Source organism: Bubalus kerabau, chromosome 3, assembly GCF_029407905.1.
Source record: "Bubalus kerabau isolate K-KA32 ecotype Philippines breed swamp buffalo chromosome 3, PCC_UOA_SB_1v2, whole genome shotgun sequence".
Classification (NCBI taxonomy): Eukaryota; Metazoa; Chordata; class Mammalia; order Artiodactyla; family Bovidae; genus Bubalus; species Bubalus kerabau.
In genome coordinates this window covers 179,561,282-179,683,320 of record NC_073626.1, presented here as the reverse complement: position 1 = coordinate 179,683,320, position 122,039 = coordinate 179,561,282, and the positions used below count along the sequence as shown (strand labels likewise).

Here is a 122,039-nt window from a genome sequence, read left to right as displayed (position 1 = left end):
CCCCTTGCTGGGTTTCTCTAAAGCCTGGACTCAACCCCCCAAACCCTGGGGTCCGTAGGGTTGGAATTTGGGGGCAGAATTCCAGGCGCACGTGTGGTGTGCAGTGACTAGACTCACCTTAAGAGAAAACGGGGTGGGTGTGAACCTGGGTGTGTGGCCTCTTTGGAGCTTGGGAGTTAGGTGTGTATGCGACGTTGTGAGTGTGATAAGACACTGCATGTACACCTGTGAACACAGGCACACAGGCTTGGACTTCCTTGGGTAGGGGAAGGATTGTGGGAATGGGTACATGTGTGTGTGCTATAGGCAGGAAGAGGAATTTTATTTACCCTGAGGTTGTGTGCATGTGTGTGTGTGTGCATTCGAGTATATGGAGGAGGCTGTGTGACCTTGCATTTACATGCTGTTGTGGAGGCTGTATTCTGTGTACACTAAGTAAATTATATGGCTATGCACAGTGTGTGTGTGGCTGGCTTTGTGTGTGTGTATCGTGTTTGCGTATTTATATGTGAAGTGTATAATTGGAAATGAGTGCAGCTGTGTACATGTCCGTGATTGTTTAGAGGTACAAGGTGGAGTGGTGTGTGTGTCTTGACTAAGGGTGGCGTGTGCAGTTGTGTACTTGTGGGACAATGACTGTGAGGGAGCTGTTCACATATGTGGTTGTACATTTTGGGGGATTGGGTTAAATGTGTGGTTCTTGAAACGGTACTTTGTCTATTTTTTATTTATGGTCAAACATTCCCCCACCAGAATGTAAACTCTGTGAGGCTGGAATTTTGGTCTGTTTTCTTCATGGTATCTTTTGTGTTTAGAATAGTGCCTAACACACAGTAGGCATTGAATCCTATTTCTCCACTAAATGATGAGCGAATGGGCGCATGCTGGGCTATGTGTGGGAAGTGTGTTGTATGTTTGAACTGTGTGTGCATGTGTCTGGGTGTGTGAACGGGTACATTTTGGTGTTGTCCAGGTGTGTGCAGTTTTAGGCTAAAGTGGCTTGTGAACCGAGTGTGTGTACAGGTGTGCATGTGTGTGTCTAGATCCACACATAACTTGTGTACCTGAAGCTGTGCCCCTTCGGTGAGCGTTGGGGGGATGTGTCTGTGTGCGTGCACAGTTGTGTGTGCATGTGCACGGGGGCGGGAAGACGCTGGCGGCTTCTCCCAGCCTTCAGCACTCACTCAGCTTCACCCCAGGTCGCCTGCTGCGAAATGTCAGTGGCAGAGAAGCTAAAAATATCCGCTCTCCTCCTCCTGCTCACTGCTTGGGCTGATGGGGCTGTGGGGCCCCAGCAGGCCCCTCGGGCCCTGGGGGGAGGAGGAACCGCTGGGCGAGGGGCGGGTGTGGGGTGAGATAAGGAGGCCCTCCTCAGCACACCCCCTCCTCCTTCCCTCTTGGGCTCCCAAACCAGGCCCCAGGCTCACCTCTGTCAGGAAGGCCTCCAGAACCTCCCGGGAGCTGCCACATGCTGGGCTGTGTGTGTCTGTGTCTGTAGTGTCCAGAGCTGCCTGGAAGGGAGATACGGGCTCCATCTGACCAGGGTTCCTGTGGGCAGGACCATGTCTCCTCTGTCAGTCCAGGCAGGGACTTGGGAGGGCAGAGCTGCCAACCGGGGGTTCTGGGGATGGGCTATATCTTTCCCCCTCAGCCTGGGTGGGGGGCTCCCGGGGAAGAAGCTGGTGGTGTTTCCTCCCTAGCGCTGAGGGTCAAGGGTACAGCCCAGGCTGTGTGGGTTCATCTGGAGCTGGTCCTGGAGCCACTAGGGCCCTCTGACCCCAAGGCACATCTGCTGCTACTCAGGGCTTGTGGGCAGGGAGGAGTCTCAGCTCAGCTCACACCCTAGGCCGGCATGTTTTGTGTGGGTGTGGGCGGGACATGTCAGGGCCCGTGGTTCTTCAGGGGACCTGTGTCCCATCACATGTTAGGCTCCTGGGTGTGTCTTCGCTTATGTCTGTGCTGTCAGCAACTGCCTGCCTTAAACCTTGTGGGCAATCAATGAAAGTTTGGGGAGTTGGGTGTTCCCCCGTGTGAATGTTCCTCTGTATGTGAGGCTGGGTTTCTTTCATAATGCAGACCTGCACACCCTAGGCTGGAATGAACTGTGGTGGTGTGTTAGCTGCCGGTGTTACCACATGGAGAATTCGGCGCGGCGGTGTGTTGGAGTGTGTGTCTCTATCAGATGGTCAGTGCCTGTTTGTCTTCTGTACCAAGAGGTCCACGAGTGTGTCTGTATGTTGGGATGTCCGCCACCTGATGACTCTGTTTCCGTGTGTCTGTGTGTGTCTGCCTGGATGTCATTTTGTCTACGGGCACCTCTGTGCCAGTGTGTGTGCCTGATGTCAGCTTGATTTTGTGGGTCTGTTGTGGCCATGCGTTCCTGCAAATGCTGGAGTTGTCTGTGGGGGTTGAAATCTGTGCACAAACTGAGCACCCCTGTCCCTCAGTCCTTTTTCAGTCTTCCACCATTTCTGTGTTGAAGGCCTCGGGTTTTGTGCCATGTATATGTGTGCGTGTGTGTGTGTGTCTATCAGTTGTCCCCAGCCCCAGTGCCTCCAGCTCTGAGATCTGCCCTCCCATCCTCTCGCCCGTTGGACTTGAGGTGGGAGCTGAAGTAAAGAGGGCAGGCAGAAACCAGGCATGGAGCCCACCACAGCCGGGAGCCGAGGCCAGGCTGCCACCAGGGCACTGCCTCAGCTTTCCTCCGAGCAAGCGGTAAGCCAGAGCCTCGGTTACATGTAAACACCAGCTGTGTCAAGACAGCGCAGCTTCTTCTAGGTCAACAGACAGCTGTGGGGTTGCTAGGCAACCGCCTGGCTCCCCCCCTCTATTAAGCCCCCACCTCCCACTGCCTCTACCTGCAAACCCTCTGCCGGCTCCCCCCACCCCGGGATACTGCCACGCCCCCTCCATGCCAATTAAAACAGCGGGGTTGAGAGGGTAGGGGGTCAAGGCTGAGTGAAAGGGGGGCTCTGGGACTGGGATTAAGGTGTGGGGAGGTGTAACCCTTCTGGTGCCGCTGTCCTCTGGCCCCCAGTCCTCAGCACACTCCTCCACTCTCCCCTCCTCCTCACCAGTCAGACAAGGGCAGGACTGGTAACTGATGCCCCCTGCCAGAACTGGAGAGATGCTGGAAGCAGATGGAAAGTGAGGGGTGCAGACCGTATTAGCGATTGGTCAACTCTCTTCCCCCTCCCCGTCAAGCCTTGGGGAAGACTGGCTGGAGGACCCTCTGGCAACGAAAGGGTTAAATTCCCCCTTTATTTCCACCCTCTCCCAGGATAGCCACCCCCTCCTAGCTACCCCCCCACCCCCGTTTCCAAGACAGCACCTGCGCTCCCAGCTGCCAATGCCCGTTTGGTGCCCGTGCCCAGGCCAGGCAGCCCCCGCAGCGCCGCAGGCCCTCGCCCCGCGCCGCCTTTCACCTGGCCTGGGCCTCATCTGGGGGTCCCGCAGCGCCCCTCCTCCCATCCCCGGGCCTCCAGACCGCCCCAGGCCCCAGGCCGGCGGGGTGTATTGGCTCTCGGAGTAGGGTGCGCGGGCCTAGCCGCGGGGCCAGGGCGACTCTGGCTGAGCGGGAGGAAGGAGTGGGCGGAGGGAGCGGGCCGGGCAGGGGGCAGCGCCCGTGGCCGCCCCATTAGTATGCGGTCGCGCTCTGTGCTCCATGGCAACCGCTCCCCCCGCGCAGCGCCGGCCAGGCCGCCCCGGGCGCAGCGCGCACCTCTCCTCCCACAGGTGGCGGCGCGCGCGGACCGGGCACGCTCGCGCGGGCACGCACAGGCGGGGCGCCTGGGGGCGTCCGGGGGCGAGCCGTGGGCGCCAGGTGCGCTGGGCCGCCGGGTCCCCGCGCCTGCCGTCTGTGGGCGTGTCCCTAGGTGATCCAGAGTGAGCCCCGGGGTTGGGGGTGGGTAGTGTACCTGAGGATGATCTGCTTGTGCCTGGGTGTGTCCCTCAGCGCGCCTGTTGTGCCTCTGTATCTGGTTGTCCTTGAGGGTATTTGCCTGTCTGTGCTCATTTGCCTTCTTACTCCTGATTGTGGCTCTGAGTGTGACTGCCCCAGCGTAACTGTGTGCCTGTGCCTTTGTGTATCTGTGTTTCAGCGTGTGGTCGTGTCTGCCCTCTTTGTGCCTGTGCGCCTGTATGTTCCTTAAGGGGTGTGTGTGTGTGTGTGTGTGTGTGTCTGTGTGTATGCCCATGGCCCTGGGTTTTCCTCTGGAAGAATGCCATATGCCTGTGACTGTATATCCGGGTGTGCCTAGATGAGTATTTGTCATTGTGTACGTGTGATTTCTTTGCACGTGACCCTCGGTGTTTGGCATCCTTGTGTGTGGTGGGGCGCAGCTGTGTGTTGAATTGTGTACCTGTGTGTATGTCCTCCAGAACCTACTTCTCCATGTATGTTGTTGTGTGTTCCTGTAAGCGCCCTGAGTTTGTGTCCTGGAGTGTGGCTGTGTGTCCAGGAGCTCCTGGCTCTGTGCCCTTCTCAACTTCACTCCCTGCTGCCTGAATGAGCCGACACCTGCTCCCTGAGCACTGGGCCCCCTCCTCCCACCTGGCAAGGACAAGGAAGGACACGGAGACAGAGGCAGACATAGAGGCAGAGACAGAGAGACTTGGAAGAGGACACAGAGAGCCAAGCAGGCTGCAGAGGTGGTGACCCAGAGTCATGTGATCAGCCTCAGAGCCCAAAACCCAGAAGAGAGAAACAGAGATCCAAGATTCAGACATTAGAGAGACCCAGAGTCACACAGAGACCCAGAGCACCAAGTCCGGAACTGCTGAAACAGACCAGAGATCAAGGATGTGGCTCCCCAGCCTCCCTCCCTCTCTCCCTCCCTTCCTCCCACTCTCGAGTTTCCAGCCCCAGCTGTGCTTCCTCCACACACCCAAAGCAGAATTCTCCTGGCCCTGGGAGTTTGTGCCCTAGGACTGGAACCCAGCCTCCTCCTCGCAGCAGCTGGCTGTGTGTGTGTGCGTACATGTGTGCGTGTGCACATGCAGGCCAGTGCTCCAGTGTGCATGTGCTAACATCTGTGTGCTATTCTTGGCCGGTGCCTACAATTGCACTCAGCCCTCCCAGGGCCATGGGCATACACACTGACATAAACACACACACACATTAAGGAACATACAGGCGCACAGGCACCAAGAGGGCAGATACAACCACATGCTGAAACACAGATACACAAAGGTACAGGCACACACACACCTCCCCCCTCACACACACACACACACTGTTGTCCACATTTTCACTGGCCCAGATCATGTACACCTTTATACACATGCCACACAGTCAGCCACACTCACTCACACCCGGAAACATGCCCTCAGTCCCCCTCTCTCTACACATCTGTACACAGGGCCAGGAGATCCTCCGTGCATACAGCAAGTGTCACCTTCTCAAGTTCCCCCAGGCTGCCATTCACCCTTCAGCAACCCCTGAGGGGTTCCCAACCCGTCACCCACAGGGAAAGACGTAAGGACAAATCTGTCAATTCCATCAGACCATACACACAAAGACAGGAACCCCATCTGTCTTGTTCACTGTTGTATCCCCGGGTGCCTGGGACGGTGCCTGGAATCTTGTAGATGCTTAAGAAACATTGGTTGAATGAATGTGTTCACATAGTGTCTCTAACAGTCACTGAGAGAACCCATGGTAATTTACAACCAGTCATTCAGTAAAAAACACTGACGGGTACCCTAGTGTACACACAAAGCCTTTTATGCACACCTAGGACAACATGTTAAATATAGGTGTGTGCACACAGGTGGCTCCTTATGTGCAAACATTCAGCACAACAGCTAGATTCAAGGTTCTCAACTTTGGCTGCACATTAGAACCACCTGGGGAGCTTTTAAAAATCCCCATGCCCAGGCCCCACCCAGGCCAACAGATAAAATCTCTCTGGGGTGAGAACCACTGATCTAGATGAATGGACTCGAAAATGTTGACGTAAGGATTATTACCAAGAATGGGGGTAGTGTGGGTTTTCACTTTGAACAGTATAGTGAGGCAGACTCCTGAAGGAGATTGCTTGGGTTTCAACCCTGGTATCCTCATTGAGATGTCTTTGTAAATGACCTCTCTGTACCTGAGTTTCCTGTCTGTAAAATGGGGATGATAATCACTACAATAAAGCCTCATGGGATTGTCATGGGGACAAAATGAGTTTATAGATCTAGTTTAGAACAGTAACTAGTACATAATGTTATGTAATTATTTCTTGATCTTACTTCTATCATTTAAAATTTTAATCATAGAATGGATGAATTTGGGGATTAATTTTATAAGCAAGACTTTTTTTCCCTTTGTTATGAAAAAGCAATGGTTCAGAGCCAGACTCTGGGTCAACCTACTTCTGCCACCTCCTGTGGGATCTTGGGACAGGTTACTTTGTTTCTCTGAACCTGTCTTCCCATCTGTAAATGAGCTGAGTATTTTTTTCTACCTCAAAGACTGTCCTGAGGAGTAAAAAACCTCAGGGAGGGGCTTAATAAACAGTGGCAAAATCCAAATACCTAGGAGCCAAGTTGCCTTAATGTATTGTGGGATCAGGTGTGGGACGGTGGCTGTGAAGGGCCAAACTTCTGAGCAGGGTCTCTGCTCCCCTTCCTTCAGAGGCCGGAGGGCCCAAGGGCCAAGAGAATCTTCCATCCCAAGGGCTGTGCCCTTGGCCCTGGCAGCTCCCCCTGAGTCTGCTGTCCAAATACACCTCCGGCCCCGCCCTCCTCAGCCCGGACTAAGCCACAGACCCTAGACTGGGACCCCTCCCCTTCCTGGGCTCCAGGAGCCTCCTTTTCACCTTTCAAGGAGCCCCTGTACTCCTCACCCAGCCTCCCGCCCATCCCGGAAACCACAAGGCCTTCTCTGGGTTCCATCCCTCTCTGGGCGCCCCTCTCTTTTCAGTGAAACCTCACCCTTTCTACAGAGCCCTCTTCGAGTTACAGAGCCCCCTTGCTGGGCTATAATTACCTCCCTCAACTCCCATTTCCTTCCTGGGTCAGCCCTCCCCACCCCCACCCCAATTCCTAGGCACACCACGGTTCTGTGTCCTTCTTCCTCTCTCCCTGAGCCCTAACAATGCCTTCCACAGAATCATCATGTTACCCCCTTCCCCCAGGGCACCCCCACCAACCCCCAGCCCTCAGCCCCTGTCACCGGGGCCCCACCCTCTACCCAGCCTGCCCCACCTGGACAGCCTCCCTAGGTCTCCTCTGCTTCCTCAGCAGCCAATGAACGTACTCATTTTCTCCCTGCAGGCGACTCTTGGGGCTGAAAACAAACATCTCAAGGCCTCCCCCGCTGGTCCCTTTGAGGCCACCCACCCCTTCCAACCAGCTTGCCCCCGCCCCCCGGCCCCCAGCCCTGGGGTGACTTCGTGAAAGCCTTCTTTCCTCCCCAAACAGACAAGTGTCTACTCCACCTGGATCTAGCCACATGTGGCTTCCATCCCCTGGCTCTCTCTCCTTTGGGAACTCCCTGGGTTCTTCTGCCTCGCACCCTGGTTTCGGCCTCCAGGAAACCCTCGCCAGGTCTCACCACCCCTGCCAGTCCCACCCCACTGCAGCCTGATGCCTGGGCCCTCACTGCAGGAGGGGGAGTCTTGGGACTGCAAAGGAGGGAGGCTTGGTGGGAGAAATGAACCTTTACATCCACCACAGAGACTGAGGTTTTAGGGGCTGTTACTTGCCCCTGTCTGAACCCTCCGGCGTCTTCTTTCAGATAGGGATGCCCAGAAGTTGGGGGGTTTATCTTCTCTCAGATGGAGGGCTCCTCTGACTATCCCAATGCCTGGGCCATGCTGCTTGGGTGGGGAGGAGGGCAGGTAGTACGGAGCTGTCCCTTGGGGGTCACCTTGAGCCTCAGCAGGGAGGGACACAAACATAAACTGGGGCTATGGGAAAAGCTGCCTGCTCAGGACCAGGCAGCCCAATGTGGGCATTATTTGGTCAAGGGCAGCCAAGAGCTCGTCAAGGTCAGGGGGTGGGACACAGCTCGCCTTGCCAGGTCCACCAGAAATAGGCTCAGGATTAGGAGTTTTCTTTTTCCAAAGTTTACAGAAGCTGGGAGGAAATTCAAACCTGGCATTTGGGGTTCAGGGTGGAAAGACAGGGGAAGGCAGAAATATTGGGGTCACTGGCCTAGTCAAACCCTGCAGTTTGCATAGGCAGGTGAAGGTGTGTTGGGGCAAAAAAGTAGGGAAGAGGGGGTGCTGGAGACAAAGAAGACCCAGGCCCTGGGGTAAACAGGAGACACATAAACAGGATATTCCAGTCCTTGTGGGAAAAGGGGGTGAACCACAAGGGTTCTTGCCCTTAGGATGGACTGAGTATCTCAAAGACAAGTATCCTGAACCGGAATATAACTGGGGGGCCCAAAGGCTGGGGGGACACAGGACAAATGAAGGGGCTAGAGTCAGAGACCCAGGGCTGAGAATGGAGTGAGGGGGTCGAGAAGCACGGGGGGACCCAAGACCTGATTTATAACGGGGGTTCCTCAGGGAGAGGAAACCTAGGACTTGGTGGAGAAAAGGGGTCTCAAATCAGGGGAGACCCAGGACCTAAATCAAAATGAAGCTCTAAAAGGCAGACTCCCTGGCCCTGGGACAGAATGCATCAGGACCTAGGAAACTGTGGGGCTAAGACTGAGGAGCCCAGAGGCAGGGGAGACCCAAGGCCTGGTGTGCAAAGAGAGGGGCCCAGATGCAAGTGACACTGATCTCAGGCAGAAGGAAGAACTCTGAGGGAGGGAACGTGGCAGAGATATTTCAAGTTCTCCGGGCACCCGGTGGATGGTGATGACCCCCAGCTGTCACCCCTTCCATTCTATCCACCCTCATTCATCCCCTTTCACAAGACACGAGGTTGTTTTTTTGTGTTTTTTTTTTTGTTTTTTTTTTTTTGCTTTTTTTCATTTCTTTTTAATACAAACTTGGATCTTTGGGTGTGTCCTGCCAACAGAAAACAACAACAACAACAGAAGAGAAAACCCAAAAGAGTGAAAAATAAGAAAGAAAGAAAGAAAAAAAAAAAAAAAGCTCCCGCAAGAGGTTCTTCTCCCTCCCCCCCACCATGCGAATTTGCACACCACGGGACCACAGCAGGTTTACAGAATGCAATATACAATCCACGATTTATAATAAAACAGTATATACAATAAATAGGATATTGTTCATTTTTGTCAAACGACCTGTAGATAAATTTCTCAGTGCATACTTGCAGGGGCTCTGGACACCGTGAGGCCCCGCTCGCAACCTCTTGCACACTCGCGCGCGCTCTCTCTCTTTTTTTTTGTCTTTTTCTAAAACTGTGTTTTGTTTTTTTAAGTTTTGTACATTTTTAAAAAGTATTTACAATTGCTGGTTTTGTGCAGAAAGGGCTCACCTTCGGCTTCTGCGTGGAGGAGGTGGGCAGGGAGGGGCGGGAGCAGGGGGCAGGGCTGCAGGGGGTGTGGGGGGGGCGGCGGGAGGCAGAGGGGCAGGCAGAGGAGGACGATGTGGACACTGGGAGGGGTCTTGGCGTTGGTTTTCTGAAAGCTGCAAAGAAACACAAGAGAAGAGGCAGAAGTCAGTGGCAGGGACAGACCCTGAGCTCTAGGAACAGGGAGTCTAAGAGCAGGACCCCCCACCCAGTTCACCCAGAAGTGAACTGCCTTGTTCCTCCTCCCAGAAAATTACAAACGGCTCCGCTCATGAAACTCTGGCCTGCTTCTGGCCTGCTCTGAGCTCAATTTCCCCACTGGTAAAATAGGTGTGTCCCCAAGGCCCACGCCACTGAGGGATAAAGGATGGGCTGGATAAGAAGGTGGAGTTTCAGGCAGAGCAACCTGTTAAGAACTTGAGCTCCTGAGTCAGACACAGCTGAGCTCAAATGCTAGCACTTCCATTTCACAGCTCTATGACCTTGGGCAAGTCAGTGGATCTCTGCGGGCCTCAGTTTACTCATCTGTAAAAAGGGGATAACAGAACTATCCTGTGTATTTGCTGGGAAGATTCAGTGGTTTGAGGCAGATTACAGCTGGTCCATAAATGCATCATAAGTGATACTAATTAGCACGAGTCATTATCCTCTTGGGGCTTGGGCCAGCTAGGCTCTCCAAGTCTCAATTTCCTAATGTAACAGTAAGTTTAGTAATTCCTCCTACTGAGGCTGTTCTGAGGAATGACATAATGGGAAGACAAGGCCCTAGAACAGCACAGGTGTGAACTGCGGCTTTAATTTTTTCCAAATCCAACCTTCTCCCCATTCCCTACCATTGCCATTCTGTTCCTTACAGAGGTGAGGTGATGAGGAAGTCTGTCGGAATAAAGGAAAAAAGAAGACAACACAATAGCATCTGTGCCGTCCGCAGCCCCTGCCTTCCGGAAGCTCAGAAACTCCCCCGGTCCCTACAATCATCAGACACTAGAGATATGAAGTCACCTACTTCCCTAGATAGTCCTAATTATGTTTGCAGGGCTCTGGGGACCTGATTTCCTATCCAGACCCCCAGCTTTGCTGGGGTGAGCAGAAAGATGTCCAGTGGGAAAGAGGTGATATTCTCAAGACCTCTAGTTACTATCCTGGCTCTTTTGGGGCTCCATCTTCTCAGAGCCCTAAAATTCACATCTCCTATACTTGGTAAGTGACCATGCCACTGAAAATGGGCAGGCATGGGAGGTGCTAGAACCACCTTCTGAGACTCCTCAGGGAGCCATCCACCCTCTTCCCCCCAACCCCCCCAAAGAACCAGCGGCCACTGAAAGCCTTTCCTCTCTTGTCCTCTTTCTTGGCTTCCCTTTCCAATGGGGCCACATTTAAATTCTGCTCAGCCCCGACTGCTGTCTGCTGGGCAGTCAGCCCCGGGGAAGACTTTTGTCCTGAGGCTGGACTTGCCAGGACTCCCCTCAAGGGCCAGGGGAGCCAGGTGGACCCCTGAGAGGCGGAACAGAATCCCATCCTGGTGCAGCAGCCCAGGTGGCTTGCAGAGGCGTGAGTGGGAGGGCAGGAGCTGTATCTTTGTTAGGCTGTCAGGTCTCCTGCTGGTGGGAGGAGGATGGAAAATTAGCCGTAGGGGTAAGAGGTGTGCTTGTTAAGGTGACAGCTGTATCACAACTGGGGTGGTGGGGACCTGGGGTGCAGCTGGGGTGGGTGCCAGTTCTCCAGTTAGGGGAGTGATAAACAGGTGGGGGGGGCACAGGTTCTGTTGGAGGGCTGGGGGCATCTATCTGTAAGACAGCTTTACTGCAGTTGAAGAACAGCTGCCAAGCTAAGGAATGGCTGTTGGGGTGATATATATGGTGTATTGGGGTGACAAGTGAGGGGGAGATTCAGGACGAGCAGCTCCAAACCACTTAACAAGCAAACTGTACCGAACCCCAGCCTCCCCTGCTTCCCCTAAGGGCCCCAGGGCAGGCTGGGAGCCTCTGCACAAATCCCTGTCGCCCCCGCCCCCCTCCAGCCCTTAGCCACTGCCAGTGACCCTCTCCAAGCCAGGTCTCCATGGTGATCTCAGCCCAGCAGGCAGCTCCTGCCAGAACCATTCCCGTGGTGCCGGCGGCCAGGCAGCGGGGAGGCTTTCTCACCCTCTGCTAAGCCACCGCTGTCTCACCTTCCTCCTCCCGCCACCCTCCCCAGCTTTCATGACTTGGCCAGAATCTGGGGGATGGTGGGGGGTGGGGGATGGGGAGAGAATCAAAACCAGAGGCTCCTGAGCCAGGAAGACAGAGTGCTGTGGCCATGTAGAACCCTGACCTTACTAGGTGCAACTCGCCCCAGCCCAGAACCAATGCTGCTGGGCCAAGCGGCCCAGTGCTGGGCACTGGGGACAAAGCAGAGAGGAAGACGGATCTGGTTCCTGCTCAGGAGGGGCTCAGAGAGCAGAGAAGGAAGCAAAGCAGACCCCCAAACCAGGGGATCACAAGGCAGGGAGATGGGGGTATGGCAAGAAAAGCCCTGTGGGGCTCAGGGAACACACTTTACCCAGCTTTGGTGGGAAAGACTGACTCTTCCAACTCACTGCTGAGCAGGGCGCCCAGCACACGCTGGGGTCAGTGGTATACAGGGACTGAATGACATAGCTGTGACCAGTCTACGTCCGATGGGGGAGTCAAGGTCCAGCTCAGGTCTTGCACACCTCCAGACGCCTCCTCAGACCACCCTGTTACCATAGCTACTGGGGCACTTGTCATTCCCTTCCGAGCTCCTCCTGGGCATCCCGGATGCCAGCACGTGGCTAGCGCCCCAGGACACCGGCCGTTGTTCACAAGACTTAACCTTTTAGTACCTCCATAATGAAGGGCTGCAGAGCTTTATTCCACAGAGCCTAGTGCTCCAGCAGCTTTACCTGGTCTGTGGGGCCAGGTCTCTCAGTGGCCTCTGCCTGTCAGTGGGGGCTAGCACTGGGGACACCAAGGGAGAGCTGAGTTGAGCAGGAATTTAAAATGCTGAAGACCACGGATAAACCAGGTTGTCCAAAGAGAGCTGCTCTCCCTGGCAAAAGGAGCACAAGTTTGTGCATTCACTCAAGCAAACCAGCGGAGAGGTAGTCTAAAATATAGCCCCACCTTCAAGTCTCTACCCTCCAGAAAGGGGGGTCTCAACATCCAATAGGACAGTGGAACAGAAGGCAAAGAGTGCGTGAGAATTTGAGAGACCGATTTGCTGTGTGACCTAGGTCAAGTCCTTGCCCTCTCTGGGCTTCAGTTTCTATGCAAAATAAGGGGGTTGAACAGGGAATGGGGGAAGATCTTTAGACACTGAGATAATGTGCCAAAGACAAGGGGTCAGAGACAAACCACAGCTGCCCAAAGGTGATCCATCCCTTGAGGTTTTTCAGGCAGTCAGGCCTGCGAGTCCTTTAAATGTGGCGAGTAGACTGCTAACTTGAGACCCAGAACACACCTGGCAGATGGGGATACTCTCAGGTAGGCGGGACCCAGACAGACATCTATGAGGGATAAAGCTTCCAACTGGGGGTGGGTAGGCTGTGGCGTGGGTGGGTGTGGCTGTCCCTGCCCCAGAGTTTTTCAAAATCCACCCACCAGTGACCAGAGGCATTCCTTAAACTCCAGTTCTGCCAGTCATTCCCTCTTTAGGGACCCTCCCTTGCTTACCCCACTACTGGGCACACGGAGGGATGCCTGTGAGACCAAGCAGGGTTTACACCCATGGCTGCCCACCCAACCTGTGGGACCTTGTGTGTATCTCTCACCTCTCGGAGCCTCACACTCCGTATCTCCTTACTCCTGGGAGGAGGCTACACATGTCCCCCTAACACCCATCTCTCTCTTCCCAATGGGAGATGCCTGTGTCAGGACAGGTGCCACCCACAGGTAATGTGTTGGGCATGCAACTGAATGGAAGCTGAGAAGTGGCAAGAACATGGACCTGGGTGATCCCAATGGTCCTTTCTGGCTCTTCGTTTCTGTGATTTTCTGCCTGGGTGGCTGGCTGAGTCCCTCTTCCTCTCTATAAACTTGGAATGGGCTGCACTGGGAGAACTCCAGGAGCCATGAGAGTTGGAACTGGTTTCATTTCCACACCCCACCCTTGCTCCATCCTTGGGAGCGTATCTGGTAACGGCAGGGTTGAGAGAAACCAGCTCATGTCCGTTCCCCGAGGCCTAACCCGTTCTCTCACAGTTCTCCCTGGTCTACATGCCCTTCTTTGACTCAAGGAGGGGGGAACCCTGACCCCTGAAATGTCCCAGGCACGATGAGACGCTGAGGGGACAGTGCACAGAAATGAGTAACCCGCCTAAAGGAGCTGATGGCGCAGTGAGGAAGTCATTCCCAGGAAGAGCTGTCACAGCTGCATAAAGGGCTGCAGATTAATTGCGCCTGGGAAGGATCCTGGAACGCTTCTTGGAGGCGGCAGTGTCTGAGTGAAAGATAGGACCTGACAGGTGGGAGATGGATGGTGGCTAGGAAAGGGCGGCCCAGGCCAGGGAACAGCCAACGCAAAGGCGCAGGCACGCTGGGGAGGGGCCTGGAAAGCTCTCTCCAGACCCCACAGTCTAGGGCTGGGAAGGGAGGCTGTGCGAGCAGGAAGTCGGGGCTGAAGAAGCGGCCTCGAATGCCTAGAACACCAGGATAGGAGGCTGAAGGGCTGAGGATGCAATCAGAAGGTGTTACGCAATGAAGCCACAAGAGCAGATATGTCTGAATCAATTCATCCAGTAAATATTCGGGAGTGGGGAGCTGTCCAGACACAGCATCCCACAAAGCTGAAGGATATCTGGCAGCCACAACAGGGGTATGGGCCCCGGGGGAGGGGAGTGGGAGGACAGATATTGGGGCAGAGACCTGCCAGGTGCTGGCTGGGCTGACCCAAGGTTATAGCTTCCGACGCCTTGAGTTTGTTCAAGACCCATTTTGCTTCCCCGCCCCCCACCGGAAGCTCTTCCTGCCAGTCCTGCCCCTGGTTCAAGAGGGTGGTCTCTGGTACGTCTAGTGGGAGTGTCTCAGTCCCTCCCTTGGTGAGTGATGCCCACATGGATGCTTGTAATGAACACCCGCTTAAAGGCTGCAAACTCCATGAGGGCAGGACACTGCTCATCTTGTTCAGTGGCTCCTTTAGTACCACATGCAATGGCTGGCTCAGGCTAAGTGGTTCATTTGTGTGGGCTGAACCCAGAATTAACCTACTTTCTCCTGCCCTCCGGCACCAACGGAGGGCACCATGGTAGCCAAAGTTAGATGACAAAGTGACAAGGAAATCTTTTTTTTCAGATGATCTGGACTGAGACAGAGAACTGGTGTGGGTAACTATGTGGAGAGTTTCCAGCCGACCTGGATCACGCAGCAGTCTGGGGCCTGTTGCCCATCAGGCTTTAGGTCCACTGGGGTGGTCCGCTGGGGTGGGACCTGTGACTCACCTTGACTCTGGACACCCCCCAGGGAAGACTCAGCCCCACTGTTAAGGCATGTAACCAGGTGGCATTTCCCAGTTTCCCAAACCCAAAGGCCCCAAACTTACACTAGAATACAAGCTCCTTCCAGGAAGGAAGCGGGGAAAGCAGGTGAAGGAGGGCTGGCTACAAGAGTCCTGAGCTTGGAAAAAAGGGTCAGAGGTGTGTGACTCATGCAGACTGCAAGGAGGTATGTTATTCACTCATCTACCAACCACTGATTACGTGCTTCCTGCGTGCCAGGGACTGGGCTAAGTGCTTCACGGGTAATCTCATTTAATTCTCACAAGAGAAGCAGTGAGGTGACATGATTCACCAGGTCACATGGCTAGGAAGGGATGGAATCGGGCTCTGCACAGAGGCCTGTCTGCACCCACAGGCCAGTTCCCAGCCACCACCCTCCAGCCTCCCTGGGTTCTTCCGGGTCCACAGAGATGCGGGGAGATGGGAAAGGAGGGGCCTGAGAGGGCACGCTCACGGAGAGATTACATTTCCAGGAAATAAGGGCTCAGAACAAGAAGGCCTGGCCTGAAAATGGCTGCAGGAGAGGCGAGAGACAGGCTGGGAGAGAGGAGAGCACCAGACAATAGGGAGAGGAGCCCGGGCAAGCCTGCCTGACCCGAGGTGTGGGCCTCTTGCTCAGGGCCAGAGGCAAGATCAGGTGACCTCTTGAGGTTTCAAGACAGGGAGAGACAAAGCCCAGAGCGGCCAGGGCCTGGCCCAGGTCTGGGCATGCCTGCTGACCCTGGCTGGCTGGTGGCCTTGGAAGCTGCTTCCTGCCCCAGCTGGTATAACCTTGGAGGACCTGTGACATTTCTCTTGGCCTCAGGTCCAGACCCAAGAGGGAATGGGGAGGAGAGGGGGACTCGAGATCCCTGAACACCTTGGAGGGGCCCTTCCCACCCTTGCAGACTGTCCCCAGAGTCTAGAAGGGGCTGATCTTCAGCTGTGAGGGCCCAAGGCGGAGCCAGTCTGTCTGGCTCTGCGTTCCATCTAAGGGACTAGAGAAGATGTTTGCCGGCCCGGGCGCCCCCCGCCCCCCTCCCCCTCTGTCAGCTCAGCTCCCAGACAGTCAGGGCCCACATTCCCTGCTCTGGTTCCTCCCAGCTTTCTTCTAACTCACATCGGGATGTGACCTGCCCCTGCCCGCAGTTTCCTCTGCCTGGAACCACCCTTCCCCCAGTCTCTTGCATGTCCACATCTTGCCTATCCTTCAAGGTTGAGCTCAGATGCAGCTTCTTTCACAGAACCTCAAAATCCATTTAAAATGTCAGACCCAGACAGAGCTGTGGGGACCATCCAACCACTCTGTCATCTTGTGGGTGGGGGAACAAAGGCGCGGGGGACCAGCAAGGCAGAGTATCCAGGATCCATGAGGGTGGGGTGCTGGGTTCAAATTCCGACTCTGATGTTTCCTACCCGTGGATTCCCTGGGCAACCTTTGGAGCTGCACCTGCATTCCTAGAGATTTGAATCGCTGATGGAAGAGGCAAGTACCCCGATCCCTCAGGCTGCTGTGAAGGGCCAGTGAGGCTGTGTTGTACAAATGGCCCAGCATGAATACATATCCCTTTTCTTACCAAAGGGACAGAGAGGTGACTTCGGGGCCGTGGCCCACCTTCCTGGTGCACAAGGTTTGCTTTTCCCTACCATCTCACGCCCAGACGCTTGAGGCTCTTTGTGGGCTTGGGTTAGCTTCCATGGGCCCTCGAGGACAGGGGCCGTGCCTGGCATCGGGACAGGCATCAGAGGGTAGGTGGGGGTGATGCTCAAGATGTGAGGTTGAGCTCAGTGACTGCTCCCGCACCCGGCCCTGGGTCAAAAGGGCTCGCTGCCTTGCTGGTGAATGAGTGTGTCACTGTCCTTGTTTAAGCCCTCTGTTGACAATGACACTCCCTGTTAACGAGCGCCACTCCCTCTGTTAACTCTTCTTCCTCACCGCTCTCCTTCCCTGCATCCCCAACACTTCCTCACTCCCCACAATGCTTTTCATCAGTCCTTGGCACTGGGAGCAGGGGCTGCCTGAGATGAGGGAGTATATGCCATCCTGGATGAAGAAGGGGGGACAGCCTTCCCGCCATCACGGTCCAAGCCAGCACATTGCTCACCTGAGCTACTGCAGCTGGTCTCCCTCCTTCAACACCTGCCTGCTCCGCCACCGCCCACGGTACCCCAGCTCAGAACCCTTCAATGGTTTCCCATTTGTCTTGGAACAAACTTCAAACTCCTTCCAATGGCTGCATGATCTGGCCCTGCCTCCTCACCCCGTCATTAGTGTTACTGTTTTCCCATCAGGTCGTCAAAGCTGAGCTGCTTTTGGCCTCCAGGCCGTTCCCTCTGCCCCGCTCCCTATCTAGCTGACGCCCCCTCATCTTTCAGACATCAGCCTCAGCACCTGGCCAGCTGGCTGCAGACCTTTACAGCCTCCTACCTTTTCTTCTCTTGCATGGTCCTTCCTATGGCCACAATTACCAAATGTTTTGTGTTCTTGTTTCCCGTCTTTCCCTCTAAACTGGAAGCCCCCTGAGGACCAGGGGTTCACCGTGGTGTTCACTGCTGTGTCCCCAGTGCCTGACAGGCAGTGGGTGTTGGACGGATGTCTCTGGAACGACTGAGTGCCTCGGTCTGAGGACTAGCACTGCCAACTCCCAGCCCTGAGTGGGGAGCGGGCCAGAATGTGGGGCTGGATGGCGTCCCAGTTCCTCCTGCGTTCAGGCCTCGCTGGGTGGTTCCATTATGTATCTCACTGAGCCATGACCTGCCCAAACACCCAGCCCCCACACTGGTTTATTTTCCCACCCAGAGCCCGCGAGGAAAGGTTTTCAGATTATTTCACATTTTCTGGATTATCCACGAGACATCTTCCCTCCAGTGAGAAGGATCAAAAGTTTGGCATTTTAAACCCTAAGCAGCTTCTCCCTGGCCTGCTTCAGATCTGTGGCTCTGCCGCTTGCAATGAGGTGCATGGGGAATGGAAGGCCATTTTAATCTTGGTTTGGCTTCATTACGAGGAAAAATATGCTGCCCCCAAGAAAGTCTGGTCCATTCTCTATGCCATGCAGAGTTTCAAGAACCCAAGAGAACACCAAAATCAATTTCCTTGAACAGATGGGGAAACAGAGGTTGGGGGGCATGGGGAGAAGGAGGGGCAAAACCTTGGTCAAGGGCACATAGCAAGTCGGCCAATTGAGGAATGGTCTTTCCCCAGGCCTCCTGGCTCCCACGTGCTGCCCTTTGCCATCTCCATGCACCAAGGGAGCCGAGGTCAGGCGGAGAGGGGGTAATAAGTTTCCACTGACATGACTTCAGGACCCTGAGTCACCTTGGCCTCGAATGGCCTTCCGCGAGCAGGGATGGGGCTTTCCAGAAGCCCTGTCATTCCTTCTCCAGGAAAAGACATTCCCAGGAGGCTGCAGCAGTCACAGAGGTGTGGGGTGGGTGAGAGGCTCAGACAGACCCCCAGCCCACTCCATCGCTATGCATGCACCATGTCCAGGTCAACGAAGGGCCACTAATGGCTACATTTCTGGAGCAGGCTGTTCATCAAGAAAATGATTCCTTCAACTCTGTCCCCTTAGACCATTTTGGGGGCATTTCCCCCTCTTTTATTTTCCTTTTTTTGAACAAAAAATCTTAAAGAATACTGAAGGAGGTGACAGTACCTGATAAAACAATATCGAAATACCTAACAATACTTAACTGAATTCTTAAGGAATGAATCTGGTTTCAGGAAAGGGCCTGGGATTTTTTAGGTAGGCGACATCCTACCTGGGGACAGACCCACTGGCTGGAGGTTCCCAGACAATGAAATCCCAATACCCCTGTGGAATAATAGCCTTTGGGGTACCCTGTGAGGCCAGAAAAGGACATCCTAGCCACACCCTCAGCCTGGCCTTTGTCAGACTGCATCTTGAATTAAATGAAGTTCCCAGGGAGACAAGGAAGCCGGCAGTATCAGTATCCTGGATGGGCCTTTGTGGGTAATTATCCAACCTGCTTCTTCCTTCATCTGTCTCATGCAGAGTGATGCAAACACCCTCCCTTACAAGAGGTCAAGTGATGAGTGCGTGCTGGGACTCAGGTGGTCCCTGCTCAGGACCGAGCATGGCTAAGGGGAACAGACACCTGATGAACCAAACCAGATGGCCCCACCCAGTCTACTGTCCTCCAGCCATTTAAAAAATGGGTCCCCGGAATGTCTAAGCCCCATGCTGGGTTCCCCACCCAAGCACTCACCTCCTCCCCAAGACTGTTGCCAACAACTAACGCCAGACTCCCTGAATCCCAACTCCCTGTTCGGTTGTCGGGTCCCCAGTCTTGCCCTCAAGTCCTTCTGGCTCGCGGCCATCCTTCTGTCCCCTGCCCAAGCTCTCATGTCTTCACGCCTCCCCAGCCCCAGCCCCCAGGCTTCTTCTGCCCACTGCACCCACATCCTCAGACTCACCCAGGAACAAAACCTCGAGGTCCAGTCGGCACTTCAGTTGGCACTACAGGGAGGTGACGGTGAATGTGTCCTCAGGGTGAGGTTCCGCCATAGGCCCCAGGAAGCCGCTCTTGGGGCCCCCACCCAGGCCGGGATGCGCCTGCGGCATAAAGCCTGGATACCTGTAGGCAGTATCCTGCAGGGGCAGCAGCGAGTCCCTCGGCACGGGGGACAGGGTCAAGTCACTAAGAAGTGGGCAGCCATAGCCAGCAGCGGCTGCAGCAGGGCCACGGGGTGGGCCGGGCGGCCGGGCCATCTCCAACGGCTCCTTGTCGGCCTTGGGTGTGGCCGGTGGGCTAGCCAGGTGTGGGGCACTGAGGCACGCGGCCTCCGTCCTGCCCAGGAAGTCAGCCAGCAGCCCCGAACCCACCTTGCCTTCGTAGGGTGGGCTGCGGGCAGCTGAGCCTGGTGGGTACCAATACGCAGTACCCTTGCAGCTGGGGGAGTCGTAGTGAGGCTGGCCCAGGGGCAGGTCCCGGCAGCTCAGGTGGGCCTGAGCTGCAGCCGCGTGGCCCAGGCTGGCCCCCTGGAGCCCATGCTTGAGGGGCTCACAGGCAGCCAGCTTTGTGGGCGGTGGCCGCAGCTCTTCCTTGAAGCCCAGGGTGGGTGAGCAGGTAGGCGAGTACGCCTTCTGCAGGCCTGCGTCAAACACCGTGGGCGGGTGGGCCAGCGGTGGGAAATGCTTGCCATCCAGCTCAGGGGCCCCCAGGCTAGGCGAGTCGCAGTGGAAGCCTTGGCCGAAGGTGCCATCGGACGGCGTGGATGGGTTCATGGAGTAGGGTCCCATGAAGTCACAGGGGTCTCGCTCACCCACGCTGAAGGCCCTCGATTGGGAGGGCAGCGGGGACATGCTGCTGTCCCCGCTGTAGTAGTCCAGGCCAAGGTCTGGGCTGTCCTGGAACAGCGGGTTGACGGGCTGCGGCTTGGGGATGAACTTGGCTTTGGCCGCCGCCCCACCCCGCTCCTTCTTGGCCGAGCAGGCGCCACCGCCCCGGCCACCCCGAGGCTGCCGGGGCCCAGTGCTCCGTTTGGACGGGTAGCCCGAGGCAGTGCCCGAGGCGGACGACGGGAAGCCCAGATGCGAGGCCTCGAAAAGGTCCACCTTCTTCCGCCGTCCACGGCCCGGCTTGGAGCTGCTCTGGAAGAGGACGCTCTGGTTCCAGTTGTAACCGGGGGCGGACGAGGCCTCGTTCCAGTCCATCATCAGTTTCTCCAGGCTGGACAGGCTCGACTGGCCCTCGCTGCTCGAGGCCTCGCTGTTGGCACGCCGGAAACCGCCGCCGACCGGCTGATTGAACTGGGTGCTGTCGGAGGAGGATTCGGAGAAAGTCTCGGACACGGCCGTCTGTTGCTTCACCTTCTGCGGGGTGTAGTTGGAGATGTCCAGGATCACGTTGGGCTCGCTGACGTGGCAGTCGAAGCCGGGATTGTAGAGCTGACTGAAGGCCTCCGAGGCCCAGTCCAGGCCTCCGTAGCCCTGCCGGAAAGGCCACTGAGAAGCCCCCGCAAACTGCCGACAGTTCTCAGGCGAGGGCTGGAAGGACGAGGACGACGAGGAGGCGGCAGAGGTGGCAGAGGCCGTGGTGCCCTTGGGCACCATGTAGCCACCGGGCGAGACTGTGCTGGCCCGGCTGTCACAGCGCAGAGGTGTGGGGGCTGAACCAGAGAAGGGGGCCCCCTCGGAGCTGTTGAAGAAGGAGGCCTTGCTTGGTGGCAGGCAGGGGCCACCGGTGGGCGGTGGGGCATAGCCGGCGCTGTGGGCGCTGCTGGGTGAGGCAGGTAGGCTGTTGCCGCTGCCGTAGGCAAAGCTGCAGTCCTTGCTGTTAGCGCAGTCCTGGCCCGTGAAGGGCTTAGCCGGGGCAAATACGCTTTGTCCGGCCCCATAGCCGCCGTACTGTGGGGGGTAGGTGTTGGTGGGCGGGTGGGTGGTAGGTGAGCGGGCCACAGCGGAAGGCGGGGGCGCCAGCTTGGGGAAGGTCTCTGCAGCCCGGCATTCTGAAGTAGCCGGGGTGAGCCCATAGCTCGCTGCCCGGCTGGGTGGGAAAGTCTGGCGAGCGGGCAGCACCGGCTGGAAGGAGGGCTCAGCCCCAGCCCCGCTGCTGCCCACGGCCACTGGGCTGGCCTTGGCTCCCCGGCTGGGGAAGGTGGCCAGGCCCCGCTGGGCAGGCAGGGCGCTGGTGGGGGGCCCTGCGTAGGTGCCTGATGCCTTCCGGGACTCAGGCCGAGAGGCCGAGAGAGCAAAGTCCAAGAGGTCGGAGGAGTCGTCGGAATCAAGCAGGGAGCGGAAATAGCCGGTGAAGAGGTTTTGGCGCTCCTGGCTGAGCTCGGCCTGGCCCGCGGGCGCGGCCGCGCTGTAGTAGCTGCCACGGCCTGAAGCCCCGCTCTCTAGCCCAGTGGAGGCAAAGGCCCGGGCCTCGGTCCCCTGGAACCCACAGTTTCGGCCAGTCTGCCCGCCTGGGTGCCCGTGGTGAGGGGCCCAGCCGCCACCCTTGTCCCCGGCCCACTCAGTGCCCGCCTCCCCAAAGCCAGGGCCGCTGGGCACCTGCTCCGGGAACAGAGTCCCGTTCTTCCGGGACCGCCTCTTGCGTTTGGGCTTCCCAGTCACGGCGTCCACCTCCCCCCGGCCTCGCTTGCGCGGGTGCCCCAGCTCAGTGAGGCCGGGGCCCCCGACCCCCGCGGCTGCCACAGCCACCACCTTCTTCTTCTTGCCGATGCCCTCAAAGAAGTCACTGAAGGAGCACCGAGCGGCCTTGGCTGCATGGCCCCCTCCCCGGCCACCGAAGCCGCCCGCTTTGCCACCTCGCCGGCGAAAGCCCTGCACGCGATGCAGGAAGTGGGAGATGCTCTGGGTGTCGGGCGCCTGGTGCACGGACTCGGGTTCGCTGGGCGTCCAGCAGCGGGGTGGGGAGCACCGCCCAGCACACTGGCTCTGGCGGTTCAGGAAGGCGAGCTTGGCGAGGACGTCTGAGTACTCGGCCTTGCTGTCGTTGGCGTCCGCTGCGTAGGACGGCTGGGGGGACGCCAGCTTCTGCTTCCGCCGCCGGCGCTTCTTCACCTCTGGCATAGCCATGCTGGCTGTTGCCACGGTGGCCGCCTCGGCCGCCACCACCACCGGCTCCTTGGGCTTGCCGGGGCCCAGCAGTAGGTTCTTGGGAGGGCGGCCGCGCTTCCGCTTGAGAATGATGGGCATCTCGCCCGGTGGGAAGACCACCACCACGTTGCGGCCGTTGTTCTTCATCTTCAGCAGCGGGGTGGGCTCCGCGGACACGCGCAGGCCCAGCTCCTTGCCCTCCACGCTCAGGCTGCTGCTCAGAGACGACACCTTGTATGTGGTCTTGTTCCGCCGTCCCAGGGACACGGGGATCTTGGCCATCTTCACCACCATGCGCCGGACACCCCGGCACTTGCCTTTGCGGAGAGGGACCACCGGGGTCTGGGAGGCTTCGGGCTCCAGCTCCGGGACGGGGACTGGCCCAGGCAGGGCAGGAGGCAGTGGCGGTGGGGGTGGCTCCGCCAGGGCGGCAACCAGCCCGGTGGGCATAGGCAGGGGCAGCAGGCGGCCCTCGGGGCCGGCGTCTGCCTTGCGTCCCCGTCCGGCTTTCCGTCGGCGACACAGGATCTTTGGCCTATCAGTGCGCCGCAAGGCGTATTTGGGGTGACCCTCAGGCCCTGGAGGGCCATGGGGTGAGCATAAGTCCAGGCGCAAGGGCTCGGCCAGTGGGCAGGGTCCCAGGGGCTGCTGGGGCTCCAGGCGGCGGCCGGGGACGTCAAGCAACTTGGGTAGGGGGTCAAGTGCCTGGGGGTCAAGCAGCTGCGACTCCAGGGAGTCGGGCAGGGTGTCCAGAGCCTGTAGCGCTAGGCTTGGCAACCCCAGAGGATCAGCCAGGGGCTGCAGAGGCGGCAGCTCCAAAGCTTCCCCGAGCGGCTCTAGAGCCTGTGGGTCCAAGAAGCGGGGTTGGGGGTCCAAGAGCTGAGGCTCGGGCTCAGGTGACGGTGGCTCGAGGGCCTGGGCCTCCAGCAGCTGGGCCTCGGGGCAAGTGAGGGAGGCCAGCTCACTAAGGATGTCGGCGTCAGCGAGTTCTGAGTAATCGGGCCCGTCGGGCTCAGGCTCCGGTGGCAGACCGGTGGCCGCGGCCGTGGCTCCGGGACTGTGGCCTTGGCCGGGCTGGGGGCTGTCCCGAGGCTCAGGCTCAGGCTCGTACAGAGGGTGGCTGGGCCTCTCGGACTTGGCGTGGGGGGTGGCCCGCTCCTCCGGGCTGCGGATGCTGTTGGCCAGGCTGGGCGAGGAGAAGAAGCTGTACTGCAGGTCCCCGGGGGGCGGGGCGGGGGGGCGGCTGAGCCGGAGTCCACCACAGTCCAGGTGCACGCCGCTGTGCTGCAGGTCCTGGGAGAGCCGGGTCAGGTCCTTCATGATGTCGATCAGCTGGACCACTGGACGCAGGGTCGCCCGCCCGTTGTCCCAGCGCCTTCGGGAGCTGCTGCTGCTGTCTCCCGCAGGTGTGGGGCAGCGGGCCTGGGAGACAGGACGGGCCGCCCTTGGGGGCAGCGGGTCGTCCCCCTTGGCAAGGACTGGTGGGCGCCGGGTGCTGGGGTCCCGGCGTGGGGGTGGGCGCGGGTTCTCGGAGAAGGTGTGGGCGAAGGCCTTGTCGGGTGGGCTGGCAGGGGGCCGGGCGGGAAGCAAGGGCCGGGGGGTGGGGGGGCCGCCGGGGTAGTACTTGGGCTCCCGGAGGTAGTCAGGAGAGCTGCACACGGCACTGGAAGTCACCACCAGGCCCTGGGGCTTCACACGCATCCTGACCTTGTCCTCCGAGGGCCGCCGGGCGGGGCCGGGACTGACATGAGGGTGCGAGAAGCCGGGACCAGGACCTGCTGGGCGGAACAGGCAGCAGGTCCCTCCTTGAACACCCAAGCCCCCATCAGTTTCCCATATCCCCTGTGGCCCCCTGCACCCCTCTCCTGAGTCCCCTCCCAAAGCCCAATACCTCTGGTGGCCCTCAGCATTTCCTAAGTCACCACGAGCACCGTGTACCCCCATGGGCCCCAGTTCCACTTCCTAATAGTGCACCCACTTTTGTCTAGACCCGGGCTAAGGACTGGGGGAGAATAATTCACCTGCTTTTGAGAGGGACGCTCATGAATGGGGTGGAGCAACCACTCCAGATCAAATTTAAGGAGGGGGCCGGGCCCGTCTGAGGGCCTGGAGGTCCTGTCAAGGACATGGCCTCTTCCTTCTTGCCCCACCCCTGAGGCGAACCCTGGTCACTCACCCTCGGCTCTGCCGCCTGGGCTGTCACACTGGAGATGTCTGTGGGTAACAAGACAGACAAGAGGCCATCTCAGTGGTCTGGGAGCCATAGCCCAACCGCTGCCCACCTGCCCACGAGGCCCCGTCTCCACCCCCACCCCAAGCCCAGCTCCCCAGGAACTCTGGCTGACCTGGAAGAGAGAGGGCCCCCGTGCCTGGGGGCTCTGCCAGTCGCTGGCTGTCAGCTGGGGGTGTTGTGAAGCAACTTTGGCCTGAGCCCAGGCCTCGGGGCGTGGACAGCGCCTGGAAAGGACCATCGCAGCTCAGGTTTAGTGAGCACCTACTGGGCGCCAGGCACTGGGCTGGAAGCTGTCCAGGCATCGTTTCATTTAATTCTTCATATCAATCCTGTGAGGTAGGGGCTATTAATAACCCCATTTTGCGGATGAGGAAACGGAGGCTCAGAGATGAAGTAACATATTCATTCATTCATATACTCAGTATTTGTGAAGTGTCTACTGTGCACGAACACTGGGTAGACAAACACTGATGAGACAATCATAAGTGACGTAACTATTAGTGGAGTAAGAGCAGCAGAGAAAAACTGAAGAGCGCCTGAGGTCTGAGGTCCAACAATCATAAGAGGAGTCAACAACAATAAAAGTTCATGCCCTGGGTGCATTACACGGATCATCTTATCTAACCCCCCCTGCAAACCTGAAATCAATACGATCATCACCCCCACTTTTACAGTCGAGGAAGCCATCCATTGGAAGGTGGTAAGCACCATGAAGGCAAGGATTTCCACCCTGCTGTCAAGTGTATCCCCCACCACGGCCCATAAATGTGCTTCAGAAAATATCTACTGAACAAATAAATGAATGAGGCACACAAAACAATCAGCCTTTCTCCATAAGGCTCTCTCTCATTCTTCTCCAGACCCCAAAGTGGGACCCAGGTAGGATGTGGAAGGAGGGAGGGAGATTAAGAATGTGAAAAGGGACATTCTCTGCTCCCCTGCCACCTCTAGCCTCGGCTTGGCCCTGCCACGTACTTTCAAAGCCCCCTTTATTTCACCTTCACAGTAGTTATCAGGACTGCAGTCAATTACTTGTGTGACTGGCTGTTCAGTGTGTCTTCTCCCGGAGTGTGGGCTCTCAGGGGCAAGGACCAAGTCTCTCTTGTCTACTGTTGTATTCCCTGGCCCCAGGGCCTGGGCTATGGATGCTACGTAAACATTTACTGAGCAACTCCCTGAGCTGGACAGGCTGAGTTGGGATTTAGATCCAGGCAGGTCTGACTCCCAAAGGAGCCAGGGGACTCAGGGCCCTGGCTGACCCCCAGGAGCTGGTTTGGGGGAGCAGGAAGCTGAATAGGCCTTGATCACTGGGAGGATCACTTTGTACTCCACAGGAAGACAGCAGAGCTGACTTGGGGACAGGGAGGTGTGGGCGGGGCCACTTGTCCACTCCCCTCTGGTGGGCAACAACAAGCCACCTACAAAGCACCTCCACCTATATGACCCACTGCATCTTCAGTGAACTGGGAGACGTGGATTATTACCTCCATGTTACAGAGGAAGCAGGTTCAGAGCAGTTGTATAACTTGTCTGAAGTCACATAGCTGCTAAGTGGCAAGATTTCTAATTCTGCCAAGTCCAAAGCCTCCTTCCACTCCCAGCTCTTGCAATGCTTCTCCGGACACTCCTGAAAGTGCTTCTTCTAGAGCTGCGGTCTAAATTAAGGCTGGGAGGAACCTTAAAATCACCTAACCCTTGGGCTTCTAAACCCTGGGCCTGGGGAGCTGTGTAACCTTCCAGATATCCAGACCCTAGTCCAGGGAGTCTGACTCATAAACCTGAAGGGACATCTGGGAATCTGGTGGTGTTTTTTTTTTTGGAGGCACTGTGCAGCCTGTGGGATCTTGGCTCCCCAACTAGGGATCGAACCTGTGCCCTGTGTGGTGGAAGCACGGAGTCTTAACCACTGGACCACCCTAGAGAAGGGGGAGGCTGGGTAGTACTCCAGTATTCTGGCCTGGAGAATTCCATGGACTACATCCATAGGGCTGCAAAGAGTCAGACACGACTGAGTAACTTTCACTTCACTTCACTTCACTTCACCAGGGAAGGCCCTGGGAATCTGCATTTTTAATCAGCTCCCCCCAGTGGGTACACTGTTCCAGTGTCACCTCGTGCCCCTCCCATTTTTCAGACAAGGAAACTAAGACCGGAAGAGGGAAACAGACTTTGCCCAAGACCACAAGATAGCATGGGGAGGGGTGGCCCCCAGTGTGTTGCTCATCCAAGCAGAACACCCCCATGTCTCTTAAGGTCCCAGGCCGCAGCTGCTCCTCACTGTCCCATTTACTAGATCGCTTCGGGTTCTGTTCTCTCTCATGCCCGCCTGCAGACTGTGGTCAGGCCCCTTCTAGGCCAGGCCCTCTCTGCTTGAAGAATCTCACAGCCGCTCTTGAGGGAAGAACCGTGAGTAAGACACTCACGAAGGAGGGAAGGGGCTCAGACTCTGGAATCTCCAGGTCCTATTTCCAACAGCATGGCTGACCCGTGGATCCCGCTGCCCTCTTGGAGATGCCAACCACAAGCCACCGCCCCTCTCTCGCTGAGGGTGGGGCTCACCAACCCTCCCTACTCTGGAGACCTCCCACTGGGGGCCTGAGGGTGTGACCTTGGCAGAAGAGACAAACCGCCTCTCCAGCGGCTGCTTCTGTTCCACCCACCCGTGAAGACCTCTGGGCGCGCAGTCCTGCCAGACCTCCTGACTGTCCGCGGCCTCCAGGATCTGAGGGAAGCAACTGGCTCCCCTCCCCACCACACCCAGGCAGACGTTTTCTTGGACCCCCTCCCAAGGGTACCACCTATCCCTAAGTCTGTGAACAAAGTGGCAAAGGGTCCTCTGTCCGTCGTCTGTCTGCTTCTGGGTCAGTGTGTCTCGAGCCTGCCTGTGGGGACACCCGCCGGCTGGGAGGGGGGCTGGGGGCCCCAACCTGCTGCGCACAGTGCCGGGAAGGGCCAGCCCACATCCTTGAGTCCCCAGCCCCACCCTCCCCCGCTGCGGCTCTGACCACCCCACCCCTTCCCCAGCCAGCCTCCCCCTCCCCCACCCGCAGCCTCCCCAGGGGAGCCAGGCTGCCAGCCCCAGCTCTCACTTCCGGCCTCATGACCCTCTCTCCAGCCTCCTCCCCACCCCCACCCCGCACCCCGCACACACCATTTCCCTCCCAGCCCGGACTGAAGGCCCAGAGATGTCCTCAAATGGAAAACTCAGCCTCAAAGGGGGCTATCACTGCAGCGCTGAAACCTCCCCTCAATCACCTCCCTTGGGAGGGACCTTTATTTCCCAGGATCTGCCCCCGCTCAGGAACTATGCATCACCCTCCCCTCTCAATTTCCTTCTCTTCAGCCCCCTCCCACCCACCCCTGAAGATCTCCTTCCAACCTGACTCTGGACCAGAATTGTTACCAAAAAAATAACGATTATGAAAATAAGAACGGGCAGCTATCACTTATTTGGCATGTAAATGGAGGCTCAGAGAGGTTAAGAAAAGCCCTTAAGGACAAACAGCCATGACAGGGAAGAGTGTCTGCACTTGAGTTTGCTGAGCTCCTCTGAACCAAACTTCTCCACTGTCCAGAAAGTCAGCCCTCCCCTGCGGCTTCCTTGAACTGTCCTGGTCCCAACAACCAGTTCTAATTTTTGACTTCTGAATCTACTCCCTCCTCTCAGTTTCTTCACCCCTCCCACCTAGGTCATTCAATGCACTACCCTCCCTCGCCACTAGGTGTCCCCTTAGAGCCACTGATGCCCCCAAGGGGAGCAAGCCCCGCCCCGCCCCCTGGAATCATCAGGGCCACCCCCCCAATAGCACAGCACACCCCACCCCACCCTGCCCCCAGCCACACAGAGCTCCTTTGTGCAGCCCTTGCCCACCCCCTTCCTGCCCGGAGCAGGGCACCTGGCAAGCAGGTCTACCCTAGACCCGCCCCCTGCCAGCCCCCTGCCCTGGGTGCCAGGTGTGTGGGCACCACCGCCAGCTCTGGCTGAACCCGAGGGTCACCCTGCCGGGCGGCCCTCCCTTCCTCTCTCCGAGGTCACCCAGGGACTGTGCTTCCCGCCTGCTCCGCCCCCATCCCCTCCTGCCCTTGGCCCTTCCAGACTCCTGTCCTTGTCTTTCCTTCTGTCTCCCGGAGGACACCCCTCCTCCAGCCCCACCAGGCCCTCCCCACAGCCTCACCACCGCCCACCTCCTTCCCCTGAGAGCTCCTTGTTCCGCCCCCCCACCCCTCCCCACCCAGGTCTGAAAAACTCCTCCTCCTGGAAAGTTGCTGCTGGAAAGGAAGTGACTTCAGCAGTTTGGCCACAAGGCTGGGCACTGCTGAGCCCAGCTCAGCTGAAGCCTTGCCCAGCCCACCTCCAAAGCACAAATGGAGCCACGTGCACACACATCCCCCAGTGTGTGCAGCCACTGAACACACGCTTCCCTGGTGACACACGGAAGAACCTCTGTGTACATGATCCACCCCACCCAGTGTGTACTCGTGTTATCACCCGGGTGTATTCAGAGTCTTGTCTGCACACCTCTCCAGTGTACACTAGCACCCTGCCCAGGAACACCACCCAGCATGGCACACACAACACTCTAGCCTCCCCACACCTGCACAGGACACACCCTGAGTCCTGCACACTCACTCCCATGTACCATGTATGCAGCCTGTGAATGTCTCCCAGCCCAGTCCACCTAGACTTTTATGTACAGCAACCTGCACACCTCAGGACAGAGTCCTACACACGCCTACTTGCACACAAGCTGGAGTACTTGCACACTAGATGCCCTGTACATTTACAATTGGGTACACCCAGCTCTGACATCCCCACCCTGACAATCCCGGGATACTCCACCCCTCCAGACCTCAGGCCCCAGGAATGCTCTTTTGGAAGCTGGGTGGGGTCCCCAGGCAGGCTGGGCTCTAGGGAGCTTCCTGGAGCCTGAGGCTTCATGTGTCAGTTCGGGGAGTTGCCTCTGCAGGGCAGGGCCGCTCCACCTGGCCTCTGCTGCTCTCTAGCCTGCCTGGGTGGGCTCATCTGGGCCCAGGCTAGGGAGATGGTTCCTGCCCCCGCCCCTGCCCCATCTCATCCCAGGAGGGCAGCCCAGCGTACCTCAACTCCCCAGGTCCTCTCAGCTTCCACAGACTCTAGGAGAGAGGGGTCCTGGGGGGTCAGCATCACACAGCAGGCATTCTGGTTTCTACCTCTGCCCTGGGTTCTGGTCACTGGGACAACCCCTTTCACTGCCCAGTTCTCTCAGGTCATCCAGGTGCAGGTCCCCCGACTAGGAGGCAGGACTTGGGGGAACTGGCTGTATATCCATGGACCTTGCCTTTCTGGATAATGGGGAGTCTGAGTAAGTGTGGTTACAGTATTTTGATACTAAAGGGCCTCTTTTTGGCCTAAGCTGGGAGGGGAGGGATCCCTGATAGGATTGAGAAGGAAGTACCCCTGATCCCCACTTCCTGGGGTGGCCAGCAGACCCAGCTTCTCTGTACACTGTTACCTGAGCAAGCTGTGCAGATAGGCCCAGCTCAGCAGCCAAGGCCTGTCTTCGCCAGTGATTCCAGGGTGGTCTCTTCGGCAGCCTGAGAATCGCCCCGAACCCGGGGCCCTCTGCACACACTTAGCTGGGCAGGCTCTGGTGTCCAGGCCAATGGGTAGACAGGTAGGCAAGCTCCCATCTGTGAAAACAAAAACAGCACCCCAGACATAAGCATGGATACAGGATGAACCAGACAGAGGGACCAGGGGGCCATCCTAGGTGAGTCTAGACGTACACAGAAATTGGCTCCGACCTCATTTCACTGGGGACTACGAACTATGTCTTGAATCCCCAGGCAGTATCTCTGCATGGGCAGATATGTATGCATGAACAAGAACACATACACTATGGTGAAAAGAACCTGGTCTTGGGAGTCACAATGGTCCTTGGCTCAACTTTCATCACCTGTGGGATCTCAGGCAAGTCAGTTAACCTCTCTGGCTCTCAGTTTCCTAATCTATAAAATAGGGCGAGTTTATGAACGGGGAGAAGTGCTCTAGGGAAACTATAAATGCTAAGAGCACTTACAATGCAGGTGTGAGAGTTACTGTTCAAAGTGATGGTGACTGCAGATCTTCACGAGGGGTGTATATGCAGCTGGCATTTACCCTTCTCCATCCAAGACTGGTTCTCTCTCTTATTTTCTTTAATAACTAGGGCCCTCCTCACCCCCTCTGCTTCCTGCCCATTTGTATACCTCCCTGAGGTTTGTACTTGAGCCCCGAGGGGTCTGGGAACCAGGCCTCATGGACTGCTTATAGGTTTTGGTTGCCTGGGAATGTGTGTGTGTACATGCGTGTTCAAGAGATCCTGTACATCTGTGAGCATTCAGCTGTCTGGGCAAACACACCTGTGTGTGGCTTCCTGGGTCTACTTAGCCTTCTGTATGTTTCTCTGTGTATTTTTGTATGTCTATGCAAGTATATGTGTGTTTAAGAGTGCCCATGTATAGGACTGTCTGTGTGCGTGTGTGAGAGCTGCTATTTACTAGAGTTGGTGTCTTCATGTGTGTATCTGGGTCTGGTTCAGTTCTCTGTGTGTGTCCAGCTGAGCCTATGTTCGCACACCTATGGGGACACACAGGTATATGTGCCTAATGTGTGACCAGTGTACCCAGCTGTGATTGAGGCATGTGTGCCCGTGTGTACACACTCTGCATCTGGCCGTGTCAGGAGCTGAACTGACTTCTGCCCATCTCTGGATGTGTGTGCATTGGGGTGGGGAGGGGAGTGGACCCTCTACTGTCCCCACAGGTTTCCAATCTCGAGGCCAGTGACTGGGGGCACTGGTGTCACTGGATCAGTGCCGTCTCCCTCCTTCCCTCTGCCCTTCTCTGGGTTTTCAGGCTCGTGGTGCGACTGGTCACAGTGTCCCTGTGGCTCTGTTTCACCGTGGGTCAGTGTGTGCTCGACTGTGACCCTGCGCGTGCGTGGTGTAAGACCTCATCACTGTGCACCTGTGGATGTCAGTGGGCCCTTGTGCCATGTCATCGTATGTCTGTGTCAGTGTCAACATGTGAGTCTGTGTGCCATGGTGTGCCTGTCAGCACAGTGGTGCTTCAGTGCTCGTGTGATACCTTTATGTAACTTGTCAGTGCGTGTGTGCGCGTGTGTATGTGAGACTCTTTGTGATAGTGTGTGTCTGTGTCACTGTGTTTGTATGCCTGCTTCCCTCCTCCCTCCCTATCTCCTGCTCTCATGCTCTCTCTCTCTCTGTAGGAGCCAGACAACTCCCCAAGCCTGGATTAGGGACAATTTATCCACAGGCAGAGAAGGAGAATTTCAACCTGCCAGAGCCTCCCTCCTCTGATCCATCCCCCTCCCCCCATGGTTGGGTGGGCACAGAAATGCAGCCCGGCAGCTCCCAAGCCCTCGGGGAGCCCCCACCTCTGCGGTTCCCCAGAGGCCCAGACGGGTGGAAAAGATGGAAATCTGGGTGGCCCCAGAGCCCTCCAGTGGGGGTGGCTTGGCGGCCCCCCATCCAGGCCCCTGGAGCTCAGCTCATCTTGGCCCTGTTCTCCTACATATGGTGCTGGTGGTTGGGGGGGAGTCTGCATGAGGTCTGCCTGGCCCTGGGGGCTGGGGCGACCTGAGGAGTGAAGCTGCTCCCAGCCCCTCCCCAACCTGATATTCCCCAACTGATAACGGCCAGCTCGCCCGCCCCTTTAGATGGAAATGACTGGGGAACTTGTGACTGTGCCCACATGGGCTGGAAGGCAGGGGACAGCGTGGTGGGGGGAATGCGGCAAGGGGCGGGGTGGGAGCAGGGGCTGAGCTGGGACTAAGGCTCCCTTCACGGTGCTCCAGGCGCAAGGCAGCATCACATGTTTCCCATTAGCTGCTCTGGCCTCCTTGTTCAGGGGGTGTTGGCTGGGGGAGATTTGTTCTGGTTGCAGACACCAGCCGAGACCACACAAGAGAGAGAGAGGAAAAGACAGAGAGAGAGAGAGAGAGAGAGAGGGAGAGGAAAAGACACAGGGAGAGAAAGACTCAACAGAGTCGCACAGGGAGAGACAGGAGAAGCAGAGACAAGGACACACAAACCCCAAAGCAGAGACAGGACTGGGTGATGCTGGGCGAGGCTTAGAGTGGGGGACAGGGCCAGCAACTGCTAAGGAGACCAGGGTGGAGAGAGTCTGGTCAGGGGCTGAGGAGCGTGTCAGCGAGGAGGCGCAGGGTACTAGTCAGGCCTGGAAGGACCGAGGGGGAGAGGGCGGGGTGGGGGGCGCTGGGGCTGCAAGCCTGATGGAGGGGAGACTCAGGGGGAACCTGATGCAGGGTCAGGGAGGGCAGAGGCGATGGGTGGGCAGGGGGAGTGGCCGCCCTGGAGCAGCCGGGCGGGGGCGGCCAGCGAGCCCTGGAGCCTCCCGCCTCCTGACCCTGGAGCCTGGGAGAGATAACAGGCCCGAATAGTGCTGACTTGCGGTTCAGAAATCCAATATCCTCCGCGGCGCACTAATCGACTACCTGAGCTCCTGGCCCGCGCCGAGCTGCCCCGATTAATCCTGCGGCTCCACAGCCTTAATTAGTTTAACAGTTTCAGGGGCAGGAGAGGCGAGGCACAGGGTCCCCCAGACTCGTGGGGACACAAGCCCCTCCATGCCAGCCCTGCCTGTTGCCCTGCCTACCAGGTCGCACCTGCCCCAGCCCACATCATCTGAAAAACAGCAAATTTCTTCCTCCCAGGGAACAGTCCCAAGGGCCGGCACCTGGGTCACAAGTTAGGTCTTGGGGAGCCCAGACCCTCCTGCCCTGCACCCCTGCCCCGATCCCATCTTGTCCCTGTGCCCATGGTCTGCGTGCTGGCTCTGGCCTGCTTCTTGAGGCCCTGCCAACTGACAGCCCCACGCCACTGGGCAACATGTCGTCTCCTTAGGGTCGAGAGACAAGCTCCCAAGTTCCTGAGAGACCCCCACCAGCACGAGATAATCACACGTCACTCCCTACACTGGCATGAGATGGGCACATGGTGACATCGCACACACACACACCCAACAGTCAGAAAGACAGGCGGATGAGTGGGTGACTACCCTCCTAACAGGATGGGCTAAGCACAGAACCTGTCACTTCCTCCAAAGCCTGAGATGGGCACACCTGGTAACTCCAGACAGTCTGAGACAGAAACACAGTCATCACACTCCAGAGGGTGGGACCGACATACAACTAGGACCCCAACAGGGTGCAAAATGCAGAGACCCTCTCCCTCATTCACACACACACACCTCACTTTCCAGGTGTGACAAAGGTACAGCCCCCTCCTCAACACATCGAGTATAGGCCAGGGACACAACCTTCCCCGTGAGTCCTCCCCCTCCAGATTGCCGGGTGGGTAAAGGACATGTCACCCCGGGCTGCTCTGGACAGGTGACAGCCCACCGGCCCCTCCCCCATCACTGCCAGCCTGGTGGTGCCTCCTCTGCCTGCAGAGGCGTCACAGCTCACAGGGCATGAATGTCACCCCAGCACTGCCAGCGCCGGGCACAGCCACACGTTGCCCCAGTGACAAACACCGCTGGCCCCAGGAGGTGGAGGCGCACAGGGCTCTGGGCGTGACCTTGGTCCCTGGACACCAGGAGGGGCGGCGCCATGGCCTCTCTCCTGGGTAATCCGGGGCCAGGAGGATGAGTACCGGGAAGAAGGCAGGCCGCCTGGGCACGGACAACCTGAAAATGCCACCTTCCCAGCAGCGCCCCCCCCCCCCATTTCTAATAGAACGTAGTTGCTTTGGGGGGAACAGAATGCAGAGGCCAACGAGGTTGTCCTGACCCTAAGGCCTGAGGAGCAGGTCCTAACAGGACTTCTCGGAGGCTGTGGAGTCAGGTGGGGTAGGGGTGGCTGTCACCACACCCTCGGGGGCCCAGGATGGACAGGGTGGGATGATCGCTTCAGACACCCACTGCGGCCAGAGGAGCCCCACTTTCTTACCAAGGCCCCCTCTCCAATTCAGGCCACAGAGCCTGACAAGGAGGCCAAAGTCCAGGGGCATGACTCACCCAGGGAACAGGCCCAGCCTGCTGGCCAGAAAGTGAGGAGGACAAGAGCCAAGAGGCCTGGGTTCAAGTCTGAGCTCCTCCCAGGGCAAGCGGAGTGACCTTGGAGCAGAGGCTCAGTCTCTTTGGCTCTGGGGAGGGGGAAGAGGCAGCAACCCGGGAGGTGCTGAGGAGGAAGGACATGGCGGCTCATCCCCCTGGCCCACTGCTTGCTTCCTCACCAGGAACCTCTGCTTTCTGGAGCTCAGTTGCCTCAACTGGAGAGCAGAGAGGTTTCCCTGACCAGGGGTCGAACGCACGCCCCCTGTGTTAGAAGTGCAGTCTTAGCCACCAGGGAAGTCCTGAAATGGGAGCTTCTTATTGAAGAGGGGAAGATAAGACTAGGAAAGGGCAGGAGGCTTGCCCAAACCACAGGGCAAGTTAGTATCAGCTGAATCCAGCCTCTGCCTCCAGGCTTCCCGCCTGAAGCTGTTTCTGTAGGACTGCTTGGAGGGAGAGTGAGAGTGTGTGTGTGTGTGTGTGTGTGTGTGTGTGTGTGTGTGTTAGTGTGTGTGTCAGGGTACTGTTGCTTACAGAGCTGCCCTCCTGTCCAATGAAGATCAAGAAAATGGACAGGAGTTTGTCATATAGCTTGACCTTTACCCTAAAACCCACATGGTCCACCTTCAGACTTCAGACCAGAAGGCTAGCTCTAAGGGAGGGAGGCAGCCTGCACCCCAGCCCCCATGAGTGGCGCCAGCACCTGGTGCTTGCAAGGACTGGGAGGGTCTTGGGATGTCAGCATCCAGGGCCCTGTTGTTGTACAGGAGCCCAGAGAGGGACAGGCCTAGACTGAGGTCACACAGCACGACAGCAGCAGTGTCCAGCGTCCTGGCCAGGGACAGCCTCAGAGCAGAGTTCTCTAGCCCCTGGGGTGGCTGGAGCTGGGGGCCCTGAGGGACTGAGCAAAACGTGGCGACAGATGGCCTGCCGAGGCAGCGGCGATCTGGGCGGCTGGCAGGCATGCTCGCTCCCGCGCAGGGAAGCGGCTAATTTTAGCTGAGGCCTCGATGCCAGCTTTGTTCCCCCCACCCACCCGCCGAGGGGGCCCGGCATGCCTTGCGTGCAACCCGCCTCCCCCAGGCACCCCTACTCCCCCGCCTGGCCCCTTGGTGAGTAGTGCCCAGACCCAGGGGTCCTAGAACTGTCTGTCCGCCCAGGTCTCATCACACCCAGAGGCAAGGGCTAGGCCCTGGAGGCCTGGCACCGCCATCCCAGGGTCTGTTTCCCATGACTCCAAGCTCATTCCAAAGAGGGGGTGTGAGGAGGAGGGCCTGACAGCAAGGGCTGCCAGTCGTGGGTCGGAGGGGAGAGGGGGTATTGTCCTCCACCAGACACTTAAGGAGACAGGGCCCTTATTCCACCCCAGCCCTGAGCCAAACCAATTCTGTGCTGAAGTCCCCCTCCAGCACAGAAGTATTGGTGAGCAAGGGCGGCGGAAGTCACTCCACCCTTTCCCTGTTCTTTATAACCCTGATTTTGCTCCAGGAACTCAAAGCACTTTAGAGGAGTCAGAGATAGAGCAAGGGGAGTATACCCTCCGTACCAGAGGGGAAACTGAGGCACAGTCTGAGGCAGCCATCGTTGTATGAGGGGGAGAAACATATCCCAGGAATCAGGGAAGGAGGCCTAAACATGCTTTTCGTGGAGTTCCTAGAGCCAGGGGGCTTCTTGGGCCAGTTCAGCCCCTAACAACTACCGTCTGCCCTTACCTAGGCTGGGTGAAGGTAAACTAGATGATGGAGCCCGTCCTCTGAAGGGAAGAGAGGCCTGGTAATCTTGGTTCCTTGTGCCCCATGCCCTGCTGATTCTTTGCCCTTAGAACCTCCCCATCTCATCTCAGGTTCAACTACATGTGCCCAATGAACACCAGGATTATCTTGAAAGAGGACTCCTTTGGGGTGACTCTGGAGAGACCCCTACCATCCCAGGAGCCATAAGGGGAATGACCCCTCATGACTAGGAAACAGAGAAAGAAGACTGGAAAGAAATCTATGAATTCAGAAGGAGAGAGTTGGAAGAGAGACAAAGGAGAAACCAAGGCAGAGAATCGGATTCAGGAAGAGAGAGGCGGAAACAGGAAGCATGCTGGGGGGCAAGAGAAACAGGGCAGAATGAGGTTAAGAAGACAGAGATGGGGAGAGAAAAAGACAGAGAAAAGCTCGAGGAAGGAAAAGAGCCAGAAAGAGACAGGAAGTCTTCCCTTCAGGGCGAGAAGGATAGATGAGGAAGAAAAAGACAAAGAGACAAAGAGACAGAGAGACAAGCAGAACGAGGCAGAGACAAAGACAGAGAGAGAGAGCAAGACACCTGCAGAGGGGAAGGAGATGGAGAAGGGGCTGCCACAGACGGGGCAAGGCACAGGGGACTGAAGACACCACAGGGAGCTGGAGACAGAGGGACTGACTGACACACCCAAAGACCACCGGAGACAGAGGGAGTGGGGGAGAGGCACTCAGAGACTGGGAAGGGAGGAAGGGGGAGACACAAAGTGATAAAGTGTGTGTGTGGGGTGGGGTGGGGGCAGCAGGAGTAGACAGAGGCAAGGAAGGAGGGGGTGTGAAGAGGAGGAGGGGGAGATGTCGTCGCCAGAGCTGGGGGGGACAGCGGACAGAAATGGAATGTGAGTCTGGGCATGAGGCTCACAGATGCGTCGGCTCCGGTTTCAGCTGGGGCAGTTGGTTGCTGGGGTGGGGGGAATGGTGGGGGGGGGGGAGGAGGAGAGCTCACAAGGGGGGGGCCTGTTGCCATGGCTGCGGGCACTGCAGGGGCACAGTCTGCTGGCACTTGGAGGTCTGGGCATGGTAGGGGGCTGACTGGGGGGAAAAACAGGGGGAGGGTGATGAAGAAGGCTGGCCCCTGCCCTGGGGGCTCTACCAGGAAGAAAGTTTCCAGACAGAGGATGGGAGATGTTGGGAACGGAGGAAAGCTCTGGGCCCTGCTCCACTCCATGGGGGGCACACCATGCTCTGGGTTGCCTGTGGGCATCCCTGGTTTCCCACCTGTGCCTCGGGCTGGCCCTTGGGGATCCTCTTTCTTGTCCCCTCCAGTCTAGCTGAAGATCCCACATGCTGCCGCTGCTGCTTCTGCTTGCAGGGGAGCAGCAAGATTGTGAATTCAGGATCTGTAATCCTAACGCAGAGCCCAGGCCTACCGGGCTCCAGTTGCCAAGGCGACGGAGGGTCAGAGGGCAGCGCGGGGCGCCCGCTCCTCCAAGTCAGAATCCCAATTGTTAAAGCCCAAGAATAAACAGCTGAAGCGGCCGTGGGGGGGCCGGGAGAGGGGCTGAGGTCTGCATCAGCTCAGTGTGGTGTTGTCAAGCGAGATGTCACTAATTGTCTGAAGGAACGGGCTGAGGCAGCTCTTAACTGCTTCTGTACCACCGGAGACACCTTGGCTGCCTGGCCCCATCCCCCGGGCCTCCCAGCATTCCACCAGGCCAGCCTGGTGGTGGGGGGGGCGGGGGGAGGGAGTGCTGGCCCAGCACAAACCCTGCCTCCCTTGCACTGAATCCCTACATACCTTGGCTCCCAACCCTCCTCGTGGCTCAACTTGGAACCTCCCACCTGCAAACTAAATGCCTTATGTCCCCAGAACCAGTACCCCCAATTACTGGAACCATACTACTCCTTACAGCCCAGAGGTAACACTTTGGCCTACAAAAGCCCTCCCAGCTCCTCCATCACTGCTTCTTCCTCATCCTCTCAAGAGCAAGAGATTCTGGTTCAAGGTGCGTGAATTGCAGAGGAAAACAGATTTCGGGTTCCTCTGATCTTTGGTGGGGGGGTTGGGGGAGAAGCCCTCCTACGGGGAGAGAGGAGGATTATGCCATTCTTCTTTGCAATTCCCTACTCTTAGTCACACACCAGAACTAAAGGCCTGAATGGAGCCTGGATACCTCATTTCTAGCTTTGATTCTTCTACCTATTTGCTGTGGGACTTCTGCCAGGATATTTTCCCTCCATGAGCCTGTCTCTTCATTTATTATCCATCCTAAACATTCAGTAGTGACTATTCTGAGCCATGCCATGTCTGGAACCACTTCCCAGAGGAACTTCCAATCCAGTGGGTGCGAAAGGCTCATAATACAAGGTGGAAAGCAATCAGAGATCTATCAGGTAAGATATTTCATGAAAGACCCGTAAAGGCCTGGTACACAGTAAATGGTTCAGTGGACAGCTGCTGGTGTTAGTAGCAGTCAGTACTGGTATGACTGAGGGTCGCTAAAAGGGTGTAGGTAATAAGAAAAAAGATTGGTGGGGGGTGGGGGAGAGGTCGGTTCTGGAAGGCTTCCTGCAGAAAGTGGTACCTGGTAGGATTTGGACAGGTGGGCAAGAAAGTTGAGTGCTCCAGGAAGAAAGGAGGTCTTGTGAGGTTCTTCAGAGAGAGCAGCTCGGTTCGCTCTCAGGGTCGTGTGCTCAGCCCCGCCCAAGGCAGGAAGGGCGAGGCCTTTCAATGGTCTCCCCGCCCCGTGGGCCGGCCCTGCCGCCTCCTCCACCCACGGCGCCTCCAGATCTCAGAGCGCGGAGCCGGGAAGGGGCGGGCCGCCCGTGGGCATGGCTCCCAGAGATTGGTAGCACCTGGGTGACGTCACGAAGGCGGGGCCAGGACTCCAGGCACGCCCCCTGCCCCAGACCACTCCCCGCCCCCCCGCCCCCTCCAGCTCCAGGCCCGAAGCGTGGGTCCCCCGGGAGGGGGCGCTCAGGCAGCCTCTCAGCCCCCTTAGGTGGCGGGCGCGGCTGGGGCGCTGTCCCGTGGGCTGAGCCGGGCGCAGAAACAGGGGATCCCCCAGAGAGGGCCCAACCCGCCCCGGGGTTGGGCTTGTACAAAAGGCAACTTGTTCTTTCTTGGGATGCCTGCGCCTTCTCCAACATACCTACAGCCACACTCCGGGGACAGGCTACACCCACACATGGCTGCACAAACCCGCCGGGGTAGGCAGCAGAGGGGGCTGTCGCCAGCCTCAGAGGTCGGCTGTTAAGAACCTTGCCCCAACCACCCCTTGCTACAGACTAAACATCATTTACCTCACTCCATCCAACCCCAAGTGACCTGGATACTCCCACAGCCTCACGCAGAGCCCTGGGGACACTGATTGGGGACACTAACCCCGTCACAGTCTCGTAACTCTCCTCTTCCTCAGACCAGCTGTAGCTCACCAACTCCTGTGGAGCCTTGGGACACAATGAAGCCCATTAAGGGTTACTTTTTACTGAGCACTTGCTCTCTCCCAACCCTCACGATTGCCCTTTATGATGATCAGTCCCATTTTGTAGTTGGGGAAACTGAGGCTTAGGTTAAAAAGTTTGTCTGAGACAGAGACAAGGATTTGAACCCAGATCAGGCTTGACTTCAGAGTCCATGTTCTTCTGTGTATTATCTCTGTAACGACCCCATCACACACAGCAAAGCCATTTCAGAGTCAGGGTAATTCACCACCCCAAATGCATCGCAATGTCACTGTCTAGCAGCTGGCAGCTTCTCTCACTAATCAGTGTGTGTGTGTTGAGGGTGGGTAGTCTCCTAACTTTAAGCTTCCTCAATCCTCAGTGTTGGCCATCAGAGTCATAAATGGAACACAGAATGGGAGCAGGGCCACACCACGCTACCTCTAACCTTTCCAGCAAGCTCACCTCCAGCTCCCCTGACCTTAGAATGACAAAGCACTGCCATACTGGCTGGGGCTCCAGGCCTGGAGCTCTCCCTGACCCCTTGGGCCAGGACCCTCCCCTACCCCTCATTGCCTGCTGAGAACAAGTCGAAACAAACTCTTCCTGGGGATGTCAAAGCACCTTTCCTAGGGGAGGCAGCTCTGTGATCCCCTGAGCAGGGCTAGGGAGAAGGATCGGGTTACTCCTTCCCCAGCTGTGCCTGGACTCCTTGGGGCTGACCTTTCACCTCATCCAGGCCAGGACCCAAAGGGGACTGGAGTCCAGCCCTCACCTCCTGTTAACCCTCTGCATTCTTCATCTTAAAATTCCAGAGCCCCCATGGGGTGGGGGTGGGGGGGGTCCTCAGGAAGTCCAGCAGGGCATGCCAACCTTTCTCCACCCTCCCATCCTGGGGTCTGGTTTCCCAGAGAGCTTTACAGAATGCTCCTCCCTGCCCCCTGCCCAAGCTGCCCTGCCCTGGCGGGATCAGATACCTCCGCCCAAGCAGCTGAAAATGACCTGGGCTATTTTCGCTCTGGGATCACGTTGCAAACTCCCCCTGGAGCTGGCAGCTTCCCACAGTCCCTCCAGACCACTGCCCCTCACTTCCTCATCCCTCACCCAGAACCACTGACCAACAGGACAGGAGGGCTGTTAGAGACCACTGGCCTAAGCCCCTCAGATAGGGAGACTGAGCCCATGGAGAGTCAGGCACAAGGTTGGGCAGAGAACCAGGCTGTCTGTGTCCCCGCCCAGGTCTCTTTCTACTGTCAAGCACAGCCTGCTCTGTACCCTAGATCTTAGAGCCTCCGACCCAGCCAAAAATCCAGCCGACCTCCTCCAAGCACCAGAAAGTCACAGTGGAGACTACCCACAAATCTCTGCGCCATCCTGCATGTGGGAAACTGCTTCCGCAACACACTTTTCTTTGTTTAGAGTTGGGACTGCATCTGTACCTGTGTCACAGTGATAGGGACCACGGGAATGTTCTGGGGGTGCAAACTAGGAGGAAAGACAGGGAGACAGTTCCAGAGGGACAGGAGGCTGATACAGGCTTCCAGAGGTTTACACTGCATAATCCTTCAAAGTTCCCAGCAGCCCCGTGCCCCACCTTCTCGGTACCCCAACTCCCCAAATCCTACACACCCAGCCCCCTCCAGGTCCCTACCTCTCCACCTCAAGCCTCATCCTCCTGGGCAGGAATGTGACTGGTCAGGTCTGAGTTGACCACATGAGTGGCTATAAGGCGACAGACCCCCCCTCCCTCCTTTCCTCCCATCTCCCCAGCCTGGAGGGGAGCTTACATACCAAGGTGGGGGGAAGAACTGCTTTAACCCTTTGCAGCCAGGCTTTCAGGGTGAAAAAGAAGGGTCCTCCTCTATTTCCAGCGGCCCCTCCCCTACAAGTGCTGCCAGCCTGGGCAGTGTAGGCAGAACCTACTTCACCCAGGAGGTGGAATGGGGGTATTTGCCCTGCTAGTCCCTGTTAAGGAAACTTATCCTTTGCTACCCCAAGTGTTTAGTCTCATCTCCCATGACATTTAGAAAAATAGTCATGAACTGGAGGTGAGGGAAGAGAAGGAAAGGAGGTATCATGAACCCCAACCTCAGGAGCTCCTAGTCTGATGGGAGAAATACAACCTCGCCCTGGGGAGTCTGAGGGGGGAGACCAGGCACAGAGGCTGGGACAAAGAGCTGAGAGCAGAGAAGAGCACGGAGCTGCGCAGATGTGGGAGGAAGCCAGGGCAGGAGCAGAACAAGCCAGGTGGGGTCAGATCGGGCAGGCTTCCCGGAGGCCCCTCGGCCCACACCCCTCCCCCTAGGCTCTGGAATCTCGGGGGTCAGGGCTGAGGGACAACCCCGCCCCCTGCTCCCCTCGGGCTCAGGAATTCCACCAGCCAAGGGGGGGGGCCTGCTTCGGCCTGAGTCCAAGTTGGCTCTCACTGGACCGGGAACTACAGCTCCTCCTTGGCCCCCCACCCCCACCCAAGCCCCTGGGCTGGCCCCCGGCCCCCTCCCTCCCCCTCCCTGGCTGGCACGGTGTGTGCCAGGCACTGGCAGAAAACAAACCCGCCGGGGTGGGTTTGCAGGGAGCGGGGTAACCTTGACACAGTTGCGGCAGTCGCTAATGGCAGACACACACTCCGCCTGTTCTGGGGGGACTGTTGCCGTTGCTAGGAAACCAGCAGCCGCGTGAATGGAAATGGGTCAGTAAACCTGGGGAGAGATAGTGTGACACTCGAACCACTGCAGCTGCTCCAGCCCACACTGAAATCCCTCCTCTTCAATATTTATCACTCCCGCCTGGGCCCTCAGCTCCTGCCAGGCCCTGCACCAGCCTGGACCTCAGCATCCACCCCGTGCCCCCCACCCCACCCCCGCCAAGGCTCCACAGAGGAGGGGGAGAAAAGAGATGGTGGGGGCTGCTTATCCACTCCTTGGGGGTCCCCCCCCAGGAGGGATGGAACTGGCTCTGAAGGAGATTGAACAGGAAACAGAGTCTAATCCCCTGGCGGGGAAGGGGTTAAAAGGTCAATTCACGCCTGTTCCTGATTTAGGCACCGTGGTAAAATTACTGCGAGTGTGAGCGGGTTGTGACTGCCTGCTAGCCTACCTGCGGAGGGACTGATGAAGACAGACCGCTCTCCCAGTGTGTAAGAGATGGAGGAGGAAGAGGCACCTAAAGCATGGCCAGGATGCTCCCACAGCCTGAGAACACCCTCCTAAACAGCCTGGCAATGTCCCCAAGATGGCTCAAGGCTTCCTAGCAGCCAGAACCGACGCCCCTCGTACAATCTGATAGCACCCCAAATGGACAAAAGCTGCCTAACGGCCTTATAATGCCATCCTGTACAGACACTCTCCGAAAACAGCCAGACTCTTGCTGATGAGTAAACCTTGACAACACCCTTACACAGATACCCCCACATCAGAATGTGACAACAGCAATTCCGAACAGTGCGGTTCAGCACAGCACCTATAAACAAGCTGACAATCCTGGGCACAGGCAAAACTGTGTCAGACTGTTGAATATTCCAACACTTCCCCGTGAGGCTGGAGCCTCCTCAACAGCCTGCCCTAACCTAAAGCCTGACTCTGTGGTTCATCTGGTTTATTTTCCTCCCTCCCATTGTCAGCCTCCTTGTCTTGCACACACCAGTAAACTGGCCCTGTGACCACTCTTCTGGACCGCCCCACAAGCTAACTGCCTCATGCACCGCGCCCCCCATTCCCTGGAGGCTGACTGGTCACTGACACACACATTCCCTTCCCCTAGAAGCAAGGAGTCTCACAGCCCCGCCTGACACCAGCTCTTGTTCTTAGGCACAGGCCTCTCTATTGACAGGGAATCAGTAGCACCACTTGGGTGATATGCCCCCCTCCACCCACCACAATCTCAGCCAGTATCCTTGGAAGGTGTGTCTTGGGGAGGGAGGCACTCCAGCTTTCTGGGGGGGTGGCCGGGTGGAATATACCTCAACAAGAATCTCCCAGCTGACTCGGTTCTGTGTGCTCCTATCTCCTAGGATACATCAGTCAACACAGGCTCCGAGCCTGTCAGAGCTGGAAGGTGCCTTAGGGAGTCACTAATCCAGCCTCCTCCTCTATGCAGGAGGAAACCGAGGCCCAGAGAGGGGAAGCAGCCTGCCCAAAGCCACACAGCCGTTCTTTTCTAGTCTCTGAGAGTCCTCTGTGATAATTGGGGTTGGGGGTAGAGGACACTCAGCCCAGAGTGAGATGGAACAGGGAGGGTCTGTAGTCCTGGAGAGCTTATGAGAACTGCCCTGCGGTGTTCTTCAGATACATGGGCCCCCGGCAGCCTCAAATCTGGGGTCCACATGGATTTGCTCGAATTTGTACTTGGCCAAAATGATCTGGTAAACATTCACCCCCAACCCACTTTCTATTCCAGGGCTCCAGAGAGCTCCCTCCCCAAATCAAAGGTTTTCACAGAGGCTGCTCTGTTCCCTATACCTCGCCTAGAATGTCTAGGGAATCCCTGCCTTTTTATTATTATTACTACTTTTTGGCAGTGGCACATGAGAGCTTAGTTCCCAGACCAGGATCGAACTTTCGCGCCCTGCAGTGGAAGGGCAAAGTCCAGAGCACTGGACCACCAGGGAAGTCCCTGCCTTTTGTTATTTAAATAGATCTCTGCCAGGGAGCCTTTGGGATGCTGCGAAAGAGATTTTCTGCAAGGTAATTTTTATTTCAACTCCACTTTGCAGAAAAGCAAAATGAGGTTCACAGAGGTGGTGTAGTTTGCTCAAGTTCACACAGACAACAAATGGAGCCTTGAGTTCCTTCCAGTACACAGGGAAGGCCCATCCAACAGGAAACAGGGAGAACTGGGGGGAGGAGGGGTAGGAGGAGAGGGAAGGGTGGGAGTTGACACAGGCCCAGGCCCAACATCCTGGGCTGAGGGGGAGCCAACAAGCATTTGAATTTGAATCTGGGTATCTGGGTTCCACCCCCACCCACTCTAGCTGAGGTGGAGTGAAAGGTCAGCAAGAAGATGAGAGGGAGAGGAAAGCAGAATTCCATCAGCTTCCCAGCCAGCCTGGACCATACCCCAGGGAGCTGGGCCAGGGGCTGCCCCAACTTCTCAGGCCCAGAGCTCTCTGCCAGCCCCCGCCCCCACCCCCATCCCAACAGTAGAAGGAGAAGACCCCACCCCTTCCCTGGACCTCAGTTTCTCCATCCGTACTAGGAGCTAGCCTCTGGTGGTTTTGTCGCTAAGCCGTGTCCGATTCTTGCAATGCCATGGACTACAGCCCGCCAGACTCCTCTTTCCATGGGATTTTCCAGGCAAGAATCCTGGAGTGGGTTGCCATTTCCTTCTCCAGGGGATCTTCCCCACCCAGGGATTGAACCCGAGTCTCCTGCATTACAGGCAGATTCTTTACCAATTGAGCTACCAGGGAATTCCCAGGTTAAAAAAAAAGAAAGCCTAGCAGGAAGGATTTCTAAGGGCCCTTCCAGCTTTAACAATGTGGTGACCATCCTGATTCTCAGTCTCCAGAGCAAATGTGTAAGTCTCTCCCCCAGACTGGAGCTGAGAATAACGGTAAGTGTGTGTTCAGTGAATAAATGAACACTCAATAGAACCAAGCTCCTTCCATCTTTCCCAGCCCAACTGAGAGGCACTACTTACCTTGCAAGGCCAAATTTCTCAGGGCTTTTGGAGAAGAGATTCAAACACTTTTGAAGGCTCTGAGTGGGGCTGGCTGTCTCATACACAGGTGCCCTTTATTTCCTGTCCTGACTGTATGCAGACCCTATGGGAATGGCTTTAAATATTGTGCAACTTTAGGCCCCACCACAAGGCCGCGGACTACCTTCTAATTCGTTTTTGTTTTGTTTATCTTTGTTGTGGCCTGCCTTCTACCATCCATTTCAAATGAGCAAAGGGACTAAGGAGTGAGGGGGCTTGCTCAAGGTCACTCAGCCAGGGAGCGGCAGAGAAGATATCAGAACTGTACCTTCGATCCCCTTGGCTTCTTTCACGCAGTGAGGGTTTGCTGGGTTGGGGCAGGACATGAAGTTGAACAGGGACCACTGGCAAGGGCGGGGGCGGGGTCCAACCCAGGAGGGGGAGGTGCCTGCTGAGTTGCCAAACGGTTCCTCGGCTTGCAGAGCACCAAACGGTACTGGAACTAGCGAAGTGGTGGGAAAGCATCCCTTCCCCTCCCCCACAAAGGGCAAGGTAGACCTCTTTCCCTCCCGCCAAACCAGCGTGCCAAGAGTGAGCCCTAAGGGGTCACTTACCTACTCTCCTGGATCTCAGGGCTCCTTGTAAAAGGAAGCCCTCCCGGGAGCCCTTTTCTGGACTCCCAGACCTGCAAGGTGCAGAGCCGGCCCCCCAAAGAAAGCTGCCGCAGCCGTCGAGAAAACTATCCAGGATTTTCCTGGCACTTCCGACCCCCACAGGGTCCGCAATTGCGAGGAATGGGGGTGGTTTTTGTGAGCTGGCTGCCTCACCTCCCTCCTAGAAGCCCTCGGGGGGCCATGAGCTTGAGCAGGAGGCTCTGGTCTGCAGCCCCAGCGGTTCTCGGCCGAACGGTCCGCGGCTTTTCCCGCTGCCGCCTCTCCGGCTACCTGGCAGGCCTGCGCGGCCCCCAAGCCTTGCCACCCCCCGCCCCCCCATCCCTCCCAGATGAGGCCTGAGCTACTGACTCCTGGAGGAGGTGACGGGCCGAGAGGGAAACCAGGCGGCTGGGGGAGGGGCGCCGCCTGCACCTGGTCCCTCTAGGCCGCCCCGGCCGGGAGGGGGCGGGACTGGACCCCAGCCAGACCCCCCGAAAAAGCAGGGCGGGACACGGAGGCGGTGTGTGCAGCCCGTCTCGCCTGGTGCGCCGTGCGGAGGCGGGGCGGGAGATCTCTTACCCTCCCCACCCCACCCGCTATTACCCTCGCCGCGGGGGCGCCCCCTAGGGTCGGGCTGCAAGGCGCCCCTTCCCGAGCCGCGCGCTCAGCCCGCTCCCCCGGCCGGCCGCGCTCTCCAGCTGCAGGAAATTCCAGAAGCTCTCCATCATCCCGGCGCAGCGCGCAGCCCGGGCTGCCAAGGCTCCCCGAAGGAGAGCCACATGCCGGCCGGCCGCGCGGCCCGCCCTCGGCTCCCCCCGCCACACCCGCCCCACGCCGCCTCCAACCCGGCCGGGCAGCCACGTCGGGCCGGGCGGGGGGCCCGGCCGGCCGCCCCTTCCCGCGCCCCGGGCCCAGCGGAATGCGTGGCAGCCCCGGCCGGGGGCTATTTTCAGCGGGAAGGGGAGCGGCCCGGCCTCGGTGTTTTTTGGCTTTTTCCTGGCCCCCGGCCCGCCAGCCCGGGCCCTCGGCTGCCCGCGCAGTGGAGAGGGGGGTCACGTGGCGGGGGGAGGCTGGTGGAAAGGGAGGGCCGCCGCGATCCGGCTTGGGGCTCGGGCCCCGGCCCAGGCCCGGGAGGCGCCCGGCGGCGGTGCGGACCTGCGCTTCTCGGCCGAGGCAGAGCGGCGGGATTATTTATAGCGCGCCTGGCTCCGGCTGCGGCTCCACGGCGCCCGCTACCTGCACGCCCCTCCTCCGGTGAACACGGGCGGCCAGGGCACTCCCTCCCCAGCGACGGACTCAGGCCTTACTGGATGGCGCGGCTACGCACCAGTGGCCAATCACCGGCCTCGATTTCCTTACCTGCAAATTGGGGATGAGCCTTACCTGGCTTTACAAGAGGGGTTACGGAAATAAAGGTTTTGCTCGCCGTATGCCTCTCCTTGGCCAAAACGCCTTCTCTTTTGGGAGCCTCAGTTTTCTCGTTCATAAAATGAGGGAGTCCGAAAGAACTCTTAACAGAGGAAGAATCCCTTATATTTGAATAACGCATTTTCACTACAACCTACTTGAACTCATGGACTACCCAGGGGCAAGAACCAATACTGGGCACTTGCCCTGTATAATTTGCATGCAGTAAACTCATTTAATTAAAAAGTTCCCATAAAGGAGGTAATGTTCCTTTTTTGCTGATGAGGAAACTGAGGCTCTAAGTTAAGTGATCCGCCAAAAGTCACACAGTGGCAGGGGCCAGAATCAGAGTAACCAGTACTCCAGAGTCTGAGTAACCACTGAACTAGAATGCCCTGAGACAAGCAGGACAAACACTGTCCCCTTTTCATCGAAGGGTAAACTGAGGCTCAAAGCGATCTGCCCCAAGTTGCCTTTGCCCAGTTAGTGGCAGAGCTGAGCATCTAACACAGATTTCCAACTCCTAGTCTAATGCCCTGTGCAGCACTCTGAAGCTGTTCAACACTCTGAAGCTGTTCAGTTCCTGCCCTAGGGTAGCGAGTGGGGCCCTATGATGGGATCTAGAAATGGGCACAGAACTGTGTCCAGGGCCCTGAGGGATCACGCTCTGCTCCCAAGGGTCAGGCCCAGACTCCTAGGCCCCCAGGATTTACTAATCCACCAAATTCTAGACTTAGTTCAGCCTTCCCATGAGGGTGAAGACACGTGAGGGTGAGGAGAGATGACATGCAGGGGTAACAGCCTGGGAGAGGGCCTGGAGTTGCTTCCTGTCCCCCTCCACTACCCCTTAGCAAGGAAGCACAAAGGTTGGCAGGCCCCCTACTCCGCCCCGGAAACCTGGCAGTTTATTTCTGTCTCTGGGCCCCCTGTTTCCACAGAGTCAGTCCAGGAAGGCTGGCAGCAGCTGGCTTGGAGGGGTGGAGCTCTTGCTCCCTCAAGGGTCCAGCTGCTACCCTGCCCCACCCCCACCTGCCAGACCAGACAGGACTAGAGGTGACGCTGGGAGGAGGGAGGGAGAGCTGGAGGCCAGCTGGTCAGGACTCCAAGGGAGGGACACCACCAGCACCACCACCTCCTCCTCCCAATCCAGAGCCTAGATGCTCTCCCAGGATAAGCTAGTCTATACCCAGTTCAGGTCTGCTAAGAATGTAACCTGTGACCAGCTCTATTTACTCCAGGTCATTCTGGCTCATCACTCCTTTGGACCCTGGTCCCAAAGAAAAGCCTGCTTCCAAACTGCCCGACGCTGGAAGAATATGCACCCAATGTGGTATAAACTAACTACTGGGCACTGGGAATGTGGCTAGTTGGAACTGGGATGTGCTGTAAGTATAAAATATACACTAGCTTTTGAAGTCTAAATATGAAAAAAAGAATATAAAATAGCACAATGATTTTTTACAATGGTTTTATGTTGAAATGATTACATTTTTGATATATTGGGTTATATAAGATATATGATTAACATTAATTCACTTCTTTCTTTTTACCTTATTTAATGTGGCTACTAGAAAATGCAGATTCATATGTGTCCCCTATTACATTTCTATTGGACAGGTCCTGTCCTAGATCATATGGTGTTCTGGCTTTGGACCAAGACTTTGCTTGCTCTAGATCAATATCTGTGTGGCTTTAGCTCATACACTTCCCCATGTTCAGACCACAGCCTTATGTGTGGGCCTAAATCTTACCACCCCACACCAGCCCTTCCCAGGTTTCTGTGAATCTGGCTCAGCCAGAGATTATGCCTTAGTCTGCTTGAAAGCACGGTCTAGTACATTTCTTGATCACCAGTTCTCAATATCTAGATCCAGCAAGAGAGTGGCTCTAGATCACCCAGTCTTGCTGCTTAGATTACTGTCTAGTCATGTTTGAGATCTAGCCATCTACAGGAAGAATAAGGTTCTAGACCAGGGGTTGGCAACTATGGCCCAAGGGCCAAATCTAGCTTGCTGTTTGTTTTTAGGATTCAAATTTGATTGGTTCAGAGCCATGCTCATTCATTTTATGCACTATGAATGCTTTCAAGGTACAGTGGCAGAACTGAGTAGTCATGACAGAGACCCAGTGGTCTATAAAGCCCAAAACTTTTACTATCAAACTATTTACAGAAAGTTTCCAATCCCTATTCTAGATGACCAGCAAGTCCCACCCACCATAAATCTAGATTCCAGCCTGAGATGATGGCCTGGTCTAATCCAGAAAACCTCCCCCTAGATGGTACTGCTGATCTGGTTCTAAACCAGAACCTAACACGCACCCATGCTGTTTGGGTTCCAGATTCCACTCTGATCTCAGGAGATGGGCCTCAGTACTCTTTTCTGGGTTGGAAAGGGTGTTCCCACTTACGAACTTTCCTAGAGAGATCAAGGCTCATTGGCCCTTGTCAATGGCCTTGGGAAGGGGGAGGGAGGGTAGATTCCAGAGACAGCACTGGAGGCTGAGTCGAGTCAGGGGTAAGCTCTTCCTGCCAAGGGGGCAGGACATAATCAAGCCAAGAAAACAGAATAGCCCCTCCCCTTCCCAACAGGCTCCAGAGCAGGTCACTTAGCTGAGGGTCATGTGGGACAGCTACCAACACCCTGGAAGCTAGACAAGGCACCTCCAAATGGAATCTTCCCCTACAGCCACCTGTGCCCATCATCTCAGGACTCCATGGTTTTACTCTTGCGCTACTTCTCCATGGCTTTCTTTGAAAATCCCCCCGCATCTACTCTCCTCTTGCCATTTCTCCTTACTCCATCCAAAAATCCTAGCCTTTAACCTAAGGAGCTAAGATTTCAAGCTCTAGAGCTGACACAGCCAAGCTTCAATTCCAGCTCTGACTTTGGGCAAGTCACTCCACCTCTCTAGGCCTCCTCAGCTTCCTCATCTGTTAACAATAAAATAATGGTACCTGCCTCATAGGGTTGTTGAGCAGACTTAACAGGATTATGATGTATATAGCACTTTGCCCAGCACCTGGCCCATAATAAACATGTAATGCTAGGGACTTCCCTGGCAGTCCAGTGGTTAGGATTTCATGCTTCCACTGCAGGGAGCCTGGGTTCGATTCCTGGTCAGGAAACTAAGATCTCACATGCCGTGGCATGCCCTCCCCCAAAAAGCATGTAATGCTAGTTGCTATTTTTTCTATTATTGATGATCTAGCTTGTTTCCATGAATGGTCTTTGACAAGTTTGTAAACCTCAAGCAAATTTTAACCAAAATGTGCTTTAGTATTTTTTCTGAAGAGGTCCATCATCTTCTCAAAATGGATTCTTAGCCCACAGGGTTAAAAAAAAGGAGGGAGGAGGGTGGGCGGCTTTAGTTCAATCAAAATAAGGAAAACAGGTACAGAGGGAAAAGGACTAGCCTTGGGTCCCTCAGAAAATGAGAGGCAAGGAGTACCCTGGTGGACTCGGTGTTTTCACTGCTAAGGGTCTGGGTTTGATCCCTGGTAGGGAAACTAAGATCCCTCAAGCAGCACACGGCAAGTCCAAGAAAAAAAAGTAAATGTGAGGCAGACACAAGGCTAGCACCTAGAAGCAGGGTCTCCCAGGCCCCACTCTGTCTATTAGTCCAAGTGGTCTTTCTGGTCTGATTTCCTCATCACTTCTTGCCCAGTCAGCTATGGCAGTCCCCCAGAGGGGTCCTCACTTCCAAACACCTCCCCTGAATCTGCTCCACCTAGTGCTAGATTCTTCTTCCTCAAATCTCATTCTCATGACACCCGTGTCCCTGCTCCAAAAACTTTTAAGAGCTCCCCACCGCTGAGGACAACATCAAGGCCGAGGTCTCCATCCTGCTATTCAAGAGCTGGATGGCCAGCTCCGGCCCTGCAACCTCCTCACTGTTCTCTCTGGTCTGGTCAGCCCTCCCCCCTCCCCCATATTCTCCATACCACCCCCACACTCACTCAGTTCTGGACAGCTTCTGCCCCTCTGTTCAATCATGCAGTGTCTCAGGGCCAGCCTGCTGCTGCCCCCGCTCTGCCCTCAGGGTTGCCCCTGGGTCCGGCCACTTCGAACTCACTCTGATCAGGCCATGCCGAGGTATGCTGACCACAGCTCTGGCCCTGGAAGGAGGCCCCTGCTCCTCCTCCCCAGCTCCGCCCCACCCTGAGATGCTGACCCACCTTGGCCCCTGTCTATATCCACCCCCCGTCCCCCCCCACCCCAATTAACCTCTCCTCTAGACTTTTAGGAACAACACTCTTCTTGTCACAGGGAGTCATTAGGAGTCAGGCGCTGCAGCCTGTCCTCAGAGTCATGATTCCAAGGTCAGATTCTTTTCTTTGAGCCTCAACATTCTCATCTATAAAATGGGAACTGCAATACCTACACCTCGAGTGATTCTAATGAAGGATAAATGCCTCATAAACTGCAAGGCACTTTTTTCTGCTACAACCTGTTCTGCAAATAATGTTATAATATAGCCATACAATAATTCTACACAATAGCCTCCATTTATAAGTTTACTTCAAACTGCAACCACCCCGTAACCCTGGCAGTCCCCAAGCCCTTTCCATGTTTTGTTTTTCTCCTTGGCACGTATCGCCATCCAGCAAGCCATGTATTTCACTGGTTTTCGCGTCATTACCCTCTGAATATAAGCTCTTTGAGGCCAGCAATTTTTATCTACTTTGTTTTCTGCTGTGTGCCTAAGGGTGCACTTGGTAGCTGAGGAATAAATGAATGAATCAAGCACTTTCTACGTGCCCAGCACTGCACAAAGCCCCCCTCACAGATGGTCTTGTCTTAGGAGAGAGGTACCTCATTTTGAGAAGGAGACATCAAGCGACTTGCTCTGACCACACGGTAGGAAGTAGCCTGACTAGAATGTCCAGGACCTGCCCTCTTGATCACTGTGCTCTATTTCCTGTCCAGATGGGAGGTTATTTCTATTTCTACATTAGCTAGGCCTCTTGAATCTGTCACCCTCCCTATCTCCCTGGGGCTGTCACTCTCCCTGTGCCTGTGAGGCCTCCAGCCCTCCCAATCCTCTTTCTGACCTCCCTCAGCCAACTCCTGCAGCTTCTCAGCCCTATGCCATGCTGCGTGCTGACCTCAGGGCCTTTGCTGATGTTGTGCGCTCTGCCAGGAAGGCACTGGCTTGCCATCTCTTTCAACTCGGCCTGTTTCTTAAGACCCACCTCTTCTGAGAAGCCTGGCAGCTAATCTTCCCTCACTCTCTTCCCTCAGTTGTTTACTGCTGGGAAAACCCACCGGAGAGGCAGATGCTGACTTGGTCCATTCCTCACTATCTGCCCAACCTGGAGGCTCTGCCCACGTCTGTCCCTTCCCTGGCCAGGTCTCTCCCTCCTTCCTCTCCTGGATCACGGCCCCCACCCCATGCCATCTCTCAATCAAGTTTAAAGCTTTGTAAATCAAGAGCCTGGCCTTTGAGTCTCTCAAACCCCAGCTCCACCTCCACTAGCTGTGTTTCTTTGAGCAGGTCACTGCGCGTCTCTGGACCTGTTTGCTACCTGCAAAAGGGGGATGACATGATCCCCTGTCTCATGAGCTGACCTGCCCAGCACATAGTAAGCACTCATCACCTATCAACTTGTGATCAGGATGTCGTGCCTCCCCATTTAGGCAAAGACCCTGAAAACCCTCAGCCTCCTTTTTCTCCTCCCTGAACAGTCCCCCGCCCTCTGAAAATGACTGATGAAGATAATAAGATCGCTAACGTGTATTGACTGTTTATTATTTGCAGTGAATAGAGATATGTCTGGCACCCAGCAGGTGCTCAATACTGCTTATTATTTGTTTATTTATTTATCTGGCCGCACCGGGTCTTAGTTGCGGCACACCGGATCTTCGATCTTTGTTGCGGCATGTGCGATCTCTAGCTGCAGCATGTGCGATCTAGTTCGCTGATAAGGTATCAAACCCAGGGCCCCCGCATTGGGAGTGAGGAGTCTTAGCCACTGGACCACCAGAGAAGTCCCCTCAATATTGCTTATTGAATAAATGAGTTAACTAGTTTAATCCTCAGAATACCCTTTGGCGGGGGGGGGGGGGGGGGGGCGGCACTATTATTATACCCATTTTACAGACAAGGAAATCGAGGCCCAGAGAGGGTAAGTGACTCGTCATGGTTGGGATTTACACCTAAGCAGTCTGACTCCAGAGCCGAGACCCTCACTGGCCTCCTCATCTTCACTATTCCCATCCTGATCTGCTCCAAGGCCAGCCCCAAGGGCAGGTCCCTTTCTTTCTCTGGGTGTTGAGCCTTCACATCTAGATGGGTGCTCACTGGGCTCCAGATTCAGAGCTCAAACCCTTCATATTTCGTCTCATTTGAGCCTCACAAAATGCTATGGAGTCAGTGCCATCATCATTTCCCCATGACAGGTGAGGAGACTGAGAGCGGAGGTCAAATAACTAAGGCCACACAGGATTCCAAGCCCAAACTCTTTCAATTGCATCGGATTTTATGCTGTTTCTCTCCCACTTTCTTACACAACTGTTGCTAACTGGTCACACATGCCTGCCTTGTTTTTCCAGTTAGTCAGACAGCAAGCTCTCTGAGGGCTCAGTTTGAGGCCAACACTTTCGTCAATGTCTCCGTGTCCCCCACCCCCTTCCATGGCCAGCACTGTGGCTGCAGGCCCACGCTCTACAGAGGCTTCCTAACTGCTGACCTGCGCCTCCCAGCCAGGCCCACTTGGACACTCTGCCAGCTTCCCCCACAAAGCAGCTGTTGATTTGTGGGCTCTTTCTGCCCTATGAGATTTGGGCTTGGTGAGTAAGGGGCTAGATCTCCCTTCAACTGAGACTAGAGGCTCCCCGAAGATGCCACATCTCCTAGGAATTCAAGGCTCCCATGTAGAGCATCAAGGGGAGTGGGATGGTTAGGGTGGCTCAAAACAAGGACTAATGGATCCCAGTGTTGCAAGTTCCAAGGCTGCTCCACCAGGTACTGGCTGTGTGACCTTGGACAAGTTACTTAACCTTTCTGAGCCTTACTTTTCTGATACGTGAAATAAAGATAATACTAATGCAGCTACCATGATGACTACATGAATATCTATTTATAAAGTTAGAAGAGTATCTGGGACACAGTAAGTGCTATGTGTTTGTTAAATAAGTAAAAGCAGACTTCCATCTAGCCACGGAAGGGTCACCCTGGTAAAGTACAGTGCAAGTGACAAAGCAAGCCCCAGTTCCAAACAGATAACCGAAGACACTGAGGGAAATGGAAACAGGTGGCAGAGACTTCACGCCTCGGGAAGCCCCTTGTGGCAGGGACCCACTCTCCTCCTCTCCCCACACCCTCAAGAGCCAGAGGACCCCATTTCCTGGCCTCTTCAGTCTTCGGGACCTAATCCTCCTACCCTAAGCCCCAAGCCACTTCCCCTCCCTTCCCTCTACCTATTAACTCTTTCTATACAGCCAGATTGATTATAGACAGAGTCCAGGCCCTGCTTTCCTTTGTTGCTGTGTGACCTTGGACAAGTTACCTAGCCTCTCTGAATCTCACTTCCTCCTCTCTATAGGGGATAATCCTCCCCTGGAAGTCTGTCCTAGAGATTAACTAATAACTGACATCACACCCGTGGATGTGTTCACAGGTATCTGAACATGTGAGTGTCTCACAGGCCGGATCACACAGGATGGGCAAGCTGTTTGGCACCAAGGTGGTGAAGGGAGCTGCCATTTAAAACCGACCCACATTTTATACAGGTTTCCCCAACGGCCCGTAAGCACCACTTAGGTTGCAAGCCAAGTGCCCTGTCCTTTAGTCCACGACCTATGACATAAAAATACAGTTCTTGGGGGACAGGCAGGGGCTTCATGTTGGCCTCTCTTCATGAAGTTACGGCATCTGAGGCCCTGAGGCAGGCCTGAGGGGAGAGGAGGAAGAAGTAGGAGAGTCTACCAGTGAGGGGGAAGACGAGAGCCCCGCTTTGGATAACTGGGGAGAACGGAGAAGACCCCTGGAGTGAGGGACAGAGGGGCAGAGGGGCAGGCCCCCAAGGCTGTCCAGTGCCCCCACTGCCAACTTGGCAGCTGCCTGGCCCGGCCTTCCACCCTTCCGAAAAGGAAGAGGAGCCAGCGGCAGGCAGCAAGTTACGATAGACCATTACCCGCCGTTAATTAATTAAAATAAACAGCAAATTAAATACAGCAAAATTAAAATAGCACAGGAAATTAATTCTCTGCCAGCCCCACCTCACAGGTGAGATGCTTAAAGAGCCCCTTGCAGCCAGGATTCCGGGCGGCTGGGGGGTCACCAGGACTTGTCTTAGATCACAATTCCAGGCAACACCAAGTAACCATGAACCCAGCCACCCGGGGGCGTTCACTGGCTCCGCCACCCTGAGATTGGCCCCCTGGCTCCTGAATCTCAGGGGACTCTAAGCCCTGGGCCACATTCCTGAACCCAAGCTCTGCTCCTCTGTCAGTGGGCAAGAAGGGTTCTGATGCCCTCTGGGCCAGGGACTGAGCACTATGCCCTCCTGGGCACATGGCCCACATCTGCCGCCATACGGGTCAGGGCAGGAGGGAAGAGGGACCTTGGCCTTCTCTTCCGGGCTCCCTCTGGGGCTGGAGTTGGGTCCTGGTGGAGACCTCTCCCTTCTGTGCGGGGCTCCTGGCCCCTCATTTGGAGTGCCCAGAACCTCCTCCGGGGAACCCCTCGTTTTGCTCCTTTCTTTGGCAGAGAATGCTCAGGAAGGAAGCACTGCTGAGGCCCAGAATCCCATGTCTAGCAAAGCTGGCTGGACCAATCCCAGGACATGATACTGGAACTCCCTCCTAAACAAGACTAAACACTTCATCACACAGATGGGGAAACCGAAGTCAAAGAGGGCAAGGCATCTGTTCTCCGTCACCCATGGCTTCCTAGCAGAGCCTGGAGCTGAGTCTCTAATGGACATATTCCATGTCACCTCCAAAACATGGCATTTCTAGAGTGCAGCTCAGTCCTGTGCTGACCTCCCTCTTAGCCTGGCCACCACCGTCTTGCCTCCATAATCCCATCCCACGACCCCCCTTTCCTGTGTCCCACACAACAGCCGGATTAGACTCCTTGCCCTTGGGCTGTTGTTCACATCGCTCCTCCTCACTGAAGCTCCTTCTTACACCTCTGCCTGCCTAAGTTCAACCCAGCCTCTTTAGGGTCCGGCTCAGTGCCAGCTCCTCTGGGAGCCCCCAGAGCCCTCCTTCTTCTTTAACCTTCCAAGGTGCTCCACCCCTGCCCCACTCCCCACTCTCTGCTGTCCACGTGAGCTGTGGCTGTGGCGTGTGAGCTTCTTGAAGCCGCAGACCACCTCGCCTCTGGGCCCCAGCACTTGGCACGTACTCAGCACTCAGTAGGTGCGCAGTCTCCTCTTCATCTGATGCTCTGCCATGTCCTATTGCTAACTATTGTTTATTAAGCATCTACTACAAGCCCAGCCCCTGTCCTGTCCCATCCTCCCATGATGGACCCAGGGCACAGAGGTTGTGTGACTTCCCCGAGGTCACAGCTCTGAAGCTGGACCCCTACCACTGGGCCTTGCTCCCAGATGAGTCTCCTTTCCTTCCCACTCACCTCTTCTAGGTCAGACCACCATCATCTCCGCACCCTGTCCTGTCACTGAAGACTTCCCATGACTCCGTGGGGCCACTGGACAAAACCCAAACCCTTGAGCATGGCCTCTGAGCTCTGTGACATCTGGCTTCTGCCCTCTTGGCAGCGGTTCCTCCAGTCTCTGAACATCACCTTGGTTTCCAGCCTACCATACCCTGATTCACTGGTAGGTCTGGCATATGCTGTTCCCTCTGCCTAGAACACCCACCGCCTGCTTCTCCTCCTGTGAATCCCTACTCATGTCTCAACATCGAAGATCAAGGGTTACCTTAACAATCGACTCAGACGAGACAAGCAGCCAACAAACTGGCCACAAAACCGAGAGCTCAACGAGGGAAGGACCTCTGTCACCACAGTGTGCGTGTGTGTGCTCACGCTGCTCAGTCGTGTCTGACTCTTTGCGACCCTATGGACTGCAGCCCGCCAGGCTCCTCAATCCATGGATTCTCCAGGCAAGAATACTGGAGTGGGTTGCCACGCCCTCCTCCAAGGGGATCTTCCTGACCCAGGGATCGAACCCGCATCTCCTGCACTGCCAGCAGATTCTTGACCGCTGAGCCACCAGGGAAGCCCGTCTCCACAGTAGTCCCAAAGCTTAACCCATGATCAGCGCTGAATCAACATATGCTGAATGAAGTAAATGGACACTCCGTGTATTAATGTTGACTAAACAGAGAAATGACGGAAGAGCACAAGGCCCCAGGATGCGGGTCTGGAGGTGGAAGGGAAGAGCCTGAGGCCAGGGAGGACGTGATGGAGAACAGTGACAAACACTTCGGGGGCTGCTCTGCAGCGGAGCCACCCTCTTGGCAGAGGGAGTGTTTGTGAGAGACAGAGGAAGGCAAGTGATGGTGTGAGGGAGGCTCTGAAAGTGTGTGTGTGTGTGCACGCATGCATGTGAGAAAGTGGTGGGGATGTATGCGGGGGAGTGTGTGTGTGCGCGCTGCATTTGTGAAACAGCCTGTGAGCAGCGGCGAGGAAGGTTGTGCAGGGGCGCACGGACGCGGCTCATGGGTCTGGGAAGGAGAGCCTGTGCGTTATCCTTGTGCACAGGGGTCTGTGTGAGGGCTGGGGGTGTGGGCCATGAAGCTGTGGTGCTGGGGGTTGTGCATGCCTGTGGGGGCGGGGGGCAGTGACTGGGGAAGACAACGGGGGGGGGGACACTTGAGGGGGTGTGAGTGAAAAACTGTCAGCGTGTGGGCGTGGAGGGCGTCGTGAGCGTGTGCAGAGGAGACGGTGTGCCCGAGAGCGTGCACAATGAGGTAAGGGACGTCAGGCTCTGCTGAGGGTGTGGCTGCCACGGCCTCGGCCACGGGCCCGGCGCCAGAGGTGGGGGCTGGCCCTGGGCCCAGGGTGGGCGGCGGGGATGGGGGGGGGCTCTGACTGAGCAGAAGATTCCTCAGAGTTCTCCCCCGAGCCACAGGCGCCAGCTGACCACGTCCCCAGGCAGGCAGGTTGAGCAGGAGGCCCAGCTGTGTGTGTGCCTCACATGTGTCCACAGCGAAACCTCTGGGCATGTATTTGTCTTTGTCTGTGTCCGGGTGTGCACGCCTGTGCTTGTGCGCGCGCTGCCGGCTGTGTGTCGCTGCCTGTCTTTGTCTCTGTCTGTATCTGGGCCTTTGTCTCAGTGTGTGTGGCTGTTGGTCTAGGCCTGCCCACAGGACTGTCTCTGGGGCGGTGTGTGCGTCTAGGTGTATCTGTGTCCGTGGAGCGCTGTGTGTCCTTGAGCTGTGCATGTCTCAGGAGGGCTGCCAGCATGCCCTGGCCCGCCTGTTTGCGCATCTGATGGGTGGCCTTGGTGTGAGTGAGAGAACTGTTGTGCTTTTGAGGCTGTGGGTCTAGACCGCGGGGTACCCCAGTGTGAGTGTGTGCTTGTGTTTCTGTTTGTGAGACTCTTGCCACGCGTGGTAGTGTGGAAATGCTCCTGTGTGCCTGTGGGATGTGTGTTTGTGAGACCAAGGATCTGTGTGTGTGCCTCTGTGTGTGGATGCGTGTGTTGGATGTGAGGGTGTGAGGGGTTTGTCACAGACTGGTGAGCAAGTTAATCTCAGACTCCGTGACACGTGGAATAAAATCACGCTCCCATAATGGGATCATTCGTCTTCCTGTCCAAGGAGAGAACCAACTCTTCGCCCTCCGCTCTGGGGGAGCCCGTGGGGCCAGGGCCAGGCTTAGGCCCCCGTCCAGACCCCCTTGTGGCCTCAGCACCCCACCCCCACCTCTCCTCTGCCACGCCAGGCCCATCCTGCCTCCAGAGTGCCCTGGTGCCCACTGCGGGCTGGGCTAGGCTCCAGGACATGTGATGGAGCCTTAGAGGCCTGTCCTGGGCCCCCCCAGCCCCACCCACTACTTAGGAGGGCCCTGCCCCAGATGGGAGGGGGGGGTGCAGGAAGGAATCTCTGGGCCCCTCCTCCTCCCGGAGGGGAGGGATGAGCTGCAGGCCTGGCCGGGATTTTCCATCTCTCAGCAACAAGATTCCTGGTGAGCAGGCTGCGGGGCTTGGCAGGGCGCCTGCTGGAGACCCGCCCTCACCCGCCAGGACGCCTGGGTCCCTAGGGCCAGGCAGCAACAGGTTCCCTGGGGAGCTTGGAGGGCCCCAGAACTCGAGGCTACAGCTGTCCAGACCTATGGGAAAGCCAGACCCTTCCGGGCTCCAACCCCAACCATCAACAACGGCTCCCCAGCCCCCCAGGCACAGCGCCACCCTTCTCCTGGCGTCTCCCCAGCTGCAGCCTTTGCTTCAGAGGGCCCTTGCGGACCAGCCACCCAGCACCATCCACTCCCTGCCTGAGCCTCTGCACACGCCCAGCCTCGGTTCAAGACCTCACCTCTGGGGTCTGAGGGCTCCAAAGGCCAGGGCTGTGCTGCTGACCTCACTGGGGCTCCTGACAGGGCTATGTGTCCCGCAGCTGTGACGTCCCGCTTGATCTTAGCATTCCTTCCTGGCTGAGCAGTCAAGCACCAGGCAAGGATTTCAAACCCAAGGCTGGGGAAACTGAGGCAGTGGAGCCTTCTGCCCTGCCCGTCATCATGAAGCAGAGGCCACATCCAGGAGTCTAAGACACACAAGTTCTTAATTCTGCCCAACAACAGTGGTGGCAACTCATTCTTCCCCATAGGGAGTGTATTTGCATGATGGGGGAGGCAACTGTTGGAGGGAGAAGGGAATGAAGGAGCCAGGTGGACTCCCTCAACCCCCAGCCTTGGACGAGCAGCCGGAGAGCAGGTTTGGTAAGAGATTAAGGTCGAGGAGAAGAGAACCGAGAAGCTCCAAGATTTATGAGCCTAATTCTTCTCCCTTAAATTCCCCTCCAAGCCCCCCAGCCCTAGCCTGGTCCCTCCAGGGTCATGCTGTGGCCCCAGGCCAATGTCAAGGCCCTAACCCATCCATCAGCTGTTGCCAGGGAGTTTCCACCCCAACGGGTCCCAAAAGGAGGGGGCTCAACTGACACGCAGGGCCCAGATTGATGGGGATGGGGCAAGGCCCTAAAGAAGCAGCCGACAGCCCCCTGCACCCTCCCAGGAGGTAAGGGCTCACAATTTCCAGGGAAGAAGCTAGGCTGGAGGGTGGGGCCCAGGAGGAGGTGACCTCCCAGCCCTGGCACCACACCCAGCCCCACCCTTCCAACAAGCCAAGAGACCTAGGATCCAGGGGGGGCCCTATAGTTCCCAGGATGTGTGGCCTTGGGCAGTTGCTGGTCCTCTCCAGACCTCAGCCTCCCCACCACATGACACAGGAAGTGGTTCGGATCCCAGGTGTCTCCCCTTTAGCTCCGCTCCTCAGTGCTAAGACTTGACCTCTCTCCAGTCCAGGGCTGTCACCGAGAATCTGGGCCAGATGGGGTGAGGCCTCGTGGTTACCTGGAGGAGTCCCTGAAGGCACCCAACTCAGAGCTGAAGAGCCTGGTGATTCCCCCCACTCAACCATGCATCTGTTTTCCAGAAGAGTGAAACTGAGGCCCTGAAAGAGGCTTGGGGTCTGTACCAAGACCTGAGCTTTACTGGTGGGATGGTTAAGAGCATGTGCTCCGGGGTCAGAAAGACCTAGATTAAAATGCCAGCTGCAACAGACACTTGCTGTGTGAAGTCCCTTGCCTTCTCAGCCTCAGATTCCTCATCTGTAAAATGGGCAATAGTGCCCCCTCCTATGGGCTGTTGCGTTGAAATGAGAAAAAATGCACATAATGGGCTCGGCCAGTGTAGCAAATGCTTCGACAATGGTAGCTATCCTGACTGTGGGTAGTATTAACACAAAGCCAAGTGGCCGGGGGGAAGACAAGGAGGGGTCCTGACCTGGCTCATCCTCCGGCCCAGGAGGGCCAGCCAAATTCCTCGAAGCCCCCCAGCCGTCTCCCCTATTCGTTAAAGGCCTCTCATTAGTGAGCCCGGGCACCTGCCCCTCCACACGTAATAAGCCTCATTAGTATCTTAGCCCCAAGCTCTGAGCCCAGAGTCTGCATGTGCACACGCATGCGGGTGGGGGGCTACAACAGGCCACCAGCCAGGAGGCAGCATCCCCGCCAACCACACCCCCTGCCTGTCATCAGCAGGGCCCGTCACCACCCAGCTTGTCACCTGCCTGCCTCGCACCCGCACCACCTGTCACCCACCCAGCTCGTCACCCACCCAGCCCATCACCTGCACCACCTGTCACCCGCCCCGCCTGTCACCGGAGCTGCCTGACAGGCATCTGGGTTGGGGGACAGGAGCTGGGGAGGAGAAGACCACAGGGGTGTGGAGCTGGGGGCCCCAGAGACCCTGTAGGACCCCCACTTCAGCTCGGCATCCTGCAGCATTGCCATGGCAACCTCTCAGCCGCAACCACTTTCCCAAACATCCCCCACCCCACACCCCCCCCACCAGGCCCTGCTCTTAGCTGAGCTGAGACTGAGAAGAGTCTTGAGTGACAGCAGAACAGGGCAGGAAGGAGGCGCTCATCAGCTGGCTGGCCTTGGCCATCCTGCCCTCCCTGGACTCGGTTACTCCATCTGCAAAATGGAGGGGCTGGGGACAGGGGAGGTTCCTGTATGGCCAGTCACTCCTTCCCAGCCTGGATGTGCTGAGCCAGTGGCCAGTCAACCTGTGAAGCCTCAGGGGGAGGTGGGCGGCGTACAAGAGGACAAGGGATTCTAGGTTCTTCCACACACCTTTGCCCCTGGTCCAGTCCAGAGAAGCTGGACCTCTGGCCCAAGCTCACACAGCCAAAGAAGAGGAGCAAGCTGCGAGGGAGAGGACCGCCAGCTGGAGCCGATGCCCCCAGGGGGTGACTCAAGGTGACTGGGGGGTGCTGAGTTGGCCCCCACCTCCAAGCTGCTTTATTTATAAAACCCAGCGCTCCAGGCCCAGCAACAGCTGCAGTGCTGCCCCTCCAGGGGGCACAGGCCGCAGCGGAAGGGAAGGGTGGTGCCTCCCCCAGGAGAGGGGCGCCCTGGGGTCCCAAGCTCCCTCCACCACTGGCCGGGGCAGGGGCTGAGGTGGGAAGGGGGCATCCGCCCCGTTCTTTCCTTCCCTGCCCCCCTCCTCTCCTCCAGGCAGGCGGCGATAGGATTACTTCTGCATGACTGCCTACTCCACAGGGTTCCTGAGACCCTCCTGCCTGCAGCAATCTTTAAAATTCCTCCAGCCCAGCCTCGCTCCCTTTCTCCCCACGGTAAAGGCTCCAGCTCCTACCGCAGTGTGCCTGCGGCCGCCACCACCAAGCCTGCTGGAGGCCCAGGTCCTTGGACCCATCCTCGGGGTGTAGCCTGCTGTCCCCTAGAAGCCTCTGAGACCCAGGCCCTGGCCCATCTCCTCTGGCCCCTGGTGCCCCTCCAGCCCCAAAGGGCGAGGCTCAAGCTGGGGTCGGGCCTGCCAGTGGCGCCAAGGCGGCTGGGGCACATATGCACAAACACACCTGGGGGGTTTTGACGTGCCTGCTCTCGTCCTCTGCTGCCAAAAACCCCGATGTCCCCACCTCTGTTCTAACTGCCCCCTCCCTACCTCACCAATTCCTTGCTACCCCTGGGGTGGGCAGACAGCTGGGCCAGGCCAGTGCCTGTGTCTCCCCAGGGCTTAAGAGGCAGGCAGGAGATCGATCCACTGAATTTTTTAAGGCTCTAATGGAGCCTGCATCCCAAGACTTGGGGCCTGGGACGCGGGCGATGTCTCAGGGACCCCTCCCTCGGCACTGCAGTTGCTTCCTCTTTCAGGTCTACTGGGTCAGCGCACCTTGCTAGGAGCCTTCCCCCAGCAAGAGAAGAGGCACGAGGGGCCCCTGGGGAAGAGGTGGGGTTGGGGGGCTGTGAGCAATACCCAGAACCCCCCCACCCCAATCTCTTCAGCCCTAATGCAGGCAGAAGCAGCTCAGCCTCTAAATCACTTCCCTCACGCTGCCCTCTGAGGCGGATTCTGTGCATCTGTAATTAGGGGGTGGAACAGATGGTGGAGATTCCGTTTAAAATCATGCATCTAGTAAAGTAACCTTCACTGTCGGATCTGACTCCCAGGGAGACCAAGCCCCAAGCCCGGATCTGGTAGTGGGGGGGCGGTGTTTGGGGAGGGGGTATCAGGTCAAGCCAGCACTTCCCCATCTTTTCCCCTGAAGTCCCAGGCCTGATGTCCCCCTTCAGGTGAGCCAAGGAGGAGGGGGATTTGGCAAGCACCTGACAAAGTGCAGGCTGGGGGTAAATCCCCCTGCCCAGCACCACGCCCCCACCCCACCCCCACCACCATACATGCCAGAGTCAGGGCAGGGCTGGGTACTCAGAGTTCTTGGCTGAGAGACCAGGATGACCAGGTGCCAAGAGCCCCCAAAGAGGCCTCAAAACCCCAAAGCCCAGGCCAGGGTGCCCAGAGCACAGGGTCTTGGGTGGGGCAGCTTTGAACCAGATGTACAGCCTCACTGTCCAGGAATGAAAGGCCTGGGGCAATGAGGCGGGGTGGAGATGCCTCCCCAGGCAGAGGAGGCACTAGGAAGTGGGGGAGGACTGGGCAGCAGAGAAGACAGCACAGAAGAGTGGGCCAGTGTGTGTGTGTGTGTGTGTGCACGCGCGCGTGTGCGCGAGCAAGGCTGAGGCTATCCAGAGGGGGTTTGGGGTGGGGGGGCGGGTTGGGAAGAACAAGGGAAGCTGTGCTGGAATGTGCGCCAGTGGGAGTAAGGGCTGCAGGCTGAGGTGGGGGTGCAGGGGGTACAGGGCAGAGCTACTCTGAGGGGTGAATGGGTGCAGGGTTGTGATGGAGCTGGGGCTATGCGTGTGTGTGTACAAGTGCGGGACTGGTCTTTGGAGGGGGCTGGAGGCTGTCCCTGGGCCCTTGGACGGCAGAGCAAGGTGCTGAAGCTGGAGCTTGTTGGGGATGTACAGAGGACTGCTTGTTTGAGATGTTGTGGGATCTGGGGTGTGTGTATGTGTGTGTGTGTTGCACATGCATGCCTGGGAAGGTATGAGAAGCTGGGGGGACACTGCCTGTTTAAAGATACAGTAGAACTGAAGTCATATTTGTGTGTCTGGGGTGAATGGCGTGGCCACAGGAGGCGTTGCCATTTGAGTGGTTGTTGCGGCAGCCTGCGTGAGGCAGTGTGCGTGTCTGTGTCTGTGAGGGGTGGGAGCTGTGAGTTTGGAAAGGTGTAGGGAGCCGTACTGGGGTGTCTACGGACATGCTGGGCTCCAGCTGGGGGAAACATCGGGGCTGTAGGGAGAGTCCATGGGTATCTTGTTAGGTGTTGGGGCTCTGAGAGTCTGGGTGTGTGGGAGGTATTAGAGCTGGAGTAGGGTCCTGGGTGTACCTGGGGAGATGTTGGGGTTAGAGAGGGGAGCTGATGCGTTTGAGGATGTGGTAGAAGCCGTGTGTGTGTTGGGGTGTTTGGGGATATATTGGGGGTCATAAAAATCTGGGTTTTCAGTACTAGAGCTGTGACTATGTGTGTGTGGGGGTAGGCGTGTGGTGGTGGTGTGTTGGGGCTGAGTGCACGGAGCAGCAGATATGAGGAAGGTGTTGGAATGTGGAGAGGTTGTATGTCTGTGGAGAAGATGGGGCTGTGTGTTTGGGGGTGTTGCCACCGTGAGTGGGGAAGTAGCTGTATACTCAGGAGGCGTGAGGGGGCTGCAGTTGGGTCCCCCCGGCTGCCCCAACAGGTGGGGGGCTGCAGGGTGAGGTGGGGTACCCCTCTGAGGAGGTGAAGGCCAGAGTCCTGGCCTTTGCTCAGGGACCCACCTGGGGGCTGCCTGCTGCTGGAACCCCTCTGCTGGGGTGGGGGGGTGCCTGCCCGCCCTCAGACCCCTGTGTGGGGGTGTCGAGACCGGCTGTCCATCTGTCTCAGCCTGTGCCCGGCCAGGCCGGAGGAGCAGAGTCGCCTCCTCGCTCCCCAGGGTTGGGGGGGTGGCAGCAGATCCCAGCCCACCCATCTGCCTTCAGACGGTCGAGGCAGGAGCCTCCACAGAGCTGCCTGGAGGGCATCACTGTGTTTGAAGAGACAGGCTGGGGGCTGGGGGCTCTGCAGAGAAAACAGCTCTCATGGAGGTTCCTCTGAAAACCACGGACACCAGGAGGGAGGGCAGGGGAGGGTCTGTCTGTCTTTGGGTGCCTGTGTGGGTCAGCGCCCGACTGTGCACCTTGGAGCCCCTTCTTCGCATGTGTTCATGGCGGCGGCCTTGCCTTGGAAAACAGCCCTCCCTCCAAGCCAGGCTCCATACTCACAGGCTCACACAGGCAGCTACCCCTCACACATGCACCCTGCCTACACTCCCGCACACATGGCCCCCACACCTCCACATCTGCAGAACAGTGCACCCTGGCACACGTGTACCTGCGCCCCAGGGTCCCAGTCCTTACACACGTGTGCCCATCACACCCCACCCCACGCTGCAAAGCCAGGTACGACCACACACACCTGTCACATATACATGCCTACACACATACATACCTGACAAGTAGCGATCACACCCACACCCACACGCCACACACCTCGGATCTCCCTGTCACACCCATAGCCCATCTCACATGCATTCAGTCTCTCACACACACCGTAACAGACACTCGCCATCCCTTACACCTGCATGTATGTACCCAGGTTTATACATGTGCACACATGCATGCACACACACTCTCACCAACTCTCAGCTCTTTCACACCAGCCAGCTGATCAGTGTTCAGGACAGGCCTTGTCACTTCCCAGGAGGGCTCCCACCAGCTCAGAGGGCCTCCACTCCACCCAGCCAAGTCAGAGTCGGGGGTAAACCCCCTCCCCTGCCCCCACAACACCACGGCTCCCTGGGAACCCTGATCTTCCCCTCCAGAAAGGGTCCTCTCTCTGCTGTGGGGTGACTGCTGCTGTTGTTTGAGTGTGACTGTATATGGGGATAGGAACAGGTCCTGAGAACCCACGATGAGTCCTGGGTGTCACTGCCCACGTGGGTAAAAAGCCCAGGGACAAGTTCACTGGGTTCTGTCTGTGAGATTCAAGAGGAGTGCGAGAGCCACAAAACATGTGTTTTTGAGTGTGTGTGATGCCAGGCCTGTGTGGACAGGTATGAGTACGGGGTGGGGGGTGCACTTGTATGAAAAGACACACACCCAGTGAGTGGGGAGGATTCTGGAATATTTCCTGAGACAAGAGGTATGTGCATCTGTGAATAGGGGTCAGGGCCAGGAGAGGTGCCCTCTGAGACTCCCTGCCCTGACAAAGAGATCAACAGGGAGGGTCTCTGGGATCTGGCAAGTGTGTGTGTGTGTGTGTGTGTGTGTGCGCGCGCGCGCACGCGCGTGTGTGTTTCTTTCTCTCTTCCTCTCTCTCCCTTCCTGACCTCTTTAGCAGCTGGAAACTGAGCTGGGGGTGGAAGGAATGGAGACTTGGCTGGCCTGGGGGTTTGGGGAGGGAAGCAGGAGAAAACACCTTCCAGATTCTCATCAAATCCTTGTTTGTGGTTTGCAGCCTCCAGCCTCTCTTTCTCTCCATCTGGGTTTCCCCTTCTCTCTTTATCTCTTCCTGCCTCTCACTCTCTCCCCGTATCTCTCCTTCTCCCCCCGTATCTCTCCTTCTCCCATCTCAGTCACCTTGTCTCCTTCCTTGGATCTCCCTGTCTCCAAGTCTCTTGTCTGTTTCTCTCTCCCCAGACCCTTCCATGTTTCTGACTCCTCTCTCCGCCAGCACCTCTGTCTGTCCGTCTCTCCCTGTCCTGGTCCATCTGTCTGTCTCTCTCCGCCTGCCTGTGCGTGGGTGTCTGTGTCCATCTGCTCCACCACCCATCTGTCTGGTTGTCTGTGCGAGTCCTTCGGAGGGTACCCGCTCGCTCACCAAGGCACCCTCCCCCAGGTCAGCAAAGGCCTCTCCTGGCTCAGAGGGTGGGGAGGGGGGTACAGAGCTGCAGCTTCTGGAAGCTTCAGTAGCAGCTGGGCTGAGCTGGGAGTTCGGGGCCAGCCAGCTGCAGAAGCGGTCCCTCCCCTGGGCTCCCAAGCCAAGGACCCCAGAGCAGAGAGGAGAGAAAGCAGGGCCTCTTGCAGCTGAGTCTGTGTGTGTGTATGTGTGTGTGTGTGTGTGTGTGTGTGTAAAGAGGAGGCAGGGGGCCTCACTTTGCCCTCATTTCACCATTTCCCCCCCAAAGCCAGGCCCTGGAGGAGAGGAAGCTTCTATGCCCACCTTCCTCATCCCCTCACCCATGCAAGAGACACTGGGGGATCCAGGAGGGAAGGGTTGGAGGATGCCAGGCCTTGGGTAAAGGAGGGGCTGGAGCTGCAGCTTCCTGTCAGCTGTGTGGAAGGGGGGCTCCTCCCCGCCTCGCCTCCCTTCCAGGCAGTCCCTGGGGACCCCTCCAGTTCTGGTCCTAGCTCCAGACACGACACGAGGGGCTGCACATGCAGTTCTCATCAGCTCCACAGGGGCCATTCCCACCTCCCTGCTGCCCTACAGCCTCTGACCCACAAGGATATGGCAGGCAAAGTTGGGGATGGGTGGGTGGAAATCACTCGACTGTCTCCCCCCTTCCCCAAATGGAGGTTGGTTCTGGACATGTAGAGATCATTGCCCTGTCGAGGCACTGGCCATCCTGAGAGACCCCAGGCAGTCCACCTACCACAGCCAGCCCAGCACCTCATACCCACATATACACACACGGCCCCCCCACCAGCACTTACAGCCCAACGCCCCCACTCTGTGGCCCAGCGACTCAAGTGGGCTTAATAGGAACCTGACCCCAGAGACCTGCCTCTACCCTGACTGGCAGCGGCCTCCAACAGGGTCTCCCGGCAGGAAGCCAGCAGCTGCAGGAGGTAGCCCTCAGACCCCTCTCAGGAGGCTCTGTTCCCCCTACTCCTCTGAGAAGAGCTGCTGTCCTGATCTCACGTTAGATGGGGAAACCGAGGAAGGGAAGGGGACGACACAGTCAGGAGCTTCTGAGACCCTGGAGTGGGGTCACAGATGACAAGAGGGACCTGCAGGGGCAGGACCTGGCTCCTTCCTGACCCGCCGTGGGCAGAGTCCATGTTGGCTGCACCCTCCGCAGGGCGCAGAGCCCTGTGCAGCCCTGCCGCTGGGCTGGGGCCAGAGGCTGGCTCCCTCCCTCCAGAGCTCTCCTTGCCCCTGGCTGGGCCCCCTCCCTCTCTGCGCTTCGGAGCAGCCCTCCCTGCCCTCTCCCTCCCAGCTCTGGCTCTCTCATCCTCAGCTCTTGGAAGCCTGACTCACTGTTTCCCTCCTCTCTCCCCTCCCTCTCTCTCTCTCTCTCTCTCCCCTGGCAGGCAGCGGCGCCTCCCCCTCCCCTGGGGGGGCTCTGGCCACAAGGGTGCCCGCCTGCTCCTCTCCCCAGGCTCTGGCCCCCACCCCCGCGCACCCAGGAGGCCCCCCTGCAGCTGTTCCAACTCTAACTACAGAGAGGTGGAGGGAAAGAGCCTAGGTCCCAGATCTGGCTCTGCTGCCTGTGACCCCTGGCAAGCAGGGGCTGGGGGGTGCTCTCTAGACTGGGTTTCCTCCCGTCAAACAAGGAAGGGGGGATGTAGTTGCATGGCACCCTGGTGCCTCTAATGCTCCTGATGTTCCCTGCTTTTAAAATCCCAATGCCTCCTGGTGCAGAGCGCCCACAATCTGTGGGGCACTGTACCTGCCTCCGGCCCCGCCCCCAGGTCCAAAGAAGAGCCAGGCTCCATCCACAGACATCTGGGCAAAGCAGTGGGGAGACCCTGCCCTGTGGGGCAGCAGCCTCAGTCTAGTGACCCTTGGAATCCCCCGGTCTCCCCGTTCTCCCTCCTCCTGTGGGAGTCCTCCCTTCTCCCCCTCCCACCTGTCTGTCCTCCTCCCTCTTCCCTGAGACATTTGCTTGTCTCGCCTCCAAACACAATCCTAGCAGCATTTGATCTTGGGCGAGAGGCTCTCAAGTGCCCGCTCATTTCGGGCTTTGAGGTGGGGAGTGGCACACACCTAGGCCTTCTAGGTCCCCTGGACGTGTCTCCTGGGGTTTGATCCTGGCTCTTCCTGACTGTTTTCTCTGCTCCCCCTCTCCCTGCTCCCCCTGTCACCATCTTTCCCTCTCTCCACCTCGCGTGTGACTGTCTGGGTCTCTTTCCTCCCCACCTCCCCCTACCCCAGCTCTCTCCCTGGGGGGCCCATCTGCTGACATTAGCAACAATGTTGCCCTTGCTTCCCCCCCTCTTTCAGTTCCCAGCTCCACCCCCTCCCCGGCTCTGTCCCAAGAGACCCAGGGGACCCAGCAACTGAGCTGGGCTCCATCCCATAATAGTGAGTCTGCTTGACCTCACGAATCAGACCAGAAGCGCCTGGGCATCTGGTACGAAGGCGGCAGGGCACCCTGTGGTCTTGGGTGGCTGGCATGAGACACAGAGCTCTGTATTCCACAAACCAAAAAAAAAAAAAAAGTTGACCTGGGGTGGGGCAGAGCCGAGAAGAGGGGAAGTGAAGGGGATCAGGTTTGCCTGGAGGAAGCCCCTGTCCAATGAGGAACAGAAGCGACAGGAGGCAGTGGCTCCAGCCAGTGCTCCAGGCTGACCTGAAAACCAGCAATGTCCCTTGGGGGCTCTGCCGGTCCACAGCAGCAACACCCCCCCCCCTTAAAAAAAGGGTCTTCTGCCAGAGACTGTCTACCCCTCAAGTCTCCAGCACAGGCACACCAAGCAGGTAAAGATCCCATTTCTTAATCTCCTTTAGAGTCCAAATCCATCCTCGCTACAGCACACCTCCACTTAGCTCAGCAGGGGGTTCCAGAAGCCTCCCAGCCAAAATCTAACCAGGTGGAATTGTGGAGGGGGGGAACAAATCCCTCAGCTCCCAAGCCGCCTCACCAAAGGCTCCATCGAAGGCTGGGGAGCAAGGAAAAAGAGTCTTGGAAACCACACACCTCCAAACTGAGAAGCACTGCTGTCCATCACGGCACCTGGGGGTGCAGGAGCTCCAGGCCCCCACGACCCTGTTTCAGACCCCCCAGCCCAGCAAACATAATAAACAGCAAGCTCTTTTTCTTTATGACACCAAATTCCTCCAAGCCCAACAGCTCCTTCCATCACTACCTCAGCCATAGATCACATTAAAAACTCACAGAGGGCAACTTAAACACATCACATTTGTTTCTCTCTATATTATTTCAAAAGTAACGGCATTAAAAATGGATTTTACTACAGAAAATAAATATCAGCACGTGGGCCAGGAGCCCAGAAGGGGGGAGACAGCCCACCAGGAGAACGTCCCCTGAGGGCTTGGGCACAGCTTAGGTGCTGACCAAGGAGGTGGCTGAGAGGACAGACTAGGGGGAGTGGGGTGGGGGGGGGATGCCTGGGGAGGGGGCAATGCCTCCCCACCTGGGTACCTACCCCAATGCCAGACAGAGAGGGACAAGAATCACCAGTTTGAACTGGTGCCCACTGGCCCCCCCAAAGCTCATGCCCTCACTGATCTCTGCAACCTCTGGAGGGTGGGAGCTTTGGGGCAAGAAGTTCACTCGTCTCTGGGGGTTATTCCAACTATTGACACAGCAGAAGAGAAAAAAAAAAATGAATTCAACTTACTATCCAGTTTGATTTTCCATTACTATAAAAATAAATATACATCTGTTCAAAGGAGAGAGATGGCAAGCTGCAGGCACATGCCACCTGGGGGGGTCCCCCACAGCTCACCACTACAATCCAGCCTGCCCCCAACAGGCAGGGGGTGGGGTGGGGGTGGGGGGGGTGGACTGACTGGTAATCTTTCACTTACAGCCCCAGCTCACACAGCTACACACACCGGGCCACACGGAACAGGAACAAGCCAACAATAGAAACACCCCAAATGCTCCTGGCAGGACTCTGCCCAGGCCCGGGTACATGCACCCGCCCCGCCGGCGGCGGCGGCGGCGGCAGCAGCAGCAGCAGCAGCGGACAAAATGTGGCCACCCTGACCCAGAGGCAAAGCTTGTCCTCACACCCTGAGCTCTGCCCAGGGAGCTGGGGCCAAGTCCCGCCTGACACCAACTGGTCCGGCGGGAAACGCCTGCCCAGCCAGACAGGCATAGGCCCCCCAAGGGTCCCTCCTTGTGCTCAGGGACCAGGCTGGTGCAGGCTGGCCCTGCCTCCCAGGGTGACGCCTGGGCCCAAATTCAGCTGGCCCTGCCAGTCAGGCACTTGGTGCAGAACCCAGGGCACTAGGCTCAGCCCCTCCCAGCCCAGCCCCCGGGGCCCCTAAGCTAGCAGGGAGGGGGGACTCCCCGCCCCTCCACATCTGGCCCCGGCCCCCAGGGTCTGCGGTGGAGAATTCCCGCCCCCGCCCCCGCTGCTCTCCGTCTCCCTCCTCCCGCTCGGTGCCCGCTGCCCGCCTCGGGGACAGCCCCAGCGCCCGCCTCGGGCCAGCAAGGCCCACATCCTCCCTCCCTCGGCCGGCCCCTGCGCCTGGCAGTAGGCTGGGGGGTCAGGCTGCCGGGGAACCCCTCCGGCTCCCATCAGTCTTCATCCCCAGCCCCCAAACTCTCTGGGTTGCCGTCCCTTTTCCTGTAGAACAGGAAACAAGGTTATTTCCTAGACTCGGAGCCATCCCCCTGCCCCTCTGGCTCTGCCCGGGGACCAAGACCCAGCAGGGGAATGCGCCCGGAGCCAGAAAGCGGAGGGATTCAGCGATTCACCCCCAGCGACTGGCCCAGGGGGCTGACAGCTGTCACTCAGCACCCCAACCCCTGGGGAAGAGGGGGCCCCCGATTCAATCAGAGCCTCAGAGGAAACGCATTGATGGGCGATTATTTATTTATTTATGCAAAAGTGAGCCGACTTTGTTCGCCAGGTAACCGGGCACGCGGCCCAACCCCTCCGGCCCCGGCCGCCCCCAAATCCCTCCTCCGCCCCACACCCCCTCCGGGTCATTAGGTCCCCGCCCCTCAACTCCCAGAGCACAAGCGGAACCTTGGGATTTGGGGGCTGGAGGGGAGGGGCTCCTCCCCTCCGCAGTCTCCCCCTTTCCCAGCGCCGTTCCTAAAATCCAGCCTTGTTCTCCGCTCCCACGGTCCCCCCCCTTCACCTACCCCCCCACATTCTCAGCAAGCTGGAGAGCAAATTGCAGTTTTAAATCCAAAGACGGAGGGAGGGGGAAGGAGGAGGGGGCGCGCGGCAGCGCTGGGCGCGCACCTCGCCCCTGAGCCGGGGGAGCCGCGGGGCGGCCAGGAAACCCGAGAACCCCCCCTCCCCGCCCCCCCTTCTCGTCCACCTCCCCCTCCCCCTTCCCGGCGCTGCCTGCCAGGCTTCGAGCCGAGCCCAGCCGAGCCGCGGGCCCCGGTGGAAACAAAGACCGATCGCACCGCGGGCACCGCAGCCACGGGGTCCAGCGGACCGGACCGGGGCGCGCGGAGGGGGCGCGGGGCCCCCCCGGTGCGCTGCACAAAAGAGCCCGGCCGGCCGGTCCCCAGCGGGGGTCTAGGGCTGGGGAGGAGGCGCCACTCACCGGAGTGCTGGGCTGCCGGCTCCGTGGGTCCGAGCCAGGCGAGGGGCTTCGGGGGGCGTCTGTCTTCCGGCGGCGGCAGCGACGCGGGCGCCCGGCAGCTGGGGAGAGGAGTCGTGGAGGAGCCCTGAGCCGCCCGCCGTTGCTGACAGCATGGCTCGCGCCTCGGCTCACATTCTCCGCCGCTAACTCCGCTGGACCCGGCCCCCCAGCTCCCGCGGCGCCCCCCACCTCGATCACTCCTTCGCTCTCTCTGCGCCCCCCTTGCTCCCCCCCCACCACCACCACCGCGCACACACTCTCACAGCCCTGGACACCCCCGCCCCCACCCCCCCAATTGCAAACCTGGGAGGGAACGCGCCCCGCGTAGTCCTCCTCCTGCTCCTCCTCCTCCGCCCTCCTCCCTCCCGCTCTCTTCTGGCTGTCTGTCTGTCCCTCTGACTGTCTCAATCTCTCGCTCCCTCTGCCTTTCTCTGCTCTCAGAGCTGGGTGGGAAAAGGAAATGAGGACAGAAAGCAGACGCTGGCTTTGGGTGGTGGTAGCTGGATTCCCTCTCTCCCTCCCTCCCCCTCCTCCCCTCCCTCCTCCTGCCTTCTGCTCTCTCCGCGGCGAGCGGGGCTGAGCGCAGCCTGGCGGGTGGCTCGCGTTGCCCGCCCGCCCGCCTGTCTGTCTGTCTGGTCTGCCTCGCTCGCTCCCTCCCCTCGCCGTCTCTCGCCCTCGCCCTGCCTGCCTGCCTGCCTGCCTGCCTGCCTCTCTCCGTCTCCGCCGCCGCCGCCGCTGCCTCTGCGAGCTCGCCTTACCTTCGCCGCTCACCATCCGGAACCCCAGGGGGGAGCGCGCGCGCGGCTCGCCGGGACTTGTAGTCCCCGCCTCGGCCGCTCCGCGCGCGGGGCGGGCGGGGCGGCGCCGGCGGCTCCGACGGCGCGGCCGGGAGCCCGCGGGGGGCACCCAGCGCCCGACCCCCGAGGGCGAGCGTCCTTTTTTACAAAGGGGGATTGCATTCTTCCCTAAGGATCACCAACGTTCCCCACGTTCCTCGTCCTCCCGAGGGGGGTCTCTGGCCGGAGCGGAGGTTGCGGGTGGGAGTGAAGGGGCGGGGTCTGAGAATGTAAAGAGTAGAATGGGGGAATCGAGGGACTAGCTAAAAGGGCCTGAGACTTTCTGGGGGCGTCCCAATTAAATGTGAGAGGAAGCGGGAAGAGGAGACGGCCGGCTCCCTGAATCTGGAGGCGTTCTCCCTTCATTAGGTTTCCTATTGAGTAAAGCGCAAGGGTTGATGGAGAGAGGGCTGCTCCAGAAAACTCAAAGCCCGCCCGCACCTCCTCCTCCTCACTCAGGAACCCCAGTCTCAAATTCTGAGCTCTGGGTTTAGCCACCCCCACCAAAGACTAGTTTTTCTAGAAGTCCGAGGAAGACAAGAGCATGAAGTCCTGGATTCTCCACAGATCTCTCTCTCTCTCTCACAGACACACACACACACACACACACACACACACACACACACAACCTTGCCTTCCTGAATTCGACTGAGCTTCCTGGTGTCAGGAAGCAGCATTCAGATTCAACAGTTCAGAGCTCCTGCTGGGCCCAGGGGGCTAGAAGTCCGAGGAAGACAAGAGCATGAAGTCCTGGATTCTCCACAGATCTCTCTCTCTCTCTCACAGACACACACACACACACACACACACACACACAACCTTGCCTTCCTGAATTCGACTGAGCTTCCTGGTGTCAGGAAGCAGCATTCAGATTCAACAGTTCAGAGCTCCTGCTGGGCCCAGGGGGCTGGACTCAGCACTTTCACCTACCTCCTCTGCAGGTCACATCTGTTATCCAGCCCCTAGCTCTGGCCCCCTGCCTGGCCTATCCCCACAGATGGGAATGTGCACTGCCAGGGCCTGGTTACCAAGGAGAGGTCTCTGGACAGTGCAAGAAGGAGAACTGCTGCTGCTGCCACTTACTGAACACCGCAGGGCTCTTGAGTCCTGCGCTGGACCAGGGTCTGTTCGATTCCAAAGCTCACTGCTTAACCTCTGGATCAAGCAGGGAGCTGCGACTTCCCAACTCTCCATTTGACCTTCTCTCCCAGCGTCTGTGTGTCCTCCCTTGGCACTTAAATTCGACAAATGTTAACTGAGGTGTGCAGGGCTCACAGGGGACACGGAGATGAATAATGCATGGTGGCTGTCCTGTCCCTGGCGTCTACCAGCACCGGCCCCACTGGTCCTGTGCTAGTCCCACTTCATCTGTGTGTCTGGCATTCCTTTGTCCAATGTCTGCTGGCTTTTTCTGTCTTGCCCTGTGTCTGAAGTCCCTTCAGCAGTGCCTTTGTCCTTGGCCCACCTGTTTCGGACTCTTCCTTTGGCCCTGCGGGGTGATACGAGGTGATGGCCAGCGTGTGACAAAAGGCAGGTGTTTTGCCAACGGCAGCTCCCTGTCACCACCTGCAAGCCCCTCCTCTAAGACAAAAAAAGGGGGGGATCTGGGGGACACTGTTGGCCCTTTGCAGGGACTGGGGGCACCACGGCCATGGGAGAGGTCTAGGGCTCTAAATAGTTCCATCTATTGATCTGGCATCATGGGGCTGCTGACCAGCCACAGAAGCCCCCATTTGGGAGCAGCTTCTCCTTATAGGCAAGCCCTGGGTTCAAAGATTTATCAGTTGAATGGAGACCATTGTAGGATCAGATACTAACGAAAGCAATGGTTAAAGTTGTTAGGGGCCCTTTGCAGCTCCCAAGCCTGACCTAAAGTTATCACAAATAGATGAGGCTTTGGCATCCTGCCCCAGCTGGTCCCCCACCAGTGAGACTTTAGCATTGGGGAGGCTAGGAGAGGCCCAGGTTCCCTTTTCTTTTACACCTTCACAACATCCTTACCTATTAGGCTCTGCCCCAGGACATGAAGACCCCACCTAGGCTGAATCAAGTTTGAGGCAGGAACTGAGGGGCAATACAGGATGGCTTCTGGGAGATAGGGAGCCCCAGGTGGAGTGGGATGAAGAGGAGTTTGGGAAAGACACAGGAGGGGAGAGATTAGGTGATGAGGTACAGGGGCCAAGATTAGTAGGGCCCATGGCTCTATAAGTGAGAGGGGAATAGAAGTTAGGTAGGGTTGTCCATCCACACCCCTCCCACCCCAGGCTGCTTAAGCCGCCTCCTTCCCAGGGAGGTTGGGTGCTCTTAGCCCCCAAGGTGTTGGGCATTGCTGGAAACCAAGCACTACCGGGTTTCCCAGTCATTTGGGAACTGGTCTTTCTCTTGGAGTCTCTTTAAATTGTATTGTGGAGGGGGGAGGGGGGAGTCCTCCCCAAACTCAAGCAAAGTCTTCCTGTGGGTGGCTGCTGCCACCTAGTGTCCAATTGCTATATCTGTTTACCAGCCTAGTCTGGAGGGGTCTCCTTTCAGCTCAGTGGTGTCTGACTCTATGCAACCCCAAGGACTGCAGCAGGCCAGGCTTCCCTGTCCATCACACCAGGCTTCCCTGTCCATCACCAACTCCCGGAGTTTACTCAAACTCATGTCTACTGAGTCGGTGATGCCATCCAACCGTCTCATCCTCTGTCGTCCCCTTCTCCTGCCTTCAATCTTTCCCAACATCAGGGTCTTTTCAAATGAGTCAGTTCTTTGCATCAGGTGGCCAAAGTATTGGAGTTTCAGCTTCAGCGTCAGTCCTTTCAATGAATATTCAGGACTGATTTCCTTTAGGATGGACTGGGGGCTACCTGGTCTTTAAAAACAGCATCTGGAGTAGCCACAGGCTGGGCAGGGTAGCTGTAAACTCCCAGAGAAAGCAGACTTGAAGGAGAGGAAGAACCTAAATCATCCCTTTCTAGGTTCAGCTCACTGCAACCACTTTTGTCTCGATGTAAGCAGAAGGTGTTATGTAGCTAGACCTAGGAAATAGAAGTGAGAGTCCAGAGGGACTAAAAGTTGTGGGGCCTAAGGGTTTGGAGGGTATGTGGAATAGGAAGCAGGCAGACCTGGTTCTTTTTATTTTTCAGCTGTGCTGAGCAGTTTGCTGGATCTTGGTTCCCTTCCCAAAAAATTGAACCTGGACCCCCTGCCGTGGAAACGTGGAGTCCTAACCACTGGACAGCCAGGGAATTCTCCAGACCTGGTTCTGATTCGGCTTTTGCTTGAGTGTCCTTAACTCTCTGAGTCTCCATTTCCACATGTGTAAAACTGAGAGTAACCCCTTCTCTGTATTACAGGCAAGGCTGTTGAGAAGATTTACTGAACACATGGATATGAAAGCAGTTTGAAAAACTGGCACAGGCGTGCTGAGGGATTATTGAGCCATATAATAATAATAATAACAGTAACTGAGGTCACAGCAGCCTGGAGCCACATCCCTGGAGCTCCTGGAAAGGGCAGAGTGAAGTGAGCCTTGGGTAGGAATGGGCACCGCCCTCCCTGACTACAGAAGTTCTGGGGCTGGCCTCATTCTTGGAGCTATCCCCAGGAAAGGTCTGGATTGTTTCAGAGGAATTCAACCTAGTCCCCAGAAGGAGAAACTGAGGCCCAAAGAGGTGGTGGGCCTGTCCTGAACCACTGAGCTACAGATCCAGGAACAAGAGGCCCGTTGGACTGCAGCCATTGAGGCCTTGGTTTTCCCCTCCTCTGGATGGGAACAGCTCAGAGCTGGGGCCCCAGAGACCGTGGAAGCAGGAAGCTCTCCTTCACTGTGGTACAGTGGGAACCAAGGCCCCCAGGTCTCCATTATCCCTCCTCCTGTGCTGGCCTCCCCGTACTCGCCCCTCCCTGAAAGTCCTCCCACATTCCTCCAGGCAACAGGAAACCCCAGCTGCAGCCCAGACTTCAAACAGCTCCTCCCTCTGGGCAGGGGGTGTGGGAGGAGAGGCCAGAGGCCAGGGGGCAAAGGTCAGCTTTGTTCCTGCCGGAGGTGGTGAGGGACCGGGGGTGGGGGTGGGGCGGGGCAGGGTAGAGCCCTTGACAGCCACACAGTACATGCGGGTGAATTCCTGCGTCCATCAGTGTGCTCGGTCTCACTGTCAGCCTGTGACTGGGAGTGAATGCGTGTCCTCGGCTTCCTTCTGGTTCGAGGTCCTGAGTTCTGGGTTTGCGTGTATGTCAGTGTGTGTGTTTGTCTGGGTGCTCAGCCTGGGGTCCCACTGACAAGTCTGTAGGTGTCCTCATCTGTGCTCTACGTCTGGTTCACAGGCTTGCCCAGAGCTCTGTGTCCTCCTATGAGTGTGACCTGGTGTGATTCTTTGTGTCCAAGAAGGGTGTTCCTCTCCCACCTCTTCCCACCTGGCCTTCCTCCGTGTGGGTCACCAGTGGGTTCCTTTTGGAAGGTGAATCTGACTCTCTTACTCCCCTGCTCAGAACTCTTCAGTGACTTCCTGTGACCCAAGGTTTGGAATCCTAGCTTGAGGACACAGCAGACAACCCCTGCCGACTTCGCCATCTTCATCTTTAGCCACAGATCCCCCTCAAAATTTTCACTCCAATCACAGCTACTTAATTTTAACTCTCCTCACAGTCCCATTTCCTGCCTCTGAGCTACTCAATTCTATCAAGTATGGATGCCCCTCTCTTGCTTTTATCAAGCAAACTTTTATTCCTTTTTCAAGTCTCCAGTAACACCTCCTGTGAGAAGACATCCCCCTGCCCAACTGGGTTAGGACCCTCTCCTGATCTCCAACATCTGCTTTGCCTGTGCCCTTCACACTCACCACCAGTAAACTGTGAGCTTTCTGAGAGCATAAACTGTACCGAATGACTGTCTCTCCCATCCTGAGGATGGGAAGGTTCTGAAGGTTTCTTCTATCCCAGAAAGTTTCCTGCAGTGTTGGATGTAGTGCCCAGAATGGCCGCTAGAGAGAGTACAGACATCACTGCAAGACCGTCCAGGGGTGGGTGGGTGGGTGGGTGTATGTATCTCCCGGAGTGGGAGGGAGACTTTGATATGGTACCTGGGAGAGAACTCCTGGAGTGGATAGTGGGTCCACCCAGCTCAGTACCGGAGCAGTGGAATCCAGAATAGACTCATCCCAATATGTCCTAGGCCACCCAGACTTTTTCTCTCTGACTCTTCTCAACTCAGGGATCATAACCCTTGTTTTCCTGACCCCCCAGTATCTTTTATCTCTGGCCTTCCAACCTCCTTCTTCCATGCCTCATCCTTTGCCTCAACCCTCCCATATATAATTATTTGTACTTGCCTGACTTGACCTTGCTCTACAATACCTCTGGACCTTTGCACAAGCTATTCCCTCAGTGGGAGATGATCTCACCCTCTGGCTGCTTCATCAGGCAGACTTTTCTTTCACTTCCTCCAAGAAGTCTCCCTTGGCCTCCAGACTGACCTTGCCCCTAAGTGTTGTAATTGTTTACTGTTCTGCCTCCTGGTCAGGACCAGCCTACAGGAGACATCAGTAGATGTGTATAAAATTAATAAATGAGTCGGCTCTTTTATGAAAACAGTCCAGCACATGTGGGGCTACCCCCACCCCCAATCTGCAGTATGTCCTCCCTGGGCTTGACTCTGGGTTAGTATCACACTTTCCCATGCTGTTCCATCAAATAAGGGAATGAGACACAGAGGGATGCCCGAGACTCTGAAGTCACACAAATCTGGGTTCAAATCCTGACTCTTATCATCCGGCTGAGTGACCTTGAGCAAGCGTTGTGGCCTTTCAGAGTCTTTGTTTCCACTTTGGTAAAACGGGAAAAATCCTACTTCTGCACTGCCTCGTGGTGAGGCTCGAATTAGATGATGCATGTGAAACACCCAGCATTAGTCAATTAGGTGTCCTCCTCCCCCACCATGAACTTGGAAATAAAATTGCCCTCTGAGTCTTAAGCCAGTAAAATCATGCATCGCAGAGGAGAAGAGCCAGGTGGGGGAGTGAATGAGGCGAGAGATGGTTTTGTAAATGACTGAAGAGTTTTGTGAACGGTGGAAACCGCAATCAAGGTGACCCGCCTGTAATCTCAGGGAGGCAGGGCGAGGATGTGATTGAAATTGAGAAAACAGAGGCCTAATCAATTGCATTGTGCTCTATCTGACGGGAACAGAAGAATGCACAGAAAAGGGGGTGCAAGGGAGAATTCATTCGGCTGCATCAGAGGGAGGGACGGGGAACCAGTAGACAGAGGGATTCCAGGCTCAGGCAGCTCTGGTCTCCGCTGAGGAGTCACAGGGACCTGGGGGACTCCAGGTGGCTCACTGCCCTGCTGGGCCATCATCTAAACTAAATGGATATCCAGGTACCAGGCAGAGTCCCTTGGGGGCAGACAGGAATAGTCTGGTCCCAAGAAAAGACTCTAGAGACTAAGAGCACTGATTTTGGAGTCAGAGGACTTGGTTCAAACCCCTGCTCTGCCATTTATGTCCTATAGTCTACTTCACTGTGCCTCGGTTTTCTTATTGGTAAAATCAAGATATAATAGCTATTTCCTCATAAGACTTTCCGAGGATTAAATGGCAGCATGCATGTATAGGATGCCTTACATAGAGTGAATGATCTGTAAACGGTAGTGACAAAGACAGCTAACATGTAGTGTGCATTTTATTGCCATTTCACAGAAGAAGAAACTGAGGCTTGGAGCGATTAATAGCTTGCACAACATGACACAGTTAGCAAGTGGTAGAGGCCAGATTCACAACATTACACGACAGTTCCAGAGCTGTGCTCTTACTATGTGCTTACTCCATGGCAAGTGGAAACACTGGGCCTCTGATTTAAACATCAGGTTCTTGTGAATTCGGTTGGCCAGAAACCATGGCCTTCTGGAAGCCTTGGCCCCTGAGACTTGGAGTATGCAAAGCGAAGGCTCCCAGCGCTGTGACCACTTCTCTAAGTAGTCATTTGGCTTTTCTGCATCTTATTGCTCTGGTTCAGCCATCCCTAGCAGAGGGCTGAGCGCAGGGAAAGCTCCATCTGCACTGGCCACCTTATTCTGTTTCCTTTAGGTCACTCAACTTGGGGAGTTTCCAGGGAATCCTTCTACCAATATTTAGAGACAGAAGCATCCCCTAAACATCCACTGGGGCAGACAGGATCCTTTCCCAAAACCCAGAGGTAGCAAGGTCTGATAGACAGATCACGGGCCTTGGTTCAGATCCCAGCTCTGTCATATATATGTGTGACCTTGGTACATCAGGTAATCCCTGGGCCTTAGTTTCCTCGCCTGTAAATGGGGGTGCTAATCATGGAACCAGATTCAGGACTCGATTAAATGAAAAGATAACCGTAAACACATCTGGCATTCGATTGACATTTAATAAATGAGTTATTACTATTACTACTATTTCTCCCCAGCCTGACTGTGAACTCCTTCAGGACAGGGACAGATCTTGTTCAGGTCTGTGTTCCCAGGCTCCTGCCTAGCAAAGGGCCCTTCACAGAGCCAATACTTAGTCATTGTTTGCCAAGCATAGCTGTAATTCCCAGCTCCCAGAGTCTTTCCCCTGGCTATTCTTTTAGTAAGTTAAGGGTCAACACTTGTTGATGGGAGAGGGGGGAATCCTTATTCCCTGTTCTTGTTTCTACCCAGAGTCACATCAGCTGCAGGAGTTTCTCAAAGGGGACCCCAGGGGGTAGGACAAGTCTTCACTGCACAGGTACATGTCAGGATGTTAAGTACCCCACTCCCTGTCCATTACATGCCAGCAGGAGCCCCCCCCCCCATCACTGTGACTAACAGAACTGCCTCCAAACCTCTCCAAAAGCCCCTTGGGGGCAGAGTTGTCCCAAGTGAAATCCAAGGAGCTAGACTCTCAGGCCTCTGCCCACCCAGCCCTACCCCTGTCCCTTCTGGGGAGCTGCAGAGGATCCACTGTGGTCCTCCCCCCGACCTCAGTGGAGGAGGCCTGAGGTTCTGCTGAGGTGCCTGTGATGAACAGTAAATCTGCTGAAATCAAGACTTAGTGAAACCACTGCATGCAGACTGAAAGCCACATCAGTAATGAAGGGGATATTTTGATTTCCAGTTACTTGATTCTATATCCATCTCTCAGTTCATCCTGAGCTCATACGAGGATGAGATTCAGGACTTTGGGGTGTCCTAGAACACACCTTGGGTGCCCTGTGATTAGCAGGCATTAGGGCTATCTCTAACCTCCTCCTCCTTCCAGCAGCCAAAGCAGGCCCACTCACCTCCCACTGACCACCATCCCTCCCACAGGAAAAGATTTTCATGGCTCAACGATTCATATGGTCACTCTTCTTATTTACAAAATCAGTAAACACACACATGATTCAGAGAGGTGATGAGCCCTCAGCAACCCTCTCCTTCGCCCTGGGCTTGGACCCCAGTCGTGTACTACAGCATCCACCCAGCGGGAAAGGGGTCCGACAGAGACTTTCCCTGTGTTTGTAAATTACAGACATGAGAGAATTGAGTAGGTGAATTCTGGGGGTCTGGACCAGGGTGGGTTGACAGGTAGGAAACCAGGGACAGGAGCTAAGTGAGGGAGAGGATATACAATTTTATAAATAACTAGAAAAAATCTCAGCATTTCCTTTTTGGGGGGAAGGGGCACAGGCAGGAAAGCTAGAGGCATGTAGGGGCTTAAGTGGGAAGAGGAGAGATAGAGCTTGGGGCCAGAGTGGGTGAGGGATGATCTCTGAGCCTCGATTTGCCCCATCTTTAAAATGAACAGGTTGCCCTAGATGAACCCAAAGCAACTTGCTTGCTCTGACATGCTAGGACTCTATAGGGTTCTAGGCCTGGGAACCTAGAAATAGGAACCTGGGAATAGGAAGGGCTTGGCGGGCACCCCCAGAGAGGTGGTTGATGCCCAATCAGGCTATGTGTCATCCCCAGGCTGGTATTGGGGTTCTGTGGAGGTGAAATAGTCCTCAAGGAAGGACTGCAGGTACTCGAAGGTGGGTCTCTCCTCTGGGTCCAGACGCCAGGTTTGTTCCATGACCTCGTACAGGGATGCTGGGCAGCCTGGGGGGCACGGCATGTGGTAGCCATGCTCCACTTGTTCCAACACTTCACGGTTATTCATGCCTGGAAGGTAGGGCTCTGTCAGTCAGAGGGCCTAGCCCCTCCTGAAGAAGCAACTAGGAAGAAGCTCTTCCCATGACCACCTTTCCACCTCCCCGTCCCCCAGCAAACCTGGGTAGGGGACTCGGCCCTTGGTGATGAGTTCAGTGAGCAGGATCCCAAAGGACCACACATCTGACTTGATAGTGAATCTGCAAAAGAGGGCAGCCTCAGGGGCTGTCCACTTGATGGGGAACTTGGTCCCTAGAGAGATTGAGGGAGAAGAGAAAGTTAATGAGGAAATCCCTGGGAATAGCTGGATTAAGAGAATGGCATCTTTGGGAACGGGAACCCTAAGCACAGAGGTCTCTGGGCATAACAGGAAAGACCTGGTATCTAGCCAGAACTTGCTAAGAGTCTAGTATAGTGCTGGGCACTTTGCAAACATTGTAATAATTCTCATCATGATTATAGCTCACACCTGTATAGCCTCTACCATGTGCCAGGCACTGTTTTAAGCAATTTACATGCATTAACTCATTTTAACCTTCAGGAAAACCCTGTGAGTTTTATTACTATTTTTTTTTTTTTACTATTATTATCCTTATTGTACAGAAGAAGAAAAGGTGGCACTAAGTAGTTAATAACTTGCCCAAATCATACAACTTCCAAGTGGCTAAGATTCAGACCCAGGCATTCTGGCTACAGCGTTTTTGCTATTACACTCTATGGTCTTTCACTTGAGATTTATAGAGGTGCCTGGCACATAGGAGGTGCTTGATAAATATCTATTGTCTGAGTATTTTCACTGGGATTGTTCACTGAGAATTCCATTATGAGAAAAGACAGCTCCCAGAGAGGTTAAGTGACTTGCCCAAGGCCACATGGCTGGTAAGTGGAGGAGCTGGGTTTGAACCCAGAGTTGCCTTTTATATTATATCGGAGTAGGAGCTACCATCTATGGGGTCACACAGAGTCGGACACGACTGAAGTGACTTAGCGTAGCGTAGGAGTGTCCTGGATGGTCTGGGAGGAGGCGGGGCCCTGTGGTAGCCCCTTGGTGCACTGGGGAGCTCTCGGAAGGAGGGGTGAGGCAGGCACCTTGCTGGGGGTTGTACTCATCATCTTCGATGAGTCGGGCCAGCCCGAAATCAGCGATCTTGCACACCAGCCGCTCCCCGACGAGGATGTTGGCTGCCCTGAGGTCACGGTGAATATAGTTCATGCGCTCCATGTAGGCCATGCCCTCAGCAACCTGGGGGCGAAGGTACAGAGAGATGAGGACACCGTATTTGTGTAAGCGATCATTTGAAAAATCCTATGTTTCAGACTGGGGCCCAAAGAGAGGGGCAGGGTCCTGCCTCAGGTCGCACAGATGGTCCAGGCGTTGGGGCTGCAACTCCCAGGAGCAGGCTAGGTGCTGGAGGGCCCAGGGGTTTGTGGAAGATAATAGGAGGGGCTCCGAGAGATAAAGGTGGCTGTTCCAGTTTACCTGTGCCGCCATGTCCACCAGATGGGGCAGCTTCAAAACATGACCCTCCTGGCCCTTGAGGAACTCCAGCAGGCTACCTGGGGAGAAGAACTCGGAAAATCAGGAGCAAGAAGGAGAGGGTGGGATGATTTGAGAGAATACTATCCAAATATATGTATTACCATATATGCAAAAGAGATAACCAGTGCCAGTTTGATGTGGGAAGCAGGGCACCCAAAGCTGGTGCTCTGCGATGACCTGAAGGGATACAGCTGGGGAGGGAGGCGGGAGGGACCTTCAGGGTGGGGGGGACACATGTATCCCTATGGCCGATTCATACTGATGCATGGCAAAAACCATCACAGTATTGTAAAGTAATTATCCTCCAATTAAAACAAGTTAATTAAAAAAAAGAAGAAGAAAAGCAGCCGTTAAGACCCTACTCCCAGCCTTGGGCCTGCCTTCTCTCGCTTGGCCCCGCCCCCTGCTCCCAGTCCTCTCACCCTAGATCCGTGTCCCCCCAACCCCACACACACACCCACTCGGGATCCCGCCAAGTGCCTCAACCCCTCACGGATTTCGCCCAGACTCTGTTCCCACCGAGAACCCTACTCTGCCCACATGTCTTGGACTGCCCCACGAGGCTCTGCCCCCAGGCACAGACCCCGCCCCATCTAACTTGGCCCCACCCAAACTTCCAGTGTTTTTTTTCTCATTCCGGGGCCCCTCACTCGAACTCTGCCCATCGTTCCTCGTTCCTTCACAAATCGCCACCCCGGTTCCTCCCCCAGATACACCCACCTAAAACTGGGACTCCCCCTGAAAACCCCGCCTTCCCAGACCCCGCCTCCTGACCCCGCCCCTCACCGTGGCACATGAACTCGGTCACTATGTAGATGGGCTCCTCTGACACCACCGCGTACAGCTGCACCAGCTTGTCGTGGCGCAGCAGCTTCATGATCTGCGCCTCTGCCAGGAAGGCCTTCGGGGACATGGTGCCCGGCTTTAGCGTCTTCACCGCCACCTTGGTGCTGCCGTTCCACGTGCCTGTCGCGTGGGAAGGCTTGTCTGGACCAGCTTCCTGCCGCCCCCAGCCCTCGCCCTGGCCTCCACACACCCACCCCCACCCACACCCCCTCCTCCGCTCTCGGGACCTCCGTACCCAGCCACACATCCCCGAAGCAGCCGGTGCCCAGTCGGCGCTCCAGCGTGATGGAGCCGCGGCTGATTTCCCAGGCGTCCTTGGCCAGGCCCAGCGTCTGCGGCTTCATGGTGGTGCAGGCCGCCGTGAGCAGATGGCACAGCCCATCGTTCACCTCTGGGCAGTGGGGCATTGGGAAGTTGAAGGTCAAAGTCTGGCCAGGATGCTCCACATATTCCTCATCCCCACCCCAGCCTCCAAGACCAGTTATAAGGCACTAGGGCAGCTGAGGGTCACAGGCCAGGGCAGAAGGCAACCCAGCCCACTGAGTAGGTGAACACGTTGGTGGCCAGGGAAGGAGGTGACACTGGAGGGAGAGATGATTCCTGTAAGGATTGACGGCCTTCCTGTAAGAGGTGGCCTCCAGCTGGGCCTCCAAGGATAAGATGGGATTCTGACAGGTGGAAATGGACTTGGGAATTCCAGACAAAGGTGTGGACACGAAGCCTTCGCCCTTCCACACAGCTATGCTTGGCCTAACCAACCAAAGCAAAAACCAGGGTGGGATGCTAACCTTCTCCTCCACCCTAGAGCCCATCCTCCAAGTCAGGTCCATTCAGTCTCCTACTCAGCTCAGACATTAGGGGGGGCGCTCTCCAGCCATGCAGAGCTTCACGCCTCAGTTTCCTCTGGAAACTTACAGAGCAGGATCCTGGGCCAGGCGTCCAGACACCTGGGTTCTAGTTCCGGTCCAGGCACGATTGCTTTGGGAGCCCCTTCCCTTCCCTGGGCACCTCAGTCTCAGCCAATTGGTTCAGGAATCTCAAATGCACGCCAGCCTGAAGGGCTGCCCTCACCAAGGTAGTGCTGCACCAGCTCCTGCACGGAGTCAAACTGGGCCCTCGTGGTGATGTAGTAGCCACCGGTGTCCAGCTTGCGGATCTTGTAATGCTTCACATGATCGCCTCTGGTCTGGTCCCAATCCCGGACGGACAGGGAGTAGGCGCCTGTGGGCAAGGGTCACCTTTGGGTCTGCTTTCCTCCTCACCAGCCCCAGTCTGGGAGCCTGGGGAAGCCCAAAAGGCTGGGGACTCTGAAGTTGGATGGCCACACCTCTTGAACCCAGTCCCCGTCTTAGCTCAGTCCCTCCAACCTTGTCCCAGTCTTGGCCCTGACCCAAGCCCCACCCCACTGCTCTTGAAAGTGAAGTGAAAGTGAAAGTTGCTCAGTCGTGTCCGACTCTTTGTAACTCCATGGACTATACAGGAATTCTCCAGGCCAGAATATAGGAGTGGGTAGCCTTTCCCTTCTCCAGGGGATCTTCCCAACCCAGGGATCGAACCCAGGTCTCCCGCATTGCGGGCAGATTCTTTACGAGTTGAGCCACAAGGGAAGCCCACTGCTCTTGGCCCCACCCAAATGGCTAGGCTGCCCCCACTGGGTGGGCGGTGGCAGAGCCCTCACCTTTGGTGGTCTCGCTCTCTCTAATGAGAAAGGCCCCGCGGGAGTTCCCTGGGGAGAGCAGCTGCCTCTCGGCGTCCTTCCTCCCGATCTTTCCGAAGTACCACCTGTTGGGAAAGGCCAGCAAGAGTCAGATACACCTGGCTCAACCCCCAACTCAGCCTCCCGGGAAAAGTCACCTCACTAGCCAAGATTCGATTTCCTTACCCATGAAAAGGGGATCACACACTCGCTTTGCAGCCTGACAAGGAGGATCACAGAGCAGGGACATACAGCATGCCTGGCACACAGGAGGTGCCCAGTGAAGCTTAGGCTTCTCCTCTTCACTCTCCAGGTTTCTCTCTTATTTATTTATTTGGCTGCAAGGGATCTTCCTTTCACTGTGAGGGCTTCTCCCTAGTTGGGGCTCACAGAATCTAGAGGGCAGGCTCAGGAGTTGTGTGCATGGGCTTAGTTGCCCCCATGGCACATGGGATCTCAGCTCCAGACCAGGGGTCAAACCCCTGTCCCCTGCATTGGAAGGTGGATTCTTAATCACTGGGCCACTAGGGAAATCACCTCTCTGAGTTTCTCTTGAATTAAAATTGCTAGACTTCATCAGGGGGTCACTACAGCTCCTTCCATAGGCTCATTTACAGATGAGGAACTTGAGGTTCAGAGAGGGGAACTGACCTGCCCACAAGGCTAGCTGATGAGCTCTATCTAAAACCTTTGCCTCCCACCCTACTTCTTTACCCACCAACCCACGCAGTCACTCAGATTCCTCTCTCCACATACTCCTCAAACACTTTCCTCATTTGGCATCCAGAACAACACTCTTTTCTGCTACTCTTCTTTTTTGTACCCCCTTGGCCACAGAGCATGACTTGCAGGATCTTAGTTCCCTGCCCCAGGGATTGAACCCAGGCCAAGGCAGTGAAAGCACTAAATCCTAAGTACTGGACCACCAGGGAAGTCCCCCTTTCCCTCTTTTGGACTGCTCCTGCCCAGTTCTGACTGCTGCTTTCCCTCCACTCTCTAAAGCCTGGATGTTGTTCTAAGTCTCAACTTCAACTCAGATCTCAAGCATTCCTGCTGTCTCTTGGATATACTTCCTGGGACTGAGCTGTAGCCTTGAACCAATGGTGAGACTACAAAGGGAGGAGACCCAAAGTGACCATAGGTGCCACAGAAGACTCAGGTGTCATTTGATCACTAAATTGGCTTGTGATCACCTTGGGCTGAATTAAAAGGAGCACAGTTTTCAAATTAAGGGAGGTGGCGGTCTCAGTGAACTCTGGGACTGTCAAGCCACACCTGGTTACTAGGCACAGTCTGGGGAACAAGGAAAGGCATTGGCGAGTAGTGTCCAGGAGGGCAGGCAGGGTGGGGAAAGGAGAAGCTGTGTAGACAGATCACATTCTCAAGTGTTTTCAACGCTCTGCCCCTCCTCACACCTTGACATTAGCTACTTCTTTAATCATTGACATAACAAGAACAGCACCTGTTCTGTGTCAGGCTCTGCTGTCTTACATGTATGTATTCATTTCATTCTTATAACAACATTGTGAAATAAGTACTGTTATTAACCCCCATTAGACAAATGAGGAAATTGAAATACCTAGTGGTTAAGCAACTTACCCAGCTACACGGCTCTTAAGCTGTGCTGCCAGAATAGGAACCCAAGCTGTCTGCTCTAGGGCCTGCACTCTTAACCACGACAGCGCTCTTAACCACGATGCTGCCCAGAACGCCTCTCAGAGCTGCACAACACTGCCTCTGAGATGTGGACCCCCAGATCTCTCACCTGCCTCATCACCTCCTCTCCTCCAAGAAGCCTCCTATCACCCTCTCCAGATGAAGGCCTCCTGCCATTTGAGCTCTGGAGCCCGTCCACTGGCCTCTGCTCAGGGACACCTCTCCCCCACCGACCAGCCCCCATCTGCCTCCTCTCCATCCCACCAGCCCCTACATGTGGCCCCACTTCTTCTTTCCCCAAAGGAAACCATTCTAAGTTCTATCTTACCACCAACGTTCTGCTGTATCTCTCACCTTCCTTCACTTGAAAAAGCCCTTCACACTTGGGTCTCTGCTTCCTCACCTCCCACTCCCTCCCAGGCTCTGCTGTCTGGCCTCCACCCTCACTTCACGCGGAGGGATGTCTCACCAAGGTCAACCCTGTTGCCAATTCCAGTGGCAGCTTCTGACATTCCCTCTCTTGTTTCCTGAAACCTCCCCGCTGCCTTCTTGGTTGTTCTGACTTGGCCTGGCCTGGTCTGCCAACAGCTCCTTCTCCCTCACGCCCGGCTTTTTCCAGAGTTGGGTCCTAGGACCAGTCTCTTTCATTTTCTTCCTTCACACCTCTGTGCAGCTCTGATGATTCTTTCTTCTCTGAAGAGTCCTGAATTTCCACCCCAGCCCAGGCGTGACCTCTGCAAAAGCCACAGCCAACAAACTAAGGAATCTCAGTGCTAGTTAGAAAAGGATGCCCCTTTCTGGGCTAATGCAGGCACATGCCTTAGCATGGGCTGGGCAGCTCTCATGCAAAGCATACCCAATCTAACTGCTGACCTAATTGTGGGTGTTCCTCTCCATGAATTCAACCTCACAAGCCCCTTCTCATGTATCTGTACCTGTTCCTGGGTTCCCCACTTTAGCAAACAGCACCTACTTGGCTCCATAAGAAGCCTGTGGGTCACTTTGGATCCTTCTCACTTCCCACAGCCCAGCAGCAAATCAGTCACCAAGTCCTGGAGACTCCCACTCTGAGGTCTCTCCAATCTCTACTTTTCCTATATATGGATGTATATGTGAAGCTAGATTAAAAAGTGTTTGTGAACCTCAGTTTCCTCATCCTTAAAATGGGATAATAATAGTGTCCACAGAGAATTAAATGAATCAAGGTATGTAAAGTACCCGTCACAGTATCTCAATTTCATCAGGGTATTAAAAAATGATATTTCTCTGATTGCTTAACAGAATTAATTCTAAGTAATGTCTCCTTCTATGTGTTTAGCACTTCCCAGTGTTTTAAAAAGCTCATACACAGTTGTTATCGCTGAGAGAATATATATCTATATATGGCTTCCCTAGTGGTTCAGTTGGTAAAGAATCTGCCTGCAATGCAGGAGACCCGAGTTCAGTCCCTGGGTTGAAGGAAATGGCAACCCACTCCAGTACTCTTGCCTGGAGAATTCCATGGACAGAGGAGCCGGGCAGGCTACAGTCCAAGGGATCGCCAACAGCTGGACACGACTATGCGACTATGTGACTTTCACTTTCATAAATAAATAACGTTTAGCAAATGTAGCCAGACTAACTGGGTTCAAATACCAGCTCCATGTACTTACTAGCCATGTGAACTTGGGCAAGATATTTAATTTCTCTCTGCCTCAGTTTCCTCATTTGTAAACCAGTATAGTATTAGTTTCTGACTTTGTTAATACACAGAAAGCACTCTGAATAATGCTCAGAACATGGTACGTGCTGGATAATATTACCTACTATTAGTATCATCTCTCTTATCTTTTCATATCCTCACAGTGACCTTACTGGATTATAGATAAGGAGACAGGCTCAGAGTGTAGCTGCGACTTGCTCAAGAGTGGCCTTGAATCTGGACTCCAGAGCCCTGCCCTTAAGGCTGGCGTCCCCCCCACCTTACTCACTCTTCAGCCTGGATGGAGTCCACAGGGGCCACGTAGTTGCTGGGAATGTAGCCAGTGTGTCCAGAGCTGAGGGACCGAGCCTCCCACCAGTCACCCTCGCTGGAGACACAGAACAGAGGGTTTCGTTGGCAACCTAGCCCCTGGGGCACCATGGGGCCAGGCAGGGTCACATCAAAGATCAGGCGAACACTGGCCCTGCCAACCCCTCACCCGGAACACACCACCCCCAGGGCTTTTGCCTGTTTTGCCCCCAGCCACTGCAGCTGCCCTGGGAGCTTTTCCCCGCAGAAGGAGTATGTGTGGGGACATCTGGGCCTCCTGGCTTTTTTTTCTGGCACCTCAGCTGGGCTGGGGTTTGGGCAGGCAGTGAACAGCTAACTAGGTCACTTCCCCATTAAAAACCCCTCCATTGGCTACATTTCCCTCTTGATAAAATCCAGACTCCTCAAGATGGCTTAAAAAGCCCTGCGGACTCTGTTCCCACCCAGTCCTCCAGGGTCTGTTCCGCACTTCAGACTTTATGACCCTCCTAATCTGAACCACTTGGTGGTTTCCAGAAGTCATCATTTAGTTTCATTCTAACTCTCTTCCTTTTTTGTCACCTCTTCTTTCAATGTCTCTTTGTTTTTCTAGTCTCAGCTTAGAAATCTTCTCCTCCAGAAAGCCTGCCCTGATCACTGCTACCCTAGAGGCCGTGGTTGGTGTTCTTCCCGTGCCCATAGTTCCTCAGGCTTCCCCTACATAGTAGCAGTTACCCAGACATTGTTATTGTCATGTCTCCTTCTCCAGTTAGACTGGCATTTCCTCAGGACAAGGACCAGTAAGATTCCTCTCTGGGTCCTGAGCTGGGGAGGCCTGATCACTTACGTGTTGTTCAGGATGTGGAACTTCTCGCCCTTGGTGAAGGTGAGATCGTCCTCCGTTCGGGCCTCATAGTCATAAAGGGCGATGAACATGGTCACCCCAATCCCTGCAGAGTCAGGGTTACTCATCAGGGGGCCCCCAGAAGCTGCACCCCCAGAGCCCTGTTCCTCAGACAGGCACTCTGCCTCCCCACTGCGGCAGTGCCCTGGAGCTCAAAGGTCTTTGGAATCCAGTGGATTTCTGATTTGGACCCCATGGATTCAGGACACACACCATCGAGCTCATCCCTCCTCCCTTGGGGGCTCTCTGCGAGTCCGTTCTGCTCTTCCTGACCAAGCAGACATCCCACTGGTAACTGTCTTCAGAGTCCTTTTGTCAGACGGGAAACAGAGCTCTGTCTGCCCCTCAGATGGGAGTTTCTGAGGGTTAGGGCTGGACGGGCTCCCTCAGACTGTGCGCTAAAAGCAGGGCTGTGTCTCCTAAGTCATCCTGGAGGTTCCCAAGGACAAGGCCAAGTCTCTTCTCCCCCGAGGTCCTGTGAGGGTCCAGTCAGTGCTTGCCTCCAGCCCTCTGGCCTCACCTGAGATGCCCCGGATGGTGCCTGCATCAAGGAAGGCAGGGCTGGCGGGCTGAGGGGAGAAGCTGTTGTAGTTGGGGATGTGGGAGAAGGAAGATGCAGGCCGGCTCTGAGTAGGGTCGGGGCCATAGCGGTCTGCAGCCCCATAGTTCCTGAAGTCCCCTTCTAGGCCACCATCCTCCTTGGCCCCCGGCTCCAACTTCTTGCAGAACACACAGCCCATGCCAGGTGCCCTGCTATAGAAGGGGTGCATGCTTCACTCAGGGGTCCATGTGAGACATGCCACCCTAGGCACACCTGCACGCCACTGACATACAGCGTGCAGAGGCGTGCAGCTGCCTCACTCAGGCTTGGGGGGAGGAAGTCCTCCCTAAGTGAGGGATAAAGGGGGGCAGGGTCACCATTCTGTCCACCCCTGCAGCTGCTTTAGTGTTTCTGGAGAGTATATATCTCCTCCACAGGACTGGTTTTCTGTTTCGAGATGTTTCTGTGTTTATTTATATGTTTTTGCCTCCTATTGCTTGAGTGTGGTGGGTTTCTATAACCCCCCTCAGAGTGCTTGCGTGTGTGTGTGTGTGTGTGTGTGTCTTTCATGTGTCTCTTAGTATTTGTGAGTTTGCTTGTGGGTGCATGTCTTTGTGTGTGTCTAGGCAGCTCTTTGTAAATGTCTGTGTCTGTGTGTATGTGAGTGTGTGGACGTTCTTGTATGAAACGACTCTGTGTGCTCATGTCTGTTGGAATGTGTCCATATGCATGCGTTTCTGTGTCAGCATGTATGTGTGTGTCTCTGTGTTTGCAGGTGTGTGTGAGTGAGTGCATCTGTGTGTTATGACCATGCATGTAGCCCTGTGTGGGAGTATTTGTGCCTGCCTGCGTGTGTGTATCTGTGTGTGCAGGTCTGCGTCAGTCCGTGTGGGTATGTGCATGTGCAAGTGCGCATGTCTGCGTGTCGATGCGTGTTTGTGTGTGAGTGTGTGTGAGGGCTGTATGCCTGCACCTGGAGAGTCCCTGCAGAGGGGGATCAAGGCCATTTCCTGTCGTGGGTCCAGCCTCTGGCCTTTCAAGCTGCCTCACTCTCGCTCCCCCATCTGTTACCTAGCAACAGGGCCCTTGTAGGAGGAAGGGGCTGTGAGGAATTGTGGGGCCCAGAAAGGCCACCGCCACCCCATTTCCTGACCCAGGGAGCCCTCAGCCCCCACTCACCCCTCAGGCCCCTACTCCTGCGTCAGTGGGGCTGCGGCATGGTCCTTGGGAAGGGCTTGAGACCTGAGGGCGGGACAGAGGACACAGAAGATGAAGTCCCTGCCAGGCTTCTGGCGGCCAGATGCCCACACCCGTCCTCTCCAGGGAAGCCAGGGGCCTGGGCTCTGCCCCGACAGGACTCCTCCTTCCTTTTCCTCCTGGCCTCCATGGCTCACTTAAAGACCTCACACAAGACCCACCACCCACACCAGCCCTCTCACACTCATCTCCACCTGACACATCAACACATGAGCAGCACGCACGGCAGCACAGTCACCCGCAACACTCACAGCGCACCCCTGCGTGAGTGGGCTCGGCAGCACCAGCACACAGCAACACAACTAACGCACACGAGCCCAAGCTCTGGTGCACGGTAGCGCACACACACGCCCGTGCACACAGGTTGCCTGCTCAGGCTAACAGACTCGTACACTCACGTATGCACGTCTCTGGGTTAGACCCAGGTCTCTAACAGGATTTCTGTCAGCCCTGTTCAGTTCCCCCTAGGCCTCTGGTCACTGTCTCCTAAAACCAAGCCCTCCCTCTGATCTCTGCCTTGGCACCCCTCCTGGTCTGGGCAAACCCCAACAACCCCAGGACTACATTGAATAGCTGAGGGAAGGTGGACACCTACCTCCAGAGCTTGTTCCACACCACGGAAAGGCCCAGGTCAGAAGTCAGGACCACCAGGTCCCTTGGGGAGCCCCCAAGGGAGCCAACGCTTTCCCCCGGTAGCTGTGTCTTCTGAGTGACAGGGCAGGCAGGTCATTGAGCAAGGGTTCTCCACGCCCTGCCAGAAACTCTGCCATTGCAACACTCAGAGAGGAACTGCTGGGGAAAGGGCTCGACTTCCTCAGATGTGAGCTCTGCTGCTGCTGCTGCTAAGTCACTTCAGTCGTGTCTGACTCTGTGCTACCCATAGACAGCAGCCCACCAGGGTCCGCCATCCCTGGGATTCTCCAGGCAGGAACACTGGAGTGTGTTGCCATTTCCTTCTCCAATGCATGAAAGTGAAGTTGCTTAGTCATGTCCTACTCTTAGCGACCCCATGGACTGCAGCCTACCAGGCTCCTCCGTCCATGGGATTTTCCAGGCAAGAGTACTGGAGTGGGGTGCCATTGCCTTCTCCGGATGTGAGCTCTAGGGTGGGGCTAACCCAGTGTGCCTTCATTTCTCCCAGAGGACCCTCAGGACAGGTGTCCCGCCTTGCCTTTCTCGACTCCCGAGTTCGGTTCCCTTTATAGATATCCTCCTTCTTCTCTCTGTGGGTCCTGCCCCACCTGTCCAGCCAGCACCACTCACCTCTTCCAGGCAGCCTTCCTGGATCCACTGGATCTAGCTGCTTGGCTGATGGCTCTGTCACATCAGTGCCTTGTGATCCCCACTTTAGACCCACCAGCCTGTCTCATGCTCCGCTGCAACCGTTCTCCCGTGTATGTGTAGGGGGTGACACCCATGTGGTGAACTATGAGGCGGGCTGTGGTTTGAGCTCCAAAATAGCCCCTGTTCACCAAGCCATTGTGGAGGTCTTCACCTCAGGACCTCAGGACCCCTCCCCTGGGGTGAAGCCACTGTCTGAAGGGCTCCAAGGTGCTACGGGGCTGGTTAGGCTCAGGGAGAGAATAGACGCAGACGTGGAGGAGGGGCATTTTGAGCCAAGGGAGGGGATTTCAGGCACTCAGGGGACAGATGGGGGTAAGAGGAAAACACAACCTACAGGGTGAGAATGGAGGTCTTCTCACAGGAAGACACATGCACATCTCAGATGGCACAGAGCCCTCCCAACACATTCTCAGACACCCCCGCCACCTCAGCTACACAACAGTGCCTCACATGGACTCTCTGAGCTCCTCTGTACAGATTCACAGACATAGACATCTATGAACAGACACATACCTTCAGCCTTCACCCATCTACACACACACACACACACACACACACACAGAGCCTCTCCCATTATAGCCTTCCTTTGTGTCAGCCACTGCATTAAACACTTTATACATATTACCTCATTTTATCCTCACGACAACTCTACGAGGTTAAGAATTATTATTAATGCAAAGGCACCCGAGGCACAGAGTGGTTTAGAAACTAGCCCAAGGCCGCACAGATGAGGTATCCTGGCCCTTGGTTCCAGGATCTGAACCACTTCTCTCCACTGCCTGGTCACAGACACAGAGGATTCCAGCCATTCTTCAAGCACACACAGGTGTATTGAGCCTCCACCAGGAAACCTAGAGATATAAGTAGTCCTCCCCTCCCCCAGTCACAGACCCACACAGAGCTCCTCTTGATAAGAGTTTCAAACTTATACGTTTCCACTTAGACATGATGCCGCCACTTACAACAATACACAGGTTCATGTTACCCCCATCTTTAAAAGTCAGCCTAAGGGGATCCCCAAATTCTGCAAGCCTGGAATGGGGAGGGGGTTCAGAGACCCTCCAAGAAAGAGGCAGAGGGAGAGCCCTGGCAAGGCTGACGGTGTGGGCAGAGGGGGCAGGGGTGAGGGTATGCTGGTATACTGACTCTTAAAAGAAATGGGAATAAAAGGCCCAGATTTGTAGCATTTGCTGATTTCCATGGTGTAAATATTCCCACCATGGCCGATTTCAAGTTACTGAAGTGACTTGCTGAACGCTGGGCTGGAAAGAGATTTGCAGAATCAGCTCCCCAGGGCCGGTACTAGGTAGCTGGCTCCAGCACACCACTGCCGGAAAGAAACAAAGAGACAAACAGACTGAAATGAGAGGCAGCGAGACAGACGGACAGAGACTGAGAAAGAGAGGGGTAGAGACAGAGAGAACTAAAGAGACAAAGACAGAAAAAAGAGAAAGGGAACACGGAGGGTCCTCTCTGCTCAGCATCTGCATGAAAACAGCCTCCAGGAATTTTTGTCCTCGGCTAGCTCTCATCTCGGCTACAAGCCACCAATGCCTAGGAGCATAATTTGACTTCCTAGAAGTCTGGGGAAGCGGGTGGGAAGGCAAATAGCTATTAGTTTTAAAACGTTAAAGTATTAAACACCTACTCTGTGCCTGGGGCTTCCCTAGTCGCTCAGACAATAAAGAATCCACCTGCAATTTGGGAGACCTGGGTTCCATCCCTGGGTTGGGAAGATTCCCCTGGAGAAGGGAATGGCCGCCCACTACAGTATTCTGGCCTGGACAATTCCATGGACAGAGGAGCCTGGCAGACTACAGTCCATGAGACTGTAAAGAGTCGGACATAACTGAGTGACTTTCACTTCTCTTCACTTCACTTCACTTCACTCTGTGCCTGGCACAGTGCCAAGCAAGTCCCATGATTGATTTCATTTAGTGACCCTATGAGGTAGGTTTTATTATTACCCTTATTTTACAGATAATGAAACCGAGTCACAAAAGTGTTAAATAACTTCCCAAAGACTACCTACACAGCGAATAAAGGGAAGCTAAAACACAACCCCAATCAATTTGGCTCCAAAGTCCATCATAAGCACTGCTGTATTTTGAAGTCCCTGTGAAAGCAATACAGTTATGTACCTTCATGAGCCCCCACAGAGTGCCAAGCCCTGTGCTACACACCCTGAATCCTCATTACAGCCCAGTGAAGGGGAAGTGACCTGCCCAGGGTCTCTCAGCAACCATTGATTTTCAATAGCCCTTAGAATCTGAATCCAAGTCTCTTTTCTCAGGGCTGATATAGGTTGCCTGCTTACAAAGGGAGTGGCTCAGAGACCCGCCACAAGCATTCTGGTCACTGCAGGGACTTGAATCTGTTAATAAAAAGGCCTCTTGAACATTTGGTTGACAGGAGTTGGCTTCTAAAGTCTGATCTGGGTCAAGATCAGGTTGTGGATGTCAGAACTGAGGTCCAATCCTGGACCATGGTGTTCCCACCTTCAGCATCTCTCCCTCTGTGTGGCCCTCCCAAGTTTTGGGGCCTTGACTGAATGACATCAGCCTTCTGAGCATCTGTTTTTGCATCTGTATCTTCTGTGCAGTTGTTGGGAAGGCTCTTGGCCAGTGTGGTTAAGGGAGGCTGAGAACCACAAGCAGCAAAGCTAGAAGGGCCCCCAGGGAAGATTTATCAGTCTACCTCTCTCTTGTGTGGAGAGGGGAAGTGAGTTGCTGGAGGTCAAACAGCCAGACCTGGGATTCAAAGCCAGGACTATTAATTCAAGTACAGAGTTCTGTTCCCAGCTGTGCTCTCCAAAGCCTGAGCAGGGGGGGTCACGCTCTCCTTGATCGGTGAATGTCATATTTCCTACCCAGTCCCCAGACAACTGATCATACCACCCCTGCCATATATATGGCAGCTGGCCATAAGGTGGAGAACCTGCCCCCCTCCCACCCCTCCTCCTGGACATAGGAGCCCCAGATGCACCGATCCTTTCTTTGGTCTATACTTGCCAACACTACATCAGGGCTTTGATGTAGACACAGGATGTCCTGTTCCCCCCTGACTTCTGCCAAGTATCTGTGGGATCTGGAGACTGGTTTCGGCTCAAATTCTACCCGACTTGAGACATTGGGCACCCGACTTGAGACATTGGGCAGGTTGCTTCACTTCTCGCTGAGCTGCAGTTTCTTCGCCTAGAAAATAGGAATCAAATCTCTGCCTCCTGGGGTTGCTCCTGAGCCTCAATTGCGGTCAAGCCCCTGAAAGCACCGGCGCGCACTGTACTTGCTCCTCGAACTTTCACTTCTGGTCCCTCCCCTTGAGGAAGCCCCCTCCAGGGCCAAGGGAGGAGAAGTGACAAGGCAGAGAAGAAAGAGAAGTGCTCAGGGTGAGGTGGGAGGGCTGAGCCGGCTCAGCCGCCTGGGGGATTTCACCAAAAGGGAACTGGGACTGAACAGGGGCAGGAAACCACCATCCAGCAAGAGTTCCGGCTTCTCCTCAGGGCTTCAGGCTGGCCCAGTGGGCAGGCCCAAGTCTCAGGCTCGCCGCACCCCATCCTCACCAAGGCCTGGCCCTCTGATGAAGGCTTCCATTCCTCACTGAGACCTTCCACCCCTCCCTGGCTTCAGTGCCCTTCCTGAGCCTCCATCTCCCTCACTGAGGCCTTCGTCTCTCATAGAACCTCCAACCACCTCACATCACTCAGGCCTTATCACCCCCACCCCTAACACCCAGGGGCTAAGAAGACACAGCAGGCTCTGATTCTATCACTTTGGTAAGGCCAGTGCGTGGGGGTGAGGGAAGGGCCACACTGGCTTTCCCCTCCACAGGGTCCTCACCGTGTCAGCTGAATTTTCTCCACTTCTTGTGGGTAAAAGTGTTTTCTCATCGGTTGCTGAAAACCTACCCACTAGCCTCTAAAATAGAGATCTTGAGGGACTTGAGATTTTTGGGGGATGGAAAGCCATGAGTTGGTCCAGGGGGAGCTGAGGGAGTAGGAGTCTGAATTTCACAGTACGCCCAGACAGGAAGTCCCCTTCCCCAGGTCTGGTCAGAGGCCAGCCTGGTTGACTCTGTGCAGGAAGGGCTCTGGGTCCTCTTTCCCCAGCCCTGAGGTCCCCCTACCCATCCTGCCGAGGTCTGGCCACTTCCTTTGCCACATCAGCCCCAGGTGGCTGCAGAGAACACCCAAACACCCACACACATGCTCACACGCTCAAGCTCATTCACTCAAAGCCCAAACCATACTCACAAACACTCTCCACCCTCACTCACAGCTTCACACCCACTGGAAAGCAAGAACCAGCCACACAGCCCAGGAAACCCATATGTTCTTTCACCACTGCCCCCCTGGCTCCCCTCTCCTCTCCAGAGGGCAACGGAATTTGGTAGGGATGAGGAGGGAATGTAGGCTTCAGTTCTGTCTACATCCTTCACCACATCAGGGACAGGATGCCCGGCTTCTGGGTCCCTACTGCTGACCTGTCATTCACTCCCAAACCTCCATCTTCCCATCTGAGAAGTGGGAACAGAGCCTCGCTCTCCCACCACCACACTCACAGACGGAAGGATATCAAAAGACTCAGGGATCACTGGTTTCAATAAAATGAAGTTTCAGGACTTCCCTGGTAGTCCAGAGGTTAAGACTCCACGCTTCCAATGCAGGAGGCATGGGTTTGATCCTTGGTTGGGGAACTAAGATCCCACGAGCTGCGCAGCATGACCAAACATTTTTTTTTAATAAAACAATTAAAAAAAAGAAAATGAAGTTTCAATAAAATGCATATTCTTGAACTTTGCATTATTTGGAATTGAGAAGAGCAAAACTTGCTGACAAACCAGTGTTTATACCATAAACACACACAAAATCACCAAAAATAAATAAATAAATAAATAAGGGGGAGGGTCAAGGACAGTCTCAAACTGGCTGACTTTCCCAGTTTGGGGCCTCAACAGACCCACAAATATTTATTTTATAAGAAGTCACCTGTGTTTTGGTCCCTGGAGGCCCTGTTAGGCTTTGTGGTCCAGCTCTATTAAACTGAAGAGGCTAGCCCCCAGGACACCGGATGGGGTGGGGAGTGGGGGTGGGGGAAACTGCTTAGTGCACCCGAGTCCCACGACTGGGGATAAGCTGGGGGATGGAAGCTGGGTAGGGGCAGGGATAATTTCCTACATAATGCAAATGAGGAAGTTAAGGCCCAGAGAGGCCCCATAATTTGCCTAAAGTCACACAGCAATCAAGGTTCCAGTCTGGCTAAGACCTTGAAATTGCAGATCCCCCACCTTCCCGATCCTTGAACACTTGTACATCCTCACCTTACTCCTCTGCCCCGCAGCTCGCCCCGAACTAAGGACTCAAAATGGGGGCGGGGGAGGAGACCACAGAGGGTAGCGCGGGCGTTGAGCCCCGAGGCAGCCCAGCGCTGGGCTCGGTCCCTCCGCCCTCTTGTTACCATGGAGACAGCCCCTCCCGGCAATCGCGGTCAAAGGCAGGATTTCCGTCGGGGCGGCCAGCAATTCCCGGATCCCGAGGAACGTGGACCGAGATCACCGCTGCGGGCGGGGAGGGGGCACCCAGAGAGGCCCATCCCTGCCGAGGGCGGGGACTTCCCCAGGAAACCAGGACCCACGCCTCCTGCGCGTTGCAGGAGTCCCCTCGCCAGCAGGGACCCGCCCACCTGTGCGGGGCTGGAGCGTCTAGGGGGGCGCTTGTGACAGCCTCCCCTCCCCTCCCGGCCGCTGGCCTCACCCCACCTCTGACTTCTGCCGATTCTGGATAGAGGGACTTCCTGGACCCTCGGGATTGCGACCCACATTCCGCGTCCTCCAGAAACGGTTTTCCTTGACTCCTTTCTGGCAGACCCCCTCCCCACCCACCTAAAAGTCGTTCCTCTCTTCCAGACCCCTCAGCTTCTCCCCAGATTCTCACTTTCAAGGTCCCTTTTAGTTTCTCAACCCAGACCCTTTTGGGGATCCCCTCAGTCTCCCTCTTCCGACTCAGCCCCTTCCCAGCTTCGTCTTTGCAGGTTCCCACCAGATCTTTTTTGGGGGGTCCTTTTAGTCTACTTTGCCCGCCTTCCCTCAGCCCTCTCCCCAAATTGTATCAGTTTTTCACTTTCCAGGGTTCCTCCGTTTTCCTTCTTATGTCCTTTTCGGGGTGAGGACTCTTTGGCCTTCAACTCCCTCAGCTCTCTTCCCCAAGTTTAGGGCTTCCTCTCCGCACCCTACGTCCCCCTTTCTTCCCAGCCACGACGGGACTGGGGGCGGGGCACCGCCGGCCCTTCCAGCTCCCCCGACGGCTCCTACCTGGTCCCAGGCGAGACCGCTTCTGACTGACCCCGGGGCTAGCCGGCCGGGGATCCCAGCAGCCACGAGTGCCGACAGGGGTGGGGGCGAGCAAACGGGGGTGCTGCCCGCCTCTGACCGCGGCCCCCTCTGGTCAGGGAGGAGGAAGCCGCCTCGGATTTCTCGGACTTCTCTTATTGCAGCCGCGGCAGCGCGCGCGGTGGCGGTGGCGACGGGGAGAATTTGCAGTCACGCCCCAGCCCCAAGCCAGCTGCCCGGCGGCAGCGGGGAGGGGCCCTCACATCCCAGGCCCTCCCGCCCCCGCTTCCCACCTCCCCCGAGTTACCGCTGCTCAGCTTTCCCAGGCCTCCCCCCCGACCCCCGACCCCACCCCGGCTCCTCTCCCCAGACCTGAACCCTTAGCACAGACTTCCCGGAGACCCCCTTCAAAGGGGCAGGCTCCTCACACCCAGAAGCACCTGCTCATTTAGAATTATTGCATTTGAGGTTAAGAGGGGGCATTTCTCCACCACTGCTCTGCTCTCTGGCCTTTGCAACTGAGAAAACTGGAGGACCACACCAGGACAGGCCTTAACCCAAGTTCTCACAGCCAGTTGACCCAAGGCTGCTGTTATCAGAGCCACTTGGTCTCCAGTCACCATGCTCTGCCATCCTTGGAGACTGGGCACTGGAGAGGTTCTAGGACAGCAAGGAGCAGCAGAAGACCCTTCTTTGCTTTTCAAAGGAATCAGTCATCCTGCTACACTGAGCAAACAAGAAGGTGTCAGCCTCCCTCGACCCCCCAACTTTTAGAAAAACTAAGTATAGCAATTTCTATCACAACAGTTCTAGCCTTTCCAACTAGTAGGGTTTGATGCCCCTCCCCTCAACCTGGGGTTCAGCTTTCAACCAGGACCACAAGAATCTCTTGTCAGGGGAGGATGAGATGTGTGTGCGAGGGCTGTTTGGTGAAGTATGTGTGTTGGGATATGGTGGGGAGGCCTGGAGGGGGCGTAAGCACAGATGTGTGAATGTGTGGTTGTAGGCAATGAACACGATGACTGCAATTTTGGAATCAACAAAGGGACGCATTATGTAGGCATGTGTGTTTCTGTGTGTGAGCAGGGATGCCTGTGAATGCCTGTGCACATGTGTGTGCTCAGGTGTGTCTCAATATGATTGCGGGGCAGCAGAGAACAGTAGGGTAGAGGTAAGAATGCCTTACTTATTGGAGGAAGAGTGGGGAGGAAGGCACAGAGGAGGAGCTGGAGGTGCAGGGACTTGTGGAGGGTGGCTTCACCTTGGCTGGACACTGTCACCTCCTGGACACCATCAAGTACTTCCTGCCTGACCATTGTCCCACCTGTTCAATTAACAAACATATTTATCATTGCTGGTCAGGTGTCAGGCTTAGGGACCATAGACATGAAGGCACTGGTGCCTTCCCCTGGGGACCACCCCCCTTCCCCCCCGACCCCCGCCAATCTATCAGGCTCTGTCATTCTTCAAGGTCTGGCTTCTCATCTCCAGCAGAACACTCAGCATCATTTGCTTGGTGACCACTGGTTCCTGGGGTGTGGGGTGTGGGATATGTTTTTCTCAAGGGCAAGGACTGTGTCTGGCTCTTGGCAAGGCCCCTGGAGTCCGGGCAAGGTTTGGCACAGAGAGGCAGGTTCTCTGAGTACAGGAGTGCATGAGACAATCAAGAAGAAAAGGAACTAGCAGGCAAACAAATGAAAGTCCAATGAAAAAATAAATGAATGTAAGAATTAAAGAACAAATGAAAATATCGAAGAATCAATGACTGACTATCCAAATGAATGGAAGAACAGAACTGTTGCTTTTAAAATACAGATCAGACCACATAAGTTCCTTGCTTAAAACACTAATGGCAAAAAATCAAACAAACTAAAAAACCCAACTCAAATGGCTTACTTCCCATTCTGCTTAGAATAACAAAAATACAATTCAATAATAGCGAAAAATAACTAAATCCAAACCCTTTTCGTGGCTTCGGAAGAGTCGTGGCCCCTACCCACCTCTTAAGTTCCTTTTGGGCCCTCTTCCTCTTCAGCCACACTGCAATCTTTTTCAGTTCCTAGAATACATTGACTTTTTGCCTCAAGATCTTCTCATATGCAGTTTCCTCTTCCTAGAACACTCTTTCCCTTGTTTTTCACAGCACTGGGTCCTTTCTATCCTTTACCTGAAGTGCCTCTTCAGAGAAGCCTTCCCTGACCACGTCATCTAAGGAGGTTCCTTTATTCTTGCCCTTAGCACCGAGTTTGTCTCCTTCATGGCAGTTGTCAGAATCTAGAACAGAGTAGTTCTCAGTTCATTGTTGGTTGACTTGGCTCTCTCTTGACCAGATCTGGGCTCTGACCTCAAGAGATACCTGGCTTCACCCAGGACAGAGATAAGCCGATTCTATGACTCTCCTTCATCCATTCAGAATATCCTGGTGATGAGGAATATGGACTCTCTGGGCCCAGACTGCCTGGTCTGTAGATGAGCTCTGCCTCTTTCTAGCTCCATGACTTTGGACAAATTATTTTAGCTTTCTGTGCTTCTGTTTTTTCATCGGTAAAATGGGGGAGTCTACCTTACAGGAGTCTCGGGAGAAATCAATGTGCTCATACATAGTAAGTGACTTGTACATATGTACTTGTGACCTGTACATAGTAAGTGCTGTATAAAGTGTTTGCTATCATTCTTTCATTCAGCCAATCAAACTCAACTTTCCCTGTCACTAGCCCGTGCCAGGCTGGGTGGTGGAGGCTCGAACAGGAGTCAGGTCCAGTCCTTGCCCTCCGTGTGGCACTTTGCTCCCCACGATGGGCGCAGGACAAAGAGACCATACGAGGGGCCTGTTGAACACCCTCTCTCACTGTCATTAGTGGTTGTAGTTCCCACGCTTGCATGTTCCTTTAAATAAATTCTGAAAACTGATATCAAAACTAAAAACCAAGGGCCAGCAAGTAGCTGAGCACTCCTATCCAGTTCCCATCCAGCCATCACTCTTGCTCTCGCTTCTGTTTTCAACCATATTGGATTCTGTGGTCAGTTGTGGTGGTGCCCCTTTGCCATGCCCCTCACCCTCCAGGGTGCTTGCCTGGAAAGCCCCAGACCTGCAGCAATCAAACTATCTACCTTTTCTGGGTGTGGAGGAGAAAAGCACCTGCCAGACAGACAAGGTGACAGCTCCCAGATTCCAAGAACACTAATGAGGCCCCGCGGGCTTCCCGGGTGGTGCTTGTGGTAAAGAACCTGCGGGCCCATGCCAGTGACATAAGAGATGTGGGTTCAGTCCTTGAGTCAGGAAGATCTCCTGGAGGAGGGCATAGCAACCCACTCCAGTATTCTTGCCTGGAGAATTCAGAGGAATTCTGATTTCTGGACAGAAGAGCCTGGCGGGCTACAGTCCACAGGGTCGCATAGAGTCAGACATGACTGAAGCGACTTAGCATGCATGCAACCAAGCTCAGCAATCCTCCGGCATATTTCTTAGTAAGTTGGCCTTGTACATCCACCCAGAGGGCCAGTTCACATCGTTTCTTCTGTCCTCCCCTTCCTTCCTCCACTTGCAGTCCACATCCTCACACCTTTTTAGGACTTCACACCTTCTGTGACCTCCTCTCTTGCACCATGTCTCTCCCTCTCCAAAGAATTAACCTCTCAGCATACAAACAGAAGTTCCCACCAAAAAAAACACACAAAAACCTCCAAACTTTCCCTTAGAAAATGTAGCATTTATCCTGCCTTTCTTTGGAGAGGCTGCTGTTCATTGCTACTTGAAGGAAAGCTTTTCTTTGTAGAAAAATGTCACCTAATATACTGTGAAGAAAGCTGAGCACCGAAGAATTGATGCTTTTGAACTGTGGCATTGGAGAAGACTCTTGAGAGTTCCTTGGACTGCAAGGAGATCCAACCAGTCCATTCTAAAGGAGATCAGCCCTGGGTGTTCTTTGGAAGGAATGATGCTAAAACCGAAACTCCAGTAGTACTTTGGCCACCTCATGCGAAGAGTTGGCTCATTGGAAAAGAGTCTGATGCTGGGAGGGATTGGGGGCAGGAGGAGAAGGGGACGACAGAGGATGAGATGGCTGGATGGCATCACCAACTCGATGGATGTGAGTCTGAGTGAACTCCAGGAGTTGGTGATGGACAGGGAGGCCTGGCATGCTGCAATTCATGGGGTTGCAAAGAGTCGGACACGACTGAGCGACTGAACTGAACTGAAGTGAATATACTAGAAGGAATGTGAGAACTAGAAAAACTCCATCTTGTAGCCTCAACTGATAATTGATTTAGGCAAGAACTCTCAGTGATGTTGCATTAGTCACCTCGGTCTGCCATACCAAAGCCATAGATTGTGTGGCTCCAACAACAAGCATTTATTTATCATGGTTCTGGAAGCTAGCAGTTCCAGATCAACGTGGGTTTCTGGTAAGAACTCTCTTCCTGGCTTGCAGATGGCCACCGTCTCTACGTGTCCTCACCTGGCAGAGAGAGAAGGCACTCTCCACTGTCTCTTCTTATAAGGATACGCTTTGGATTAGAGCCCCACCCTTATGGCTTTGATTATAAGAATGCATGCTCAGTATCTGACTCTTTGCGACCCACCAGGCTCCTCTGTCCATGGGATTCTCCAGGCAAGAATACTAGAGTGGGTTGCCATTTCCTCCTCCAGGGGATCTTCCCAACCCAGGGGTCGAACCCATGTCTCCTGTGTCTCTTACATTGGCAAGTGGATTCTTTACCACTGTGCCACCTGGGAAGCCCCTTATGGCTTATTTAAGCTTAATTATTTCCATAAGGGCCCTATCTTCAAAGATAGTTACATTGGGGTTCTGGCTTTGACTTATGAATTTAAATGGAGGCCACAGTTCAGTGCATCGAAGGTACCAAAAACACCAGGTAAAGGGATTTCTTTTGAATTTTTAAAAAATTATTATTTTTTTTGGCTGTGCTGGGTCTTCATAGCTGCATGTGGGCTTTCTCCAGTTGGAGAGAGTAAGGTCTACTCTAGTTGGAGGTGTTCGGGCATCTGGTTGTGGTGGCTTCTCTTGTCTTGGAGCATGGGGTCTAAGGTATGTGGGCTTCAGTAGTTGCAGTGCACGGGGCTTAGTTGCTCTGCAGCATGTGGGACAGGGATTGAACCCGTGTCCTCTGCATTGCCAGGCAGATTCCTAACCACTTGACCACCGCGGAAGTCCCTAGGTGAAAGGTTGTAAAGAGCACAATGTTTATGTGCTGCAGAAGGAGTCTTGCACAGCTGACTGGGCTTTGGCAAAGAGGCTCTCCCTTTTCAATGGAGAGATTTAGTGGACATCCCGTAACTCACCCGTAACTCGTGTAAGTTGGCCCTTGTGCCTCCTCCTTCGATAACTGTTAGACAATCACCATCATTATGAAGAATTCTTGTTACAGATGCTTAACCTAAATCCAATCAGGGCTTAGCAAACCATGGGTCAAAGATGGTCTCTGCCTGTTTTTGTGCAGCCCATGAACTGTGAATGGTTTTTACATTAAAAAAAATTATTTATTTTTTTGGTTGTGCTGGGTCTTCATTGCTACATCCAGCTTTTTTCTAGTTGCGGCAAGCGGGGGCTCCTCTTTATTGCTGTGCTCTGGCTTCTCACTGCAGCGGTGTCCCTTGTTGACGAGCACAGGCTCTGAGGCATGGGGGCTTCAGTAGTTGTGGTATGTGGACTTAGTTGCCCTGCAGCTTGTGGGATCTTCCCAGACCAGGGATCGAACCGGTGTCCCCTGCATTGCAAGCAGATTCTTAACCACTGGACTACCAGGGAAGTCCCAATTTTTACATTTTTAAATGGTTCCCCCCAAATCAAAGAATAATATTGCGTGACATACGAAAACTACATTAAATCTCAGTTTCAACATCCTTAAATAACGTTGCATTGCGACGTAGCCATGCTCCATTTGTGTGCTGTGTACATGCTACAATGACGGTGCTGAATGCTTGCGACAGAGACTGCATGCGCCGCTGCTGCTGCTGCTGCTGAGTCGCTTCAGTCGTGTCCGACTGTGCGACCCCATAGACGGCAGCCCACCAGGCTCCCCCGTCCCTGGGATTCTCCAGGCAAGAACACTGGAGTGGGTTGCCATTTCCTTCTCCAATGCATGAAAGTGAAAAGTGAAAGTGAAGTCGCTCAGTCGTGTCCGACCCTCAGCGACCCCATGGACTGCAGCCTACCAGGCTCCTCCGCCCATGGGATTTTCCAGGCAAGAGTACTGGGGTGGGGTGCCATTGCCTTCTCTGGTATGCGCTGCAAAGCCCCAAATATTTACTTTCTGCTCCTTTCCAGAAAATGTTTGCCAATCTGCGCTCTCCACCTAACTTCCACTTACAAGTGATACCGGATTTAGAGGAAGAGGATAAACAACACTAGAGGGAACCTTCACATTCAGCTATAATGTGGAACATTCTGGAAGACCACTGACCTGGTCATTTTAAAAACTTGTCTTTTTTTTTTTAAAGGCAAGATGGGGGTCACTGTGTTACATGAAAAGAGACCAAAGAGACAACATCATTGCCAAATGTAGCATATAAAACTTGGCTAGAGATTTCTTGGGAAAAACACAGCTATCATGGTGTGTATTGGTCAACGTGTTTTCCTCTCTCCCTCCTAGGCTTTTGGCTCCACTAGGGCAGGGGTTTTGTCCCTAGATCTTCCCAGCATATCAATAGTTCCCAGCACATCAATAGATAGACGCTGGTTGAAAATAAGAATGAAAGGAATGTCCCTGGTGGTGCAATGGATAGGAATCTGCCTGCTAATGCAGGAGACACAGCTTTGATCCCTCGTCTGGGAAGATCCCACATGCCTCGGAGTACTACGCCCCTGTGCTACAACTATTGAACTCTCGGTCTAGAGCCCATGGACCATAACTACTGCTGAGCTAGTGGCTGCAACTGTTGAAGCCCACGTGCCCTAAAGCCCATACTCTGCAACAAGAGAAGCCACTGCAGTGAGAAAGCCTGTACACTGCAACGAAGAGTAGACCCCACTTACTGCATCTAGGCAAAGCAACAAAGACCCAGCGCAGCCACAAATAAAAATAAGTTGAATAAAGGAAGGAATGAACCTTGCTTGAGGGAGAAGGATGACTCCTCAGAGGAGGGAGTGTCTGGTGGGTCCTCAAGGAGAAGGAGGAGTTGGCTCACTGGTGAGAACTTTGATCGAGCCGCTCCCCTACCCCAGCGGCTCTGGGCTGATGCTCCTGGAAACCCAGACAACAGAATTCTGACCAGCGGTGCAGCCTCGGGCGGCCGAGTTTCAGTTCAGGAGCAGGAAGAACCACGTTCTCAGAATAGCTCAGCAGCAGAATGGTTGGTCTCAGGAGGCACCTGGGTGAGCCACAGAGGGCATCCTCATGGACTGTCCTCGTGTATGGGTAGGGGATGGACCCCCTGGTGATGCACATGAGACCGATTGCCAACCCTTGGCCCAGAGGTCCCCCTGACAGGCAGCCTCTCTCTCCTCTTTTCTTACCCAGGCTCAGTCTTCTAGGCAGGCAGTATTTTTTTTCCCCTTCTCTGGCCATTGAGCACTTCTGGTCTGTACTGTGCTAAGTCGCTTCAGTCCTATCCAACTCTTTGCAACCCTATGGACTGTAGCCAGGCTCCTCTGTCCATGGGATTTCCCAGGCAAGAATCCTGGAGTGGGTAGCCAAGCCTGCCAGGCTCTTCTGTTCATGGGATTCTCCAGGCAAGAATACTGGAGTGGGTTGCCATCCCTCCTCCAGGGGATCTTCCCGACCCAGGGATCAAACCCATATCTCTTATGTCTCCTGCATTGGCAGGCAGCTTCTTTACCACTAGCACCACCTGGGAAGGAGGGCTATTGGCATGCTCTGTCTTTTACAGTGGAGAAGGCAATAGCAACCCACTCCAGTACACAACAAGTTTTCACCTGGGTAAGAGGCAGGGCCCCTCATGGGCTGTGTGACCTCGAACAAGTGTCTACCCACCTCTGGGCCTCTGTTTCCTGATCTGTACAAGGACAGGGTGGGACAAGATGCCCTATGAGGGCTATTCAACCTCCAGATGTCTGGCTTGGAGTCTAGTCTTCTTGTCTTGTATGGACCAGGGACTCTCAGAGGACAGAAGTGGTCCTGGCTCCAGGAACAGACCTGGTTCATGGAGGGCAGTGGGGTGTGGTGCTGCTCTGACCTCTTCTTTGTCAAAGGCAGGATGGACCAAAGTTTAGGCCCCATAAATTACTGTGTTGTCTTAGACCATGACTTAACAACTCTAAGCTTTAGTTCTACATCAGTAAAACCAGAACTCCTCATCTCCCAGGATGAGGAGTAAAGGATATGATGCCTTTGAAAGTACCTTGTACATAGCAGGCGTACAACAGGCTGTTAGGAGCCAAGGAGGGATGTCTGAACTGGAGTTTTGGCATCTCTCCTCCACCACTCTATACTTGACCTTCTTCATGCTCATAAACTGGTCGGTGCAGGGAGAAATAATAAATATATTATGTCTATGTCTGATGCAGATCTGGTACATAGTAGGCACTCAATAAATATTTATTAAATGAAAGATTCATTCTCTACTAGTTCACTTGAGCCTTGAAGCAAACTGGTACAGGGCAAGATAAGGGTTATTATCTGGAGACTCTCCTGGTGGTCCAGTGGTTAAGAATCTGCCTTCCAGGGACTTCTGTGGTGGTCCAGTGGCTAAGACTGTGCTTGCAATGCGGGGGGCCCGAGTTCGATCCTTGGCCATGGGACTAGATCCCACATGCTCTAAGACCCATCACAACCAAATAAATAAATAAATATTAAAAAAAAAAAAACAAAACGAATCTACCTTTCAGTGCAGAGGACGCAGTTTAATTCCTGGCCAGGGAACTAGGATCCCATATGCCATGGAGCTACTGAGCCCTAGTGCCACACCTAAGACCCAATGCAGCCAAATAACTAAATATTTTTTTAAAAGGGATTATTACCTGTTCCAAAGGCTCAGCCACTGAAGCTCAAAGAAGGTAAGTGATCTACCTAAAGTAACACAACAGAGCTGGGTTTGGAACCTAGTTCCTTCCATTTGCTAACCCATAATGAATAGCCCCTTCCATGGAGCCACCTTGTGGTCAGGGACTTGCTAGATTCTGGCTACATTCACATAAGGGTGACCCAGTGGGTGACACTTAGATAAGCACAGAAAAGGGCCGGTGGCCCCCAAACCTTCCTCATGGGCCCCATTCTGCTCCCTGGTTGGGGGGCCACAGTGGGTCACTGTGTTTTTTGAACAGAGGTAACTTGGCCTTGGCCCATCTGCCTTATTATCTTAGACCTATGGAGCCACAGGACAGGTGTCTCAGAGCAGCACAAGGGGGAAACCGGCCAGGTGCTAGGGCTGAATGAACCTGTAGGGTTACCCTGGGTGGCTGACCCAGGCAGGGAGCTCCTGACCAGTCAACCAGGCAGGTCAACAGTGTACCGTCCCCCAGACCCTGGGTGCCCCTAACCTTTGGGGACTACAATCATGTTTGGTCAGTGGGGCTCTTAACTTGGGCAGAGTGGAGGGAAGATTTCTAGAAGGAGAGTCTGTTTGGCTGGAGGACTGTGAGGAAGCTGGTGGGAGCCTCCTCCCAGAAGGGATACTGACACTGTGCGCTACGCTGACGTCCAACAGCCATATGAGGCCCAGGAGGGCATCGGAACCAGCAGACTGAGTGCCAGAGCAAGAACTACCTCGCTGTGTGTCCTAGGAAGGCCTGGGAGTCCATCTTTGGGGCCAGGCAGAACATTCCAGAGGTTTTGGGCTGTAGAGTGGGCTTGGAGTGTTACTGAAGGGGCTGGAAGATCTTCACGGGGGATGGAGATTATAATGAGAGTTAGGACTAGAGTACTCTAGTGGGGTGAGGAGTATTAAGGACGTTGGCATATTGCAGACAGAAAACAAGAGTGCTGAACTTGGAGCACACATTTAAAGTTGAGCTGCAGTTTAAAAGTGGAGTGCAGTTTCAATGCAAGGGCCGGAGTACTCCAGAGACGACTGGAATATTGTCTGATGCGCAGTGGGTGAGCTACAGGACTTCACCAAGGGCTGGGTTATTTCAGAAGATGCTAGATCAGGGGTCCCCAACCTCTAGGATCTAAAGCCTGATGATCTGAGGATCGAGCTGATGTCATAGAAATACTATGAAATAATTACAGAAATAATCATAGAAATAAAGTGCATAGTAAGTGTAATATGCTTGAATCACTCTGAAACCATCCTCCCACCCCTGGTCTGTGGAAAAATCGTCTTCCGTGAAACCAGTTCCTGGTGCCAAAAAGGTCGGGGACCTCTGTGCTAGAGTATTATGGGGAGTGAGGAGGATCTACAGTATTTTAGAGAGAAGCTGGAATGTTAGAGAGAAGGCTGAAGTCTTCTGGGGGACCCTGGATTATTTCAGAGGGATCAGGAGTCCTTCAGAGGCAGCTGAAGTCTTTTCATGGGGTGGACTGGGATATTTCAGAGGTGAGTGAGAATAGTGGTGGAGATGGTGTATGGCCTTGGAGGCTGCCAGAGAACTCCTTCAGTCCTGAGTCTGCAGTCCAACGATTCTGGAGTCCCTGGAAGTCCAGTCTCATGCTCTCTCCTGCCCCTCAGAGCTGGTTATCGAACTCCAGTTCAGCCACATGCAGTCCCTCAGTATGGCCTCCGAGGTGATGCTGGTGACCAGGGCCTTGGGGTCCAATATCCAATGTTGCCTCCATGTCGGTGGCACCAAGAAGAAGCCAGTCCTTATGTAGCATCCCACTGGCACCCTGGAGCTTCTAGATAAGGGTCAGGTTAACTTGGCCGTCCCTCTGCCTCTGGGCAGGACTCCTTTCCTTTCCTCAGCAACCCTTTCTCAAGTATGGGACTCCTGGTTGAAGTGGGGAGCGTTGCTGAGTATAGACCCTTGCTTTCAAGGGTGTTTCTGCAGTCTACCTGCAGCCCCTCCTGATTTATGGGGGGCTTGTTTATTTCCTGAATATAGGAGCCCTCCTGGGATGGGGGAGGTTACTCTGCCCCAGTGCTCCCTGGTATTTCCTGCAGCCTGTGAGACCCGAGGCCCTTGGGGGCCAGGGTGCTAAGTGAGGCGGTGACAATGGGCGGTGGGCGGAAGAGAGTGGGCCAGTATGGGTAGCTCAGGCCCTCGGGGTACAATTCCTGTTTGCTCCACCATGCGTAGCTTTAGCAACCTACTGGGCTGTCACTTGACAAGTACCAGCTAGACCGTGCCAACAGACATCCACACAACACGCTCACCTCCCAACAGGTTGTGGCCCCAGCAGGTCACTCAACATAGAGCAGAGGGTCAGACACCTCCCCTGCACCCACCCCCTGCTAGAGTGCCACTGCTTCTATCTCCTGTGTGCACACCACAGCCACACACACGCTGTGCAACGAGGTGGCACAATGCTATGGTTTCCGTGTCAGGCCTGGAGCTGGGATCTCCCCTTTTGCCTTGGGCTGTGTGTACATCAGACTGGAGACCATCCCTATATGGCCGCAGGCTGAGGCTCCCTGGGAATGGAGAGACCCTGGGAGTGGGTATGCCCCCAGAAGTCCTCCGATCTTCATCAGTATGGGAGGAAGGAACACCAACAATGTCTCAATTCAGCCAGGTTAGCCCACAGGCCTGAAATCCCTACCAGACAAGGGGAAGAAGGGAGGGAGAGGGCAAAGAAGGAAGGGGGCGGGAATCCTCTTTTATTGAGCACCTACTGTGTGCCAGGCCCTGTTCTAGACATTCTACCTGCATTATCTCCATACAAAGTAGAGTCATTCTTCCAGTTAATAAGGTTAGAGGCCAGAGAGCTCCAGAGACTTATCCACGGTCACACAACTAGTGAATGAGTGGACAAGCTGGGGTCTGACCCAGGGTCTGCTTGAACTGATTCACACTGCCTTCTCTCCATAACCCTGACACTGGCCTCTAGACAAATCCTGACTTCTCGATTTACTGACCAAGTGACCTTGAACAAGCTGCTTAAACTCCTTAAACCTCCTCATCTGTAAAATGGGTATATTAATAAAATCTGCTTTGTGATGAAGTGAAATGATGCATGTGAGGTGCCTGTTGGGTTACTGTGCACAGTAAATGTACAGAAAGGTCAATCTCATTGTTCCTATTTTACAGATGGGGAAACTGAGGCCCGAGGAGGCTGAATTACTTGTCCAAGAATATAGAGACTTGGTGACTATTGTCCCTCGGTATCTGCTGGGGATTGGTTCCAGAACCAATGAGAAAACTGGAGCACAGAGAGGCTGGCTAAATAACTTGCCCAAGACGACACAGCTTCTAAGTAGCTATATTACCACTACAGCTTCAAGGGTTGCTAGAAGAAATTATCAAAAATGGGGTAGCTTAAAACAATAGAAATCTATTCTCTCACAATTCTGGAGGCTAAAAGTCCAAAATTGAGGGGTCAGCAAGGTTCAGTCCTTCTTGGAGGCTCGGGGGAGAATTTGTTCCAAGCCTCTCATCTCCTTGTTTCAGGTGGTTGCCAGCAATTCTCAGAATTCTTTGGCTTGTAGATGCATCACTCCAGTCTCTGCCTCTGTCTTCATATGTGTGTTGCCTGTCTCTGTGCCCAAATTTTCTTCTTCTTATAAGAATACCGTTCTTATACCTACATACTGAATGTAGGAATGACCTTGTCTTACCTTGATTACATCTGCAAACAAGACCTTATTTCCAAATAAGGTCACATTCATTCCCAGGTTCCAGATGGACATCAATCTTGGTGGGACACTACTGAACCCAGCCTGGCACCCAAAAGTACATTTGCACTCAGGCAGTCTGGCTTCTGAGCCTGTGCTGTTAATCACTGGTTATACTGCCTCTCAGTAAGATTATGACTATACAGTCAGCATTTGAACAACATGGGTTTGAGATGTGTGAGTCCACTTATACATAGATTTTTTTCCCCAATAAATATGGTACCTGGACAAACTCCAGCTGTAGAATGGGTATATTAAGATCTGTAGGAGACTTCAAGGGATTTCATTTTATAGATCTTTATATTAATTGTGTGGGGGAAAGTTTGTGTTTGATTAGAGGTCCCAGTATCTGGAATCAAAAGAACTGAAGTTTGAATCCTGATTCTATCTGAACTGTTCCCACTTCCTGCTTTTTTTTTTTTCTTTCAAATATTTATTTTTTATTTATTTGGCTGTATAGAGTCTTAGTTGTGGCAGGTGGGATCTAGTTCCCTGACCAGGGATCGAACCTAGCACCCCTGTATTGGGAGCACAGAGTCTTCGCCACTGGACCACTAGGGAATTCCCCACTTCCTGCTTTTGTGTGAGTCATTTATCAATTCCTTCGTTTTTGAGGCAGACATAGCAGTACACAGATTTTTGACTGTGCAGGGATTCAGAGCTCGTAACCCTGAATTGTTAGAGGGTCAGCTGTATATATAATTCTCCCTCTTTTTCCTACAAAAGGTGGAATATCATATATGCTGCTCTGCACCTTGCTTTTTTAAATTAACATATATTTTAAAAATTTATTTGTTATTTGACTGTGTCGGGTCTTAGTTGTGACATGCGGGATCTAGTTCCCTGACCAGCCTTGGGAGCATGGAGTCTTAGCCATTGACCACCAGGGAAGTATCTGTACCTTGCTTTTAAAACTTACTATCCCTTACAGATATCCTTTCCCTGTCAGGATGCATGGATCTCCCTTATTCTCTCTCATAGTTAAATAGTATCTCATTTTATGAATGGATTGTACTCTGCCTAACCCAGCACTTACTAACAGACAGTTGAGTTGTTTCCAGTCTATTGCTATTGCAAACAGCGCTGCCGAGAATAATCGTGTCCATACATCATCTCTCACTTCTGCAAGTATATCCAAAGGATAAATTCCCAGAAGTAGAATATCTGGATGCATTTGTAATTTTGATAGATTTTGCCAAAATGCCCTTTTGGGGACTTGTACCAATTTATATTTGCAGGTGTGAGAGTATGGTTTCCTTACAGAAAGGCCCACAGAGTATATTATTAAACTTATGGATTTTTCACCAGATGGATAAGACATGGTATCCCACCATGTTTCTCCTGATTTTCGTTTTTTTCAACTGTGTTTGATCTTCTTTCCATATGTTTAAAAGCCATTTGTATTTACTTTTCTGCAAACTGTCAATTCATATCTTTGCCTATTTCTACTAGATTGTTGATCCTTTTAGTGGCCTTCCAGGAATTCTTTATAAATTAGAGAGATGACCCTTTGTCTGTGATCTGAGATGTGAATCTTTTCCTCTATTTTGTCATTCATCTTATGACTTCATTTATGCGATTTTTTTATTTATATGATTTTTTTCCATGCAAAAGTTTTTTATTTTTATATAGTTGACTTTGTCAATCTTTTCTAATGACATTTTGGTTTTTGAGTTGTCAGTTAGACTTTTCCCACTATGAGATTACAGATTCTCTCCTGTTTTCCTTTAGTGCTTTTATTTTAATTTTTTAACATTTAAAACTTTGACCCCTTTGGAGCTTATCCTAATGCTCTAATGTGAGGTAGAGATCTCATTTTCTCTCCATTGGCTACCTAGCTGTCCCAACACTATTTATTAGAGAGTCCATTCTTCACTTTGAGATGCCACTTTCATCAAGTACTAAATTCTTCTGTACAGTTGGGTCTATTTCTGGACATTCTAGTCCAGCCCATTCCTTTGTCTCTTCCTGCACCAAAAGCAAGTTGTTTTAATTACTGAGGATTTAAACATTATTATCTATAGTAGTATAGTGAGTGTTGCCTTTCTTTTTTTATAGTTTCCTGATACTCTTTCCTCTCCCTCCCCCATTTTTTTTTTTTTTTCCTGAGGGGTGAGGAACTGTAGGAGATTTCATGGGACTTACACTCTTGTAAGTAGGGGAACACACAATAAGCAAATAATTATCTGTCACTTGATAATGCCAAGAAAACATCAATAAAGCATAAAAAAGGACAGAAGGCAAGTAGGAAGTAGTATTCAGTATTTCAAGGAAGTCCTTGAATGAGTTGGAGACACCTGAGTGAAGGGAGGAGGTCACCTGGATATCTGGGGAAGACATTCCAGCGGCACCAAGGGCAAATGCAAAGGCTTGAGGCAGGAGCATGCCTGGCATGTTGAAAAACAGCAAGGCAGCCCATGCAGCTGGAATGGAGCTCTCAGAGGGGAGAGTGAGAGGCAATGAGGTAGCTCAGGCAGGCCGTCCAGGTCACAGCAAGGACGCTGGCTTTTCTTCTGGGCTGGGGAGCCTTGGGAGGGGGTTGAGCGGAAGAGTGACATGTTCTGACCTCCCTTTTATCAGGATGGCTCAAGCTGCCGAGTAGAGAGCAGACTGCACCGCTGAGGGCAGAACCGGGGAGGGCAATAGCACTGGGGATGGGTGAATGAATTATAACTCGGTTTCCTTGTCAGTCTCCTCCTTTGCAAGCATTGGCAATGAGCTTATTCAGTGACGGATGCACAGAGTAGGCATGGATAAACAATTGGGGGGGGGTGGGGAGAAGGGAGAGAGGATAACAGGAGGAGGCAGGAGAGGCAGGGTTCCCCTGGGGAACGGCTCTGCAAAGGCCAGAGAACCGAGAGTGAGTCGAAGTGATGAGAGAGCCGGTTCCTCAGCAGAGATGGAGGCCAAGAGGGGCTGAAGCTGGGGAAGCTATGCCCCCTCCCCTCACCTGCTGCCTGCCCCACCCAAGGTCTGTGACTTCCATCAAGGACCAGGTTATATGCAGTTTATGCTGGTGTTTTGCCATCACAGGGACCATGAAGAGGAGGCCATGCTCTCTGAGAGGGTACAAGGGTGTTTTAATTATTGAGGATTTAAACATTATTATCTATAGTAGTAGGAGACCTGGGAGAGAGAAGAGCAGTTTTCCTGAAGACTGGCACACAGAGACCCCGGGGAGGGATAATACTCCCCCTTTACAAATGATAAACAGAGGCTCCAAGAAGGGAAACCACTGAAGGTCATGCAGGAAATAACTGGCCCAGTCTAGTTTAAGGGACTTGATGGTTACCAGAATGCTCCTTGGCCACTGCCTAATTTTAGCCTGGGTCCCTCCGTGGTTTTGGGGAGTGACCAAGTACAGAAGGAAGAAGGGGCGACTCCTGGCATACAGTCAGCTCTTAGCTGGCTGCCGAGGCCCCAGTGTGGGTGGGATCCAGCTGGATCCAGGAGCCGAGGACCCTCAGGACCTCATGATGCTTCTGGTAGCAGGGTCAGTAGACAAGAGGCACCAAGCTGAGAGGTAGAAGAAAGAGGCTGGGCTTTCAAGTCTACCCTGGCTTGGCCACTATCTCATTTGTGCGACCTTAGATAAAGAGCATCCAACCAGAAACCCCAACCCATTTATCTGTAAAATGGGAACAGCATCTCCCGCCTTACAGGGCGGGCATGGAGTCTGACGGAGGCAATAGGAATCAGTGCTACTCCTCGTCCAGCTCTTTGGGGTCTGAGTTTGGGGTGGGGGTTTGGGGAAGAGATGAAGCGTGTCCAGAAGAGTTGGGAGGTGGCGGTGGTGTGTAGGGCTGTGTTTCTGGGACTTTCCTCGCTGAGGTCAGAGGCCCGAAATAGTGGCGCTTCGGCGAGCGCGTAGGGGTCTGGTCACCAGCTCTCTGCCCCGCCCTCTGCGGGGAGCGGTCCAGCCGCAACGCTGGCCCCCTGCGCTGTCCCATCTCCCGGCAGAAGGGCGAGAGACTGGCCAAAGGCTCAGCGCTACGTGAACGTGCCCCAGGGGACCCCGATGAGCCGAGGCCGCCGCAGCTGCAGACGGCGTCGCCGAGCTCCCTCGGCTCAGCTCCCACAGCTTCCACGCCGACGGCAGTGGCGGTGAGAGCCGCGGCCGGGGCGCCCGCCAATCAGGAGGCAGAGGCCGACTCCGGGCACGCCCCGTGACGTCACTCATCCGGCCCTGGAAGTCCCGCCCAGTGGCCGGGCCTGGGAAAAGCCTCGAAGGGCCAGTGGGTGGGGCTTGTCGAAGGGTGAAAATAACTGCCTTGTAAATCGCGCATGTAGCTATAGCTACCCTGAGAAATATACAAGCAGGTGAATCGTTTTCTAAGTTTTAAAATGTATTTATTCACTCAGTCACTCATCCACCCATTCATCGGTTTGTGCATCCAGCTGTCCATCTTAACTGTCCGCTCAGCCAAAGCTTTGGGGCGTCTCTTGTGTGCCAGGCGCTGAGCTGGGTGCTGGTGAACGCTCAAGTCTAGTAAGCAAGTCTGACAGTAACAAATGTTTACACCCATCATGCTTTTATTACAACCGTGATCAATTCTAGCAACATACGGAACCGGCTGCCGGAATAAAGGAGTGTTGAATTTAGATTGGGGGCTCGGGTCTCTGGAGAAGTTACCTTCCAGCTGACTCCTGAAGCAATAAAAGTGTTCCAAGCAGAGGAAAGAGCTTGTGGAAAGGCATTGAACTTGGCAGGCTCTTGCAGGGTTCTGGGAAGGGAAAAGAGGCCAGTATGGCTGGAAAAGAGTTGGGGGAGGGGAAGCACAGTGAGATAAGACTCTGGAGATTTGGGGGAGCAGATTATTAAAGACCTCAAGGGCCAAAATAAAGAAGTAGAACTTTATTCTAAGTGTGATGGGCAGCTACTGGTTGGGTTTTTTGGGGGAGTGTCACTTGATCTCCTTTGTTTTCAGATCTTCTTGGCCCTGTGTGGAGAATAAATAAGAGTGAACAGAAGGATCAAGAGTGGACACAGGGTAACCTCTTAGAAGGACTTTTTGGGTTCCCTCTAGGCCTGAGGGTAGTGACCTGGATGCTGAGAGGAGGGCCATGTGGGTGGAGACGGGTGAACAGACTCAAGAAATAATTAGAAAATAGATCTACAGGTTGCCTGGTTGCTCAGTTGAATGGGGTTGGATGGGTGAGGCAGAAGGAGATGAAAATTAAATCCCTTGGTTGGGCAGTTACTTATAGAGTCCCCTCTGGAGGCCAGGCACTGTCCTAGTGCGGCTGACTGGGTTCAAGTCCTGGCCTGTCACTTGCCAGCTGTTTTCCTTGGGGAAGTGACTTGGCATCTCTCTACCTTCATTTCTTTTCTGTGAAATGAGGATCCTAATAACATCTAAGGAGATTGTGGTAAGGATTAAATGAGGTGATATAAGTAAAACCTTGGATCTGGGTGTTTGGGACTAGGTTCTGAGATTCCTTAGACTTGAATTTGGGGCTGGGTGTTTGGGTCTGCTTCTTGAAGCAACCAAGGCTCCATTCTTTAATTTTTTTAAAAAAGGATGCTCTCTTTTTAAAACTTTATTTTTAAAAAATTTATTTATTTTTGGCAGTGTGGAGTCTTTGTTGCGGCATGCAGGGTTTCTCTAATTGCGGTGAGCTGAGGCTGCTCTCTAGCTGCGATATGTAGGTCTCTCTTTGCGGTGGCTTCTTCTGTTGCGGAGCACGGGCTGTAAAATGCAGGCTCAGTGGTTGTGGCCCAGTTGCCCCAAGGGATGTGCAATCTTCCCAGACCAGGAATCAAACCAATGTCTCCTGCATTGGCTGATAGATTCTGAACCACTGAACCACCAAGGACGTCCGAGTCTCCATTTCTTTACTGGCCTTTTACAGAAAATTAAAACAGGATGACATGCTAGCCCAGTGGTTCCCACACTTGTCTGTCTGCACATAAAAATCACCCAGAGATTTTTTCTTAACTTCCAAAACCCAGGCTACACCCCAGACTAGTTAAATAACAATTTTTGTGGGTAAGACACATATCAGTATGTTTTGATCCCTCCAGGTAATTCCAGCTGTAGATAAGTTTGGGAACTGCTGTGGTAGCGAGAAAAAAGGAGGCTCCTTTAAAGTGTGGTCAAGGAGGGCTTCTCAGAGTAGGTGATGTTGGAGTGGAGACCCCAGAGTAAAGAAGGCTATCATTGGAAGGTCGGTGAGGGTAGGGGGGCCCCTTTGGTCAAATGTCTAGCCTAGGTTCCTACATACCTGGAGGTGACTTTGGGCCTGTTTCTTTGAGCCATCAAGACCCCATTTCTTTACTGATCTGGTACAAATGAGCCTCCCCTAGTCTGACCTCCCTGTGGCTTCACAGAACCTGGAAAAGGTGTGAGCTTGCCTGTCAGTCCTGTCCGTTTCATGGAAACCACAGAGGGAAAGGAAATAGAAGGTTGCTCTGGGCCTCTTCATAGGGTCTTCCTAGGGCCTTCCTCTCCCCCTGAGCCAGGAAGTCCATGCTCCCTAACCTTCTGCCCCTCCCCCACAACCGGCTAGCTTAAAGGAAGTGGCTCTTTAGTTCTTCACAGGAAGCCACAGGCCTCCTCTGCCTCTACTCCCTCCAGCTACTGCTGACCCAAGCCCTCTCCTGTCCCAGGTCCCCTTCAAGGCTGGGTCCGGAGATGCCCTGTTCCAGGAATCACCATCTCCCGCCCAGACAAGAAGGGTCTGTGTGGAGTGCTCCTCTCATTGCCTTTAAATCCCGCATGACTCAGGTCTGGGAGCACAGGCTGTGAGCCTGGAAGTGAAACCTGGTCACAGGGTGTCCTGATTGCTGTGGTCAGTTTGGAAATCCCAGCATTTCAGGATCGAGGGCCTAGAAGGAGAGGAGAGGGCAGCCCTGCAGGCATCCTCAGAGTTGACCACTCCTGTGAGCTTCAGGAGCTCCTGCCGCAGAGCCGGCGCAGAGCCTGGATCATTTTAGTCTCTAGCATCCTTGGTGGGGCTGGCCCCAGGGAGAGCTGTTGATCACAGTGGATCTGCGGGAGGATGAGTCAGGCTGAGGCGGCTTTCAGGCTGAGACGGCACTGCCACCTGGTGGTCATACTCGTGCATAGCACAATGGGATTGTGGGAAGCCTGCCCGGAGAGGGAGTGAGTGGACTTTCAAGGGTCTTAGGGGCCAGGGGGCTCCTTAAAGAATAAAATAAATCTCTAGATAAAGGGATTTTTATCAAAGAGCAAGACACCTCTAACTTGAGCACTTTGGAAAGACATTCTAGGTCTAGATGAGAGTCCAGCTCTCCCCTTCCTCTGTTTTATAGACTAGGATCTTGAGGTCCAGAGAGAAATGATGATGTCAGAGGACCTCAACGTTGTTTTCCATCAAGTCAGCCACGCAGATGGGATCTATTTTTGGATTTGTCTTAGGGTGCGGTCCCAGAGTGAGGAACGGCTCTGCTAGTTTCTAGCCACCCTTCTTTGTGACCAAATAGGCATCTCTCAGCACCATCACCCACCTTAGTCACCGAAGTTGGCACCACAAGGTGGCTTTTGGCTGCTTCCAAAAATGAAACCTCAGAGGGCTGGGACCTGACAGACATAGGGGATTCAGAAGTCTGTGCTTCAGGCTCAGCAGTTTTAGAGCAGGAAGTGCCCAGAGACACTGATGTCCAACCTCCCCTTGTTTTAAAAATGAGGAAGCTGGGACTCAAGGAAGGCAAGTAACTTTCCTTGAGTGGGGCAGGGTGAGTGCCCCATTCTGGAGCTGCACCAGGATTTGGTGCTGTGTCTTTCTGAAGACCATTGCCAAGGAGGAGTCCAAAGGTGATTAGCGTCTCCTGACTTGTTGCACTAGCGAATTCTGGGTTTACGTTCATCATTCTGTCTCATACTTTATAGACAAGATGATTGTGGTCCATGAAAGTTGACAAGGGCCAGGATGGGTGAAAGGAGATGGGGGCGAGGAGATGGTGACAGGGAAGGAGAAAGGGGGGGTCATGAATATTCTGAGGGGCTTCTAATTTGTATGCAGGGGGCTCCAAGTAGGTAGGAACTGGATCTCTTCCACTGCGGTGTCCTTAATATTTGGCACAGTGCCAGACACAGAGTGAGTGCCCAGTAAATGCTGTGGAATGAAAGTCAAGAGTTATCCTGCACTGGCCCAAAGGGATCCGGTGATAAGCAGAGGATC

The 122,039-nt window shown here is 55.0% G+C and overlaps 2 protein-coding genes across 8 annotated transcripts; both read right to left on the bottom strand.

Moving 5' to 3' along the window:
* Positions 1-8,923: 8,923 nt before the first annotated feature.
* AHDC1 (AT-hook DNA binding motif containing 1) lies at positions 8,924-73,885 on the bottom strand. Of its 4 annotated transcripts, XM_055573995.1 has the most exons (7): positions 73,468-73,885; positions 73,126-73,223; positions 30,193-30,370; positions 24,813-24,924; positions 24,644-24,681; positions 19,338-24,242; positions 8,924-9,539 (listed from the first exon to the last, which is right to left on the bottom strand). In XM_055573995.1, the coding sequence occupies exon 6, from the start codon at positions 24,166-24,168 to the stop codon at positions 19,381-19,383; it is 4,788 nt and encodes a 1,595-aa protein (XP_055429970.1). In that variant the 5' UTR covers positions 24,169-24,242; positions 24,644-24,681; positions 24,813-24,924; positions 30,193-30,370; positions 73,126-73,223; positions 73,468-73,885; the 3' UTR covers positions 8,924-9,539; positions 19,338-19,380. The 4 variants fall into 4 exon arrangements, with proteins under 4 accessions (XP_055429970.1, XP_055429969.1, XP_055429967.1 ...); XM_055573994.1 differs by having other exon boundaries at positions 19,338-24,681; positions 24,813-25,029; XM_055573992.1 differs by having other exon boundaries at positions 19,338-24,681.
* An 8,055-nt stretch (positions 73,886-81,940) lies between these two features.
* On the bottom strand, positions 81,941-101,374 carry FGR (FGR proto-oncogene, Src family tyrosine kinase). 4 transcript variants are annotated; one of them, XM_055573987.1, is made up of 13 exons: positions 101,183-101,374; positions 93,452-93,514; positions 92,252-92,484; positions 91,675-91,777; positions 90,808-90,906; positions 87,164-87,267; positions 86,557-86,706; positions 85,721-85,876; positions 85,426-85,605; positions 84,580-84,656; positions 84,189-84,342; positions 83,220-83,351; positions 81,941-83,111 (listed from the first exon to the last, which is right to left on the bottom strand). In XM_055573987.1, the coding sequence occupies exons 3-13, from the start codon at positions 92,469-92,471 to the stop codon at positions 82,903-82,905; spliced, it is 1,584 nt and encodes a 527-aa protein (XP_055429962.1). In that variant the 5' UTR covers positions 92,472-92,484; positions 93,452-93,514; positions 101,183-101,374; the 3' UTR covers positions 81,941-82,902. The 4 variants fall into 4 exon arrangements, with proteins under 4 accessions (XP_055429962.1, XP_055429965.1, XP_055429963.1 ...); XM_055573990.1 differs by having other exon boundaries at positions 92,252-92,481; XM_055573988.1 differs by lacking the exon at positions 101,183-101,374 and adding an exon at positions 94,125-94,255.
* Between the last annotated feature and the right edge of the window lie 20,665 nt (positions 101,375-122,039).

Excerpts from the sequence above, each read along its gene's own strand:
- AHDC1 (XM_055573994.1), bottom strand. The coding sequence starts at position 24,411 with ATGGGGGTACACGGTGCTCGTGGTGACTTAGGAAATGCTGAGGGCCAC.
- FGR (XM_055573987.1), bottom strand. The coding sequence starts at position 92,471 with ATGGGCTGTGTGTTCTGCAAGAAGTTGGAGCCGGGGGCCAAGGAGGAT. Across the intron at positions 86,707-87,163 it reads AGAGAGCGAGACCACCAAAG|GCGCCTACTCCCTGTCCGTC; the intron begins GTGAGGGCTCTG and ends CCTTGCCCACAG. Across the intron at positions 84,657-85,425 it reads GACCGAGTTCATGTGCCACG|GTAGCCTGCTGGAGTTCCTC; the intron begins GTGAGGGGCGGG and ends TCTTCTCCCCAG.